This window comes from Dipodomys spectabilis, unplaced genomic scaffold (genome assembly GCF_019054845.1).
Source record: "Dipodomys spectabilis isolate Male_0828 unplaced genomic scaffold, ASM1905484v1 ptg000526l, whole genome shotgun sequence".
NCBI lineage: Eukaryota > Metazoa > Chordata > Mammalia > Rodentia > Heteromyidae > Dipodomys > Dipodomys spectabilis.
In genome coordinates, this window is record NW_024871203.1 from 223,865 (window position 1) to 368,043 (window position 144,179).

General features: G+C 35.9%; 4 protein-coding genes across 4 annotated transcripts; 1 reads left to right on the top strand and 3 right to left on the bottom strand.

Annotated features, from left to right (window-relative positions):
- Nucleotides 1-27,248: 27,248 nt before the first annotated feature.
- LOC122099629 (melanoma-associated antigen B4-like) lies at nucleotides 27,249-28,289 on the bottom strand. Its single transcript, XM_042670186.1, has one exon. It carries the CDS (start codon nucleotides 28,287-28,289, stop codon nucleotides 27,249-27,251), a length of 1,041 nt encoding a protein of 346 aa, XP_042526120.1.
- Nucleotides 28,290-33,138: 4,849 nt separating this feature from the next.
- On the bottom strand, nucleotides 33,139-34,425 carry LOC122099630 (melanoma-associated antigen B5-like). The gene has a single exon (XM_042670187.1). The coding sequence runs from the start codon at nucleotides 34,423-34,425 to the stop codon at nucleotides 33,139-33,141; it is 1,287 nt and encodes a 428-aa protein (XP_042526121.1).
- A 10,408-nt stretch (nucleotides 34,426-44,833) lies between these two features.
- On the bottom strand, nucleotides 44,834-45,820 carry LOC122099631 (melanoma-associated antigen B5-like). Its single transcript, XM_042670188.1, has one exon. It carries the CDS (start codon nucleotides 45,818-45,820, stop codon nucleotides 44,834-44,836), a length of 987 nt encoding a protein of 328 aa, XP_042526122.1.
- On the top strand, nucleotides 45,819-95,820 carry LOC122099633 (ubiquitin-conjugating enzyme E2 variant 1-like). Its single transcript, XM_042670189.1, has 3 exons — nucleotides 45,819-46,016; nucleotides 95,380-95,558; nucleotides 95,685-95,820. The coding sequence occupies exons 1-3, from the start codon at nucleotides 45,819-45,821 to the stop codon at nucleotides 95,818-95,820; spliced, it is 513 nt and encodes a 170-aa protein (XP_042526123.1).
- Nucleotides 95,821-144,179: the final 48,359 nt, after the last annotated feature.

A 144,179-nucleotide genomic window follows, 5' to 3' on the forward strand; every position in this document is an offset into this window, starting at 1 on the left:
TTAAAATTTAACTTAATCATACTGATTTAAATAGGCAACATTTACATCAGCTACTTAACAAAGGTTCTTTGTACTTGGTAATTGCCAAGTGAATTATATAAAATATTGTTTATGAAGAAATTCAGCCTAAAATTTGATTTATTTATAATTAATAAATTTTTTAAGATTATTTAAAACACCACTATTTCAAAACTTCTTCAACCTAAATAGCAATTTGGAAATAATTGTGAATAAACTACTCTGGTTTTGCACACTAAAATATAAACCCAGAAAAAGAATTGTTTCCTTTTCCAACCTCATGATAACAATAATAAAAAGGTCTTAGTTTTGGATAAATGTCAATCTGCAATAATAAGTTGCAATTATTACAAAGAAGTATTGAGAATTATGTGAATTGTATCTCTAATTGTAATTTTCAGCCACAGAGTTAATGATATGGATGTGGAAATCTTGGAGTAATAGGACACAATGTTTTAGATTTGGGAAGAGCAAAGAAGCATGAATCTGAGCATATTTAGATACAATTATACTTCAAGAACACTTCAAATTTTCAGAAAATATATTGCCACTACTGGATCTTGCAGCATAAAAATGTCTAAAGATGAATTGAAATGTGGCTTCAGGTACTGAGCATGACTCACCTTTTAGCTTTCAGTTTGCAATCGTTTGAGTGTAATGTCAATTAAAACTACAAATTAACAACAACAACAACAACATTCCAGTCTCTGATGGTTCATGCCTGTAACCCTGGCTACTCAAGAGGTTGAGTTTGAAGCCAAACTAGGTAGGAATGTCCATGAAATTCTTATTTCCAATTAACCACCAAAAAGGCAGAAATAGAGCTGTGGTTTAAGTTCTAGAGTGAGCAAAAAATGCTAAGGGAAAATATCCCTAAATGTAAGCAGCAGGATTGGCACACACACACATACACACACACATACATACACACACACACACACACACACACACACACATGAAAAAAACTCCAAAAAACCCCCATCTAACACAGGATAAGGCTACCTTAGAACATGAAAATCTTCATCACAAAAATAAAGGTTTTAAAATTTAGAGTATGGAAATTAAAATTTTTTATCTTTTTTTTTTTGTTGGTCATGGGGCCTGAACTCTGGACCTGGGTGCTGTCCCTTAGCTCTTCAGCTCAAGGCTAGCGCTCTACCACTTGAGCCACAGCACCACTTTTGGCTTTTTCTGCTTATGTGGTGCTGAGGAATCGAACCCAGGGCCTCATGCATGCAAGGCAAGCACTGTACCACTGAGCCACCCTCCCAGCTCCTCTTTTGTCATTTGTTGTAATAAACGGTAAAAATATTTATTGCTCAGTATTAGATTAAGGTTTACTCAACTACATTTCCTTAGTGCCTATTATCTCAATACACATGAAGCTCAACTATCTGTGTAGAAAGAACCAATGATTTAACTTAATATGTTCAGCCAAGCAACTATCTGTGTAGAAAGAACTAATGATTTAACTTAATATGTTCAGCCTGGAGTCAATGTGATAAAAAGCCAGTTAGTTGCCAGCACAGCTGCACAGTTTGAGGAACCTCGGGTAAGGGTGTTGTTTACAGAGGAGAAAAGTTGCTTTAGGGCAGGCATCTAAGCCAGTAGCAAAGCAAAGATGGCAAAACTGGCATGTCTCCCCTCTCAGCATCCCTTGGCTCTGCTACTGTCTTATTATGGCACTCCATTTCTTGCTTTCTCATGAAGGATGATCTTGCCTCCTTTATTTTTTAAGTGCAGGTACATTGTGTGAGAAAATGGTTCTGCAATGCCAGTGAGAATACTTGCCAATTGCTGTGACTGGAAGCAGAATCCATTTTCCAATTTTCAATGTTAGTGTTAAGAGTTAGGACACCTATTGCAAGCTTAGAAATAAGCCATTTTGTAAAGGAATGAAAGAAATAAGCAGCAAGATCTTGGGTCTTTAATCATCCAGTACCTTTAGTTGGCTTGTGGTTTTGAATGTATAATTTCCCATTGTTCAGAATGATGTATTGTAGTTGCATGAACCAAAACAGAGGAGGGAAATATACAGGAAATGGGGAAGTACAAAAAGGTAGTGAGTGACTCTGTGATGTTGTGGTTCCCCTAAAAGTAATTTCCTTGTTTTATGAGCTATAAAAGCATTAAATACTTCATTTTTTCACAAATTGCTCTTTAGATTTAAGTGTGAGCTCGTAACAATGAAATATTTAACAACAAGATGTCTTTTAATGGATCAACTCACTGAGGGGGTCTGAATGCTGTGCATACCTAATCAGAGGCTGGTACAAGAGAAAGGATGCACAGAGCAGAGGGCAGTGTGTTTGGGAACCTCTGCTGGTTCTCATCCAAAGGCAGTGAATTTCTTTTCAAGCTTCTCAAAGTTTAGCATGCTGAATGCTGAGTAGATAAGAAAAAAGAATTACTCTGTTTCGTAAACTGCTGTGTCAGTGTGGGGACAATTTTTATGGTATGTATTGGTTTAAATTGCTTTCTAATGTATTTCATGAGGAAAAAAACCTCCAATGTTACAAAATAACTTAAAATATTAAAGCATTGACCTTGATGCACTTTTATGCCACAGATTTACACCCTAGTTAGCATAAGAAATATGGTGTAGGAAGTGGTGCTGTGGCTCAAGCAGTAGAGTGCTCACCTTGAGCTGAAGAGGGCAGGGAAAGCACCCAGGCCCAGAGTTCAAGCCCCACGACCGACAAAAAAAAAAAAAAAAAAAAAGATAAAAAAAGAAATATGGTGTAGTGTACAAAACTTAAGGTTAAAAGACTAGATCTTAAGTATAGTTCTTAATGCTCAATTACATGTTTAAGAGGAGTAAAGTTACTCAATCTATTCATGACCTTTAAACAAGTGAAATTGTGATTTGATTGACCTCTTCTGTAGAAAAATAAATTCACAAAGTAAATAAAAAGTAATCAGTTAACTCTTACAACTTATATGCGTAAAATCCCTTGAAATTTATTAGCCAATTGACTTAATATTTTGCCCTTTTTTACAACCTGTATTTTTCCCTCAATTTCTCCCTGCATGTTTAAAAAACTGTTACCAATATCAAAATTTATAACTAATTTTGATTATTTAGAATAAATGTTAAAGAAAGTGATAATTAAATACTTGGAAAAGTCAACCTCAGAAGCAATGGAGGTCTAGTGTTTAATTTGTGGAAACAAGTTTTTATCTCACTTCAAATTCATTATCAAGTTCTCCACTAATAATGAATTTGCTTCCTTAAATTCAACAAATTTCTAAAATTTATCATTAACAAGCAATGTTTCAAATATTTAATATAGAACTCACAAATGTATTTTCTCATAATCTTTAAGATACATGTAATTTATATTTCTATTATTTTTTATTTTTCTATTTTATTCATTCTTTTTGTTCTTTTCTGTTCTTTTCTCTCCTCCCCTCCCCTCCCCTCTAAAAACCCCTCCCCTCCCCAACCCTCCCCTTCCCTTCTCTATCCTCTTCACCAACCCTCCCCTCCCCTCTGATCTCCCAGAATTCGAACTCATGCCTTGGTGCTTGCTAAACAAACACTCTCCCACTTGAATTACATTTTCAGCTCTTTTTTACATTAGCTATTTTTCAGGTAGGGATTCATGCTTTTGTCCAGGACCATAGTCAGACCTGTGTCCTCCATGTAGCTAGGATTATGGGTCCATACCACTATACCTGCCTTGTTGATTGAGATAGGGTAGTCTCACTAATTTTATCCAGAATGGCCTCAAACCATAATTCTCTGGATTGCCACCCCCTGAGTAGCCAGTACTCTTTATTAATCACTTAGTTCTAGTATTTGAAAGATAAGTATGCTATTGTTTCTTAATTTCTGTTGGATGGGCAGGACATTAATATTTAGTTTGTCTTTTTGCTAACATGGTCATTTAAGGTTGTATCTAAAAACTATGTTATACTCATAAAATTCTGATCTGTATTATTAAATTTCATTTCTGGGTGGGCACTGGTGATTCATGCCTGTAAACTTAACTACACAGGAAGCTAAAATCTGAGGATCCCAGTTTGAAGCTAGCCAGCCTAGGCAGGAAAGCCCATCAGACTCTTAAAAAAAAAATTATCGTAAAGGTGATATACAGAGGGGGTTGCACAAGTCAGGTAATGGTTATATTTCTTTATAAACAGTGTCATCCCCTCCCTCATTTTCTCTCCCCGCAAGTTGTACAGTTAATTTCCAACATATTGTCTAGTGAGTACCACTGCTCAATTGTTCACCCTTGAGACTCTTATTCCAATTAACCACCCAAAATCCAGAAATAGAGCTCAAGTGGTAGAACATGGTCCTTCAGGAAAAAAACAAACATAAAAATCTCAAAGACAGTGCCCAGTCCTTGAGTTCAAGTTCCAAGGGTAGCTATTTCCTCATACTTTTATTATTTTTATTTGATCCATAGATTGTTTCCAAGTATAATTTAATTTTTCAATATTTATATATTTTATTTTATTAACATTATTTCATTTATACTGGTAAATTTATTAATAGAATTTTTATCAATATTTGATATATGTATTCATAATAATGGATTGAGGGTAAGTAATACAATTTGCATTATGCAATTTCTTAAAATCTATTGAAACATGGTTTCATCACCTAGCGCATAATTAGTTTCCTTAAATATTCAATGTATTCTTGAAAACAACTTAGAATACATTTTTATTATATTGCCCTATGTATGTCCAATTCGTAGACTGAGATTGTAATACACCTATATTCTTATTTTTATGATCAAAACCTGTCATTTACTGAGAAGAGTGTAATTGTCAGTGTCCTCTGTAATGTCTGTAAATTTCTGATAGAGTTGTCTTGAAACCATGTGTTATATACACAAATGTCCAGAATTTGTAGTGTTCTTGGTAAACTGAAACCTCTATCATTATAACTTTTTTGTCACTGATTCTATTTTGTTATTAGTTACTGAGGTTACTTTTGGTTCGCAGTTGACTATAATGTGTGATTCTACCCTTTAATTTTCAAGCTTCTCTATCTTATTGTTTCAAGGACCCATTCATACACACATACACAACATATAACTAGATATGGTCAATTCAGTACTGAAGATCTTTTACTTCTAATTGAAAAAAGTTGACCATATATTTGTTATACTTATTGACTCATTTTAAATTCATTTCTACTCTTTTTTGTATCTATATTTTTAAAAAATTTTATTGTCAAGGTGATTTACAGAGAGGTTACAGTTACATACATAAGGTAGTGAATATATTTCTTGTCGAACTTGTTATCCCTTCCCTTATTTTTCTCCCCCTTTACTTCCCCCCTGTTGTACAGATCGTTTCCAACATATTATCTTGTTTATTTTACTAGTTCCCCCTTTGTCCTTTGTCTTACCATTTTGTTGTTCCCCTTCCCTTCCCTAATTCAGATAAAGGTATAGACAGTACCCAGGGTATCCAAATCGGATACAATGACAACAGGGGATAAAACATAGGGGGGAAAACACAAAAGAAACAAGAAATCACATAGTATATTAAAAACAACAACAACAAACATGTGTCCATGTCTTGGAGTTCATTTCACTTAGCATCATCTTATATGGTCATATGTATATAGCTACTGAGCTACTCTGCTCATCTGGTAGGATTATCCTAGACAGATACTAATTATTACAAATGAGGAAAACCATGGGACCTATGTTTCTTTGGTCTGCCTTACTTCACTTAATATGATTTTTTCCAAGTCTTCCCATTTCCTTACAAATGGGGTGGTATCATCTTTTCTGATGGAAGCATAGAATTCATATATATATTATATTAATATATTAAATATATTATTATGCTATATTATATTAGGTATATTTATATAATATATAATCACACAAATTATATAGTATATATTGTATATAATAAATATATAGCCCACATTTTCTTGATTCAATCATCTACTGAGGGGCATCTGGGTTGGTTCCAAATCTTAGCTATGGCAAATAATGCTGCGATGTGGTTTTACTCCCCAGCTTAAAAAAAAAACCTTTTCCTGGTCTGAGAAGTTGGCTCAGTGGTAGAGTGATTGCTTTGCATGCATGAGGCCCTGGGTTCAATTCCTCAGCACCACAGAAGCAGAAAAAAGCCGGAAGTGGCACTGTGGCTCACCTGGTAGAGCGCTAGCCTTAAGCTGAAGAGCTGAAGGACAGAGCCCAGGTCCAGGCGCCCAGGCCCATGCCCCAAGACAGACAAAAAAAAGAAAAAAATCTTTTTCTTTCTACCCAGTTTGTATTTTTTTTATTGTGAAAATACCGTACCGAGGGGTTACAATTAGATGGGCAAGATAATGAGTACATTTCTTATCAAGCATTGTAGCCTCCTCCTTTGTTTCCCCTTACCATCCCTTCCCATCTCCCCCCACCCCGCGCCAAAGTTGTAAAGTTCATTTTTCGACATAACGACTTGTACATCTCATTGTATTTGATGTTGGTATAATTTGTGGAGGGAAAGGGCAAAAACAAATCGTTTAAATAGGGATACAGGTGGACCCATTGTGACCCTGTTTGTATTGATTGAGGAATTCTCCAATTGATTGCTTATTTCCTTTTACTAAATTCCAGGTTCTGTTCTTTGTATATATGTTATTGTTTATCATATGTTTTAAGCAACAAAGTCAAGCTCTTTATCCTCTTGTGTGCTACAAACTTATTGCTTATTTAACATTGTACTGAAGATGTATGTAGCCTTCTCATTAGATATTCTTTCTTGGAAATGGCTTTTTCTCCTGTCTCCTAAACCTGATAATTCAACAGAAATAAAGCTCATCTTCCAATTTTACCACTTTCACTTTGTTTAGAAGTTAAACTCTTTTTTTAATCTTGCTAGTTCAAGAATGTATTCAATGATCATGTATTTTCTTTAGATACTCTTGTTGTTCTCAATTGTTCATGGTATCTAGTCTTTATACCACTAGAAATGGAAATTCCTATAAATATTTTTTTTCTTAATGCTGTGTTTGTAAGAATGGGATTGACAGATTTAAAATTTCAGTCATAATCTCTTCAATAGATCTCTAATTCTCTTTTTTTCTACTTTGAAGTACTAACATTTACAAACTAAAATTATTTAAAATAATTACAACTATGAGATTAGAATTATTTAAATAATTACAAGATTAAAATTATTGAAGATAATTTTAGTTTATAAATGTTGGTTCAGGCATAAGTAAGGTAATGCAGTTTTTAATTCTTCAGGAAATAGAATCTTCTGTTCAAGAGTTTATCTGCAAATCATCTTTCTCATTCCAGGGTGAGTCAGAAAAGTTAAATGCATATTAATGAAAGTTACAACACAGAAAGTAGAAGTTGATAATGTAAGAAATAGCAGCATTGGGGGCGCTGCGAAGTTGGCTTAGTGGTAGAGTGCCTGCCTCGCATGCATGAGGCCCTGGGTTCGATTCCTCAGCACCACATAAACAGAACAAAAAAGACAGAAGTGGTGCTGTGGCTCAAGTGGTAGAGCACTAGCCTTGAGCTGAAGTGCTGAGGGACAGCTCCCAGACTCAGAGTTCAGGCCCCATGACCAAAAAAAAAAAAAAAAAGAAAAAGAAAAAAAAATAGCAGCACTGCAAGAACCAGAATTACCACAAAATAGCCTTCCTCAACAAAATTGAAAATCAACCATGTGGACTGGGAAGACTGTAATAGTGCCTTTAAGACTGTTATTTGTTCTGAATTTGAGTAGCTTTTGTAGATCTGCTCAATCTTGTGATTTAAGGTCACATCATTCCTGATGTCCATCTACTGAATACATAATAAGGAATGAGAAACTTTGTACTAGAATGATAGGAGGGTGACACTTTGTTCTAATTAGTATTAGATGATACAAAATATATTCCATCAGCAACCTGTATTAATTAAAATGACCATTTCACCCTGGAGATTTCAAGTTCAATATATTACATTCTAAGAGAAATATATTCTGTATTGCAGAAAATTTTGCAAGTAAGATCTGGTGAAATTCCAGAAGTCAATTCTAATGGACAGGTAGTTGGTCCTGAAACCTAGCTGCTCCATGATTAATAAAACTCATTGGTAACAAAAAAAGGAAGTGCCAGAAATTTCTATGTTCCATAAAAACTGTTCATTAAATAAAGCGTTGTTCAAAATTGATTTTGACAAAACAGTTTTCTTTGCAGTTATTTTGACACTTTCTGATGAGAGAGTATCACAAGTATGAAAGCACACACATATCGAGCTTCCTGTCCTGTGTAATGAAGACAGGCATTTAAATGGAAGGTTAATTTTCCTGAGGTTTAGTCAGTTCCATTACACTATACAGTGAAAACTCAGAATGGGAACTTCTCATTTAATTTAGGATATAAAAGAATATGCAGAATCCTTTCCATATACCTCAAAAACATTTTAAATAATTTCATTATAGAACATTTAAAATTTTCTATTAGCAGTAAACCTAAACAATTTTTAAATAACTAAAAGACAAGCAACACCAAAGTAAACATTCATAGAAATGAGGTGTTAAAAATCTTTGTTACATAAAGATATACTTTTTAAAAATATTAGTCAATTAGCTAAGAAATTTTTCATTAAAATTACCCAGGTACATATTACTAATCCAATATAACAAGTCCAAAGTGAGGTAGGACTATAATCTCATTTTTCTATATATCTCATTTCTCCTTTTATATGATTGTGTTCGAACATATCTATAATTTTTTAATCTCAGAAGTATCTTGAAGTTGTGAACAGATACTTTTTCATGTTCTATCAGGGTAAAAAGCCTCCCTAGTATGTAATTTAGTTGATTGCATAAGCTTGGTCAAATACAATGCAGGAACAATAAAGCAAACATTGGCATTCCCCAAGTAGATCATGATTCAAATTTTTGATTAATTAAATATTTAGGCAAGAGAGGTAAATGACTAAAAAGCAGTTCATGTCAGGACATTTTCTTCATTATTAAATTTTGTTTTTCCTAGAGTTGAATCATATTCCATCTAAATCTTTTGTATATTCCCTAAGCCTTTAGTACTTGTTTATGAGGTGACTATATAAGTGTAAGTCAATCCTGTTTTGTATAACTAATTTTAAGATTTGGTATGAAGAGCTGTCAATTAGGATTTTATTAAAAAGAACAAAGTAGCAGAGACAGAGTTTTTAAACTACAAGAATGTTGTAAGAAAGAAAAAATAAAAATGAATGAAACACCAGTATTTATTCACCTTTACAAGCAAGTTTTATTGTCTGGCATTTTTCTGGTCTTGTACTTGCTGTATGCTTGTGTATCTAGACAAATAAACAATATAGAGGAAGTACCTCTGTTAACCTGTCAGAGTGATTCACACATACTTGTGTGTTTTCTTTGATTCTACAGGCTCTACTACTAATGTTTTTACTATTTTGATTTTGCTGATTTTTAAAATTTTATTTTAAAGGTGATATACTGAGGAGTTATAGTTACATGATTCAGGTAATGAGTACATTTCCTTTTGAACAGTGTCACCCCCTTCCGCATTCTCTCCCAGTTTTTTACTGATAGAAAATATTCCAGATGGAAAGGAGAAAGATATTCAGAAAACCCCAACTTAAGCATTACCTCTTTTATAAAACTGATACCCATTCTCACTCAGGTTGATCATGCTGTCCTTTAATTACACATAATAAATAGGATGTAGTACATACTTTTGTTTAGGATTTTCTTGTTGATAGTACTATTTATAAAATGAGGAGACTTTGCCAGAGAAGGAAGGACAGAGACACAATAAATTGAGAAATAAGTTTCTCTTTTTTTAAAAAAAATTGTCTACTTCATAAATAGTTTTAACTTGCTAATCTTACTTATTTCTTAGGAGTGGCCTCCATTCACTAAAATATTTAATTACATGATACTCATAATTTACATTGCTGAGAAAGAAGACACTATCTCTACATACAAATACATACCAGATAATAAGAAGTACATTAATAAAACTAATTCTGTGTGGGCATGCATTGTGCTTTAGATCTACCAGGCTAACCAAATTAATATCTTAGACACTTCAATCGATTTATATAAAAATGCATATGTTTTTCCTCAAAGAAAACATGTTAGAACTAGAAAAATAGTCCAATAGATTTTTCTATTTAGTCTGAATAATTAGTGACTTTGATATTAGGACAAATTTTTAGGTGAATGGGAGAAAAATTGCCAAAAGAAAACCTGTTTTGATTTTGGCTGGTTTCTTAAAGGGTGAAGTCCAGAAACGGTGAATGTATTCTACCAACATGATCTATATGGGGGAAAAGGTTTTATGATGGTCATAAATCTCACAGCATCTGAAAAAACAGTCAGGAGCAGGCACATGATGCCATCCAACTGACATATATAAATGATGCATTTTCTGCTGGAGCTACAGCTCATCTCCATAATCCACACAACTGCTGAGAAGACAAAGTGAGTAACACAGTCTATCTGATGCCATAGCTAAAAAAAATAAGCTGCAGTTAATCATTTACTGACTAGGCCAAGTAATAAGTCTAGTAAGTAAATACCGAAAGTAGACTTTGATGATCCAGGGAATTTTGTAGAAATCTTACATTTATTAATAAAAACATGAACAACAACCAGTATCCCCATCTATGTGAAATTATCAGCATTGTATATACAGTTTTTATTACATTGCAATTCCATATTCAAGAATGAAAGCTTGCCTTCCTTGGGAAACTCTCAGAGTAGTAAAAGTTTTATTTAATTCTTTAGAAGCTAACCTTGCTCAAAAGAACCCACAAAACTCCAATTCCACTGACTTTTATAACCAAACAAAAGAGAATTGCTGTAGCATTTTAATTAAGTTGCTTGTTCTGTAGAGTAGACCGTTTATAGAGCATGTGCCAAAGATATTACAAGAGCAGTTTGGGGCCTGTGGATATGTCAAGTGTCATGTTATCATGTGCAAAAACATTGTATGTCCCCCTCTATCTTCTCTCTCTTCTTTCTTTCAATGTTTAAACCCACTATACTTAAGTCCCTAAGATAATTATTCAAGAAACCAGTAGTTGACTATACATGGAAGTTCATATTTTCTTCCGAGGGAGATCAGGGTTTTTTTTTTTCAGTAGTCCTACTCCCCCTTCTACTTCTGACATACTATTAGTTCAACCTAATTTTCCTCTTATTACATACTGTTCAGGAAATCAATGAAAGCTGAGAATATAGGAAAAAATCCTTAAATATAAATTCAGATGGAGTAACTATATAAAATGGCTATTTTACCAGTCCCCATAACTTTTAATTATGGTTTCCATATTCAAAAAACATTTTATTATTTCATAGAACATGAATACTTATGGTTCTCATTCTCTCATACTTATCACAGGAATGCATATGTGATATAATGGAAAATGTATTAATACAGATGCATGCATATATAATATATGCACATATTCATAATATAGATATACATAAATGAGTAATTATTTTTACTCACATTTATAAAGATGATATTCTGGTATCTGAGAATCTTATGTGATGGGAATTAAAACTCACATTTCACCAGTTCAAGTCAATTATTTTGGCTTTGGACATAGGATTCTTCTCTTTATTCATGTTGTATATGGTCTGCTGAGGGCTTTCATATTTTATTATTCTGCTCGAAGACGAAACCAATTAAATATATAATTGAAAATAATGTATAGGAAGTACCAAGTTCGTTTTTGCTATTATCTAATATTATGTGTAGAACAGCATTTTATAGAGAAGGGGAAGAATAGACACATATCTTATACATTTATAAGATTTGATTATAAGCAAAATCAGTGATAAGTCTAGATCCCAGAAGTTAATGAGTTGCTTATCCTAATTTTTATTATTTTTCCTTTAGTTATCAAATTAGTACTTATGACTAGATCTTAAATTTTGTGTAGGTTTTTAAATCTATCCAATGCAAGAAATAGGTCTGCTATTGTCTTCTAATGTGTGCAGATTGAAAGGTTGTTTGAAAAGCAAAGGTTTAGACCTAAATCCATTATTTCCTTGTCACATCCTGACAGCAGTGGGATCAAGCTTCCTCTTATTAGCATAATCATGTTTCCTTACTCCTGCTGGCTCTGCAGGGGCACAAAGATGTCCCCCCATACTGCCATGCCAAACACTCCCACACATTCTCACCCCTACTGCAAGCCACCTGCCAGAGTCACACCCGACATTCCACATGCCCCCAAGAACTTTTCTTGCTCAGCCAAACAGCACCTCCCAAACACCTGAACTTGGACTTTTGGTGCATCTAACAGGATTCTGGGATATAATGATAGAACAAGTGGTTTTTTTCTTTCTTGCTATTGTTCCTAACTTACCGTGTGATTTTTTTTTTTTGTTTCTTTGTATGTTCCTCCCCCATGGTATAACTCCTGTTTTCACTGTGTTTGATGTCAGTGCCCTGCATCTTGTATATACACTTCTCTAGCTTGGGGAGGGGAAAGGAAAAAACAAAATGCTTAAATAGGGATACAGGCTGACCCATTGTTAACAATGAGATATACAAGACACTATGTTGAAAAAGGAACTTTACAATTTAAGAGGGGAGTGAGAGGGGGAAGTGTAGTTGTGGAGGTGGGAGGGAAGGGATGTTAGGGGAAAAACAAAGGAGGAGGTAACAATGCTTGATAGGAAATGTACTCATTACCTTGTTCATGTAACTGTAACCCCTCTGTACAGTATTTTTACAATAAAAAAGTATTTAAAAATAAATAAAAAATAAATAAATCAGAAAAAAATAAAATGAAGAGTTTATGTGGAAAAAAAAACAATAACAATAACACTGTTATAAGATGAGGCCTGGACCAAAGAGTAAATTTCTTGTGAAGCAAATCCTAAACCTTAGTTAACAAATACACCATGAAATCAAACCTTTAAGGTATAATACATGAAAACCTGTTGAAAGGCTAATATAGATGGCCAATATGAATGATATTTTTAAAGTAAGAAATGATTTTTTTCTTTAATTCTACATTGTTTTAAATCATAAGAGAGAAAATCAATCAATAACCAGAAGAGAATATAAGGGACACATATGTCCCATCACTGCAGATTGAACATTTGATGCCATAATGCTATATGCTTCAAATATTTAAAGAGTAGGAAGAATGAGTATTTTTGTTTATATAAATAATTGATGTTGATTTTTACAAAATTTGGAAAAATTCTTATTTGGAAAAAAGTTCATATACATATATATACATACTAATATATACATATATCAGCTTTCAATATATATACCAACTTTAAAATAAATGTAACATATATGTGTATAATTTTTATATTTGTTTTTAAAGTTAAGATCATATGAATATCTCTTCTAAGGTACAAATATTATTTTAAATTCAGATTTTTAGATTTTTTTTTCAGATTCTGTCAACTATTACAAGCCTATCATTGAATAATTAGGTAGTTTGTATTTTTCATTTTTTTTTAATCTTTTCAATATGATGAAATTTATTGAATCACCAGCTCATAGATATATCACAATATCTATGTGATATCCCTTAACCATCTGTTTTTGGAGTAAATATGGAAAAAGCAATTGACTGAAGCATTTGGTAATGTTGTCTTCAATATGAGAACAATTCAGTTTTCTTCTCACCTCCTCCCTCAGTTTCCCTCTCCCCGCCCCTCCTCTTTCCTCTTCTTTTTTTTCCTCTTCTATACTTTTTTCTTTTTTAAAAATATTTTTATTGTAAAAATAGTGTACAGAGGGGTTACATTTACATGAGTAAGGTAATGAATGCATTTCCTATAGAGCATTGTTACCTCCTCCTTTGGTTTTCCCCTACCATCCCTTCCTTCCCTATCTCCCCAACTCCTCCGTCCCTGGAGGGGAAGGAAAAAAAAAACAAAATGTTTAAATAGGGATACCAGTTGACCCATTGTAACAGTGAGATGCACAAGATACTATGTTGAAAACGGACTTTACAACTTGTATATTTTTTATTTTGTGCTGGTCCTTAGGCTTGAACCCAGGGCCTGGGTGTTGTCTCTGAGATAATTTTGCTCAAGGCTAGCACTCTACAGCTTGAACTACAGATTCACTTTGGCATCCAGGTGATTAATTGGAGATAAGAGTCCATGGAGATAAGAGTTCATGTCTGGCCTGACTTTGGACCTCAGTACTCAGATCTCAGACTCCTGTGTAGCTAGAATTATAGGTGTGAGCCACCAACACCCAGCTGTTTATATATATATATATATATATATATATATATATATATATATATGTAATTAAATATATATTACCTTTAAGTACTTGAAATGAGTTGCCATTTAACAAAACAATTTATGAATACAATATATATTTATCAGTGACAACTTTTAACCCTCTCACTCATTCCTCCCCTATCTACTACTTCCCTTGCTCTTCTTAATTTTATGGGATATACATTGGATTCTTGAGTGCATTATAAACAACTCCACTTGTCCTAACTGATTCATTTCTTTCTCTTACACCCTATGTTTAATTGCTCAATGTTATCTACTGACCATACCTCCAAATGTGAATACAAATGTTATTCTTCCTGATGTTAAAGGTATCATCTAGACTTGAACCTTGGTCCTCAAAGGGTGGCATTTATGGACAGTATTATCCTTATCACCTGAGTGCTTATTAAAAATGGAAAATCGCAAGCCCTGACTCGACTCTATGAAATTAGAATCTGTAGTACAATAAACTTCAAGATTAAATCAATAGAAAAATAACTACAGTGAAAATCAACATATCTCATCTAATTGGCCTCCTAGCTAGTTTCTTTACTACTTCCTCTATGCTTATACTCTACATTACTCACATGTGATTTTTCTAATAGATATTATGATTTCCCTGCTTAAGATTCTTCAGTGATTCTCATTGGGCTTAGTATAAAATACAAATTACTTTGAAAAGTTTAGAAATCTCCCTGCATATCTATTTTCTCCATCTCCTCTTCTTCTCACTATGCTCAGACTAGTTTTTATACCTTTTCTTCTGTTATCCAAACATTCCAGTTTCATTTCCCATTTGCCCTTGCTAACTGCTCTCCTAGAAAATGATTCTCTCTTCATTCTCTCCATAATGTGCCCATTATATTGGGGCTCTGGATTGTCATTTTAGTGAACTCTGCTTCCTCTTTCTGCTTACTACCGTATCCTCTTATTTTCATGGACTTTTCATAATTATCATTTTTGTTATTTGTCTTCTGTTTTGAAAGATAATTTCAAGCCAGGTGCTGGTGGCTCATGCTTGTAATCCTAGCTACTCAGGAGACTGAGAGATCAAGATCATGATTTGAAGACAATCCAGGTAGGAAAGTCCATGAGACTCTTATCTCCAATTAACCACCAAAACATCTGAAAGTGAGTCTGTGTGACTCAAATGGTAGAATGCTACCCTTGTGCACAAAAGCTCAGGGACAGCACACTCCCTGAGTTCAAACTCTAAAACTGGCATTCAAATAATAATAATAATTTCCATTCCAAATGCGGTGGTATGCAACTGTAGTCCTAATTCTAAGATGAGAAAACTGGTTGAGCCCAGTAATTCAAGGCCAAGTTGGAAATTATAGACATCTGTCTCACAAAAAATGTTCCATGAGATATTTTGAAGTAGGGCCCAGGAAAATCATTTTTATATTGATCATCTCTAAGAGATACTTGTTAAATGAGTGGATAATAGGATAAACATCTTTCACATTAGATGTTAAACGCTTCAGTGAAGATTTTCTAAACATAATACTCCTGAATGTTTTTCAATGACCTTCCTGTTTCAATATTTGGAATCATATTGCCAAATTGAATCCAGCCATTTCTTCTCAAATACAAGATACACACACACACACACACACACACACACACACACACACACAAACACACACAAATGCATGCACACATGCACACACACCCCCACATACACCAAATATACATATTCTATGCGATAATTCAAATCAAAGGTGTGATATAAGAATGTGCTTCTTTGGCTAGTAAACAAGAATAACTTTTTATAATTTTTGGTATTTATATTAACCTTTTCTCTTTTAATGGAGTAAACATCTCCTTTCTCCACATATCTATTGACATGCTAATAATTATCTAATTGATTTTAAAGGTTTGTTGAAGACTTTAGAGATTTCTGTTAAAAATATTTTGGCATCTGGAGACAAGCAGATTTTCTTCTTCTTCTTTCATAACTTGGATGACTCACTGTTTTTTCTTGTCTGATTGCTCATTTTATGATGTCCTATAATATTTTTGAATAGAAGTGGTAAAAAAAATTGCCCTCCTTGTATTATTTGTGGTTTTAGAGAAAACACTCTCAACTTTTCACCATCCATAGTGATGTTAACCTTAGACTTGTTATGTATAGACTTTGTTATGTTGAAATCAGTACCATCCATATCTACCTGATAAAGATTATAAGCCTTTACTTACATTATCACAAGCCATTTGATTTCATCTTAATTTGACAAATCGTATAACTGAATCATAGAATAAATGTACCTTATTAAGTCAAACAGACTTGTACCGAATTCTTGATCCTTAAATGCTTAAGTCATTATGCTATTGTTTCTTCTGACAGAGTGAAATAAAGCAAGTCTCTGATAAACAAGGCCTAGTAAACTATTAGAGAAACTGGGTATGGTCACTCACATATGTAAATCCTTGCAACTCAGGAGTCTGAGATCAGCAGGATTGTGATTCTAGGGCATCCTGAATAAAATGTTCATGAGACCCCATCCCAACAGAAAAAGCTGAGCTTGGTGGCATGTGCCAACAGCAATAAATGCAAAAAGAAGACCATGGCCCAGTCTATCCCAAGAAAAATGTGAATCCCTGCCTCAAAAAAACTATAGCAAAAAGGGTTAGAGTTGCAGTTCAAGCCAATAGAGCACCTATCCAGCAAGTGTGAAGGCCTCAGTTCAAACCCTAGTACTGGTTGGAAACTTCTAATTGCAGGAATTAGAAGCTTCTAATAATTGCAAGAATGTTTAACTTTACTAGGGAAATGGTAGTAAGAAAAATTCTATTTAATGATGCATAGAAAATGATGATGAAGGGGAAAAGAGGCAGTATATTAGGTCTACTTAGAAAGTATAGCTTGCCAGTTGCCACTGGCTCACTACAGTAGCTATTCAGGAGGCTGAGATCAGAGGATCATGGTTTGAAGCCAGCTGGGACAGTAAAGTCTACAAGACTATTCTCTCCAATGAACCACCAATAAAAGCCAGGCGCCAATGGCTCACGCCTGTAATCCTAGCTACTTAGGAAGCTAAGATCTGAGGATCATGGTTCAAAGCCAGCCGGGGAAGGAAATCCTGAGACTCTTATCTCCAATTAACCACCAGAAAACTAGTGGTACTGTGGCTCAACTGATAGAGTGCTAGCCTTGAGCTGAAGAGCTGAGGGACAGCGCCCAGGCCTAGAGTTCAAGAACCACGACCGACAAAAAAAAAAGTCAGAAATGGAGCTTTTGCTCAAGTGGTAGATCACTAGGCTTGAGTAAAAAAAGCTTAGGCCCTGAGTTCAAGCACCAGGACCAACACACAAAAATGTATAGCTAAACAGTCTGTTATGCTGTTAAATGGGGTAAACTACATTAAGATTGTATAAATATAGGGTCACTGGAAATACATTCTGCCTCTAACTCAGTCTTGCGACATGATCAGTGAAGGAAGAGATGTCAAAGTTTAGAAGTGAAGAGTTCAGATGTTGCTGTCTGTATTCCCCCAGATCCTGTACATATTTGAACTACATTGTGCAACTAAGTGGTTCATCTTTTAAATAGCACTTAACATATAGAACTTAATAATATCTAGCATAGCTATCCATTCCTCTCTCCTTCTGTTTTAACTTTCTCCACTGACATTATATACACTAGACCACATTATAGATGGAAGCAAAATGCTTGTCACATACTGATAGTGATATATATATATATGTATATATATATATATATATATATGTATATATGGCAAAAACTCAGAAACCTTTAAGCACATGTCAAGGTGTCATGGAAGAGACATCTACTAGTCTATTCCTGCAATAAAATATGAGAACATTTATCATTTATTCACGGAGATATTACTCCACATTGGTAGAAGTAGGTTCTTGTCAATGAAGTTTGTACCCAGATAATATACTCAAGTCTGAGTTTTCCTGCTCTATAAGAAGTCCTAGTGCCAGCACAGAAACCCAAAGAACAGTCTTACACATATAAAGAGAGAAATAGGATATTTATCCCTATGCAATAAATTTAAGCCATGAGCAACACTGGAACAAAACATCTTTCAAAATGCATTATCGGTCAGTTCCAAGTAACATTTATTATACCATATGGTAGACTGAATAATGGTCCCCAAAGGTTTCCTAAAACATGGTCCCTAATACCAAGAACCCATGAGTATGTTACATTGCATAATTTTTATAAAGGTCTGAAGAAGGATCTGGAGATAAAGAAATGATCCTGAATCATTCTGGTCTCAGTTGAGCCAAAAGCATCCTTAAAAGAGTGAAGCAGGGCACTGGAATCAAATACAGTGACAACCAGGGTTACACTATGGGGGAAGAACATACAAAAGAACCAAAAAAAAAAAACACATAGTATATTAAAACAACGGTGACAAAGGAAAAAACCTTCTTCTGTCCCTATCTTGGAGTTCATTTCACTTTGCATCATCTTATATGGTCATATGTACATAGCTTTTGACCTTTTCTGCTTGTCTGGTAAGATTATCCTAGACATATACTAGTTATTGCAAATAAGGGAAACCATGGAACCTATGTTTCTTTGGTTTTCTGACTTACTTTACTTAATATAATGAGATGTACAAGACAATATGTTGAAAGCAAACTTTGGGGAGTTGGGGAGGAAAGTGATAGTAGGGGAAAAACAAAGGAGGGGGTAACAATGCTCAATAGGAGATGTACTCATTACCTTACTCATGTAACTGTAACCCCTCTGTACTGTATCTTTGCAATAAAAAAAGAGCAAAGCAGGGGAAAATCAAAATTAGAAGGATGAAATATGAGGGTAGAAACAGAAGACCTGAGAAGAGACAATGATTGCTCATTTTGAAGATGAGGAAAGGGTGATGATTTCACAGTTGTTGTGGCCCTTTGTAGCTAGAAAAGACAAACAAATGGATTTCCCCCTAGGGCCTCCAAAAGAAGTGAATCTGATTTCAGATTTCTGACCTCCAAAACTATAGGAGAATTAATCTGTTTAGGACACTAAAATTTTAGTAATTTGTTACAGCAACAATAGAAAACTTTTATAACTAGTAATCAGCTCTATTATGTATGGCATACAGTGATAACATTCAGTTGTTTTAAAGAAACTCTACCTAACATCATCCTAATAATGGAATATAATCAAATATTAGCAACTATCTTTAATGCATGTAGTTTTTCATATTTTCAATTTTTGTCTTAGATGAAGGAACAAAGTAACAGAATAAAGAACCTGGTAAACTATTTTCAATCCTAACATCTGTGTTGTTCAGTCTGATAACCACATATGACTATATATATATATATATATATATATATATATGTTAATTAAATGAATTAAATTTAAACACAAGCTCCTCAATTGCAGTAGTTCTGTATCAGGAGTTTAGTGAACCTATGCAGCTTGTGACTACCACACTAGAAAGCAGAATTACAGAATATTTTTGTTATGCTTCACTCTCTGTCTCACTAATACACACATATGCACACACACACATACTTCTCTCTTTCCTTGAGAAAGAGCGGGCAGGGTAATACTGGAAAGCAATTGAACAGTTGTTAATTCTTCAAAGAAAAATTAGTACAACTTTCTCTAGTTTATAGAAAAATTGGTCTCTAAAAGAATTAATGATGAGTATTTAAATTATACTCTCAGATCTTAAATATTAGACCTATACTTTTGTTTATATACTCAGAACTAGTGCTCAAATTACATTCAGAGGAATCTCTTTATAATGATGGAGAAGTAGGCAGAGCTAATATTCTGCTTATAGCCAAGACTTTTTTCATCATAGTAATATCGATATTAAGAAAATATTTGCAATTGCAATAGTATAGAAAACTTATAGTATAGAAAACTTACAAGTTTAGATTAAATAAAGGAGACATATAACACTGCTTCTGAGTCTCAGAAAAGCTAGATTATGCTGGGCGCTGCTGGCTCATGCCTGTAATCCTAGCTAGTCAGGAGGTTGAGATCTGAGGATCGCAGTTCAAAGCCAGCCCGGTCAGAAATGTCCATGAGATTCTGATCTCCAATTAACCACCAGAAAACCGGAAGTAGTGCTGTATCTCAAGTGGTAGTGCACTCACCTTGAGCTGAGGAGCTTAGGGACAGCCCTCAGGCCCAGAGTTCTAGCCCCACGACCCACCAAAAACAAAAAAGACTAAATTAAAGCTAGATTGCTATAGATATTGAACATGGCTGCTCAAACTGATGACTACAGTGTCTTGAGCAGGAAATGGGATTTCAGGCATGGGGAGAAAAACCATAAAGTTTTGCTGAGGTGGAGGAGGTAAAGAAATCTTATAAAGGAAAAAATGCAGACAAAAGAGATGACAATGCTCGATAGAAATGTACTCATTACCTTACGCATGTAACTGTAACCCCTCTGTACAGTATTTTTACAATAAATAATGTATTTAAAAATATGATGAATATTTAAAAAATAAGACGAATTTGTTAACAACACTGTCATAATACAAAAGCAGCCTGTACCCAGACTCCTAAGGTCTTCTGAAAAAGTTATAAAGAAGTGAACTGTTTCCATTGATGATCCACCTACATGCTCAAAGGAAAAGTATCCCAATTGGTGCAGGCTACCAGGCAACCAGAGTTTGACTCAAGAAGTACAAAACAAAACAAAACAAAAAGCCAGACACTATTGACTCATGCCTGTAATCTTAGCTACTCAGGAGGCTGAAATCTGAGGATCATAGTTCAAAGCCATCCAGAGCAGGAAAATCTATGTGACACCTATATCCAATTTACCACCAAAACATCTAGAAGTGAGTCTGTGACTCAAGTGGTAGAGTGCTACCCTTGAGTGCAAAAGCTCAGGATAACTCCCAGACCCTGAGCTCAAGGCCCAGGACTGGCACAAATAAAAGGTGTAAAAATATCTGTGATCCTAAAGGTCCAGTAATTATTTTTCTCTTTCACATATTTTTTTTATTATTTTTATTTAAAATATCTGTTGGGATATAGAAAACCTTGTTTCTGAAATCAGAGTTGTATTTTCTGTGTAACATATTGCCAAGTATTTTTATTTATTTATTTATTTTTATGGTGTTTGTGCTAGTACTAAGGCTCTTCTGTATTAGAAATAGTGTCTTTATTCATTCATTCATTCATTTACTTAGTGTAAGTCCCAGGGCTTGAATTTAGGTCCTGGGTTGGGGTGTTTCTGTATTAGAAATTTGTGTATTTACTTACTTATTTATTTATTTATTTATTACTAATACAGGACTTGAATTCAGGGCTTGGGTTCTGTCCTTAACTTTTTCATGCAAGGCTCGCTAGTACTCTACCACCTGAGCCACAGCTCTACTTCTGGCTTTTTTTGGTGGTTAACTAGAGGTAAGAGTCTCGTGGACTTTCCTGCTTACTCTGGCTTCAAACCATTATCTGGATTTTTGTTTTTATACTTCTTAAGTCAGTTTCTGGTGCCAATTGGGATAATTTCCCTTTGTACTTATAGGTAGGTCATCAACAGAAGCAGTTCACTTTTTTATGGCTTCTATAGAAGACCTTGGGAGTTTGAGTGTATGCTGATTTAGTAGTATATTTTAGTTTTCTCAGCCTACTGAGTAGCTAGGATTATAGGCATAAGTCACCAGTGCCTGGCACAAAGCCTTTGTTTGAATGATTCTGTTAGCCTGGAAAATAAATCACTTAATTTATGACCTTCTGTCATCCATTTCAATTACAAACTATTTGAAAATATTTGTAGGAAATAAGACTAATCACAGTGCCTTAGCCAACAGCATGTGTCCTTTCCTCTTTGTCTAAGGGTACAGTTTTGAGAGTAACACATGGGAATAGTGAAGAAAAAGACTGGGATACCCCTATAACATTAGGATTAACAAAATTAATCCTGTTACTAAACAGAACAACAGATTTGAATCCGTGTTTTATTTTTCATGTTGTTATGTAGATAATTAACATGTCTGAGGGTTTACTGCAATAATAATTGTAAGTATAATGTGGGAACTAGATAAGCAGGCAAGATTTAATTTGGCATGTAAATGTATATCATATTTAGGTAATATTAATTTTAAATAGATGATTTATACATTTACTCCATGAATTATTATTGTACAAAATATTAAATTATTTATCAGCTTATGCTCTGGCGAATACCACAGACTACATATTAATTTTTGTAGTTCGTTGTTTAATTTTGTTCACAAAGATCATCAAGTTGTGTGTGTGTGTGTGTGCGTGTGTGTGTGCATACCCTCGTGTGTGTGCATGTGCATGTGTGCATGCACACATATAAGCCATTCCTGGGGCTAGAATTCAGGGCCTAGTCACTGTCCCTTAGCTCTTCACTGAAGGCTAGCACTCTACCACTTGAGCCACAGGTCCACTATAGGTTTTAGTTGGTTTATTGGAGATAAATTGGGATCCTCAAATCTCAACCTCCTGAGCAGCTAGAATTCCAGGTGTGAGCTATGGCACCTGGCCATCAGTTACTCCTTTATCAACCTTCACTTAACATTGTCTTCCTAAGGATAAAGAATGTATTTCATTTTCAAAGCACTTTTATAAATAAAAATAATCCTGCACACTAAATTCTTGGGTTCAGAAAAAGTCCTGAATAATTACTTCCTAGAATCTCATTTTAAACATTAGTGACATAAATTTATCCTAACTAAATATATAAACTAATTTTTCCAAATTTTTATATTCATTTTTATAAATGTCTTATTTCACATATATTTAAAATTATCTAAATAATTTTATATAAACCAAATCAAAGGCCATGCCTCATTCACCAAATTTTTTCCCCTTTTTTTGAGTAGCTAATGTGAAGAATGACCTAGAGTTCAAAAATCATCATTAATGAAGCCCATTATATCATTTTTCAGAATACATTCTTAAAGACAAATGAACTCTCAGGTCAAGGACATATATTTTCTCCCATAATTTATTATGTAAATAATTATTATGGTGATACTTACAATTATGTTTAATAAACATGTTTAATTGCCTAGATCATATGTTAATAAAAATAAATCATTTTAGATCTGTGAGAAATTTAGTGTAATTCTAAGACAATGATTTCATGCAATTAGAACACTGAATTATAGAGCATATGTTCCAACACACACAACTTTTAGGCTGACTGAAAATTTTCAAACAACAGGAAGAAATCAAAATAGTATTGTTAATTTTTGGTACCCTATACAAGTATCCAGGTATCTGGTTTTCATCATGTACAGGAATTGTGTCCCTATTCAGTAAAAATTTTTGTCTTAGAGAACAGACTTAAGTGCAGCAACAATCCCATTTCTTCTAGAGTTGATGTAATAAAACATTTCTCCTAATAACTCAGTTCAAAATGCTTTTTGGCTTTTTTTTAAATTAAAGATGAGCTTGACTACCATCGGAGAAGAGATATGAGCATAGTTTTGATGATATTTATTACAGATAAGTAAAATAGAGTCATAATGCCAGTCCTTAGTGTTGTTATAAATTTTTTGGTTCTTTTTTATTCTCTTTTGTCTGATCCAGAGACTCAAACTTGGTATCTGATGCTTATTGTTCATTGTTAGGTGCCCTACCACTGAGCTACACCTACAACCCCTAGGTTTTTTGGGTTTTTTTTGGCCAGTCTTGTGGCTTGAACTCAGAGCCTGGTCCCTGTCCCTGAACTTTATTGCTTAAGACTAATGTTCTGTCATTTGAGCTACAGTTCCCCTTCTGGCTTGTTTTTAGTGCTTAATTGGAGATTAACTCTTATGGACTTTCTTGCCTGGGCTAGCTTTGAGCCATGATCCTTAGATCTCAGTCTCCTGAGTAGCTAGGGTTATAGGCATGAGCCACTAGCACCCAGCTAGTATTGTTATTTTAAAAAATGTATGCCATGGGTACATAATCTAAAATTGACTTTAGCAATAAATTTAAATCAATTTCAATAGAATGCAGTTTGAAACAAATGGGATAGTTATTTTATTGCAGTGATAAAAAACTAAGTGTTCACTAAGGGTGAGGTCAGCAGATCTTATATTGTCGTTGCTGTTCATATTATAGATTTTTAAAATAATATATCAGTTTTGTTCAAAAATAAAATTTGATTCACATAATTTTTATACAGTTAACTATCTAATAAGCCAAGGTATCAGGTACATATTAAAACCTGGCACCAGAAAAAAGAACTAGTGTTTAGCACACACTTTGAAAAAGAAATTCTTCAAAGGAATTTTTAAACAAATGCTGACATGTTACCTAGGTTGGAAAAATCTAAATCGGGAACAGGGACAAGAGGGCAAGTCAAATGGAGAAGATAATCCTCCAAACAACCTAGTTAAAGAGAACTTTACCTAAACATTGTTTCAGGTTGTCCATGATTGGTTTCTGTAACATTTTTAGAGCTCTGATGAAACCCAGTTTGCATTTCTATCTCACAAATAAGATATCTCTTTTTTAGATTGTACCAAAGTCTTGCATACTTTTCTCTCCCTCCCTTCACTTTCTTTTTTTTGTATGTCAGCATCTTGCAATGTAGTCCAGACTGGTATCAAACTTACATAGCTTAGCCTGGCCTCAAACTCATTATGTAGCCCAAATTAGACTCAAACTCATGCTTTCTTAGCCTCTCTCTTTAATCAAAACTCACATTTATTTTTGTATTTACACTGATTACTTTTTTGCCTTGTATTCCAAAACAGTATTTTGGAGTGTGAAGTATTGAACTTACTACCAGAAATACATACTTGAAATAGTGGGCAGAAAACGGGTGGCATGAGGGCTGTCAGGTAGGAGTGTGACAGTGTAAACTCTAAAGGAATTCAGTAAGCATCTAATCCAGCTCTGCTGTTTACCTTGAGAAAATTGAAAGTTGTCTTCAGAGTGACTCTTATAAACTCTTTACGTAGAATTTAGGTTTATAATCAATTTAAATCACTTGGCAGAGTGGTAGGCAAAGATTGAGTCTGTAATGAAGTTATTACTAATTTATTTGACCTAAGATTGTAACACCCTTCCTATACAAAATTTAACTTTAAAAATATCTTCAAGATTTCATGAAGTCTAAAAGATGTAGCACAAGTACAAGGCTGCTGAGCAAGTACAACTGAGTAGGGTTTCCCAATTACAGCATATTAAATCATGTCGGTATGGGGTTGCTCTCCAGCTCTTAACTCACAAGCTCCTGATTTGTGTCAAGGGCCAATGTCCTCCGTTCTAAGTACCTTTCCATTTCAATTATCCTTCTTCATTTATTTCATCATTATTGAAAACTGAGCCTTCTTTTAGGTTTTAGAAATTATCTTCCAAGCCAACTGATTAGTGTCTTTTTTGTTTGCCAGTCCTGGGGCTTGAACTCAGGTTCTCAGTGCTGTCCCTGAGCATTTTTGCTCACAGCTAGCACTCTAGCACTTGAGCCATGGCTCCACCTCTGGCATTCTGTGGATTAATTGGAGATAAGTCTTCTAGACTGTCCTGCCCAGGCTATTTTTTTGTCAGTTGTGGGGCTTGAACTCTGGACCTGGGTGCTGGCCCCCAGCTCTTCAGCTCAGCTCTTCAGCTCAAGGGTAGCACTCTACCACTTGAGCCAGAGTGCCACTTCCAGTTTTCTGGTGGTTCATTGGAATAAGAGTCTCACAGACTTTTCTACCTGGGCTGTCTTTGAACCACAATCCTCAGAGCTCAGCCTCCTGAATAGCTAGGATTATAGGCGTGAGCCACTGGCGCTAGGCCCAGGCTGGTTTTGAACCTCAGATCTCAACCTTCTTAATTGCTAGGATTACAGGTGAGAACCACTAGTACCCGGCTTAAAATGTCCTTTAAATTGATCAGACTATGACTAAACTACTCCATAATAAGTGTGACAGGTCAGAAGTTTCTTGGTAGCTGAAGGGACTATCACCTCTATCTCTCGGGAACTTCCTGAACAATATGTGCATGGTTTGTGCAAGTGTATTTACCTGCACTGGCACAAGTGCAGAGACTCCTTACATTTCTACCTCAGATGAGTATTACAGTTCCAAAGGAACTGTTAAGATTTGCTTCTTATTAGGCACTAAGACCCTTAATCAGTGGCACAAGAGGATCTAGCCCTTGCTTACCATGCCTAGAGTGCCATCTAGCCCACCTCAAAACCTCACTTAAATTATTTCACATAGACAGAATTGTAATCTCTGAATGTTCCACATTACCTTGATCAATTTACACTTGGCTTCCATCTGAAACCTCTTTTCCTCATCCCTCCTTCTTGTCCTTTCTCCTTTAGACACTACCTAATCATCTTGCTTATAAAATAGAAGCCATTTGACTCTAAAAGCCTATGGGCAGATGTACTGTTGGGGGCTTCAAGTAAGGCTTGGAAAAAACTACTAAAATAATAAAAAAATAGTAAGAGATTTAATTTTTATAACTTAATTTTCTTTTTTAAAACAACTTAGTCTCTTATAGCTTGACTAACCAAATTCAAATCCATTCCATTTAATATTACTAGAAATGAGCAAAAAGAATAGTCAATTATCGATTTATTTTTGTCTCAACATTTTGTAATATCAGCTGTTTTCCAATGTTTTTTTTTCACTTGTTTGCAAAAAATTCCTCTTCAGATGTTACTTTATGTTATAATAAAAGGACAATTTGCCCATTTCAGACTAACAAAACTATTAAACTTGATAAATAACAATAAACATGTCATATATTATGTTAACAGACTGTAACAAATTAACCTTCAAATGAACACTTACAAGTTACACAACTTATTCATATATAATAGGGAAAAAGACAAGTTTTAGTTTCCCCCGCCCACATAGGTTTTTATATAAACAATAAAACTGTAACTTTTGAAACATTTTGAAAAAGAAGTGGTTAAGAATAACATAAAGATTATAATCTGAAGTAAAATAAATCTTCAAATGAGTGCACAAACCTTGAAAAAAAAAAGAACTGAGACATAGTATTAAAACAATGTTATCCAAAGGAAAAAATGAAAGGGGACATACATTTTGTTCCCTCTAATTCTGTTCTTCGAACAGGTGAAAACTCACAGACCTAACTAAATGTGGGAGGATGCGTGGGACCTAGCATGGGAAGGAACCCTGGCCTGCCCATCAGTGCTATTTTCAGCTTCAGCTCTCTCTTTTCTTTCTTCCTCTTCTCTCAAAGCTTGCTCATACAGGCTAGGGAAAGAACTAGGTTCACTATCAGTGATCTTGGCCAAGACCTCCAAAACTTTCATCTTGGTAGTTTCAACATAGGCTCTGAAACCCCAAATATACTCATAGCGGGGAGGATTACTGCCAGGTACCCGGTAGTATTCCAGGTACCCATCCCGCACCAAATCTTTGGTGATGAGCTTTCGAGGCTCCCCAAAAATTAAATGCTTCCTCCCAGCATATATCCCCAGGGAATTAAGGAATTCCCAGATTTCTTCCTCACTGGCACTATTGCCCCTCATAAAGATCACACCAAGGAGTATCATCACCAGGCCTGTTTTGGGAAATTTGCATCTGCCACTCAGACTGCTGTCACTGGAGAGGCGTAACTTATTGATCAGGGTATAGGTTTCACTATTGGGATTTATTTCTCTCACCTCAATGCCAAAAATCAACTCCAAGTGCTCAGATGCTTTCTTAAAGATCTCAGGTAAGTTCTGTTTCAACTTGCCTTTCATGACCTTTTGCATCTCTGCCTGTGTAAACCGCTCATTCTTTTTAAACTTCTCTAGCATGTACTGCATCAATCTATTTGTTTTCCAATCAAAAGAGTCTCTACATAGGATCTGAGTGGGGCAGACTTCCTGAGACGTCATGGGACTTTCCTCATCTGCACCTTTATCAATACCCTCTGCACCCACATTAAAACCACTGCAGCAAGCCCCTGCATCAAAAGATTCATAGGATATTTCTCCCTGAGACTCCTGGGGATTACAGACAGAAGGGGAGCTTAAGGGAGCACCCTCACCAACAGTAGGAAGGGAGGGTGGGGACTCTGCCTCCTCTGCAATGTACTGTGCATTCTCAAGAATCTGTCTCTCAATACGAGCCAGTTGACGCTTGGCACGAGAGCGATGCTTACTCTTCTGTCCTCGTGGCATGATGACTCCAGTGAGCTCCTGAGGAGACCTGGAAAAAAAAACCTAGAGTGGAGAAATGACAGCTTGTGACTACCATCATCAGTGGGAGGGTAATTTGGCTTTACCTTGGCCCCTTCTTCAGTTTTCTGCAATCACACTGCTTTAGGAACCCACCAGACTCTTCTGTTCTGTCCCTGTGTCCTGAGAATCCTGTGGAGGAAGTTAAGAGAATCTTAGGTCACTGCACGACACTGGGCTTACTTGATGGCCTATAGTGACTAGCAGTGGGGCTTTGCTGTTCTGGATTCAGAACACTGTTGATTTATATTTATCTATTTTTTGGCAAGAAGTATATCTAGCCCCCTTCTCTCTGTTTCTCTGAAAATAACATTACGTCCAACTCCCAGTAAAGAAGCACATTGATACAACAACATCTTTCAGGGATACTCTGGATTCCTAGACAAGAGGAAAAATATTTAAGGACCCTCATTGCTACCTGCCTACAGTATAGTTCCCATAATGAGTAGAGTCATCATCTTGAATTTTTGCATGATTTGAGAATTTTGCAAGGTTTACCAGTTTCCATTTTCTTAGAGGAAATCCCCTAATGCTCTAATTCTGCAGAAAGCCGAGTAAAGAAGCACACATATTCTTCGATCTGCCTGGATCAGTTGGAGAACAGTCATAGTTCGAATTCCTTATGTCCCCCTCAAACTACTTTTGAGTCAGTTATCACGGTTGGTCTCTCTCTCTCTCTCTCTCTTCTGTTTTTGTTGGTCATGGGGCTTGAACTCTGGACCTGGGCGCTGTCTCTGAGCTCTTTAGCTCAAGGCGAGCACTCTACCACTTCAGCCGAGCGCCACTTCTGGTTTTCTGGTGGTTAATTTCAGATAAGAGTCTCACGGACTTTCCTGCCTAGGCTGGCTTTGAACCTCAATCCCCAAATAACAGCTTCCTGAGTAGCTAGATTACAGGTGTGCACCACCACTGGCGACCAGCCAATTGGTCTCTTTTTAACTCCATGGTGTATGATATTTACTCATCTGATGACCCTATTCTATAAGCCACAAACCAAGACCTTTATTTCTTGAGCCTTCTAGGGGAAGCAAATGGCCTTTAGTCCTAAATAAACTATCCCCGGACTTTTCAGACTTAATATAAGGAGGAGGAGCCCAAGATGGCCGTACTTTCAAGGAATCGGCACCGTGCAATTTTCATAGATTACACAGGATTCATTCAGCTTTAACTCAGATTACTCACAAAGGCCCCTGAAAACACTTGAGAAGTCTCTCACTTGACTTGAAGTCACAATGCAACAGCAAGGCACCACACCTTAATATCTGGTGAAGCAGCAGTCACGATCTTTCACATCCGACCTTCCATCGCCTGTCTCTTCCCACACCAGTCCTCTACTTCCGGCCCCCCACTTCCGGTCCTCCTACTTCCTCTGCTCTTTTTGTTCCCCCGCTTTCTGTCTCCCCTCTTTTGGTCTACCCCTCCCGGTATTCCCCTTCCGGTGTTGTCCTCCAGGTTTTCCCCACCCAGTCTTCCCCTTCCTTGGAGAATTTCATGATAGGAATAGAACCTCACACATGGGACTGTTCCAGGAGAGTTCCGAGAAAAGTAGCAAAAATTATTTTTCTGGCTTTGCTTCTAGTGAGGACAGCTCTCTCTCCTGGATGTGAACAAAGAATTTGTTTTTCTGGAGAACAGTGAATCTAAAGTAAAGATGGATCCCTAGCATAGCTGTCATGCAGTCCTTCCAAAGGTTTGCGCCTAAGATCCTAGGTGTTTGGAGAAATGTGTGAAGAAGGTGCTTCAAAACGAACCCAGGCAGGAAAGTCTGTGAGACTCCAAAAAGCCAGAGGTGGAGATGTGGCTCAAATGGTAGAGAGGAATAAAGCTCAGGGAAAGCACCCAAGCCCTGAGTTCAAGCCGCAGAATGGATACATACATATACGGATGAGCGCACACGCAAAAATGTTCCACTAGAGATGTATTTGGTTTCTCCTCTTTTGTGAATGGCACCCTCAAGTCTGTTGTCTTGACTTTTTTTTTGGTGCCAATACTGGGGCTTAAAATAAGGCTTGAACATTGTCCCTGAGCCCACTAGTCTGACAACTTTGGTTTTCAGTTCTGAGGGTTGGGGTTTGTTTGTTTTGGGGGTTTTTTCTTTGCATTTTTTATTATTATTGTGAAGGTGATATGCAGAAGGGTTACAGTTACACAAATCAGATAAAGAATACATTTCTTTTTGAACCATGTCACCCTTTCCCTGGCTCTCTCCCAGTTTTTTTCCCTTCAGGCCCCACCCATAAGTTTTATAATTAATTGTCAACATAGTGTTTAGTGAGTACCACTGCTACATTTGTACACCCTTTGTCCCTCCATTTCTGTGCTGGCCTTACCCTCCCCAAGACAGATAATGGAACAAACAAGACAAAGGGAAAAGAATTTAAAAAGTAGCAAATAAAAAAAAACTCCTGATAGTTCATTTCAATTAATATTATTGTATGTGATCAGATGCACATAGGTATTGAATCTCTCTGTTACACTTAGTTCCTAAGATTATCCTCCTTTAGTCTTACTCTGTGTGAATACCTAGAGACCTGTATAATATATCTTAGTGTATTTTTCTTTATTTTACCCTCCAGTGACATTACTGAGTTTTGAAGTTGGGATCACTCACTTTTTATGCAAATATTCTACTAACATCACTTCACGGTGCCTTTTGCAATTACTTTTCAAATAAGGCCTCTTGTGTTTATTTTTCCATTTTGTTATTTTACCAACTCATTTAGTGATCCTGCTACCCCTGTTTGCAGAGTAGTTAGGGTCACAATTATGAATCACTATGCCTTGCTCTTCCTTGATATAATTAGTGTTTATCTTTAATTTTTCCACAGTTGATTTCTGTCATGATATAGTGTGTAAATCTCAAAAGAATGAAAATGTGATGTTTTCACAGTATTTTTTCTCTGTGGTAAATACTATGCAATTCTATTTGAGGCTTTTTTCTTTCAATTGTGTTCTTAAGGTGTAATAGTTGTCTCTGTGAGGAACTTGTGCATTTATTAGGTATATTTTGAATACTGTTGCTTTTCTGAAAACTATATTTTTCATTACATGTTCCAATTACTGATTTTGACTAGGCCTGATTCTTCTGTAGAGTTTTTCACACCAAGTTTCTTACACATTTAAATCTTTTCTGTACAAGTTTACTTTTTTCTAAACAAGAACATTTTCGTTATTATTAGTATATACTATTTGTACAAAGCAATGGGTTTCATTGTAACTCCCTGCTCACAATACTGGGAATTGAACTGAGTTTCCCATATGCATATAAAGTATTTTTACCATATTCACCCACCTTCTATATTTGTCAATCCTGTACTTTTTTATTTTTTGTTCCATTCCTAAGACTTGAAATCAGGGCCTGGGTGCTGTCCCTGAGTTTCTTTTGCTCAAGGGTAATGGTCTACCACTTGAGCCACAGCTCCACTTCCAGCTTGTGTTCATAGTTTATGGAAGATAAGCCTCGTGACTTACCACACTGGCTTCCAACTGTGATCCTTAGATCTCAGCCTTCTAAGTAGCTAGGATTACATATATGGGCCACTACTGCCCAGCTCAATCTTTTACTTTTAATATGCTTATAGATTCATATTTAAAGTGGTTTTGTTGTAAGCTAATACACTTGCATTGAAATATGTTTTGAGTAAGTAAGTAAATTTAGATAACCTTATTAGTGTGGGCCTCGGTATTGGAGTAGTGTTTCTACAACATGCAGAAGAGAGACTAGAATTCTTATTCTTCCCCCTTTTTCCAAGCCCATTTGTTCACTGTTTTTTATCCCTCTCCTATCATTATCCCCAATGTAAGTGAGTTCAGAGTTAAATAAACAAACCAGGAAGGTAACCTGCTTAGGAACTGAATCTGCTGGCATCTTGATTTGGGACTTCCCAGCTTCCAGAACTATGAGAATTAAGAATGTTAGATCTACATTTGTCTTTATCCTCTATCACTGGCAATTCCACCTTCAGTCTCCAGCAATTTTTAAGACAAAAACAGACCTTTAGGATTTTATTGCTCAGCTATGAGACACCTTCATGGGACAAGGTAATTATTCAACATCTCCACAACCTGACTAGCTCACCACCCAGGTTACATAAAAATTCCATTGCAATCCTGACTCACAATTACGCAAATCCCAAAAGCCTCTTACTGTTCATTTCCACTTAATGGTTTTCATACAAAACACCCTCTTATAGATGATAGTTGAACATTTTCCCCCTTTTGGGGGGGGCAGGTATTGATCCTGGGGCTTGAACTTGGGGCCTGGGTGCTATCCCCTCTGAATTTTTGTGTACAATGCTAGGAGGCACAGCTCCACTTTTGTTTTTTTTTTTTTTTGGTAGTTTATTAGAGATAAGAGTCTCACTGACTTTATTGCCTGGGCTGGCTTTGAACCATGATCCTCAAATCTCAGCCTACTTAGCAACTAGGATTTCAAACATGAGCCACCACTGCCAGGCGAACACTTTCCTTTCAAAATTACATCTCTTTGGCTCAAAATGTCTATAAACAGGGCCCAGGTTGTTACCTTAACATCCAGGTACTCTACATGCTCTTACAAAGAGAATATTCTCAATAAATATTTGACAAATAAGCATTTAGAAACAATTAACTATGCACAATTCTCTTTTTATTTTTAATTCATTCCAAGAAAAACTTTGAAACATTAAATTTTACCAAACAACAGTGCGAGCAACACAAAAATACAAAAATTAAACATGTTTAACTTTTTCCCTCAACTGCATTCCACATTCTTATATTTTCAACAAAATCCCTATGATGATTGTTATATTTCTTATTTGGACAATCTTTCAGGTTCAGATTCAACCAGGGAAGAAAGAACTTCGGAAGGAGAGAGACCAGTAACTGCAGATGCTTGAGCAGTGGTGCTAGGCTGGCGTACTTCTATGCTCACGGTTTCATCTTTCTCACTTTTCACAACCTCTTCATAGAGGGTGGCAAAAAACGTAGGGGCAGTTTCATTGATCTTAGACAAGAAGTGCAAGACTTCCTCCTTGCTGGTTTCAGCATGAGCTTGGGGACCCCACTGGAACTCACAGCATGGAGGATCACTGTTGGGCACCTGCCGGGACTCCAGGTACTTCAACCTCACCAAATCTTGGGTGATGAGCTTCTTGGGCTCTCCGAATACATAGTGCTTCTTCCCATGATACACACGCATCAACTTCAGGAATTTCCAGATATCTTCCTCAGTGGCAGAGTTTCCCTTCAATAATATCATAGCCAGCACATTCATCACAAGACCAGTCTTGGGGAAGCCTTTGCCAGCACGAACTCTCCCATTGTTTGGGAGTCTCAGCTTGCTGATAAGGTTGTATGTGTCAGAGTTCACTTCTCTTACTTCAACTGCAAAGACAGCAGAGAGGTGATCAGAGGCTCTCTTGAAGATCTCATCAAAGTCCTTTGTATAGTTTTGGCTAATGATATTTAACATATCTTCCTTAGTAGTAAACTGCTTCATATTGTACTTGTGGAGTAGTAGCTGTTCTACCATTAGAACCTCTTTGGATACATGATCTAGATGTGTAAACTTATTAGAGTAATCTTCATCAGAAAGGCTTGTACCTTCTTCACCTACAGATGTAGAGTCTGTAAGAGACCTAGTGTCAAACACATCCAAACAAGTGGTACCAACAGATTCAGTATCAGAAACATCTTCATCAGTAGAGGCAATAGATGGAACACCAGAACAACCTTCATCAGAAGGAGCCATAACTGGTGGTGTAGAAGCATACAACTCGGTAGAGGCAGCAGATGTTGAAGCAGAAACAGCCATATCAGTAGGGGCAATAGATTTTGCTGCAGAAATACCCACATCAGTAGGTGCAGTAGATGATGGTGTAGAACCAACAGCACGTCTACGTCTACCTCTACGAACTGTGGTAGATGGTGCTTCAAGCCCCTGGGGAATGTTACATGACTCAGCAGCACTTGTGGAGGGTGAAGTGGGCTCTGCTGCTGCCACTGCTGTTTGCTGAGCACCCTTAGAACCCTGAGCATTGCCTCGGTTCTGGCGGCGTTTCTCACGAGCATGGAGCTTACTCTTCTGACCGCGAGGCATGATGACCTTTGTTAGGGACAACAGGAAGTGCTACAAGCAGAATAATTGGATTTGCAGGCACCTGTAGAATAAAAAAAATACTGGAAGCATGTTCCACAGGTAGATAGTGAATTAGCTTTAACCAAAAACTCCTCTAGAACTTCCCATAAGCTCATTGCTCTGGTAATTCACATAGCCACTGTTCTAATCAGACAGGCTGCCTTAAGCCATATCATATCATTCCTGCATGGAGTGGGATGGGGTGTTAATAAATAGGTATTGGTAGGAAAAGACCTCTATTTTGAGACTTCAGGATCCTCCAACATCATATTCAGAATCATCACATCAAGTATGAGCAAGTTCTGGCTTTTTCTCTTATGCTGCTCTGAAGTTGACCTCTTCAACAAAACTGTAACATGTCTGCCAGGCACCAGTGGCTCATGCTTGTAATCCTAGAAGCTCAGAAGGCTGAGATCTAAGAAACATAATTTGAAGTCAGCCTGAGCATGAAAGTCCATGACCTTTATCTCTAATAAAATAACAAAATAAAACAAAACAAAACAACACAAAACTGCTGGAAGTGGAACTGTGGTTCAAGTGATAGAGTACTAGCATTCAACAAAAAAGCTAAATGACAGCACCAATGCCCTAAATTCTAGCCCTAGGATGGGCACAAAAAATATCTAACACGTCCAAGATCATACCAGAGGAAGTGAAGAAACTTGCCAGCCTAACGGCTTGTCATCCCTGTTAAAGAAACCTCTTGGAGTTATGTGGAGCCCTCTTCATTTTCAGTTACTTGGGTATGTCAGATGCTTTCTGGGAACTTACCTCAACTCTAGTTGGTACCCGCTTCACCTTGTCAATGTATGTCTGTCCCGTCTGTCAGTTTTTGTATCTGTTGGATTAAATGTAAATAAGTGATTAGATATAAATGTTAGCCTCAGGATGACAGTCCTGTCCTGGAAGTTCCAGGATTGAGTAGATGGATGGGCTCTTGATTATCTATTCAATGGTGAAAGGTCCCCTTAAATGTTCTCTTAACTTCTAAATACTTCACTTAGCATTCTTTCTTTCTCCTAACCATCTCTTGATACTCCTTCACAGAATATAATGGCCACCTTAGCATCTAATAACTGTACAAGGCTTTGAGTAAGGAACTAATTATTTACTACCTTCTTAAAGCTGGTGTAAAATAATGGTCCTCACTTTAGTACTGATCAAAGGCTATAATGCTTTAGACTATCTTCTTTACTTTTCCCACCCTTCCCCTAATGGTGCAGGAGAAAAGGCTTACAAGCTGCTTTATGTGAAGCTTCCCTATGCTGATCTGAAGATCCTTCACTGTGACTGAGGCCCTGAGTTTACTGAGACCATTCTTGTATACGTTAGCCCAACAGACTGCTTGGGATCTCCCAGAACTGATAGCAGGGGCTGGCTGTGGGCTGCCTCACTCTTCTGAAAACCCATTCCCTCAGAACCTAAACAAGGTGGTTCTGCCCTTGAATCCCTGTGAACATGGTACTCCTCTTTTCTCTCCCCCTCTCTCTTTTTCCCTTTGGAGATACAGGGTATTCACTCAAGACCAACTGAGCCAGCCTCCAGTCTTAGTTACTATTTCTATTTCTGACTTTAACCTCCACCCCGTTTCCTCCGAACTGTCCTTTAGGCCAAAGTCCTCCGTTCTCCATACCATCAAGTTGGGGAAAAAAAAAAAAAACAAAAAGCTAACATAGACCTACCTCTATGGCGTGGAATAATGAGCGCCACCAAGAGTCTCCATGCAAAAAAAAAAAAACAACAACAAAACCAACATTTTTTTTTGCCTTTATTATATTAATTTTCTTGAATATTGCTGACTGCGTCTAAACGGAGCCATGTTCCTTTTTTACCTCATGTTCCCGAAACATTAGAAGCGGAATTGGGCAAGGACCCTAATGGGATCGTCTCCTTATGGCCTTTACGCCCTATGAACAAGGACACAGTTTTGGGGGAGAGGAAGTGATCCTCTATTTAGGTAAGAAGTTTCTCTCTGTATCTTTTAAGTTCCATACCTTCACTTCTCATAAAAATTGAGCTTTCTCTCAGTCTAACCGGCAACCGCAGTCGGAGCTCCTCACCTTCCTGAAATGGCTTCTCCGCAGGCAGGAAGTGAGGCACCACCAAAGAAAGGGTCCTAGGGAGAGACTGACGCACATGAGCAGCAACTCTATCGCCCCCTCTGTTCTGGTGGATGTGACTGGCCATCTCAGAACATTAAGACTTGATTGGTCCTGGAGTTTAGATTCTTCCCTCTACCCCTCCCTCTGCCACTCCCCCTTAAAGTGAGATCCTAGCATTTCTAGGTTCCTCCTTCTGAAGTTACCCTAGCCCCCCAGGTATGGCCCAAGATAGAGCCGCTTGACAAGAAAGTATAAGGTCCACAAAACCACAAAAAGGAGAGCGTACAGAGAAAGGATAGGGGAGAGAGTGATGTATTTAAAAAAAAAAAAAAAAAGGCCAGGCACTAGGAGAGCACACAGAGAAGGGAGAGGGAAGAGAGCGATATATTAAAAAAGAAAATAAAATCCAAACGACAGTAGCTAATACCTGTAGTACTAGCTATGGAGGAGCCTGAGATCTAAGGATCATGGCTCGAAGGCAATCCGGGCAGGAAAGTCTAATTAATTACAATAAAATCTGAAGCAAAACTGTGAATCAAATGGAAGAGGACCATCCTTGAGGGGGGAAAAAATAAAACAACCACCCCACTGGAAATCGTCTGTCAGTCATCCGTGTATAATAGCAACTTATGGGAAATCTATGACTGGACCCTTGTAGGACTGCATATTCTGAGCATTAAACCAGGTTCTCATCTGGTTTATGGATCATTACTGAAAAATTTGCTGTTAAATGCTACATGCATGCAAACTCGAGTTGTGTTTTTTACATGCCACAAAGAAACCATGTACGTATGTCTCTTGAGTAGTGTGATATGGGCAAGCTAAAGAACAGAGTACACAGGGAGAGGGGCTTGTAACAGGTGGTGGCCGTAAGATATCTTTACACACAAACTCAGTTCTTTACTGAAAGAATCCTTCAGGACCCTCCCAGGCAACCATGCAGAAGTCAATCAGGCACAGGGAAACATTGTAAGGTTTATTAGAGGGGCTATATCTCCCCGGGAGAGGAAGCACATGGTGTCTACCCCAATCTAAGTCGTGGGTGGGTCTGGAGGAAGTGAGGGCGGAAGTGAGGTAAAACGAGTGCGCCGTGAGTCTGGCTGGAGAGAGGAAGTGGCCAGCTGTAAGGCAGGAACTCCTGGACAGGGAGGAGTTCAGGTCTGGATGGAGCTGAGGACCAGAGGTGGGCATAATACCATTTACTTCCTTTTGTTCTAGGGAATATACTAATTATGGAAAATGGGTCGAGATAAATGATTGCATGACACCTCATTCTCTTAAAGTTAACTAACGACCTGTAGCTATTACTATTCTTACCAAATATTATTTTCTTCATTATGATTTTTCAACTCCCTCATTAATTCTGACAATCGTATTGCTCTGGCTCTGGATTCATATCCAATACTTTGAGCATATGATCTTTTCAATAAAATTGACTCAGATATAATTTTGCAATAGTGACATATAAAGTGAGTTGAGGTAAACAAGGTCAGGTTCTCCATGAGAGTAGGAATAGCCTGGGCTCTTATATTAATTCGGACAAAAAGTCTTTTTAGACCTCTGATCTTCTGGTCATTTATTGCCTTACACATAAGTGAGTATTGCTGATTCTTTTTTTTAAAATCTTTTTAAAATTTTATTTTTACTTCAAAATTATACTTCAGTAGTCGTACAAATGTGTTGCCATTTACCAAAGCTGTATATGAATACAGTGCTTACTGATTATTAGTCATTTGAGTTTGTTAAACCTTTTTATGCTTATAATACTTGCGTTCTTGAAAAATTCAGAGGCTGAAATTTCAAACTCCTTTGCAGTGATTTTGAAAATGGAGTCTTGAGCAGATAATTCATTTAAATGAAATCATTAGGATGTGATCTTAGGATTGAATTGATGCTTTTCTAAGAAAGGACCAGAATGTTTGAGCACTCTTTCCTCTCCCTCCACAACGTGATCAAGCACAAAGACTATGTCTACAAGAAAATCATCACCAGAAATGAAATTTGCCTCTAACTCGCTAATAAACTTTTCAGCCACCAGAACACTGGGAAATTAACATTTGTTTTCGAAGCCACCTCATCTATGGTATTGATATGGACACCTGATCTTAGTCAAACCAATTTTGTGAACCACTGGAATATAAATAGTGGGTAGACAACCCCTGTCATGGTGACTGGCCACAAGATTTAATGAGCAATGGTTTATATCAACATAATGACACCTTCCCCTATGGACATTTAGTTCTCAAATCCAGAATAGGTTAGAAATTAGGGAGATATGGCACTGAATTTATCAAATAAATTAGATTTTCCCTATTCATCTATTGCAAAGGTTCTTTTTCCACCTGGATGCAGTTTAGAACTCCTAGAATTTTCTCAAGGGTTGACTCTTTGGTGCATTCCATCTACCTTTACCTCTAAACTACCTCTATTTACATTTATTATTTCCCTTCAAAATCTAGCATTCCTTAGAATTTCAAGATTAAACTCAATTATAATTTCCTTTGCAAGCAATAGGATTTTCAGGTAAACACTGGAAAACACAATGGCTTCTGTGCATCTCATCTGTGCATAACACATTGTTGCTAGTGCATTGAGACAATGGGAAAGATGTCAGCCATTCTTTCCTATCATGGGCTGGTTGTATACTCTCACATGTTAAAAGTTTTACAATTTGTAACTCAGAATATGACTATTTTTGGAAACAAGAGCTTTCAAAAGGTGATGAGTTTAAAATGAAGCTACCTGGGTAGGACCTAATACAGTCTGACAGGGTTGTCACCTAAAGATGTATACATACACTTATAATGTACTATGTGATTTTTTTGTTTCTTTGTATGTTCTTTCCCCATGGTACAACCCCATTTGTCACTGTATTTGATTCCAGTGTCCTGCATCTTGTATATACATTTTTTCTAATTTGGGGAGGGGAAGGGAAATAACAAAATGCTGAAATAAAGATACAGGCTGACCCCTTGTAACACTGAGATGTACAAGACAGTATGTTGAAAATGAACTTTACAACTTTGCAGGGGGGAGGGGGGAGGGAGGAGGGAGGAGTTGGGGAAGTGGGGAGGAAAAGGATGGTAGGGGAAAAATAAAGGAGGGGGTAAGAATGCTCAATAGGAAATGAACTCATTATCTTGCTCATATAACTGTAACCCCTCTGTACAGTATCTTTACAATAATATATATATATATATATATATATATATTAAGAACGAAAAAAGATGTATACATACACAGAGGCTTCCTTGTGAAGTGGCAGCAAGAATCCAGCATCTTGCAAAAAAACAAGCCTCTGGAAAAGCTAAGGAAGCAGAACCTTAATCTTAGTATTCCACCTGCCAGAACTATGAATAAACAAATAACCAAGCTAGGTGCTAGTGGCTCACATCTATAATCCTATTTACTCAGGAGATTGAGTTATGGGGGACCTTGGTACAAAGGTAACCTGGGCAGAAAAGTCCATGAAATTCCATCTCCAAAATTCTCAGTAAAAAGCCAGGGTGGAAGTGTGTGTCAAGTGGTGAAAGCTAAGCCAAAGACACAGGGGAGCATATGGCCCTGAGTTCAAACCCTAGTACTGCCAAAAATATTAAAATGGAAAGGTATGTCTCCCATTGAAGCCTCTTAGACTATGGTATTTTTATGATAGCCCAAACAAGCTGATACATTGTCCTAAACAGAAATTTATTCTTGGTTATATATGTTCCCAGAACAATTCTGGTTTTTTTTTTTTTTAACTTTCTTCTTGTTCTTCCCTATTCTTCTCTTCTCTTTCCTTTTTCTAAGTGAGGGGAGAGGCTGGTCCAGGCCCTAGAGCTCAGGGCCCTATGTGCTTTTTCTGAGCTTTTACTCAACGCTAGCATTTTACCACTTAAGCCACAACTCTACTTCCTGCATTTAGGTGGCTAATTGGAGATAAAAGTCTCATAGGCTTTCCTCCCTGTACTGGCTTTGAACAGCAATCCTTAAGTCTCACTCTTGTAAGTAGCTAGAATTACAGACATGAGCCACAAGGACCCAGCCCCAGCCAGATTTTGAAGATCATTATCAAGATGCACTCTATTCATAAACTGACATATTGAATTAGAACCCCTTCATACAAATTAAAGATAATAAAATTATAATACTAACAATAGTATATATAAAAAAGCATGCTTTGCCAGGTGCCACTGCTAAAACTTATACTCTAAGGCTGAGATCTGAGGATGAGGGTTCAGAGCCAGACTGTCAGGAAAGGTATGATGCTCTTATCTCCAATTCATCACTTCAACCTGGAAGTGGAACTGTGGCTTAAGTTATAAAGCACTAGCCTTAAGAAAGATAGCTTAGAGATAGCCCCCAGGCCCTAAATTCAAGACCCAGGACCAGCACATGCAAACAAAAAACATGCTACATGGCCTAAAAGTCCATTTGTAGATGAGGAATCTCTGCAGTATACTTGTTTTGGTTTTTTTATAGTTTTATTTTATTGTAAAGATGATAGACAGAGTCATTACAGTTACATAAGTACGGTTATGAGTATAGTTTTTGAAGTGTTAATCCCTCCCTGGTTTTCTCCCATTTTCCCTCCCCCTTGACTCCCCTTCCCCCAAGTTGTATAGTTCATTTCCCCAAAATAGTGTCTAGTGAGTATCATTGTCACATTGTCTCACCATTTCTGTGATTTCCCTTCCCTTCCCCAAATCAGATAAACATATACAAGACAAAAAGTACCAAAATCAGAAACAGTGACTACAGGTAGTAACCCAGAGGAGAAAAAATAAGTGAGACAAAAGCAATAACTGTAAACAGTACACTAAAAAAGAAGAAAAGAAAAACAAACAACCACCAAAAAAACCTCTTGTTTCTATGTCAGAGTTCGTTTCAATTTAGTATTTTATATGGTCTTGTATACATAGCTATTGGGACATTGTGATCCTCTGCTAGGACTATCCTAAGCGTATACAAATTATTACAATTGAGGGAAACCATGGATCCTCACAAATGGGGCAATGCCACTCTTTTTGATGGAAGCATAGAATTTCATTGTGTATATATATCACATTTTTTCAATTCATTCACTTACTGAGGGGCATCTTGGTTGATTCTATAGCTTAGCTATGGTAAATAATGCTGCAATGATCATAGTTGTGCTAGGAGCTTTCATGGGGCCTTGTTTGTGTTTGTTTGGGTAAATGCCCAGGAGTAGAAAAGTTCTATATTTAGTCTTTTGAGGTATCTCAGACTGGTTTCCAGAGTGGTTGAACCAATTTACAATCTCACCAACAGTGTAGTAGACTTCCATTTTGTCCATATCCCCACCAGCATCTACTATTATTTGTTTTCTTGATAATGGCCATTCTAACTGGGGTGAGGTGGAATCTCGATATGGTTTTGACTTACCTTTCTTTTATGACCAGAGATGCTGACCATTTTCTTCATGTGTCTGTTAGCTATTTTTATTTCCTCTCCAGAGAAGCCTCTTTTTAATTCTTTAGCCCACTTATTAATGGGGTGGTTGTTTGAGGATTTTTATTGGGGGGGTTAATTTTTTGAGTTCTAAGTATACTTTAGATATGAAGCCCTTGTCTGTTGTGTATCTAGTGAAGATCTCCCAATCTGTGGGCTTTCTATTGATCTTCTGCAGTATATTTGTGTGGATAACTAAGCAGGCGATACTAGATATTTTAAAGATAAAATCAATATTACCAATAATTATTTATATGTACTCCTATTTCCACAGTTGGAATGGAAAAATTATTACAAGCTATTGAGGGCGACAAGCCTTCAAGGGCCATAGGAAATAAGGAGAATCTTCTGGGTGGAAGGCTTGTTCATCAAGGGAAAGCAAGTTCTATTGCCCTGGAGAGGATGTAATTTGCTTGCTTGAATAATTCAGAATGTTGGAAGAGATTGAAACCTGATACTTGGGAATATGGCAGATCTTAGCCTGGTCCATTTGATACAGATGGTTCTGAGAGAAGTAGATCTGGAAATACAGTCTAGCAGGGAACTTACAGGAAGAACATTTGAGTTTCTCCAAATGTCATGACACTTCATAATTTTGTATCTTAAGTTTTGTCATACCAATACACTGCAGTTTTCCATTTAAGTTTCTTCTCTTCAATAATGACCTCTATCATCAGAGGATCTGGCCCCTTCCTTGTTCCACAGCCTTTATAGCCAACCATGATGTTTATTTATATAATTATATCACATTGCTGGAATTGCAGTTTTCAGAATTTCAAACTAACTTGATTTTGGTGCTTTAGGCATTTTCCCCTCTGCAACCTGTTATGTCATAGCACATGTATTAACCTATTCTTCATATGGTTGTACCAGGCAGCCAGTTTCTAATCATTTGTGTGTGTGTGTGTGTGTGTGTGTGTGTGCGTGTGTGTGTGTATGTGTGTTTCTGTGCGTGTATTGGTCCTGAGTGTTGTCCCTGAACGTTTTGTTTGTTGGTTTGGCTAAAGGCTGTAGCACTTGAGCCACATTCTACTTTTTGGTGTTTATTTGGAAAGTCCATAAGAGTCTTATGAGCTTTTTGCTCAGGTTAGCTTTTTAACTGGAATCCTCAGATATCAGTCTCCCAAGTAGCTAAGATTATAAGCCTGAACCCCTAGTACCCATCTTGAGTTTCAACATATTTAAAGGTATTTCTTCGTTGCTTTGTATGTCCCACCCCCACGGTATAACCCCTGTTTTCACTGTATTTGATGTTGGTATAATTTGTGGAGGAGACGGGAAAAAACAAATTGTTTAAATAGGGATAGAGTTGGACCCATTCCAACCATGAAATGTACAAGATATCATGTCGAAAAACGAACATTACAACTTTGGCACCGGGGCGGGGCGGGGGTGGGGGGTGGGGGGGGGGGGAAGATGGGAAGGGATGGGAAGGGGAAACAAAGGATGAGGCAACAATGCTTGATAAGAAATGCACTCATTACCTTGCCCATGTAGTTGTAACCCCTCTGTACGGTATTTTCACAATAAAAAAATTTAAAAAATCTATGGAACTTTTCATCAGAAGTTTTAAATCATAGATAAGTATTCCCCTATCTAAATACTCTTTCACATTTGTTTGTGGAGGGGACATGGTTAATTAAACAAGACTTTAAACATTCACAAAATGAGACCAAAGGAGGATATTCTTAGAAGAAGATCACAAAGGCTTAGTAGTTATGGTCATATGATCATATAAAATGATAATTATCAAAATGAACTGGAGTTCATTTTGGAAAAAAGAGGTTTGGGGGGGCGGTTTTGGTCAGTCGTGGGGCTTGAACTCTGGGCCTGGGCACTGTCCCTGAGCACTTCAGCTCAAGGAGAGCCCTCTACCACTTAAGCGACAGTACTACTTGTGGGTTTCTTGTGGCTGATTGGAGATAAAAGTCTCTTGGACTTTCCTGCCTGGGCAGGCTTTGAATCTTGATCTTCAGGTCTCAGCCTTCTGAGTAGCTAGAATTACAAGCATAAGCCACCTGCTCCCTGTTCACAGTTCTTGTTTCCCTTCTATTTTTTGTCCTTTTGTCACTGCTTTTGATTTTTGTACCCCTTGTCTTGTACGTAAATTCATTTGATTTGGGGAGGGGAAGGAGAAGCACAGAAATGGTGGGACAAAATGAATTAATTTGGTAGTGATACTCACTAGACACCATGTTGGAAATGGGACTATGTTGGAAATGGAACTGTACAACTTGGTGGGAGAGTATGAAGGAGGGAAAAAACTGGGGGAAAAAACAAGGGAGGAGGTGGTGACACTGTTCAAAAAGAAATGTACCTAACTTACGTGACTGTAACCCCTCTGTACAGCAACTTCACAATAATTTTTTTAAAAAAATCTATGGGAAGAATTTGGAAATGTATCTATCATCCCCAGAATTTGATCCTTACAAAGATGAGGTTCTTATATGATGTCTGGGAGAATGCGGCTCAATTAGCAAGTCTTCAAATTGTAAAGATATAATAATTAGTGATATAATCTTTAAATTACAAAGATTTACTTTTCTCCTTTTTCATAATCAAAGCTATACAAAGTACACATATTTTCACAATACTTTAGAATTAACAGAAAGAAATGATCAAAACTAAGACCTAAGAGTTTTTAAGTTTATTTGTATTATTGCATGATCCTAACTATTATTGTGAGATGTTAGGCATTTTCAAGAATACCTTTTTAATGATGCTACATGTTATCATCTAGAGAAAACACTTAAGACAATAGGAGTTGCAGAGAGGCTGCTGGACATGGTCAAGTAACAAAGTTGTCCATAGCATTACTCTTCGTCCTGGGTTTTCTTATTTGCTTCGGCTCTCTCTTCTATGTCTTTTAAAGCTTCTTCATAATGAGTTGAAAATTTTCTAGGATCATTTTTACTAACCTTGGCTAAAAATTCTAGCACTTCCATTTTGTTAGTTTCCCTATAAGCCTTTGGTCCCCACAAAAATTCATAGCACGGAGGATCACTGTCAGGTATTTGTCGGTACTCCAGGTACTGTAAGGTCACCAAATCTTCGCTAACAAGCTTGTGGGGCTCCCCAAACACATAGTGTCTCTTTCCTGGGCGTACATGCATTTGTTTTAAAAATTTCCAAAGATCTTCCTCAGTCACATGGTTACCCATCATGAAAATTACACCTAGTATTGTCATCACAAAGCCAGTCTTGGGTAAACCGTTACCTGCATGGATCCTTCCATTATTGGGGAGTTTTAGCTTGCTCACTAGTTCATACTGGATATTGTCTGTATCTACTTCTTGCACAGTTACCCCAAAGAAAATCTCGATATTTTCAGAAGTTCTCTGTAGGATCTCAGCAAATTCTTCTTCATCCATAGCATCAACAAATCTTATCAGGTCTTCCTTGAAAATAGGCAGTTGCCTTTCAAACCTGTAGAGAATATAATGTTCCATTAAATCTACCTTGTCATCAAAAAAATCATTAGAGTTTTCAGTGCAGGCTGTGGCTGTTGAGGTACTTGGACCCTCATTGTCTTGTTGGGTCTTTTTACGCTTATTAGATCGGCTGCTAAGGAACTCTACAACACTAATGCTGGGGCTTGGAATAGTATAAGGCTCTTGGGGGATGTTACTTGGCTCAGGAACAGATGAATTCTGGAGATCTTCCTCTGGAGCCACAAAGCAAGGGCAGGGAGGTTCTTCTTCTGTTGCTTCTCTTGCCTGTGCTACACTGTGGTCAGAGGAGGTTTGCAGGTTCTCTTGATGTTCTTCCTCAATGCGAAGGTTATTCTCCTCTAGAGACATGACAGCTGTATTGAGGGACAGATGGTTAACGGAGCCACTCAGAAAGATAGATGTTGATACAGCGAGTGAACCTTCAGCGTGGAGTGTTTGTCATGGCTATCTTCGCAGTATTACAGGAGGGATCTCCAGAAGGTTCTGTGGAGTTTCTGATGTCTTGACTACCACATCCTTTCTGAGAGCTAGGGAAGAAGTTACAGTAAGCCTGAGCCTGCTATCTCTGAGCAGCCTGCAAACCCCGCCTTGTGCATGCCCTGGTGACAGTCATGTCCTCTGTTGCACTGAAGTTGACATCACAGACCTCCCTGGGGCCCATGAGAAGGGGAAAAAGGAGGATCTTTCTTGTCACCCCTAGATGTACTTGGTGTTGAATGTTAGCAGCAGATGTTTCATCTAGGCATTTTGAGAGGATCATCAGACCTTACACAGACAATACAGTGGCACATAGGTCTTTGATCTTCATCCCTATCATTTGAACATGGTTATACATTCAGACTATCTCATTCCAAGCCTCAGCTTGAGAAACCTTCCCATATTCTTCAAAGACTGAAACCAGAGAAGGGCCTGAGTATTTGCCATCCCTTCAGTTTGTGGTAAACATTCCCCTTTATGCTTGCTTCTATGTCTAGTATGAATTAAATCCTCTGTCTGTTTTTTTGTCCTGATATTTTTGCTCTCATAGTCATTACCAAATGATCCTTTAACACTACCAGGGGTCAAAGACGGTCCTCTGCTCTGACTCTGCCTATCCTCCGTCTTACATGGCTGAGAGGATCAAATAGCCTGATATGCCCACATTATTTGATGTGTATTTCCATTAGTTTTCTGAGTACTTACAGGTCTGAATTATCCCAGAAATCACCCTGCTTACCTGACCCAGACACTACTTTGCAAGTCTCTCACTCCTTGATAACATCATAAAAGGAATTATGTCACATGTTGTTACTAGTAACCAGGTATCCAAGGGCTGTCATCAAGGGCAACTTCTTAGCTCTAAGGTTTTAATGCTACAAACCCTTCGCTCAGGATTCCCCTTGAGTCCAACCTAGACTAGGACTTTCTTGTTAATACTTCCTCCAGAGCTAGGGGCACAATTGTGTGGCACCCTATCCAGGTTTTTTTTTTGTTTGTTTGTTTGGTTGTGAGGCTTGAACTCTGGGCCTGGGCGCTGTCCCTCAGCTCTTCAGCTGAAGGCGAGTGCTCTACCATTTGAGCCACAGTGCCACTTCCAGCTTTTCCTGTTTATGTGGTGCTGAGGAATCAAACCCAGAGCCTCATGCATGCAAGGCAAGCACTCTACCACTGAGCCACCTTCCCAGCCCCCTCAGGTAATTTTTTTGACATGTGGTATTACTAATGTTTGTATGGGACTGGCCTCTAAACAGAATGTTCTTCATTTCTTCCTCCTGAGAAGCTGAGGAGTTGGGATTATAGATAAGCCAGCATACAAGGCCCTTTCTTTATGTTATCATTAATATTGCTTTTTTTTTTACTTATTTATTTTTCCCTGTGGTTGATTTTAGTTGTGACATACAGAGTTCTTAGTTTAAGTGTCACCTTTATGGCCATGTAAAAAATAGGAAGTTTCTAAAATGTGTCAATTACGGATACTTAAATCTATATGCAACTCTGTTTGAGATGAGGTATTATGGTCATTTCCAGAAGGAACTTTTGCAATTGGATTTTTTCCCCATAGGTATATTTTGGATCTTTTTGCTTCATTAAAGTTATATTTTCATTAGTTACTGATTTTGTTTGTACAGGCTCCTTTCCTTATTTTCATTTACTGGTCTTACAGAATAAGTATATAATTTTATGCAAGAATTACACCCTTGTAAGCATTTTTCATATGTTTGGGTTTCATTATGATATTTTCATACTTGCATGTAACATGATTATATTCACCCCTTTTATTTTCTTGTCTTGCTCTCTCCTATACTACCTTCCACATCCATAGTAGTGTTTCTTTTAGACTCAGATTCCTTTTTCCTTTCTAAATTCCACATGAGAGTAAGCTTGTGGTATTTGTCCAAGTCTCTATTGTTTCACTTAATTTATGATCTCTCCTCACATCTACTTTTTTGTAAATGATACAATTTCATATTTCTTTATGGCTGAGTAAACTCTATTAAATATACTTGTCTTCACTAATTCATCTACTGGTAATAACCTGGACTGATTCCCTAAATTGGCTAATGTGAATGATCCATGGTAAATAAGGGAATGTCAATGTCTCTATTAAAAGATCCTTTTTCTTTCTTATGTAAATTTTCATTGTTTATATTAGTTATACAAATGTGGTCATGTTTATATTTCTAAATGTGAATGCATATTATAGTTCTAATTCAGCCTTTTTGTTTGTCTTTCACTTTTCCTTCTCTTCTTTTTAAAAATTATAAATTTAAAATGAGATATTCTGTAAATCATCTTCATTTCTACAGCAAAAATTTAGGGGAGCTAATTCTAATAGTTTATAAAAATCAGACAAAATGAGTAATTCTCATTTTAGACCTGTGGGTCATTGAGAAAAATACATTTGAAACACATAGCATTAAAATGTTATATAACCTAACAATCTAATTGAACTCCTCAAAACGGGATGTGAGTTATATCACAATGATATCAGAAAATAGGATAAAGTTTTCCAAAAATTAAAAAAAATGTTTTATACTGTTTGCTGGTGGCTTATATCGGCATTCTTATCTATTCAAATAGCTGATATCAAGAGATCATGATTCAAACCCAGCCCAGACAACAAGTATCCATTTAAGGATCCAAAAGCTGAAGTGAAAATGTGGCTCAAGTGGTAATATGCTAGTTTTCGAGCACAAAAACTAAGGGAAAGGGCCCAGGCCTTGAGTTCTAACCCCTGGACCAGCACAGAAAAAATTAACAGGTTTCATTATTCTATTTTAATAGATGTATACTAAGTATTTTGCCATATTCAGCCCCCTACACATGCCCTTTCCATTCTCAAACATTATTCTCCCTGCTTCCCATCTGATCTTTTCCCCTATCAGTCCCATCAAGTTTTATAGTTTCATTTTCATTGTATACATTGAGTCTTTTGACTGTATTTGCCATCTATTCCCCTTTCCATTCATCTAACTTAATCCCCAAGAGCATTATTAGCTTCCATCCTCCACACCCTGCTCCCAGTCAAGACCTATTGTAGCTTCCTGATACTTACTTTGTTAAACTATCAATTTTTCATCACGAGATGTCATGCCTGTATATACTACAACTTTCATCAGGTTTTTGTGTGTGTTCGAGGGTCCTGGGGCTTGAGCTCAGGGCCTGAATGTTGTCCCTTGAGCTTTTGTGTTCACGACTATTGCTTTATTACTTTGAGCCATAGTTCCATTTCCAGCTTTTGGGTGGTTAATTGGTGATGTGGCTCAAGGACTTTCCTGCCCAGGCTGGCTTTTGAACAGCAATCCTCAGATCTCAAACTCCTTAGTAGCTGGGATTACAGGCCACTGGTACCCAGCTGTGTTAATTTGTTTTGTTTTTTCAAAAAATATTTCTAAGTGCATAGAAATGAGTTGAGACATTCTATATGTACATAATCAGAATGAAAACTATCTAATAAGTGTTAGAGGATGAACAGACCCAGATGAACAGTTCTGGCTTTTCCTCTAACACACTAATGATCCTGGTCAGTAAGTCTTACCTTTCTAAGCTCCTATGCTTTAACATAAAGCAAGATGCTATTATACATTTATAAAGGCTATACAAGGATCAAAGAATCCATTTTTCTTTCTTTAAAAAAAAGAAAAGTTGTAAAGTTCGTTTTTCAACATAACGACTTGTACATCTCATTGTTGCAATGGGTCCACCTGTATCCCTAGTTAAACGGTTTGTTTTTTCCCCTCCCCGCCACAAATTATACCAACATCAAATACAGTGAAAGCAGGAGTTATACGTGGGGGAGGAACATACAAAGCAACAAAGAAATCATCTTATAAATATGTTAGAACAATTGCATGAAAGGAAAAAAAACAAAAAAAATATTTGAATACTTATCTTGAACTTTGGTGCGGTGTGGGGGGAGGATGGGGGGGAGGATGGGAAGGGATGGGAAGGGGAAACAAAGAGGAGGCAACAATGCTTGATAAGAAATGTACTCGTTGTCTTGCTCATGTAATTGTAACTCCTCTGTATGGTATTCTCACAATAAAAAAGAAAGAAAGAAAAAAGAAGGATCAAAATTAGAATAAATGATTTTAGTCAGTTTTATTGATTACATATGCACATGACCCTGTATGTGTTTACATAAATGTTTTTGTTTTCAGATCCATATATGAGATAAAAATGCACTTTGTCTTTCTTAACCTGGTTTACTCCACTTTATATGATTTGTCCCCAAATCTATTAATTTCTCTGCAGATGACATGATTTCATTCTTCCCAATGGACGAATAAAATTCTATTGTGTATATATACCATATTCTCTTGATCCATTCATCCATATGGAACATTTGGACATTTTTTATAACTTGTAGTGAATATTGAGTATTTAGGTTCCATTATTAAGTTGTTATCTTTCAGATAAATGCCTATGAGTGGAATCACTGCATCATAGAGCAGCTCTATTTTTAATGTTTTGAGAACCCTCCATGACTCCCATGGCAGTTTCACTAAGCTACATTTATAATGTGATACTGACCCTGTTTCCCAGGATGCACCTACTTTTCATTCATTTATAGGTATATTGGATATGTTAGGAATTTATTTAAGATAGTTTGTCTTTATATGTATAAGATATCCTGACTAATATTTTATTAGTGCATACTCATCTGTTCTTATACTAGGAATGATCACCTATTAAAATGGTTACCATTTTCTTTTTATATTTTTCAAGAGTTATATGAGGTAGCACATTTTTTTGTCTGCAAATATGATGTAATGGGCCTCCATTCTTGGGTGGATGTCCATAGTATATTTACATGGTGTTTTGTATTTGGACTAGACCTTCATTTTCTACTATACATTTGAACATTGTTGTTTCTTTGCTAAAAGTTCTCCATATTGTTTTGGATTTTATATTTAAAGATGTGATATAAAATTTTCTTACTGTAAAACTTCTCAGATATTTGCAGTAGTACAGAAAAATTAAATAATAAAACCAATTCCTTTAGATAAAATCTTTTCCTGTCCACCATTTATTATCTTGACATGTTGGTAATACTCTTAGTGGTATTAAATCCTTTTTTCCTTTAAGATATACATAGTTTCATTTGCTTTATATCATCTATTTCAGCTTCTTCTCATTTGTAATTAATAATACTTATAAAACCCTTCAAAGAACTGGCTTTCACTACTTGACTTCACAATTCTATAATTCATCATTTATCTTCTTATCTACACCTCTGCTTCTTTGTGTCTTATGATATTCATTCTCTAGTTTCTCAAATTGTTTGATATTTTAAGCAGTTTTGTTATGAATATCTATATTTATTGGTAGTTATAGTGGTTGAACTGAGAGCCTATCAATTGTTAGTCTGTCTTTGTGCCACAATCCAGCCCTTCATGCTATTTGGGATAGTGCTATTTGGGATAGTGCTATTTGGGATACCTTTATGCCCAGGTAAGCCTATTTCTAGATCCTCATATTTATCCTATCTGCTTTGCTGGGATGACAGACATGTGTAACTATGCCCAGTTATTGTTTGAGATAGGGGATCTTGCTGCTATATGTTTACGGAGCTGGGCTAGAAAAGTAATCCTTCCAGTTTCTACCTGGCAAGTAGCTGGGTACTGGGGCTTACACTCTTGCTGGGCCTTTTGCTCAAGGCTGGCACTGTTACCACTTGAGCCACTCCTCCACTTATGGCTTTTTGATGGTTAATGGGATAAAAGACTCTCATGATCATTTCTGCCTGGGCTAGCTTTGAACGACGATTCTCAAATCTGAGAATTCTCAGAATTCTAAGTATCTGGGATTACAAGTATGAGCCAGTAGTGCCTGGCACATAAATATTTTCTTTATTATCTGTAAGTAGATATACAAAGGAGTTACCATTTAACAAATCAGTATATAAATAACAGTACATCTCTATTTATGTTATTCCTTTTATTATTCCTTATTCCTTCTAACCTTACCCCTCCCATCAATTAAATTTTGTTGGATATGCATTGAATTTTATGACTGTATTCTACCCCAACGCCTTCCTACATAAATATTTTTTGTATATGCCAATCCTAGGGCTTGAACTCAGGATGTAGACACTGTCCCTGTGTTTTTTTGTTCAAGACTACTGCTTTACCACTGGAGCCACAGCTCCACTTCTGCTTTTTTGGTGATTAATTGGAAATAAGCTTCTCACAGACTTTCCTGCTAGGATAGCTTTGAATCATGATCCTCAGATCTTAGCCTCCTGAATAACTAGCATTACAAGTGTGAGCCACCAACACCTGGCTTTCCATATGTTTTTAATGAAATAAATATTTCTGTCATGAGTACTCTAAGTCAATTAACATTCCCAAAGTCTGTCATATAAGAAAGAACAGATTTGTTAACTAATTTTTTAAGGTGATGTACAGAGGGGTTACGGTTACATAAGTAAGGTAATGAGTATATTGCAGTGTTACCTCCTACATTGTTTTCTCCCATCCCCCCCAGCTCCCCTGTCCCCCCAAGTTGTAAAGTTCATTTCCAACATAGTTTTTAGTGAGTATTGCTGTTGCATTGGTTCACCCTTTGTCCTACCAGTTCTGTGATTCTCCTTCCTTCCCCAAGTCCCTTCCCCAAGTCAGATAAACTTATATACAAGATAACAGGTACCTAAATCAAAAACAGTGACCACAGGGAATAAGCCAGAAAACAAAAAATGAAATACAAAAGAAATAACTGCAAATAGTACACTAAAAAATGAAATAAAGAAAAACAAAACAACCACCCAAGAAAACCTCTTGTTTTCATATCAGGGAGATCATTTTTATTAGCATCATATTATGTGGTCATATGTACTTGCCTATAGGGCTATTGTGAACTATTTATTAAGAAGTCAATTAGGGACTTGGCACAGGTGACTCATACCTGTATTCCTAGGTACTCAGGAATCTGAGATTTGAAGATCATGGTTCAAAACCAGCCCAGGCACGAAAATCCATGAGACTCTTATCTTCATTAACCACCAAAAACAGCATAAGTGAAGCTGTAGTTCAGTGTTACTGTGCTAGCCTTGAGGACAAAAACTCAGGGTCAGTGTCCAGGACTTTCACACACACAAACAGAAAGAAGTCTATTTTGTTAAATATCATAAATGTTTGAATTTCCGATCTGATCTCTTCCATTACCCATTGGTGTCAAAAATGTGTTGTTGAGTTTCCATGTGTTGCAGAGTTTTCTATTGTGGCTTTTGGTGTTGAGCTCTAATTTTATTCCATAGTGGTGTAAGAAAATGCATGGAATAATTTCAATATTTCTGACTTTGCATAGACTTGCTTTGTGCCCTAAAATGTGATCTATTTTAGAGAATGATCCATGTGCTGCCAAGAAGAATGTAAATTCTGGTGTTGCTGGGTAGAATATTCTGTAGATGTCTGTTAAGTCTAGTTGGTCTATGCAATTGTTTAGTTTTCAGTTTTCTCTGTTGAGTTTTTGCCATGTAGATCTGTCCAGAGGCGATAGTGGTATATGTAAGCCAGGCCTAAAGAAACATAGATCCCATGTTTTCCCTTATTTTCAATAACTAGTATGTGTCTGAGACATATGATGTTAGGTGAAATGAACCCCAAGATAAGGATGCAATTTTTTTTCTTTCTTGTGATTGTTTCTAACATATTTATAAGATGATTTTTTTTTTGCTTTGTATGTCCCTCCCCCACGGTATAACCCCTGTTTTCACTGTATTTGATGTTGGTATACTTTGTGGAGGGGAAGGGAAAAAACAAATTGTTTAAATGGGGATACAGATGGACCCATTGCAGCAATGAGATGTACAAGACATTATGTCGAAAAACGAACTTTAAAACTTTGGCCGGGGTGGGGGAATGGGGGGGGGCATGAGGGGGATGGGGAGATGGGAAGGGCTGGGAAGGGGAAACAATGCTTGATAAGAAATGTACTGATTACCTTGCTCATGTAATTGTAACCCCTCTGTATGGTATTTTCACACACACAAAAAAAAGTCACCAGCAGTCACTGTGTTGGGGTCTATGTGTGTTTTTAGATTAAGTAGTGTTTTTTTGATGAAAGTGGGTGCTCCAGTGTTTGGTGTATAGATATTTAGTATTGTTATATCCTTCTGTAAGAACATTCCCTTTATTCATATGTAATGCCCTTGTCTCTTTTGACCAGTGTTAATTTGAAGGATATTTTATCTGATATAGGTTTGCAACTCGCGCCTGCTGTACCACTAAATGTTATACCTGTTCAAAGTATGCTTTTTTTACTTGATAATATATAGACATATATGGATTTTACAGAATAAAACCATTTATTGTTTTTCTATTTATATGGCATCTTGAAATCAGAACTCTTAAAAGTATTAACCTACAATATTAAAAGTATATAATAATCAATGCTTGCTTGATACTGAGTAAATAGATGGAAATTAGTCTTACTCTTTTAATGACAGCATACATGTTGTTAATTAAAGGAAAAGTAAAAACCTCTATCAGTTATTTTGTACTTCAAATAAATATTATAGCATGGATAATATACTGGCCCAAATAATATTTGTTTTACTTGAATGACTTGATATAATGTAGTTACAAGTCAATAGTGATCAGGGACTGCAGCATATATCCATTGATTTCTGTTTCAAGATTACTATCAATGACAGTAACATTGAAACTGAAAGTGTATACCAAGAAGTTTTACTGTTTGTGGGAGGCAAGTAGTAGATTTAAACTTAGAGTTTCATGCTTCCTAGACTGGGGCTCCACCACTGAACCCATGCCTGCAGCTCTGTTTTTACTGGTTGTTTTTGAGATAAGATCTAACTTTTCACTTAGGTGCATGCTTAAGCAGTGATCATCTTACATTATGATTTCTTTCGTTGCTCATATCACAGGCATATGCCACCATTTCCATCTTCACTTCATGGAGATGAAATATCCCAGCCTTTTCTGCCTGGGTTAGCATCCCAATATCAGCCTTGTGCATATCTTAGAATGACAGATTTGTGCCACTGTGCCCAGATACAGGTAGAGAAGAGTTCCTGCAGACTTTTATATTCTATTGACCTTGAACTTCGATCCTTCCATTCTCAGCTTCCCAAGTAGTTAGGATTTCAAATGTGAGCCAACAGCATCTGGTTCTCATACTAAAAAATTTTGAAGCAGTGGGTAAAGGAAGAAAAGAAACATCTAAAATCATCAAGCGGAAAATAAATTTAAAAGCTTAGAGTTTATCCCATTTTGAGAACCATTTCTTATCCAAATATGTGTCATGTTAGGAAGAATTCATATCAATAGAAAATGTGGAATGTTTTATAATAACTAAAAGCAAATGTTCATAATTTTGTGAGCTATCTTCCGTTTTACTCATTTCACTCAAATTCCTCATATGAAAGAGCTGGAAAGTAAATTATATCAGTTTGTCATTATTTTTGGTATTATTTTCTGACAAATAATGCCTCCAAATTGAAAGAATACCATCTATCATTCAGAAGAACCCCAGAAGGATATACATTTGAATCCTGCTTCTGCTGTTTAACTAGCTATGGGAACACAAGAACATTTATTTATTTCACTAAATCTTGTTACTGGTTTTCTGGAAATGAAAAGTAAATAAGGTCAGTTTTATATCAATAAGATGAGAATTAAATGTATTATTTTATATTGAATTTAGTAAATATTAGTTAGCAGTATTATTCTTTTGCTATTGATGTTTCTCACCTTTATGCTTGTATCTTCATTGCAACCATGGGCAAATTACTTTACTCTCTTAATGCCTGTGTTTTCCCAATATGTAAAAGGGGGATAGTAACAATATATATTCACTAGGTCATTTGAAGATGAAATTAGTCAACATATGTAAAGCACAAGTGGAATAGTCCTCTGTACACTGTAAGATATAAATGCTAAACATTGTCATTTAGTGTTAAATTACATTTTAAAGCATCAGTGAGCAGATACAGGAAATCTTGGAAGAAAAAACTCTTACCATATACTACAAAATCTATTCTGCTTCAACCTAAGATTGATATCAGACAACAATTCTGAATGGTTTTATTTCAATTTTCTGTTTTAAATTTCTGAATGAATTTAAATAAATATGCTCTGTTAGGTGGACTGTATGGAGATAGTAAAACAATGGCTAACAGGGACTCTGGTGGGGTGAGGTATGGGAGAAATAGGCTGGTGTCAGTCAACATGGATTAATTCTCATCCCCAGAAAATTTTCATATTCAAATTACTTAACAGTGACTTATACATGACTCTTTTGAGAATAATAGCATTGTGTAATAGTGAATAAAGCCTAGAGATCTAATACATAACAGAAGCTAAAGTTAATACCTAATATTATTGTTCTGTTGTTTGCTCTGTGTGTGTGTGTGTGTGTGTGTGTGTGTGTGTGTGTGTGTGTGTGTATGTGTGTGTGTGTGTGTGTGTGTGTGTGTGTCTCCGTTGGTCGGTCGTGGGGCCTGAGCTCTGGGCCTGGGCACTCAGCTCTTCAGCTCAAGGCTAGTGCTCTACCACTTGAGCCATAACACCACTTCCGACATTTTCTGCTTATGTGGTGCTGAAGAATCAAACCCAGGGCCTCATGCATGCAAGGCAAGCGCTCTACCACTGAGCCACCTTCCCAGCCCCTGTGGTTTGCTTTTAAATAAGTATCACTTTTAGGTTCTCTTAAGACAAAAAAAGAGAAAATAACTACATGGAGATGATAGGTATGTTAATTTGCTTTACTCTAGTAATCTCTCTCTATGCAATATATTATTTTGTAATTACTATATATGTTGCTATATATAGTATATGTGCTACAGTAAATACTATATATACTAGATTCCTTACATACTAAATTAGTTATATTGAAAGATCATGTTGCACACCACAAGTATATAATGGAAAATTTAAAAATGAAATAACAATACAAGCCAAATGCCAGTGACTCATGCCTTTAATTCTAGCTACTCAGGAGGCTGATATATGAAGATTCTGGTTTGAAGCCAGCCCAGGCAGAAAAGTCCATGAGATGCTAGGATTACAGACATGAGCCACTAGTGCCTAGTGAATAGTCAAGAATATTGGTAGATAATCCATTTACATTTCCCATATTAACAGAAATTACTTTCTTGGTAACTTTCTATGAAATCTAAATAGGGTATGTGGATTCATAGAATATGTATTAGGCTTTTTGATGTATATTTTCTTGGAGGAAATTAATATTACTGATGGTCTTAAAGGGAAGTGACTTGCACAGATTTCCTATAGAAAGGTTGTCATAGATCAATTCCTTCTTTGGAAATAATTTCAGGGCTTTTAAGCTCTTATGTATTTTAAATATATAAGAAATGAATTCAAAAGCATAATATATATATACTATCTGTGGTCACTAAAATCAACAGGAAACATAGCCTTATAATTGTAGCATCTAAAATAACCCATATATTACTACGACTATTCTACAGTTATGGTATCTTTAATACTACACTAATATTTACATTTTGAAGATAAAGAACTGAGACTTTGCAAATTTAAAATTATGGTCACTTGGTCACTCAAGATGCCAAACATGCTGGGCATTGGTGGCTCATGCCTATAATTCTAGCTGCTCTGGAGCTAGCTGTAGCTTCACTACCTTGAGTAAAAAAGCTTAGGCCTAGCTACTCAGGAGACTAAGATCTGAGGATCTTGGTTCAAAACCAACCCAGGCAGGAAAGTCTGTGAGACTTTTATGTCCAATAAATTAATATTCTAATTGCCAATATCAGTGATGGCTCTCTCTAGTCCCTGAAGACCATTTTGCCTGCCACACAGGCCATGATCAAGTGTCAAGTGCATTGATGCAAACCTCCAAGCAACCCTTTAAGTAGCATTTAGCATGCCTGCATGGAACTGCACATAAATACATTTACTTACCTGCAGGCATGAATAACTCTAAAGTCCTAGAATTTTCCAATCAGATCCTATTTCATTTATCTACTTTTAACTAGATTGAAATTTTACCAATTGTTTTTTTATTATCCTACCATCTCTATTGCACTTGTTATTGACTTTTTTCAGCTCATCTCTCAAATTAGCTACTCTGTCTCTCAAATCCTTATCTCAGGGTCTGCTTCTGGGAGAATCACAAATTATAATATAAAGATTATTTAAGTAACATATTTTATAAGGTGATATGAAAACAAAGAATTAGAAGACAATAGTGATTCTGAAAATGAAGTAAAATGGAAGTTTTTTTGTTTTTGTTTTGTTTGTTTTTGTCAGTCATGGGCCTTAACTCTGAGCCTGGACACTGTTCCTCAGCTCTTCAGCTCAAGGCTAGCGCTCTACCACTTGAGCCACAGCACCACTTCTGACTTTTTTCTGCTTATGTGGTGCTGAGGAATTGAATCCAGAGCCTCATGCATGCAAGGCAAGCACTCTACCACTGAGCCATCTTCCCAGCCACAATAAAATGGAGTTTTAATAAGTTCAAATAAGTCCTGCAAAAAATTCCCTAGATTTAGCACTTTGTGATTTCTGAGAAATCTTTGTAAAAAAGATTCATCAGCTCAGATCTTCTTTCAAATGTGAAGCCACAAAAAATCATGTAGTTGGCTGACAGCCTCTGGTTTCCATTCCTTAACATTCATGCCATTGCTATGTGTCTCTGGAATGCTCCTTAGAAATGACCGGGCACATCAGGCATATAGTCAGGTTTCTACCAGAGAGTGAGATTCAGTAGGAATTATCTATTCAGATCATTAATAAGGACAATAACTTTAAGGAAAACAACACTCAAATGAAAACCGTATCTTTGTATTGGCAATTGAACCCAGAACCCTATGCATGCCAAACAAATGATCTACCACTTGGAGTAATATCCCTAGCTCTTTCAGTTTGAGTTTTCTTTTTCATACAAGCTTCTACAAACTTTGCCTGGGTTATACTCAAACTCATGGTCCTCCTCTCTCAGCCTCTTGAGTTGATTGGAATATAGACCATGTGCTACCATACCCACTTGTGTCATTGTTCTTAATTTTGTTATTTCTGCTCAAACTATCCTCAAAAATTATTATTAGGTGCATTTTTCCTTTCAATAATAATTTGTATTGTAATTTCAAATGTTTCATCAACAGATATAGAATCAGTAATGAAAACATATTATCAAAAATTAGTATATAAGCAAACCATAATTACAAATACAAATTCCCCAAATCCAAATCAATAATTTTTATGTATTATATAAAATATGGTGGTTAATTTTTCTTATTCCTCTATTAATAACAGATATAAATTAATCACTTTGTAATTACTATACAACTGAAATCTAAAACAATAACTTCCAACATTCATAAATGCAATAATATTAACAATATTACTAAATTTGAATTGTAGAATTAACTTAGACATGTACACATTAAATACTGCAATCACATATTAAAATTTTAAGCCACTGTCTATTCATTTTATTGGCAATTAAGTTCCTATTATATTCCCTATCAGTTGTATGTTAAGAGAATGCCTAGCTGAGGTTAGATCCTAACCTCAGGCAAGGTCCTAGTTCAAATGGCTTATGATTGCTACTATGTATTTTTTTAATTGTTGATACTTTTTATTTAGTATGCCAAAGTTAGTTCATTATATTTAATTTTGGGGAAGGTAATTTACAAAAATATTTTGTTTGCCCTCACAATAAATTATTCATTTTTTACAGAAAATTACCATGGCTGGGGAAATATTATAGTTCTAACAAGAGCAAGGTGGCCCAGTACTAAGTTCAGTGTCAGCCTTACATGGATAGAAAAAGTATATATCTGTCTATAAAGAGCCATGATTGAACATTTTTACGTAAGCCTCTAAATGTCAAAGTCAATTTGTTTATTTTTCATGGTCTAATGCTATATTTACATGCCCAGATAGTTCCATTAGTATCAAGGTATTTATTGTTTAGATAACAAAATCAAGGGTATATTCTCTCTAGAATTGTGCTTGTTGATCGCAGTTGCTAGTGGCCACATACAGATAGTTATATGTAAATTAAATATAATTGGGTAAACAAATTCAGCAATAGTACTCACTAGATACTATGTTGAAAATGAATTATACAGCTTGTGAGTGGTGACAGGAGGGAAAAACTGAGAGTGAGAAGGAAAAACTGTGGGAAAGGTGACAGACATTGTCCAAAAAGAAATGTACTCTTTACCTGTACATCACCTTTATAATAACAATAAAACCATTTTTAAAATTCCAATATTCAAAAGTAATTAATTAAATATAATTCAAAATGTCTTAAGTTGCAGTGGCCACACTTTAAATACTCACATGGATGATGAATACCATATTAGATAGTGCAGATCATGTCTATCAAACAGAAAGTTCTGCTGGATAGCACTATTCTGAAAGGTCTACAAAATATTTACTTACTAATTTGAATATATTATTCTTTCTTTTATATAGTGCCTCAAATATTTTTATGAATTGTACAACTTAAAATATTTAGAACATTGTTCAAGAGAACAACATGGAAATAATCACAAATTATACAGAGAGGAAGAAATTTGAGTACACACACACACACACACACACACACACACACACACACACACACACACTTCCTAATTTATGCCTTATTATCATTTAAAGTTGTCACTAAAAGAAAATTCCTGAAAAATAATAAGCAAATTTTAGAAAGGTAAAAGGATACAAATCTAACATACAAAAGCTAATCACTTTCCTATACATGACACTGAATAGATGGAACAAAAACTTAAAAATGTAAAGCCACTTAAAATTATCACCCATCCAAAAATCTTAGGTATAAATCTAATGAAAATATGTATAATAATAACACAAGAAAAACTATGGAATTCTGAATTAAATAAAAAAGAATAAAATAAATGAAGAGTATTCTGTATTCTTAGATAGGAATTCTCAACATTGTTAAGATGACAGATCTTCACAACTTGCTCCCAATATATATTAGAAGGTGATTTCCTAGAAGTAAGTAGTGTTACTAGAAGAGTAATAGAGAGAAAGGATTATAGAGGGAGTTTAGAAAAGAGGTAGCAAAATAAAGTTGCACAAGAGGGATCAATTCTATTCTATATTACTATATTATAAAATAGTTTATGATAATTCATTACATATTTATGATAATTCATTACATATTTTATAAACAGATTGAATTGAGGAATACAAAGCTTCTCAATGTAAAGAAATGATAAATGTCTGCCAAAAGGGAAAAGATAATTGCTTTGATCATTGCACATTTTATTCCTGTATTATCATTTTACCATGCTATGTACCCCACAGGCATATACAATTAATATGTGTCTAGTAAAAATAAGCTATTATAATTTTTATATGTTTTTATTGTAGAAATACTATACAGAGGGGTTACAGTTACATGAGTAATGAGCACATTTCCTATTGAACATTGGTACCTCCTCCTTTGCTTTTCCCTACCATTCCTTCCCTTCCCACCTCCCCAACTCCTCCCCACCCCCAAGTTGTAGTTTGTTTTCAACACAGTGTCTTGTACATCTCATTGTTACAATGGATCAACCTGAATCCTTATATCAGCATTTTGTTATTTCTCTTCCCCTCCCCAAATTAGAAAAATGTGTATACAAGATGCAGGGCACTGACATCAAATACAGTAAAAACAGCCCAGAAATTTATGTAGACACCAAAAACTTATTCAAAAGTTTATATGAGATATACAAGACACTATGTCGAAAAACGAACTTTACAATTTAGGTGACAGGGTGCGGGGTGGAGGTGGGAGGGTTGGGGGGGAGTGTAGTTGTGGAAATGGGAGGGAAGGGATGGTAGGGGAAAAACACAGGAGGAGGCAACAATGCTCAATAGGGAATGTACTCATTACCTTGCTCATGTGATTGTAACCCCTCTATACAGCATTTTCACAATAAAAAACTTATTTTAAAAGAAGTTTATATGGATAAACAAAATATCCCAGACATTCAATGCAATAGTTTAAAAGAACAAATTTGAGAGACTGGCATCAACAGACTTCAGGACTTACCATAAAGCCATACACATCAAGAAAGTGTGGTGTTTGTGAAAAAGTAGATACGTCAGTGGAACAGAATAGAGAGGCCAGAAATTGTTCCATATAAATATTCTCTAATAAATTTCACAAAAGGACAGAGCCAATGCTATGGCAATAAGGCAAGCTATTCAACAAATGGTGGTAGGACAACTAGACAAATATGTGCAAAAATTATAAAAATAACACAAGTATCATACTTTCACAAAAATTAACTCAGGCTGAATTATAAACTTAAATGTGAAAAACTATGAAAATCTCAGAAGACCTTGTGTTTGATGTTGAAATTTGGATATAACAACAAAGTCAGAACACGTGAAATTAATTATTGTTAATTTCAACTTCGATAAACTTAAAATGTCTGCTATAGTAAAGCTAAAGTCAGGAGAAAGAGAAGATAAGCCACAGTCTGGGAGAAAATATTTGCAAAAGTTATATCCGAGAAAGGCCTGTTATCTAAAGCTGTAAAAAGTTTTAATAAGAAAACAAAAAATCAATTAAGCCTAGACCATAGTTGGCTGGAGGTATGGATCAAGAACTTCTACCATTGAAGTGCAATTTGAATGACGTCTCCAGTTTTTACTAAAGAATCTATCTATCTATCTATCTATCTATCTATATACTTGATACTTACTCAAAGGTGCTGAAAACTTATGAACACTTAAAAGCATTCTTTGGGTTGGGCTTACTTTGCTTAGTATATTTTTTTCCAAGTCTTTCTATCTTCTTACAAATGAGGCAACGCCATTCTTTCTGATGGAAGCATAGAATCCATCCATGATGGATTAGAATGTGCTTATAAATCTACAACTAATCCAATGGTTAGTAAAAGACAAATAATTACACTTGGACATGATTAATCAAAAAGCACTCCAATCATTCACACAGTGAGAACAAAGGAGGATATTCTTAGGAGAAGATCACAGGGGTTTAGTAGCTATGTGTGCATATGATTATATAAAATGATGCTTATCAAAATGAACTCCAAGAAATAGAAACAAACGGTTTTTATTTTACTGTTTGAGGTCATTTTTTCCCCTTTCCTTTATTTTGTCCCTTTTGTCACTGTTTTTGATTTCCATACCCTTTGCCTTGTATATAAGTTGGTCTGATTTGGGGAGAGGAAGGGGAAGCACACAAATGGTGGGACAGAAGGTAAACCAATTCAGCAGTGATACTCACTAGACACTATGTTGGAAATGAGCTATAGAACTTGAGAGGACATGGGACTTGGAGGGGAAAAACTAGAAGAAAATCAGGGAGGGGGCGACACTGTTCAAAAAGAAATGTACTCATTACGTGACTTACATAATTATAACCCCTCTGTACATCATCTTTACTACAAAATTTTAAAAAAATCACACAAATGTTTATATAGAAGCTTTCTTAAAAATAATGACAAAACCACCAAGGTATCTTTTGGTAGGTGAATAAGTAGATTAATTGTGGTGCCACCAAATAGTGGAATGTGTTTCACTGCCAGAAATAATGAGGTATTTGCACCATGAGAAGACACTGAGGACCTTTAAATATATATTCTCATGAGAAAAAAAAAACAGTACGAAAGGGTATACCACTGAGAAAAAGGCAAAACTATGGAGAGTAAAGGATTTAGGGGAAGAAGAAATACTACTTTGAATCATATTAAAGATGATATATGTCGTTATACATTTGTTCAAACTGATACAATGTACAGAACAAACAGTGAACTTTAATATTAGCTATGGACTTTGGGTGATTATGATATGTAATTATGGGTACACTGGTTGTAAAACATGTATTGTAAAAATGCAGTACATTAAAAAAGTAGGGAGCTTATGCATGCATGGGGGTACAGAGCATAAAGAAAATCTTGTACTTTCCTCTTAATTTTACTGTGAACTTAAAACTACTCGAGGCCTTGAAATGTATCTGTCATATAGAACTTAGAGTAGTATTATCATTTCAATATCCCATCACAGGAAATGTTATTTTCTAAGTTATGGGCATAAGATCTCTAGATACTTCCAGAGATATTTCTATAGAAAACTGTTATTTGAATTATAGTCAGGGCCAGGAAATGTTACATTAAGGATATTTTCAAGAAAATAATGTAATGGCTCTGGCAAATTATCATGCATATGCTTTACAGAAGAAAATAATTACATAAATTATATCTTACCTCCATTTATCCCACTTACCTGAACATTTCACCATAACATGGACACATGCAGGGACATTAATGCATTTCAATTCAGATTTGATTTCTCAAGGCAAAAATAAATAACCCAACAGTAATTTTACTGGGATATTGTCTTTAAAGCAATTTCTCTCCCTATCAATCTAGATAAATTCTGAAAAAAGCAGCTGAAGATTATTAACTTCAGTAATACATTTCACTAGAAGAAAGAAAATGAGAATTCATCTTTGATGGAAAACAGGTTTTACTTTAAGTTCTTTGCTTCAAAAGGAGAAGCCATTGTGGGGTGTCTTCATGAGGGGGTGCCTCCTTTATGCAACATGGTACTGTATTTGATCTTACTCTATCAAGGGTAGATAAAATAATTATTTAGGAAGACATACTTAAGTGACAGTATTTTACGAGGGAAAAATGAAACAAAGAGTTGGGGCTGGACAATTGGTTCAGTTTGTAATGCACTTTAATGAACATATGTGCTCTCTAAAACCATCCAGTTTCTAGGATGCATAACACTTCCCACAGAGGAAAGTGGGGAAGTTGTATTGGTCATGATATTATCCATTTGATCGTTATGTGTGTGTATGCCGTTCCTGGGGCTTGAACTCAGAGCCTGGGCACTGTTCCAGAGCTTTATTCCTCAAGATTAGCTCTCTACCACTTGAGCCACAGCTCCACTTTCAGCTTCTTTGGTGTTTAATTGGAGATAGTCTTATATACATTTGTTTAACTGTTAAATATTAAAGTTAAGTAACAGATACATGAGACTTACTATATTATTCTTTGTAGGTTAGTGTATAGTTAAGAATTTCAGGATTTAATTTGTTTTAAATAATAGAATTAGTGGGCAGTCAGGGAACAGGTCTGTCTGATACTAGAGGACTCAAGAGAAAAGAAGCTGATTCCAGAGATTGCTACTCAGGCAGATAATAACTGTGAATAATCAACAGTTACCAAGAGGTCAACAAGGTCCGGAATCTTGGGATTCCTATTGTCAAGAAAGTCAGCAAGAGAAATCTAACTCTGAGAGGTAGGGCAAAACCTGTTTTCTCTGTGCTCTGTTTTCACGCTGGCTGTTTTAGGGCACAGCCTATGGTCTTTAGTGTGCTGGGAGGGTAACATGCAAGAATTTCTACTGAGAAGCAGAGCATAAATCTAATTTGTTTATTTAGAGAAAAGAAAATGGAAGCTTTTAAGCAGAAACATCTGTAAAATAGAAGTAAAGATGTAACACAGGTCATAATGCATACATCTGATAAATGTTTGCTTTCATGAGTTAATTCAGAGAGAAGACAGGAGGGAAGAGAAAGAAGCTTCTTCCTAAATTATTTTATTGACAAAAAGAAATAAGTCCTGGATTATAAAACTCAGTTCTTCCCTCTAGAGATAAACTTCACTGTCTTGTGAGCCCTCAATTCAGCATCATATAGAACTAATTTCTTCTATAAATTAATTTGTGTTTTTTTTCTTTTTGTCATACTGTTTTTAATACCATATCATCCTTTCGATTTTAAAATTCCAGAGAGACTTGTGGGATTTTTTTCCTTTACAAACAAGTCTTCTAAGACAATATTTCTTTAGTTGCTCCTATTTTTTCCTTGTAGTTGTTACTGTCCCAATTTAAGCTATAATTACATGTCATATGGACAATTGTACTTGACTGGTTATCTGGAAATCTCACTACCATTTTTACCTCATCAAACGTGACCTTTATGTTTAACAGTTATTTCATTTTTTTTTTGAGTGCCAAAGAGTAGCATAGAAGCGATGTGCTCAGTTTAAAGATTATCTTAGCAGTGATTAAGCCCTTTGCCCTAGATTTCTTTCTTTCCCACTGAATGATATTGACAACTACTCCAAGTACCATGGAAATTCAGGATTAACTATAGGCTACCTGACAATCCTAAATCTCTGGATGTCCTCAGGGAGCAGTGTTCAGTCACCTGTCTTGGAATATTCTGTTTTTTAGACTAAATATTTCTATTTTATATGACTTGTTTGTTTGGGGTAAAAAAATTTTGTTGTTGCAGTAATTAAATAGGAGGCTTAACTGACTCATAAAAAATAGTTCTTTACAGCAGAGCAATACCATGAAAAACAGAACTTTTTTTGACAAAAAAAAAAAAAAAAACGAAATTTGCAAGAAACTGTTAAATCCTGAACATTGCTGAGACTGGAGAAATTCATACAGCAGTGTTTAGTATGGTCTTCTGGTAGTAGTATCTTACACTAAATCTCTAGAGATATAAATACAAATCACACAAACTTTGCATTGTGATTGTTATGAGAATTATATATTATGCATATTCATAGTTAACTTTAGAATGCTGTCTGCTGGTTCTGGACCTTGAACTCAGGACCTGGGCACTGTCACTGAGCTTTTGTGCTCAAGGTTAGTGCTATACCACTTTAGGCACAGCTCCCTTTCCAGATTTTTGGTGGTTAATTAGAGATTAAGTCTCAAAGACTTCTTTACATGGGCTGGCTTTGAACCACAAGCTGTAACTCTCAGCCTCCTTCAGTATGTATGATTACAGGTGTGAGCCAACTGGACTGGGCTTATAATGAACTTTTAATACATTCACTGCATTGTTTTTTCACATCCCATTGACCTGAACTAAACAATATGATCCTATCCTGTCTTTAACTCAGGAGAAAGAAGATCATTTTCTGCTGGGCAAATTCGGTAAATCACTAGTCTTTCTCCAGGGCATTTGTCTCCTCCATTTTCTATTCTCTGGGTCTAACTCAGCTAGAGCTTGCCTGCATGAGATGCCAAGAGAGCAAGCCAAGGAAAAAATAGCCCAAACCAATCTCACCCTAAAGCAAAATGTTTTCTTTCTAAGATACAGTTTCTATTTCTTTTTTAAAGATATTTTCCTCATCTCTTAAGTAGTTGTACAAAAGAGTTGCCATTCACCAAAGTAGTTAATGAATGCAGTGCATCTTGAGCAGTGTTACCTCTTTCATCATTCTCATCCACCCACCTGAAACTGAGATCTGGAGGATTGAGGTTCAAGGCCTGCCCAGCTAGGAAAGTTCTTGAAACTCCATCTCTAAAAATAATCAGCATAAAGGCCAGGCAAGGCCAGGCTGAAAACATGGCTACAGCAAAGCAAATGAGCCTAGTAAGCCCAAGCCCTGAGTTTAAGACCCATTACTGAAATATATACATACATACATACATACATACATACACTAACTCAGAATATTCTATTACTAAAACAAAAGTTTGTTATAGCTGTCTCAGTCAAACTTCTGCCAAATGGAGTTCACTTTTCCAATGGTAAATTCAATTGGTTCCATGTTCTAATGACAGGTAGCTTTTCAAGCATTAGTAAGTACTGGGTGGCTGTTGGCTCATGCCTGTAATCCTCCTAATCAAGAGGAGAACCAAGATTCAAAGGCAGGCTGGACATACAAATCTGAGAGAATCCTATCTCCAATTAACTAGCAAAAAGGCAGAGCCTGAGGTGTAGCTCAAGTGGTAGAGCACCAGTGCAACCTCTAAGTTCAAGCCCAGTACCTGACAAAAAAATTGCAAATCATTCAACATTGGTTGTTGAGGCTTTATTCCCTCTGCTGTTACCAAGGCTTGAACTCAGGGCCCGAGGTTTCCACTAGGCCTCTTTTGCTGATGGATGGTGCTCTAGCACTTGGGCCAGTCTGGCATTTTGCTGATTAATTGGAGTGGGAGTGCATTTTTATCAGCCTCCCAAACAAATTGCAATATACATAGAGATGGAAATGATCTATGTTTGAATCTTAATGTTTTGCAACATATTTGTACATACTTTGTACTCAATAAAGGCTATTTGTATTAACAGAATATTTATGCTTATATAATTTAGGACAACATTGTTTATTAAACATTTATTTAGTACTTATGCTATAGCAGGTATTAAGGGTCACTGCCTATTAGAAATTCACAATTTAGTGGCAGAAAATGTCAAATAAGTGAGTCAATGCATCAATGGCATAGGAAATATTCAGAATTCAAAGAGAAAGAAGGAAGATGACTGACTATCTTTAAGTATCAATAGTTAAATTGAATGTAAAGGTACCAACTATGATGTGATGTGATCATAACACAGTGTCCCTTAAGACAGACCATTGATTCAATACAGGAACAAATAATAGAGGTGTCTATATATCTGTCATTTTTCTGCATACTCTCTGTAATACTTATGTTCTATCTTTTCATAGTAGCCATTATCATAGGTATTAGGTGCTATTTCATGTCCATTTTATTTGCATCCTTTTGAAGATGAATTACTTTGAGAAATTTTCATTTCCTTTTTTAGTGCAGGTCCTGGGGCTTAAACTCAGGGCACTGTAGCCAAAGTTTTTCACTGAAGACTAGTGCTCTACTACTTGAGCCACAGCTCCATCTCTGGCTTTTTAGTGATTAACGGGAGATAAAAGTCATGAAATTTCTTTCCAGGGCTGGCTTTAAACCATCATTCTCAGATCTCAGCCTCCTGAACAGTTAGGATTTCAAGCCTGAGCTACTGATACCCCACTAGATTATTTTCCTTATATTTATTGGTTATTTGCATGTTTTTTTTTTCTTTCAGAGCTTTTGCCTGTTTTTAACCAGATTATTTTCTTACTAATGAGTTGTTTAGATTCTTTGTATGTTTTGGATATTAACCCCTCCCAAGATACATCAATTGCAAATCTTTTCTTTCATCCTGTAATTTATCGCTTCACTATGATGATTGCCTTAATTTAATTTAATTTTAGTTGTTAATTTTGCATTTGCTGCCTGTGCTTTGGGGTTCATATTTTTAAAAAATCAGTACCAAGACCAATGTCATAGAATACTTCCTAAATATTTTATTTTAGTAGCATTACAGCTTCACATTTCCATTTCAGTTTTTTTTTGTTTGTTTCTTTGTTTTGTTGGTCATGGGGCCTGAACTCTGGGGCCTGGGCGCTGTCCCTCAGCCCTTCAGCTCAAGGCTAGTACTCTACCACTTGAGCTACAATGCTACTTCTGGCTTTTTCTGCTTATGTGGTGCTGAGGAATCGAACCCAGGGCCTCATGCATGCAAGGCAAACACTCTACCCCTGAGTCACCTTCCCAGCCCCTTTCATTTCAGTTTTAATACTTTCTGAATTCAGTATTTTTACATTTCGTGCTAATTTGAAAGTAATTTTCTTTTTTATTGTTATTGTGGAGTTGATGTACAGAGGAGTTAACAGTTATATGAAACGGGTAATGAATAATGAGTACAATTCTTTTATATGCACACACACTGGGATATGACACTCTAGACAGTCACACACTGAGGCCAAAGAGGATGTGCACAGGAGTAGTTGACATAGGCTCAATAGCTATGTGCATATGATCATATAAAATAATATTCTATGGATTAAATTGGATTTTATATATAATATGAAATAATTTCTTATTACATGTAGATATTCTTTTTTTTAATTGTGAAAATACCATACAGAGGGGTTACAATTACATGGGCAAGGTAATGAGTATATTTCTTATCAAGCATTGTTGCCTCCTCCTTTGTTTCCCCTTCCATCCCTTCCCATCTCCTCCCCCTCCCATCTCTCCCGGCCTCTCCCCCCAGCCAAAGTTGTAAAGTTCATTTTTTGACATGATGTCTTGTACATCTCATTGTTGCAATGGGTCCACGTATATCCCTATTTAAACAATTTGTTTTTTCCCTTCCCCTCCACAAAGTATACCAACATCAAATACAGTGAAAACAGGGGTTATACCATCGGGAGGGACATAAAAAGCAACAAAGAAATCATCTTATAAATATGTTAGAAACAATACCAAGAAAGAAAAAAATATTTGAATCCTTATCTTGGAGTTCATTTCGCCTAACATCAACTTATCTGACCATTTCTGCTTGTCTCGGACATATACTAGTTATTGAAAATAAGGGAAGCCATGGGACCTATGTTTCTTTGGGCTTGGCTTACTTCACTTAATGTAAATTTTTCCAAGCCTTTCCATTTCCTAACAAATGGGGCAATGGCATTCTTTCTGATGGAGGCATAGAATTCCATTGTGTATATATACCACATTTTCTTGATCCATTCATCTACTGAGGGGCATCTGGGTTGGTTCCATATCTTAGCTATGGTAAATAATGCTGCAATAGATACAGTTGTGCTGGTAGCTTTAGTATGGTCTTGTTTGTGATCATTTGGGTAAATGCCCCAAAGTGGGATTGCTGAGTCATAGGGGAGCTCTATATGGAGTCTTTTGAGGAACCTCCATACTACTTTCCAAAAAAAAAAGTTTACACTCCCACCCACAATGCAGTAAGGTTCCCTTCTGTCCACATCCCCTCCAGCATCTGTTGTTATTAGAGTTCTTACTTATAGCCATTCTAAGTGGGGTGAGGTGGTATCTCAATGTTATTTTGATTTGCATTTCTTTTATGGCTAGGGAGGTTGAGCATTTATTTCTTCATGTGTCTATTGGCCATCCTTCTTTCCTTTACAGAGAAGTTTCTCTTTAAGTCTTTAGCCCACTTATTTATTGGGCAGTTATTTCTTTGAGGATTTGTTGTTGGGGGATTTAATTTTTTGAGTTCCAGATATATTTTCGATATGAGACCCTTGTCTGTTATATGGCTAGTGAAGATCTTCTCCCAATCTGTGGGCTTTCTATTGATCTTTCCAGCTATGACCTTTGCCATGCAATGTGTGTATGTGTATTTGTATGCATGCATAGGTACCCCAGTCCTAGAGATAAGAGTCTCATGGACTTTACTGCCCAGTCTGGCCTCAAACCACAATCCTCAGAATTCAACTCCCTAGGTAGCTAGAATGACAGGCTTATCCAGTTTTTTTTTAACATTAAAATCCCTCTCAAAACAACTTTGCCATACCTCATAAATTTGGGTATGTTGTGTTCAATTTTCATTTGCCACAAGATATTTTTTTCATTTCCTTTTTAATTCCTTTGTTGGTCCATTGTTTGTTCAGCCATTCATTTTCATGTACTGAGTTTTCAAAATTCCTTTTATTATTCATTTCCATTTCATACCATTGTGTTCATTGAAAAGTACTTAATAATATATTACCTTTCTCAAATTTTTAATGCTTATTTTTTGGACGAGCATAATCTATCCTGGAGAATGTTTCCTTTGTTCTTGAGAAAATGTATCTTCTGTTGCTGTAGGATAGAAGTATTACTAATAAGTTTTTTTTATTACTATGACAGATAACTTGGGATAAATAATATAAGGGAGAATGTGTTTATTTTTGCTCACAGTTCAGAAGTTTCAGTCTCTGGTCACCTAGATCCATGGCTTAGGGCCTGAGCAGAGACAGAATATCATGACAGCAGGAGCATCAGGTAGAGCAAAGTTTGGACAGCATGGCAGACAGGAAGCAGAGAGAACAGAAAGGGTTCAGGGAAAAGACACTCTTCAAGGACATGTACCCAGTGACACACCTATTCCAATGACTCCCCAGTGCCAAAGGTTTTAATGCTTCCCCAAATAACACCACTTTCTAGGAATCCATTCATATGAGTCTAAAGGAGATATATTCAAACCATAACTAAATCTAGATTTTAGCTTAAGCTTAATGTTTCCTTATTAATCTTCTATCTGAATGATATGTGCAGTGTTAAAATAGAGTATTAAAGTAACCTACTATTATTGTATTGCAGCCTATCTTTCCTTTCATATCCATTAACATTTGTCATATATATTTAGATGGTCTGATCTTTGGAACACATGGATTAACAATTATATCCTCTTGGTGTGCTGATTCATGTTTTTAGATAATAGCCTCATGGTCTAATTTTACACATGTTGACTAAATTGTGTTCACTAATATGTCTTTCTTTTGGGTCTTTTTGTCTTCTATTTTAATGGAATATTTTTTCTATCCCTTTGTGTTCAGTATTATGCATGTTCTTATAGATAAAGTGAGTCTCTTAAAGGCAGCACATAATTGAGTCTTTTCAGACTAGTCTAAAATTTCTTATGTAGCCTTGGTTGGCCTTAAACTTGGAATACTCCGGCCTCAGCCTCCCAAGTGATAGATTCAAGTTTGTGTCTTCATACTTGCCCTGATTGATATGTTACTAGTAGAATCTTATGTCATATTCTATTTCCACTTATATGAAGATCATCTATAACACTTAAATTTATAATCTGTTCTATGCCTACTAAATGTGAGCCTACTTCACACAACTAATTACCATGTACAAACATTGTTTTAATTCACTCAGTTTCTGGAAAGCAAAAATGTTTGTGAAAAAGATCAATAATGCTTAATGTATTATCAACTCATTAGGAGCACAAAACCAGCACTGAGCCATATGAAGTAACTGCTGTGTTCCCGGCACTATTCTTTGTACAGACATAGGACTCATGACTATTTTATAACTCATGACTATTATATAAAATTTTGTTACATGGGACTGGGAAGAGAGCTCAGTGGTAGAGCGCTTGCCTCGTATGCCTGAGGCCCTGGGTTCAATTCCTCAGCACCACATAAGCAAAATGAAAAAAGCCAGAAGTGGCGCTGTGGCTCAAGTGGTAGAGCGCTAGCCTTGAGCTGAAGAGCTGAGGGACAGCACCCAGGACCAGAGTTCAGGCCCCACATCGGGACCCCCCCCCCAAAAAATATTTTGTTATATAAGATTTTGGGGGGCTGGGGATGTATCTCAGTGTTAGAGTACTTGACAAGCACGTACCAAGATACTGAGTTCTGTCACGAACCCCCCCATCACACACAGCGCACACACATTTTCTTGCAAGAGGACTTTTAAATTTTGTTTCGTTTTCCTTGCAGAGATGATATCCACAATTTGTTACAGGGACTATATTAATGAAAATAATGTTTTGTAGCTTGTGAAAATATTACTGCATTTAAAACCATCCTACATAGATTCAGTCATACAATGAAGTGGTTAATTTTATATATATATATATATATATATATGTATGTATGTATGTATGGGTATTGGGGATCGAACCCAGGATATTGCACTTGCTAGATAAGTATTTTGTGACTAAGCCACATCCGAACCCAAGAAATTTTGAGATTGGCTTCCATGTAGTAATTTTTTCAAATCCTTAATATTAGGGAAAAAGTCAGTTAAACTTGAAACCATATTTAAATGTAAGGGAAGCAGCTCATAATTAACATAAACTCTTGGAAAAAAATGCCTGCAGATACTTTTTCTATCCTCTTAGCTTGACCCCTTAAGGCTAAACCATCAAGTCTGACTAGATCATTTCAGTGTTTGACAACAGATGTAGAGATGAGTTTGGTTGGGTATCTAAAAATCTTCCTTTCATAAAAGCTAGAACTATAATTTTAAGGTAGACATAGAAAACATATTTCTTTGTTTCTCCATTCCTCATTTTCACTGCCTCACTAGTGATTTGCTTAATTAACACTTCATCCAAGGATCACATCTCTCAGAGGTTCATGCAAGTGTGAAATTACCCTACTGGCAATGAAAAAGATGAAGGAATATCTTAGTCTCATAGCTATTATATTACATCTGGTTTTAAATTTTAATATTTTGAAGCACATTTTATGTGGTAGCAGAGAAATATAATGTTGTAACAGAGATTCTCAAAGGGTGATCCCCAGACCAGCATCATTAGTATTATTCTGGGTATTGTTAGAAATGCAAATTATCAACCCAATTCCAGATCTACCAACATCAAAGTCTCAGGAGGTAGACTACAGTGACGTTTGTTTTATAGTTCCTCATTCTTTTCCCTCTTTTTTTTTTTTCCTTTGCCACACAGTTTCACTATATAGCCCAGGCTAACCTTTAATTATGTATCCCAGGCTGATCTTGAATTCAAGATACTACTGCCTCAGGCTCCCCAATGCTGGGACTACAGGCAGAATGTTCCCCACACTCAAGTATAATAGGTGTTTTAACCTGCTCCCTAGATGATTCCGATATATAATAAAGTTTGACAGCCATTGGTTTTTGAGTTCCCTCCCTATGTTGTATGGAAATATCTTATTTAGTGATATAAAAAGATTTAGGTTAAATTATTGCTTAGTAATTTAAATTGTAAATCATTGCTTTCAAATGTAAAATAGACTAATTCCAATCCACAGGGCTCCATCATTGTTTTGTTTCCTTACACAGCATGTGTAGGTCTGTTGGCAGAGAAATGATTATCTTAGTAAATCTGCAGAGAAGGAAAAACCAGCTGCAGAGTGACAGCCCTTGTTTGAACAAAGGCTCCCAACTGGAAACACATTCAGTAGTTAGTGTTGAAGACATATCTCCATCCACATTTAGCTGTCTATTTACTATTTAGGTAGTATAGTAAGGGAAGTCCTCTGATGTGTGACATGTCAACAGAGACTTACATGGGTTGATTGAGGAAAACATATGGCTGAGGAAAAAGATTTCCATTACTATAATTGTTGTAGCCTAAGAGAAATAAAGAATAGAGGGAGTGAATGAAAGAGTTGATAGGTCAAAGGTGGTCAAAGACAGGTCATTAAAGAGCATATACGTTACATTCTGAGATGAGAGCTATCTTGTGGCCAATATTTAAAATTGTCAGATAAAGTTGTATATATTTATCATATACAAGATGATGTTTTGAAAAATATGTACCTTGTAATATGGTTATATCTAATTAACCAATGTATTACTTCACACTTTTGTGTGTGTGTGTGAACAAACTTTTAACATCTATACTTCCTGCATTTTCAAGAACATATTGTAATGAACAATATTGTTTTCTCTCCTTTAAATTAATTTCTCTTATCTCATTTGAACTATATATCCTTTCTTCAACGTCTCTCCCATCCTCCCTCAACTACCCTAGCCTATACTGTTCTGTATTTTTAGATTTATGAGTGCAACATTTCACTTTATTTCTTCGGCTTATTTCATGTAACATTGTTCTCAAGGTTTATTCAGATTGTTATAAGCAACAGGATTTTGTATGTATTTCATTGTGTATATGTACCACATTTAAAAATTCATTCATTGGTTGATGGGCATATAGGTGAATTTCACATCTTAGCAATTGTGAGTGAATACTGATCCAATACTCATATGTCTCTGTGACATACTATTTTCATTTTCCTTTGATATATGCCCAGTAGTGAAATTGGGGGATTGTTTGGTAATTCCATTTTTAGTATTTTGAGAAAAATATATTGTGTTATCCAAAATGGCTTCCTAATTTACCTTCCCACCAACAGTGTAAAAGACTTCCTTTTAACCCATATCCTCACCAGCATGTTTTTACCTTTTGAGTTTTTAAATTTTTTTAAATTTTATTGTCAAGGTGATGTACAGAGGGTTACAGTTATGTAAGTAAGGTAATGAGTCCATTTCTTGTTGAACATTGTTACCCCCTCCATTGTTTTCCACTTTCCCTCTCCTCTACTCCCCTCTCCCCAATTTGTAAAGTTCATTTCCAATATAGTATCTTGTGATTATTGCTGTTGCATTGTGGTTTTTTTCTATTTTTTATTGTGGAAAATACCTACAGAGGGGTTACAATTACATGGGCAAGGTAATGAGTACATTTCTTATCAAGCACTGTTGCCTCCTCCTTTGTTTCCCCCTCCCATCACTTCCAACCCCCCCACACCAAAGTTGTAAAGTTTGTTGTATATCTCATTGTTGCAGTGGGTCCACCTGTATCCCTATTTAAACAATTTGTTTTTTCCCTTCCCCTCCACAAAGTATACCAACATCAAATACAGTGAAAACAGGGGTTATACCGTTGGGAGGGACATAAAAAGCAACAAAGAAATCATCTTATAAATATGTTAGAAACAATAGCAAGAAAGAAAAAAATATTTGAATCCTTATCTTGGAGTTCATTTCGCCTAACATCAACTTATCTGACCATTTCTGCTTGTCTTGGACATATACTAGTAGTTGAAAATAAGGGAAACTATGGTACCTATGTTTCTTTGGGCCTGGCTTACTTCACTTAATATAATTTTTTCCAAGCCTTTCCATTTCCTAACAAATGGGGCAATGTCATTCTTTCTGGTGGAGGCATAGAATTCCATTGTGTATATATACCACATTTTCTTGATCCATTCATCTACTGAGGGGCATCTGGGTTGGTTCCATATCTTAGCTATGGTAAATAATGCTGCAATAGATACAGTTGTGCTGGTAGCTTTAGTATGCTCTTGTTTTTTTTTTAAATAGTCATTTCTTACTAGGGTAAAGTGATATCTTAGTGTGGTTTTGATTTGCATTTCCCTGGTGATTAGTGAGGTTGAGCATTTTTAATAACATTTGCAATTTTTATTTGTTCTTTAAAAATATCTGTTATTAGTTGCCCTTATATAGCTTGTGTAAAATACCTGACAGAACAACTTAGAGGAGGAAAGATTTCTTTGACTCGCTGTTTCAGAAGTTTCATCCTATAGTTGCTTGGCCCTGTGTACTTTGGACAGAACATTATAGTAGAGGAAACCTTTGGAAAAGGAGGTTCTTAATGTAACAGTAGACAGAAAGCAAAGAGAAACAGAAGAGGCCAGGACAAGAGACAGACTCCAAGACTTATCCCTTAGTAACCTCCTGCCTCCAGCTAGGCCTCACTTCCTAAAATTTCCAGCACCTCCTTGAACACTATCACTAGCTGGAGATCAAAATTTCCAGTACACAGTTTTTTATGGGGTTGTTCATACCCAAATTATAACAAGTCTAAGGGCTTTTGTCCTTTGTTTCCATATAATACTAGAGATCACACCCAGGATCACGAACATGCTAGGGAAGTGCTCTACCACTGAGCTACATATCTAGCACTTTTATTTGCTCACTTTTAATCAGATTAGTTGTGGGTTAGTTTTTTGCTATTAAATTTAGTTTCTTAGATATTGTTCCTTTCTTACTTATAGTTTGCAAATATATTCTCCCATTGTATCAGTTATCTCTTTCCTTTGTTGTTGAAGACAACAGAAAGTTACAAACCAAGTAATAAGTCATTTGAATTATTTTTTAAAACTTATTAAGGGTTTTAAGAACCCAAACAAAATATTAAATAGCCATATTGTTAAATTGTATATTCTTTCAGCTCAATGATATATTATTTAGTAAAGAACACTAAACAAATTGGATGATATTGGTTGATAAGCATGAAGTTTTCAAGTATGGGATTAAGAATAAATTAGTCTATTTGGGTACAAAACTAATACTCTTAGCAGTATATATCAATGGCTAGAGAAAAAAATGTATATGCCACCCTATTTCTGTGTCCGAGAAAATTATACACAATAGGTAACATAGAGTTATTTCAAGATCAAGAAAAGATTGCAGCATATGGAAATACTTTATAAACCACTAAATGAATTTGAGGAAGAATCACGAGAGCTGGTAATCATATCACAGAAAATGAGTTCTTCTTTCAAATTCAGTCATTTTTGTCATTTGTAGTACTTGTACAAAGGAGTCACCATTCAACCATTCAACGAATCAGTTTATATGTACAATGCTCTTGATTAATGTCATCATTCTCCCCACCCCTCCCAAACCAACTCCTCCCTTCAGTTTACTTAAATTCATAGAATACCCATTGAATATTATGACTGCATCCCCTGCCTTTCTGTCTTCATTGATTTCCTCTCCCCCTTATCTCTCTCCCTCTCCTCCTTTCAAGTGTCAGTTATACATTTTGTTGAATTGTGAATTGTGAATATACTCTGTATATACCATACTTTGGCTAATGCCTTTGTATGTCCTTGTATTAATACATGTTTAAATTTATCAATTAGGTCTAGATTCCACATAAGATAGAAAACATGCATCCTTTGTCTCTCTGTGTGTCATTTCATTTAGCACAATTTTTACAAGTCCATCTATTTCTGTGCAAAGGATGGGATATCATTCTTTCTAATGGATGAGTAAAATTCCATTGTGTATATATACCACATTTTCTTGATCTATTTTGTGCATGGAGGGGCACATCTGGGCTGTTCCCATATCTTGGCTATAGTGAATAGCACAAGTGAATTTATTGTATCCTGATTTTAATCTTTTGAATAAACACCCAAGAGTGGTATTGCTGCATCATAACTTCTGATAGTTTGTGTGTGTGTGTGTGTGTGTGTGTGTGTGTGCACGTGCATGTGTGAGTGTGTGTGTGTGTGTGTGTGTGTGTGTGTGTGTGTGTGATTTTAAAACTACTTTCCATGTTTGTATTCCTACCAACAATGTATTAGGGTAACTTTCCCTTCATATCTACACCACATTTCTTGTTGTTTGTATTCTTGATAATGATCATTCTGACTGAGATAGAAACTCAGTGTTATTTTGAGTTGCATTTCCTTTATGGCTGGAGATTCAACTTCAGTCTTTTCCCATTTGCTATTGTAAATATTAATGACATCAACTATTGTTTTGCACGTGAAAACAAAGACAAACATAGATTATAAGGCACAGAAAAGTAAATAATTTTAAGAGTTTAAAAAATATTAATCGAGGGCTGGGAAGTTGGCTCAGTGGTAGAGCGCTTGCCTTGCATGCTTGAGGCCCTGGGTTCGATTCCCCAGCACCACATAAGCAAAACGAAAAAAGCCAGAAGTGGCGCTGTGGCTCAAGTGGTAGAGCACTAGCCTTGAGCTGAAGAGCTGAGGGACAGTGCTCAGGCCCAGAGTTCAGGCCCCACATCCGGACCAAAAATAAAAAAATAAAAAATATTAATTGGAATACTTTAATTATGATCTTAGCTCTTTTCCTAAATGCTTATTTCACATTTCTTTTATATCACAATAAGCAAATCTACATGATGGAAAATGTTCTTTCTTTTTTCTTTTTTTCTCTTTTTTGTACATTTTGAATTGTAAAAATGCTGTACAGAGGGGTTACAGTTACATGAGCAAGTTAATGGGTATATTTCCTATTGAGCATTGTTCCTCTTCCTTTGTTCTCCCCCTACCATCCCTTCCTTCCCACCTCCACTACTAACACGCCTCCTTGCTGAAGTTGTAAAGTTCGGTTTCAACATAGTCTTTTGTACATCTCATTGTTACATTGGGTCAACCTATATCCTTGTTTAAGCATTTTGTTTTTTTTCCTTCCCCTCCCCGAATTAGAGAAGTATATATTCAAGATGCAGGGCACCAACATCAAATACAGTGAAAATAGGGGTTATACCATGGGGGAGAACCATACAAAGAAACAAATCACATGGTACATTATAAATATGTTAGAAACAATAGCAAGAAAGAAAAAAGATATTTGTGTCCCTATCTTGGAGTTCATTTCACTTACCATCATCTTATATGGTCATATGTACATAGCTTTTGGCCTTTTCTGCTTGTTCTGCACATGTACTAGTTATTGCAACTAAGGGAAACCAAGGGACCTATGTTTCTTTGGGCCTGGCTTACTTCACTTAATATAATTTTTCCAAGTCTTTCCATTTCCTAATAAATTGGGCAATGCCATTCTTTCTGATGTAGGCATAGAATTCCATCATACCACATTTTCTTTATATATATATATATATATATATATATATATATATATATATATATATATATATACCACATTTTCTTGATCCATTCATCTACTGAGGAGCATCTGGGTTGGAAAATGTAAAATGTTAAGACTACTTAACTGCTTGTAATAACAAGACATATACCCTATCAACAAATAGTTTGTCTTATAATACGTGTTTTTCTTTTCCAATAAGATGGTAAATACTTTAGTAAGTAGCCATATCATATTTATGTTTATTGATTTATTTCCAGATCACTTAGCATCATGCTTTATTTGTAGAACTTGTTTGAAAATACAAAGGCAAAACAAACTACTCAAATTTTCAAATGTGGAATACAATGAATATCTCTGAGTTGGCAGGAGTAGAAAGTTTGTACAGATAGTTCATGATAGGTTTGATCTAGGTATAGAATATGAGAGAATAATGCTTGCATGTATATTGTACCAAAGCCAAGAATGTATATTCTCATGTACATTTTTTTTCAATAGATGTTCCAAAAGCTTCAGAAGAAAGTTGGTAAATATTACAGGCTGTAATCTTACTTGTAAAATTTTCTTAAACTCATTTAGCAAAAAGCTAATAAGCACAAGGACTGAGAAAGAATAAATCAATTTCTTTGGGATACATTGCTTACAAGGACAATAGAAACATTTCATTTTGAAGTGTAGGTGAGCAATAATTGAGTAAAGTGGTCAACCTTAAAATTCATTCCATAAGCTGTGCAGGGTTATTTTGGAGCCTTCTATTCTATTGGTTTGTGTGTTTGTTTTTGTGCTAGTACCATGTTGTTTCTGTTATTATGGCTCTATAGTATAATTTAAAGCCAGGTATCATCATAACAGCATTGGCTATTTGTAGTTATTTGTGTTTCCATATAAATTGAAGGATCTTTTTAATCTAGTTTTTGAAGACTTTATGGGTTCTGACAGATTATAATATCATATATCCACCACTCCAGTATCACTCATGATAGATTAACTGTCCTCAGTGCTCTGTGTGTTCTATGTATTCAACCCTCCCTTCCTGTTCCCACCTGAGTTGCTATGATCTTTTCATTGTCTCTATAGTTTTTTCTTTTTCAGAATAATAGCCTATAATTTAAATTGTAGCCTTTTAAAACTTAGCTAATACTTACTTAGAACTATTCATACAAGGTTCTGCCATGTCTAATCACATGTTGATAGCCCATTTATTTTTGTTTGTAAATAACATCCCCTTGTATAGATGAACCAATTTATCCATTTACTTCTTGAATGTCTCTGGGTTGCTTTCATGTTTGGGTGTTTCTGAATAAAGCCAATATTATAATGATTACTATATGTCTAGAATAGTTCTAGCAGAGGATCACAATAGCTCAATAGCCATGTACATATGACCATATAAAATGATGCTAATCAAAATGAACTTCAAGATATGGAAATGAGGTTTTTATTTTGTTTGTTTTTGATTTTGCTTTTTAATGCACTGTATAAAGTTATTTCTTTTTTCGGGGCTGGGAAGGTGGCTTAGTGGTAGAGCGCTTGCCTTGCATGCATGAGGCCCTGAGTTCGATTCCTCAGCACCACATAAGCAAAAAGAAAAAAGCTGGAAGTGGTGCTGTGGCTCAAGTGGTAGAGCGCTAGCCTTGAGCTGAAGAGCTGAGGGAAAGTGCCCAGGCCCAGAGTTCAGGCCCCACAATGGGACCCCCCCAAAAAAAAAGTTATTTCTTTTTTCTTTCATTTTCCCCCCTTTAGTTCATCACCTTGTTGTCACTATTTTTGATTTTGGTACCCTGTGGCTTGTATATGTGTTTATCTGATTTGAGGAAGGGAAAGGGAATAACAAAATGGTTAGACAAAGGACAAAGGGTGAACCAATGCAACAGTGATACTCACAATATACTATGTTGGGGGGAGGGATGGTGGGGAGGTGGGAAAAAATGAGGAAGTGGTAAAAACAGGAAATGTACTCATTACCTTACTTATGAAACTGCAGCCCCTCTGACATCACCCTTACAATAAAATCAAATAAAATTTATATATATATATTTAAAGCCGGGTGGTGCTGGTGGCTCACGCCTGTAATCCTAGCTACTCAGGAGGCTGAGATCTGAGGATCATGGTTCAAAGCCGGGTCGGGCAGAAAAGTCCGTGAGACTCTTATCTCCAATTAACCACTAGAAAACTGGAAGTGGCTCTGTGGCTCAAGCGGTAGAGTGCTTGCCTTGAGCTGAAGAGTACAGGGATAGCACCCAAGCTCAGAGTTCAAGCCCTATGACTGACAAAAAGAAAGCTGATATTAATATGTGGACATAATTTTCAACTCACTTGGGTAAATACTAAGGTGTATAACGGCTGGCTTATATGATAAAACAATGTTTAGCTTCATAATAATTGCCAAATTAATTTCCAAAGAGGCTATATTATTATGTACTATGTGTATGATATCAAGATTACTTTCAGTGTTTTTTTTAATTCATAGTTTTATAACCATGCCTAATGAAGTTTGTTTTGGTCACTAGCATTAACTTCAAAAAAACTATTCTCATATTATAAAATTTCTTCATCTATTTTATCTTCAAGCAGTTGTACAAGGAGGACTCAATTTAACATGTTCATTTATATGTACATTATATCTTAATCAGAATTACCCATTCCATCCTTCTCCTCCCTCCCACCTACCTTTTTCCCACCAGTCACCTCATTTTTATTTCTTCCTTTCAAATATACATAGAAGTATCATTATTGTATTAGCCCACCCACAACTCCTTTTTCCATTTGTCTATTCCTTTCCCTTTAGTCCCAGCTTCATTCAAGACATGTTTCCTCTTTGACATTTATTTTGTTAAACTCTCTATTAGTTGTTCAAAGGGGCTATACCATAGAATTTTACCCCTTCATTTACCATACTGAAGTCAGTTTACTTACTAAAGCTTCACTTTAGTAAGTTTTACTTTACATGGGAAGTTGTATTTGGGCTCTAAAATACACATATGAAAAAAGTGTCCTTTTTCTTGATGGGCCTGGCTTATATCACTTGGTATTGATTTTTTTCTGGATCCATCCATTTCTCTACATGTGACATAATTGCATTCCTCTTGATGGAGAAATAAAATTCCATTTTGTGTGTATGGGTGTGTACGTACACATGTGTGTGTGACATCGCATTTCCTTGATTCATTCATCAGTTGTAGGGCATCTGGGCTGTATCCAGGAATTGACTATTATGAATAGTGATGCAATAAACATGGGTGTACTAGTACCTTTGCTGTATCTTGTCTTACAGTCTTTTTGGGTAAATGCCTAAGAATGATATCACAGAATCAGTTTATTTCAATTTATATTTTTGTGGCATCTCCGTACTGACTTCCATAGTAGTTGTACTATTTACATTCTACCAACACTGTATTAGCATGTATTTTCCCCCACATACTTACCAGCATTTGTCATTGTCTATATTATTTCAGTAAGTTGGAAACATAACAACATTTATTTGGTAAGCAACAGATAGCCCATCTTGATTAACTATGATGATTAGCTTCTCTGAAAATGGCAAGTTTATCTTAGGTGAGTTCAGTATCTAAGAAGAAAATGTGACTCAGCTCCATCAAAATAGTCAATGGTATAAGCACCTTCCACATTGACATCATGGGATCCTTTAATATGAAGCTCTATTCTACTGTGGTGGTGGTTGTTCACAAATGGTAAATTGTAATTCAAGCAGAAACTGCTTATGCTCTTATTTTATTAGTAAGATTTTTCTTGAGCAGCAACACAAAGTAGACTGGGAATAAAGGCTTCCAGTTGAATTGTCCTTTATGACCTGGAAAAAGGGTACAAGCTATTTAGATGAGACAACTGTCAGTCAAATCTCTTACTCTAAACAGGATTTCTGGCCACTTAGCATCATTGAGTGCAGTTAATAGTATTTGATTTAATTTCCATGTATTCTTAATTAAGTTTACTTTATACTGAAGTCATACTGTTTTTCTTTTAGAAGATGGGCTTTATCCTGGTAACAAAAATTTAGTATAAGACAAAAAGAATAATTTTCACAATTTCCTATATTTTACAGAGGTTTCTTCTCTTCTGGTCACAAAAAAATTCTGTCAAACTATCAGATTTCCAGATTCTCAGTGTCCCTCTATCTGAAACTTCGTGAGAACTATAGAAGAAACAAAGGTTTCAAGGTAGGTATGCTTGATGGCATCTGTAAAGGGAAAAGAGAACAATAAATGCATATTTTAGCTGTTTCAAAGAAAAACACATTTTATACAAAACACTGATAATGAAGCTTAAAGATTTGGCAACATTCCCATATGCTAGTCTAATGTGCCTTAGTAATAATAGGTTGCATTAATACTGCTGATGAGGAAGACGTTCTTTTTTAAAGAGCTTTCCAATTGAATGAATATGCCTTGTGCTTACCTTAGGAGATCTCCTTTACTAGGCACTCTTCATCATTGCTTAATTCACGCCTAAAAAGAGAACTAACCTTCACTGCTCAAGGGAACAAAAAGTCGCCTCTGATTTGAAAAAATGAACTTAATAATTCAACCATTAAGTCTTTTGTTATTTTTAGCTATTATTGGGAGAACTAGGAAAAACCTCATACTATTCACAGCTCCTTCTGTTAGAAAAAGAATGTGTTTTGGGACAGAAGGTCTCCAATCTAATTTCAAAATTTCCATAGTTGCTGTAAATTACTTTGAGCAGAAAAGTAGTTGCAGACAAAGTTCCCATGAAAGATAACATTTTAAATGTCACAGAGTGAATCAATAAGTGAGGTTTGTAACATGAGTTTCTTTTGGCAGATACAAGAATGAAAGTCTCTATAAATTCTCTAAAGTCTGCTGTGTGATCCCTGAATAAGGAGTTAATAGGAAATGAATAGGTTGAAGAACTTGAAAAGATTAAAATAATCCCCTCATGATTTTGAGAATGAAAAAATAATGAGAATTTGTAAGAATATATTAGAGTCATTAAGCAGGTGTTTCAAAAATCATGGAAAAACAGGATAATGGGAAGTTATCACATTGAGAAACCAGACACTGATTTTTTAAAAACATTTTACAAAATCATTTTATATATATATATATATATATATGTATATATATATATATATATATATATACAGAAAGTATACAAATCTTAACTGAATAGCTCTATTAGTTTTCACTGAGAAAAGACATTCCTATAGCCACCACAAAGTTCACATATACATAGTATCATCAGCTGCTTGAAGACTGTCCTCATGCCCACTTCCAGAATCTAAATGCCACAGTAAAAGTAGCCACCATCTTGATTTCTAGCACCTTTGACATGTATAGTCTTGTGCTTTATATAGATGTAATTACACAATGTGCAGTCATAGCTTGGCTTCTTTAACTAAGTTCTAGGTTGTTTCTCACTTGAATGATGGTATGGAAAGAATTTCTTTGTTCACGTTGCTACATAGTGCGTAACTATGTAAATACTCTGTAATTTGTTTATTCTTTATTTTTAAATTTTTTATTATTTTAATTTTTTATTATTTTTTATTCCCCTTCCCATTTTATTTTATTTTTTTGTTGTGAGACCAGGACTTGAACTTGGTATGTGATACTGCTAATTGGTTGGTGCTCTACCAACTGAACCACATCTTCATACCCAATTTATTTATTCTTTTAGGGGCTGTTTTGCTTTTAAATTGCTTCCAGTTTAGATGTAATGTGAATAATAACATGGATACTTTTATATAACCTTTTGCTTTTAACTGATTCATAAAAATGCACATATTAATAAAGTACTATCTAATATTTCAATACATGTATATGCTGCATAATGTTTAATCAAGTTAAACATATTTAGATACTCAAATATTTAATTTTTATAATGACAACTATTAAACAGCCTTTTATATAGTTTTTCTGAAATGTGCTATGCCTAATTGTCATTTATAGTCAATTTTATTTTTTGGTTCTTGTCCTGGGCTTGAACTCAGGGTGTAGGCACTGTTCCTGAGATTCTTTTGTTCAAAGCTAGTGCACTACCACTTAAGCCACAACTCTACTTCCAGCTTTTTTTGAGTAGTTTACTGAAGAGTTTGATAGACTTTTTTTGCCTGTACTGGCTTCGAATTGTGATCCTCAAGTCTCAGTCTCCTGAACAGCTAGGATTAAAGTGTGAGCCACGATGCCCAGCTTTATTATCACCCTTTTATGAAAGAGAAAACCAGGTCTTGCTCCTATTTTTTTCCTTTACCTTCCTCAGCAGCTGCTAACCACCGTCTATATTCAACTTCAATAACAGTAATTTTTTTGTTTCCACATGGGAGTGAGAACATGTACTAATCTCCTTTCTGTGCCTGGATTATTTCGCCTAAAATGGTGATTTCTAGTCCTTTCTATGTTGGCGCAAACAACTGAAAAGTATTCAATTGTATATATGTAACATATGTTCGTTAGCCATCAATTGATGGGCACTTGTTTCCACTTCTGGGCTATCATGAATGCGGCTTAAATAGCAGTGAATGCAGATGTGTCTTCAGTATATGATTTTATTTCCTTTGGACATATAGCTTGTCTTGGGATAGCAGAGGATCATACAATTGTCTATTTTTAACTCTTTAAATGATGTGCATATTATTTTTCATAATGGATGAACATCTGCATGTATAAGAGGCATCTTTTTGTCCTCCTTCTTGCCAGCAGTTGGTATCTTTAGTCTTTTGGCTAAAATGTCTTTATTAAGAGAGGTTTACTTTGTGAAATATTCATATACCTTATTTTGCTAACAATTTATTCATTTTAATAAATATTTTATGATCTTCATTATCCTTCATTTAGAAATTAGTAACACATAGTCTACATTTCCATTCCACAAAATAGATTATATCATAAAATATAACCAAATCATTGAAAGGAAATATTTATATTAATAGTACAAATTTTTTAAACTTTATTTTCCTTTCCATGTAAGGAGTTGAGCTATTATGTTTTAACTAGTGGGAAATTAATTGATTTTTAAATTTCTTCAAGGAATGGAGGTTTTACACTTTAATTAGAATTAGATCACCATAAAATGGTGATCTGTATGACAAAGCTATCAATTTAAATGGATAAAACCTTTCATTAAAAATTAAAATTACCTAATATTTTATTTCCTCCCTGAGAGTTACTCACCATCATTATAAAGAGACCTGTTTTCAAGAGGCAAAGCTTTGTGGACTGTTTTCTTCTTAGTATTTTTATTATGAACTGTTATCGACCAAAAAATGGAAAGACTTTTTAAGAGAACATATACCCACTACTCACGTTTGCAAACTTAACACAAACTTCCAATGGTTTTTTTGTAATACCTATATACCAAATCTATTATAATATTCTTATGCTTTTTGCCATAAATTATGTATATCATATTATTATTTAATTGTCATAGTTCCTGATTAACTCAGAAAAGAAATATATCAAAGCCTGTGTGCTATAGGGTGAGTGCTTTTGAAAGATTAATTTAAATTACTAAAGTAAATGTGCAACTAAATCTCATATACATGAGATAATTAAGTATATTTGTGCTTAAGCATTTTTTCATTTATTATCTGTTCCTTGTATAGTTCTAAAATTGTCCAGATGAATTTCAAGATAATAATTTTCATGTCCTAGAGGTGCAGCTTTCACAGAGTGGAAACAAGCTAGCCCTCCTAGCTCTGGACTTCCCAGTAGATTTAGAGTTCTTCCAGACCAGCACTGCAATATATTTGTGCTATGAAAGATTTACCACCAACACATCAAACACACATTATCTGATAATAAACAATATTTATTATCTGAACAATAATGACTCATTTCGATAAAACACGAAGTTCTATGAAGTTAGGACTGACTTACTCAGATACTCTGCATTTCTTCCATGCTATGTATGTTTGTCCATGCATTGTAGTAATTTTTTTCCATGTGTACAGATCCTGAGGCCTGAACTCAGGGCCTGGGTGCTATCCCTGAGAATTTTTACTCAAGGATAGCACTCTACCACTTGAGTCATAGCTCCTCTTCTGGCTTTTTGGATAGTCTCACAGACTTTCTTGCCCGGGCTGGCTTCAAACTGAGAGTTGCTGATCTCAGCTTCCTAAGTAGCTAGGACTGCAGGTGTAAGTCACTGGCACCTAGTGCATTGTAGTTATCTTAGCTCAAACTTATCAAACTATATGTACTCAAGACAACTGGGGAGAATGGAAGAATGAGAGAAAAAAAGCATGATAGTGCTAGTGAGTCTGTTAGTTACTTTATTCATCCAAATGTGCCACAAAATACAGGATATATAAATCTGCTCCTCCTTTAGTTCACCTCATCTCTGAATTCCTGTATTTGTGTAAGCTTCTTGCTGTTATGAGAGAGATTCTAGTGTTTAAAATTACACATGTTTTTATACAGTATGACATTTAAATGTAAGCCAACTACTTCATCTGTTGCTGAACTGAGGAGAGCTCTTCTAAAACTGGAAGAAAAGCTGTCTGGGAGAGGGATGTCCAGAGAAATCAACCCTCACAATCCTAAGAATGATCAAAGGTAATTTTGACTTCAAATAGTATACTGTGCACTAATTTTGAAATCCAACCCTCTTACAAGGAGACTGAAATTTCTAAATATGCCTTAGATGAATTGTGAAGTCTCTAGTCTATCAGGACTAAATTTTTCAAAAATTTAAAATGAATTATTGTTTACCAAATGTTCCTGCTAATATATGAATCACAGCTTTACTGTTTATTATCTGAAAAGTGATTTTTCAATGGTTATTTGCTTAATTCTCTTATCTCTTTTACTAGATAGTAAGAGCCTGGATATTTGCTCTGTATATTTCTATATATCAGAGTGTTAGTTTATTTTCCTGCACAGTCTCATTAATGAGTGAATGAATGAATACAACATATTAACTGAAAAAGTATATATCTGAACGTTTTGGAATATGAATCCAATGCATTTACATTATTGTAATTCAAAATGAAGTTTGACATATTGTATTCTTTTGAAAATAAAGAGGAAAAGTGGTATAGCATAGCCACCATGACACATAGGGACATGTAATCAGATGAAACACAAAACTTTTCCTGGCTCATTGTGCTTTGAGGATTGGCTTGGAAAAATATAAAGCCCAAAGAAAATATTATGCATTAGTCTATAATGCTTAAAATTATTGACTATCTAACACAAGCTAATGACATTGTTACTTTTCTCTCCATTTTACATATAAGAAAAATGTCATTAACGTGTGTGATGTTATAAAAGTAGGATAAATGCTGGAGCTTGAACCCAACAAGCAGGATGATTCCAGAGTAAGTATGTACAATTTTCTATTACAGTATCTAGTGCAGGTACATGACACTAACAATGTATATCTTTACAAGTGTTTCCCCTTTTAACTCTATTGGGAGAAAAATTCTTATATGCACAAATTAGATTCTGAATATCAACTATCCTTTTAAGGAATGTATTCCCAAACCAATGTATTTGAATGTGAAATAATAATAGAAGAAAAGAAAACCTAGGGAAGCATTTTTGAATCTAGCTGTACATAAGATAATAGTGTAGTAATCAGCAAAATATGTCCCTTGAACCAATTCTAGGCTGCAGAAGCAGCTTATAGTTAAAGGAATAATTCCCTGGTACTAACAGTTCATCAATAAAGGCATTATGAGTTAAAAACAAAAGTACATTTTATAGTACTAAAATGTTTTCATTGAAATCCAAGAATATTCTTTCAAGAATTGTTATTAATATTTTTAAGTTTGTAATTGCTTCTTAATTCCATTTTCAAACTACTGTTTGTCTGGAAACAACATTATTTTGCCTTAGTATCCTTTGAACTGGCAAAAGCAAGCACCCTTGAAAAAAATGAATATAGGCTATATCTTTCCAGTTAGGAAAAGGTATAGCCATTCATTTAGTAAGTGTATTTCTAGTGGTCAATGTAATACAAAAGCAGTACTGGCAATTTTCTATGTGCTTCCTTTCTATGATCTGTCTTATCTTCTCTCTATCACTTGTTTCCTGTGACTGAGGACTGGTAGCCAATCAGTAAGTATTTGTGAATATAAATAGTATCATAGAATCAAAAATCCCCAAGCCTTGAACCACTTTACATGTGGATCTTCTAGCTTTCAAAAATGATTCATGATGACTTTGCATCCAAAAGGATAAATTCAACCTAGTGAATTTTTGGTTTTATCTTGGGCCATTTCTATACAATCGAGAATGCTTAGTGAACTGTGACCTTTACTGCTTCTTTTAAATTTAAAGCTAACAGACTTCCATGGAATCTGATTCAGATTCATACAGCCAATATAGTTCCAAGGTAATAAAAGAAGGTGTGGTTCATGCTCCATAAACTTAATTTAATAAAGCACACATATTTTATAAATTTTGCTCCTAGCCCTTCTATTCAGATCTCTGACATTTGGTACATTCTTTTTTTCATCTGTACCAGAACTTGAACTGAGAGCATCAAGGTCTCACTTGACATTTTCTACCCAGAGCTGGCTCTCTATCCCTTGAACCACACTTTCCATCTAGCTCTTCACTAGTTAACTTGAGAAAAGTGTCTCACTACCTATCCTCTCTGAATTGTCTTTGAACCACAATGCTCAGAACTCAGCCTTACAAGCATGAGTCACTGGTACCTTAAGTATTCAGTTAGAGTTCACTAAATAACATCTAAGTTTTAGATTCAGGTGTCATTGTAATAGGTCAAATGTTATTCCCACTGCTTAGTTTTCAAATCCTCTGGGCCTTAAATAACTAATCACCTTTACCAGCAAAGACATGCCTATACTCTAAAAAGGAGCTTTTACCATTAATATATTCAAACTTCAAAACTTCCAGATGGTTGGTTTCCAATTAGGAAGAGGGAGAATACAATGTTTTCATGGATAGTAAGAAAAGCCCCTAACAAAGGATTTTATTTAATCCTATGTGGGTGGAAATCTCAGTGAAGAGGAAAAAAATCACAGAATCATGTTAAAGACAAATGAACAAACTTTCTTAATGCTTTAAAAAAGGAGAAATATACTAATTTTTAAAGTTTTGCCCAAACATGCATCACCATATTACAAACCAAACAGGTTATATGCTGCTTTCATAAAGTTAATTGAAAAACACATTTTAAAAAAGCATACTGTACATTAGTTGTATAACAGTGGTTTCATTGTAACACTTCCACGCGTAAATAAAGGTATCTTGACCAACCTCAGCCCTTCCATCACTCTCCTTCATTACACTTCCATTTCTTTTTCTTTTTTTTTTTTTTTGGTCGATCATGGGGCCTGAACTCTGGGCCTGGGCACTGTCCCTCAGCTCTTCAGCTCAAGGCAACAGTGCTCTACCACTGGAGCCACAGTGACACTTCTGGTTTTTCTGGTGGTTAATTGGAGATAAGAGTCCCACAGATTTTCCTGCCTAGGCTGAGTTTGAACCGTGATCCTCAGGTCTCAGCCTCCTGAGTATCTAGGATTACAGGCATGAACCACCAGCGCCTGGCTTCCACTCCCATTTCTTAAAACAATTTTAACAGGTTTTATTATTCTGTTTTCATATATGCAAATAAATTGTATGGACCATATTCATTGTCTTTACCATCTTCATTAGCTCTCTCCCTTCTCACTAGTACCCCATTACACCAGAGCATATCCAGTCTTTTTTTTAGTGTGTATTAAGGAATTTCACTGTGATATCTCAGATGTGCATAGATTGCTTTTCTCAGAATAATGCTCTCTATTGCTTTCTTTTACTCTCCTACCCCCTATTTCCTTTTTGATCAACAGCTTTCATTGAGGTTCCTTATGCTGTCTTCATACATAGTTGCAATCTATTTTGAAAATATTCACCTTTGGTCTTTCTTTTTCCCTCTCCACTTCACTCATACTCCTAATTTGTCCCATAGTAAGAATCATTGATGTTCTACATATGTATGAATTAAAAGTATGTATGAGTATATATGCATGTATGTGAATATTCATGTGTATTCATATATGTGTACATGTATGTAGACATTCATATATATTTATATATGTGTATATGCATATATATAGGTATCTATAGGTATAGGGCCTATATATACACATACACAGCTATATAGTATGTAGCCTATAAAAACAGCTTCTTAGCACTTCCTATGTACTATGGTTTAAGTTAGTAAAATAAAGACTCAGCAATGCAGATGAGAATAGAAAAACAACTTTGGAACAACATTGAAGTTATTACCATGAAAGTGATTAAAGTTGACCTAGGGAAGGTTTACTAGAATAGCATATTGTCTAAAGATACACTATTGGGTTGGACTGGCTGGATTTGATTTTGATACTCCTACATTTGCTTCTATAACTATGCAACCTTTCTTGTCTCAAGTGCTCAACTTAAAATAATGCCAAATTAATAGACTTCTCTTTAAGAAACAAGAAATTATAGGAGAGGTTCAAGTAGAGTATATGCACTACAGCACAAACTGCGGGTTTGAGATAGCAATAGGAGTCCTAAGACAGAAATAATTTCTAGTCTAATACCACATTTATGAGATCTTAGATCAATTCAAGGTAAAAAAAAATGTTCATCATCAACTTGTTGGCAGGCCCAGAATCTAAGTACAATGATCCTTTGGCCCCATTGCCCTTCAAGTCTATTTGAATTTGATGTCTGTTACATGGAGTAAGATTATTGACTAATACAAAATATAAATCAGGAGAGAAGATACAAATGGGAAGACAGGTAGCTTAAAGAACAAAGCTGGGTGCTGGTGTCTCACACCTGTAATCCGAGCTACTCAAGAGACTGAGATCTGAAGATCACTGTTCAAAGCCAGCACTGGCAAGAAAAGTCCATGAGGTTCTTATGTCTAAATAACCACCAAGAAAACCTGGACAGGGTGTTCAAGTGGTGTTCCACTGGCCTGGAGCAAGTAAAGTTCAGAAATAGTGTCCAGGCAGAGGGAGTGGGGGAGAGACAGACAGATGGAAGAGAGGGAGAGGGGGAGGGAGGAGAAAAGGAAAGAGAGAGGGAGCAAAGGGAGAGAGAGGAAGAAAGAGAGGGGAAGAGAGAAGGGGAGAGAACAGAGAAGGGGAAAGAAGGGGGGAGGGGAGAGAGGGGAAAGAGGGAAGAAAGGGAAGAAGAAAAGAAGGGGATGGGGTAGAGAGAAGGTGTGAGAAACAAGAGTCCTGGGAAAGGTGCCAATGTTTCCAGGGCTAGTCTGGTGGAGTAGGATTGGAGTTCGGTTAATCCTTTCTTGAGAATTAGACATTTATGGTTTCCCTTGACAGATGTGAACAACTGGTTGTAAAGCCACAATAAGCTAAAATAGGCTTGCTTCCAGGAGAAGACTCACCAAACTTTGGACTATAAGACATATTCCAGTGTGCTGGAGAAGACACTGGGACTTGTCTTCCATGAGGAACCACAAACTTAGTGGAGATGGAAAAGCCCCCAGTGTACCCAATATATAGAAATAAACACAGATCAAAGACAAAAGATGAAACTTTAATTTGAGAAAAATGACTTGTATCAAATAATAGTACATATATACACATTTTTAAAAAAGAATTACTGATTGTACTGATAAATTGTCACTCCCTCTGGTGTGAGCAGCACAAAGATAAAGGAAAGTCATAAAGTATCTGGAACAGGATAATGATGGGGAAGGCCTTTCCAGTTTACACTATTAGAAAACCATAAAAGAAAATATTGGGGATTGGAAGGTGGCACAGTGGTAGAGCGCTTGCCTTGCATGCATGAGGCCCTGGGTTCGATTCCACATAAGCAAAAAGAAAAAAGCCAGAAGTGGCACTGTGGCTCAAGTGGTAAAGCGCTAGCCTTGAGCTGAAGAGCTGAGGGATAGCGCCCAGGCCTAGAGTTCAGGCCCCATGACCGGATCCAAAAAAAAAAAAAATTATTGGTGTTTCTGAAAATGGTTATCTGAGAAAAACTCAAGTCCAATACATCTAAAATTGTTTCATTCTAGTTACTCGGGAGGCAGAAAGCAAGAGAATTATCATTCAAGGCCAGCCTGAGCAAAAATTTCACAAAACTCCTTCTGAACTAATAGCTGAGCACAATGATACATGTGGTCATTCTAGCTATTCAGGAGACAGAGATCAAGAGACTTGCAGCCCAGGCTTCCCTGGGCCAAAAAAAACCATCTCGAAGCTAACCTTAGCACACTAAGTATCATTATTCATACCTATAATCTGAGTTACAGAGGAGGCTGAGTTCCAGAGGATCATGATTTGCATCCAGCTCAGGCAGAAAAGTCAATGAGATTTCATCTCCAAAATACCACAAAAAGCTGATCTAGAGGCATGGCTCAAGGTGCTCTACCAGTGAAGCAAGCAAGCAAGCTGAACAAGGAAATGGCCCTGCGTTCAAACCCCAGTACCAACAAAAATTAAATAAGCAAAAAAAGGGCTTGTGGCATGGGTCCACTGGTAGAGTATATGTGCCTAGTGTATGTGAATTGAATCCCTGAGACTAACCCCAATGCTGCCAAAAAATTGGTAAAGGCAAAATGAGGCACCATGATTGATCCATGGAATGTCCAAGAATGTGCACCTTAAACATGTGTGCACATTCACATTTGGGACACAATTTAAGGCAGTTGTTACCTATCTATACAGTATATTAAAATAATCTGGAAAGGATCAAAAAGCCATTGTTATCTTAGTGCCAGCCCTAGAGAATCTGATACAGTTGGCTTGGGAAATGGTCTTGGTGCTCTACAGGTTTTTCCAATTTATAGAAGTCCAAAAACCACTGTGATCTAGGTAATGTTATACTGATTAGTGACAACTTTTGCGAAGGTACCGTCAAGCCCATTTTTGGTTTTATGAAAAATGTGAAGAAAAGGTTTATATGGAAAACAAAAGAAACTGAAAAAAATTTAAAAATTTTAAGAGAAATAAAAGCAAATAGGAAAACACAGCAGCAAGCCTATGACACAAACTCTGAAAAATAATTAGATTTGGAATAACAGAATTGCAGAGCAGAAAATAGAAACTTTTAGGTAAAGGTGAATAAAGGAGTCAAGAGCCTTACTACCAGGATCAAGAAATTGAATTCAGCTTGAGAGCCAATTGAGAGCTACCATAGGAGTGTATAAATGGCAACAACATGATGGAAACCGTGCTTGAAAATGAAACCACCAATAATAGCAATAGTAAGGTGGTCAATCCAATATATCTTTAAAAGAGTCATCTTCAGGGAGCTGTATTTCCTTGTTTCTCCCTAACAGGCATTAGATTTTTACTTTTATTATTTATGCCAGTCCTAGGGCTTGAACTCAAGGCCTGGACATTGTGCCTGGCTTCTAATCCTGATCCTCAGATCTTAGTCTCCTGAGTAGCTAGGATTGCAGCTGTGAACTATCGGCACCCAGCTCTAATAAGCTTTTCAAACTGCAGTGATGAAGTAAATACACCCACAATAAGGAAACGGAAAACTAGGTAATTGAATTCTATTTATGATTCAAGTTTACAAGCTAAACTAAGGTAGACCTCAGTTGTTGGTATATGTTTAAAGATTGGTGAGAAGCCAGGTGCCAGTGTCTCATGACCTGAAATTCTAGCTACTCAGAACACTGAGATCTGAGGCTCATACTTAGAAGCCAGTTTAGGCAGGAAGGTCCAGGAGGCTCTTATCTCCAATTAACCAGCAAACAACAGGAAGTAGAGCTGTGGCTTAAGAAGCAGAGAGCCAAGCTTGAGTGAAAAACCCTCTTTGTAAAGTGCTACTAAGAACATTATCCTGCTTCGAACGACAGCGACGCAAGAAGGCAGCCACCACAGGCTCGGGAGTAAAAGTTCCTCGCAATTTCTGCCTGTTGGAAGAACTTGAAGAAGACCAGAAGGGAGTAAGAGATGGCACAGTTAGCTGGGGTCTGGAAGATGACGAAGACATGACCCTTACCAAGTGGACAGGGATGATAATTGGGCCTCCAAGAACAATTTATGAAAACTGAATATACAGCCTTAAAATAGAATGTGGACCTAAGTACCCAGAAGCGCCCCCCTTTGTAAGATTTGTAACAAAAACTAATATGAACGGAGTTAATAGTTCTAATGGAGTGGTGGACCCAAGAGCCATATCCGTGCTAGCAAAGTGGCAGAACTCCTATAGCATCAAAGTCATCCTGCGAGAGCTCCGGCACCTGGTGATGTCTAAAGAAAACATGAAACTCCCCCAGCCGCCGGAAGGACACTGATCAAGATGGATTATATTTATAAACTGATTTATTGATTGCTAACCGTTTTTACAGCTACTTAAAGATAATAAATAATAATAAAGCAGTAAAAAGCAAAGTTAAAGATGTGACACAAGTAGAATAGGTAGAATGCCAGCCTAGGAAGTGTGAGACCTGAAGTTCAAGCCGTACTGTTGCCATAAAGATTAACAGAGGTAATATCCAAGCACTTGCTCTTTTCTCCCCCACCAGTTTCCTAGAATTATAAATTATGCATCAAAAGAGCTCTGGCTTATATTACAAAAGTATGGAAGGAAGGTTTGGAACTACTGGTATCCCAGGAAAGGCAAGTCTTTTCAACTTTTTTGCCTTTTCCCTGCTTTATTAGATATAGATTATTTTGACACAGCCAAAACTGTATTTATAACCTATGGATTATTAGACATTTAGGTTGGGCATTCAAAAGAACTTCCTACTATAAAAATCATTGAAACATCTAAAGAAAGTAGTTGTGGTGCTTTTCTATCATTCAAAAATTGATAACCAATTCACTTCTCACTTCTTAGGTATATAATTTTAGATGAAGGAATCTTGGTAGCAATGATTCTTTACCATCTGTCCAGAAAACCCATAATAAACAACCATAGAAAGGCAACCACCATCTCTGTAAAGTGAACTAAGCACAAGATTTAATTTGTTCATGTGCAATAAACAGTTTTCAAGGGAGACTCTAAAGTGAAGATTTTATTTCTCTGATCCTTTTGATCTCCTTAGTTTAAAGAGAGTACTGAGATAAGGAAGTGTCTAAAGCTACTACCAGACAATCAGGGTGGAAAAACATGTAACTTTATCCAGGAATTATTGTTTTAAATCTTCTTTGGCTCAAGATAATAAAACGTGTATCCCTTACGAGCTTTTTTCTAACGTCGTTTGATATAAAAATCCAACCTGCAGGATCTGTAGCACCCAAATGGTGAAAAATCCCACATTCAGTGGGTAATTACTCTTGGGACTCAGATCCTGCTGCCTAATGAGGATCCAAAGTCTAAGTCCAGTATATTATTTCGAAGTTTCAAAGGTCAGGTCACTTCATGATTATGTTTATCAGAAAGCCAAGATCATTATCACCATGGAATAAGGCAACCAGATCTGAAACAGCTTTGATCAGTAGCAGTGTCCACCATGACTGGCACTAAGAGGAAATTACAGCTCTGCAACCAAGGTGGTTAGAGTAGGGGCCTAGAATTGCTATATGCATCCCCCTTCCCCTGATGATATGGCAGCCTGCACTGGGACTAGAAGAACTCCTTAATGCCTGGGAAAATAATACAATGAGAGTAGTGATTCTGTGAAGGAGTATTTCAGAACAGGTCTCAATACCTAATGTTGGTTCCAAGGAATCCATAATGTCTGGTGCTTAAGGTCAGTTCTCTTACAACAATAACTTATTAAGCTAATGCTTTAAATTACTGAAATAACTATTAGTTTTCTTCACTCAACCTTCCTACAGAAATGATACTTCTCTGAAAAATATTAATTGTAAATGTCAATGTTCTCTTTGAAAACACTAAACATATACACAAGGAATAAGCAACTTTGTAACAAAAGAACTAACTAGTGTTTCAAAAGTGATGCCTCTTCTACTTATATGAGATCATGCTGCATATATGTACATATAAGAAATCAAAAGTAAGTGTTCCACACAGGTCTTGTTTGTAGTCTACCCTAACTGGGGAAAATGATCACTGCTGAGCCTTAACCAACTAGGATGAGTGTTTTGTTTTCTTTTGCTTTTTTAAAATTTTTATTTTATTGTAAAGATGCTGGAAGGCAAGTTGAATGAATGAATGGCTTCACTGCTAGGCATAGTTAGGAGCTATGAGTAGCTTCCACTCAATATTCAACTATGTACATTTTTCTCTATGAAAATTGGGTCAAAACTATTTCAGAAGGAAAAAAAACAAAGCAACAAAAATAAACAAAACAAAAACAAACTGTAGAGTAGAGAGTGACAAACAAGAGTTGCAGAAAGAATCGGGAATCCCAGGGGCATCTGCTTACAGTTCATTTCTAGGCTGTAACACTATCTTATTTGTATTTTTAAAGTTTTGATTTGGTTGCTATGCAAAGAATAGATTTTGCTGGAAGAAAATGTAGAACAAGTCACTATTACCATATGCAGGTTAAAGAGGACAGAATATTGAAACAAAAATATGGAGAAAGATTAAACAAAAGTGGGGTGTACTTTAGAGGCACAATCAATAGAATTTTCTGATTTGAGGTGAAAAAGAAAGCCTGGACTCTAATTTCAAGACATTGTCACTTGAGCACCTGGCTCTGGCTTGATGGTAAGAAAAAGAGTATGGAGACCAGCAACTGTGTTCCAATAAACAATACCATGCTAAAGCTTAGTTACTGAAAACTAAAAACTTTTAAACTAAGTATTAAATAGGCAGTTTTATATACACATGTTTTTCTTAGGGATGAGTCAGGGCTACAGATGGAAATTTTCAATGAATGGTGTTTGAAGTCTTAGGAAAGAGTTACATAATATAAGAAGAGAGCGTAAATAAGTATGAGAATAAGGTCAACACCAAGCAAAGGAACAACCAACTCAGTATTCAAAGGATGGGCAGCAATATCAAAGAAGTTTCCCATTAGATGACAACAAAGTGTTTTATAATCCAAAAATCAAGTTCTTCAGAAATGAGAGACTTAAAATACTTGGATAAAATATTGCTAGGTGAAACCCAACTACACACAAAGTATTAGGACAAGCAAATTATTGATCTGTGAACAGCACTGCCTCAGCAAAGAATTAATAGAAAGAGAAAAGCTGGAAAGTGAGAATATTTTTCTATAAACCTGGAAATATGAATAGAGGGAATAAGTGATTGGCGGGGTGAGGATATTTTTAATATCCAAGATATCAGAATACATCTCTAGTTCAATAATTGAGGAGGAGAAAGGCCTTACTTCAAGAAGAATGTCTTAATGGGCTCTTAAAATGCAGGCATCAAAAAAGGGAGGAAAATGAATGGAGAAGGTGAATGAAGATAACTATGGGTGAAGTAGCTTATTTACATATATGAAAATAGAATAATGAAACCTGGTTGAAATTGTTTTAGAAGGGGGAAGGGAGAGGGATGGATGAAGTAAGTATGATGAGGATACATCGTATGTATGTATGGAAATATCACAGTGAATTCCCCTCTCATGTACAATTAATCTATGCTAATAAAAATTGTAAGAAAAGAAAATGTGAATGAGATAAAAAGATCACACGGATGGTGTAGCATTCTGCCAGACAATTGCAACGTAACTTAGTGAGGGTCTGAGATTTGTTATAATGAAGAATGTGGAATATACCCTAAAAATGAAGGGATATAAGCATATGAGCAGTTGGATGATGGGTACAGAAGTATTAATGTCATATGAATATATTGGAGCTTTATTTATAGAACAAAATGAAATGATAGAGTGAGAGCAGAGAGTGAGTTTGAAAAATTGGTTGGAGATGGTCATGGTTATAATTGCAAGATAACCACTATTTTGAATGTTGAGTGGGAGAAACAGAAGATGACCCAGGGGCATACAACTAGGCAGACTTAGCAAAGATAGCAATCCTAAGCCCAGTCCTATAAAATTGGAAATAGATAATTAGGTAGGGAAAAAATTAGGAACAAGTCCTTGACCTATTAAACTGTATAGGGCATTTGGGCAGTTTATTAATTTAGTTGTTCATATAACAAACATTTCAGTGTTTTTCCAGGCTCTATTTTAGGGAATTAAAATACAGCAGTTGCAGATGTAGCATTTGCTTATATGGAGTTTAGTCAGAAATCAATAAAGCTAAGGATGGAAGGTGATAGAAGAGACCCCATGGTAGTTCTTGTATAAGTATGATGGCTTTCATCTTACTAGCAGAAAGAACCAATCAATTGAGAGCATTTGGGTGATAAAATGTATTTACCCTGTTCATTAAAAGCTGTCCGTTAGATTGGGTATATAGCACCATATTAGAACGTTTACCTATTGTGTACAAGTTTCTGGGGCCAGGCGCTGGTGGCTCACCCCTGTAATCCTAGCTACTCAGGAGGCTGAGATCTGAGGATCATGGTTCAAAGCCAGCCCATGCAGGAAAGTCCAAAAGACTCTTATCTCCAATAAACCATTCAGAAAACCAGAAGTGGTGCTGTGTCTCAAGTAGTAATACTGCTCGCCTTGAGCTGAAGAGCTGAGGGACAGTGCCCCAGCCCAGAGTTCAAGCCCCACGGCCGACCAAAAAAAAAAAAGTTTCTGGGTTCCATACCCACTATCACAACAAATACACACTGTTGTAAAGGAAATTAAAGCAAAAATGGTTAAGCTAAAAATAGTGTTTTTACCATTTTCCATTTATTCACAGAAATACTACTGTTGACATATCTATTGTTTCCTTAATGCACATAAATACTTATTAGATTCCTTTATACAATTGTGACCTTACAATGTGGATTGTTCTGTAATATGCTTTTTATCTCATGTACTTTGACTCAATTTTCACATAAGCACATATAGACCTAAAAACTATACACAAGGGTTTCATTGTGATACGTCCATACCTGCACATAATGTTCTTTAATTATTTCTACCCTTCTAATGTATATTCTTGTCTCCTCTCCTCACTTGTTTTCCCTTCCTCTTCTACTTTCCTAATAGTTCTCTCTTGACTTGTTTCACTTAGCAGCAGCATTATATCTTTGTTTATTTAACTTCTCATCTATTATTAGATACCTAGGATACCTAGTGTGTAACTTAAATATTTAAACAAATTCATTCCCTCAACACTGTATTGCTATTGTTTCCTTCTATCATCCTTGCAGTTTCAAACAGCACTGGGTTGGTTTCATAGGTAATTATTGTATATTATATATAATATTAACGATCCTCTTCTAAGTGTGGAATTTCTGAGACAAAAAAAATCATGCAATTCTCAAATTTTTTGCCAGTCCAGAGCTTGAACTCAAGGCTAGGGCTCTACTACCACTTGAGCCATAACTCTGCTTCTGACTTTATTGGTAATTTGTTGGAGATAAGAGTCTCATGGACTTTCTAGATAAGACTGGCTCTGAACTGTGATAATCAGATCTCAGTTTCCTGAGTAGCTAGGATTACAGGTATAAGCCACCAGGGCCTCAGCTGCAATTCTCAATTCTTAAGAATGTTTAGTTAGTAGGCAGCTCCTCTTATGTTCTGTTAATAGCTTAATGCTTATACCTACTTTTTAATATTAGGTACTTGCTTTCACCCTAAATTCATGGATATTTTTGTAACTTGTTTAGAGATTCTACACTCAAATCTTAAGCCTAAAGTCAGCACAGTTATTTTTATTGTTTTATTTGTATTATATTATTTTTTCATAATAACCACCAGAATCCATATATTATAATTTTTGATGAGGTATATAATGAAGCAGAACAATATCATATAACTCACACTAAAATAGTTTATCATGTCAAATATACAGACTACAACTCAAGCTGTATACACATGGAAAATAGTTGAGTGCAGTGCTTTCCAATGCACCCCCTGTTGAGATAGAAGACTGCCACTGAGCTCACTAAAGATAAAAGTAAACAATAATTTTCAGGGAAAAAATAGCATCTTTATTGGATAAGTCAAAACAGTTGGACTTATTACTGAGTTACCTTTCAGACAAACATTAAAAGGAAGTCACAGTTCCCACATGCCACCCGAAAAGAGCTACTTCTAGAAGGCTTACAGGAAGGCAAGAATGTGAACGACTTAATGAACAAAGGCTAAAGCTCTTCCCACACAGTTATCAACTCAGTATCTGGAACACAAAAAGATTACAAGTTTTTCTTTTGAGTCACTCAAGGACAGCACCTCCTCACATTAGATAAAGGACAGAACCTCCTCACATTAGATATCGCTCCTTGCAGAACGGGGAATGGGAGAAAAATGTTATCTGACAACAATAACCAGTTTGATAAAAATGAAAACAAGCATCCTAGGTTTCAATAGTGACAGTTATTACAAACTGTACAACTTCTCAGAAATCTTAACTATCTTAAAAAGCAACTTTTTTTTCAGACCAATTATACAAAGGCGCATTTAGCACACACAGAAACACTGATTTCAGATGGAAAGAAACCCAGGCACAAGCCATTTACAGAATGTCATAAAAGTGAAGTGTAGCTAATGAGCCCTTCACAATGGTTTGCATCACATTCATTTCTGACTCTGCCTTCGTGGCAGCTTCTATTCAGAAAAGTCCATCCATTCCACGTAAATCTGGCTGCTCTCTGCTCTAGTACCAACATGTTAGAAAGCTCAATTTAAATCAAACTTAATCACTTCTGCCAGCCACAGTGTACTTTCTAGCTCTCCTCCCCCACCCACACATTCTAGCATGACTGTTTCTTGCATCTCACAGCCTTCCTCCAATTCAGCCATACTCTAATTGGCTGGCTTGGGATTCCACTGTCACTCAAGCTAAACCCTAGGCTCATTGAGGGAATTGAAAGCTGAGTTTGCAGTTTGCATTTGGTTCCCAAGGTACATATTTCTTGGCCTTTACAAAAAAATAACCTTCTATAAGTGGCCATAGAGAAAGTAAAATACTGCATGAAACAATACCTTAAAATACTGCAGATTTTTTTCAGTTTTCATTGTTTTTTTTTTCCATGTTGGTGGTCAAGAAGGGGAATAAAGACCTGCCTTCATATTTTCCCATTAAAAACATGAGGCATGTCGGGCACTGGTGGCTCCTCATACCTGTAATCCTAGCTACTCAGAAGGCTGAGACATGGAAGGGCTTGGTTCAAAACCAGCCTGGGTAAAAAGTCGGTAAGAATTCATCTCTTTATACTATGGTAGGTGCTAATCCTTTTTCTAGGCAGGGAAAAGGCACTCATAAGAACAGAGTAGTTGGTGATCACCAGTGGCTCACATAATCCTAACTACACATGAGGCTCCTGGCTACTCAGGAGGCTAAGATCTGGAGGATCATATTTTGAGATTAGCTTGAGCAGAAGAGTCTGCCAGACTCAATCAACAAAAAGTAAGGTAGAAGTATGGTTCAGGCCAAAGAATAGAATAGTAGCTAAAGCAGTAGGCTCCTAGCTGAGCAAGAAGTGAAGTGAGCTCAAGGCTTTGAGTTCAACCACAGACATAGCCTACTTACAAAAACAAATTTAAAAAAGGAACATAATTAGATTTCACTCTTATATAAAATACATTTCATTGTTTTACTCTTACATAAAATACTGTCATCTTTTCTCTTTAAAAATATTTAAGTATCTTTGTCTGTATAGGCCATCCTATGAAATATATTAAGTGATTTTCGATGATGATGATAATGATGTTAATTTAGTAGGCCATCTATAAGTCCAAGGATATTATACGTTTGAGATTTATGTAAGATTTAATGTCTTCAGATTTTCCCTATTCTTAGATAGCTATTCATTTCCCTTGCACTTAGCTTTTTAAAAGATAAGTCACTAAAATATTGTTTTACAGATGGAAAAGTATCATTTCTTGAGGAATACAAGTTTGCTAGTAATTGTAAGCAGATCTCAAATTCTTTGAATGCTCATTTATTCATCTCTAAAATGAGAAAGTTGAACAATATATTTTATAAAATCTATGTATGCATGCATAATGTAATGAAAAATGTAAGTCTTCCTATTAAAAATGATCATTTAATAACACTAAGCTTTTTTGTACAAACAGTATCTCTCTTTGCCCGATCTTACTATTCTGTCCTCTACTTTTGTTCTGATTAGGACCTAAGAAAGGTTAAAGCAATATATACTAATGTCCCATATTAATAAATAGGTTAGGAGGTAAATAAGATGTTCTACAATAAAAAAAAAATCCTTGGTAGTCTCCACATTATTTTTCTTTCCAGCCAAATCCATAATCAAACATTCCCTGAACAAAGTTGTATTTCCTATTTTCCTTCTATTCTTAGTGACTAGCAGATGCTATAGGAGAACACAATGCTTTATCACTTAAAAAGTCAACGAGTCAAGCACTTATGGCTTATGCCTGTAATCCTAGCTACTCAGGAGGCTGAGACCTGAGGATAGTGGTTCAAAGCCAGCTGGAGCAGGAAAGTCCAGTAGACTCTTATCTCCAATTAACCACAAAAAAATCGGAAAGCAGAGCTGTGGCTCAAGCACTAGCCTGAGCAGGAAAAAAAATTTCAGAGACAGTGCACATTCCCTGTGTTCAAGTCCCAGAACCAACACACACACACACACACACACACACACACACACACACAATCGGTGGAATATGTATACTATGGATTCAGTATAGGAGACTGAATATTTATCTAGAAATTTTAAAAATATGAATGTGTGTATATATAAATCAATTCAGATGGAAAACTCAGCTATACCTCTTAACTTTAAAGCTTTCAAGTACTTTTCACATTTATGTTTTCTGTCCTTCAATAACAAAATCCATGCCACTGTGACAAGGTAGCACTATTTACACTGAGACACTATTTATACTGAAGGAAATTTGCTATCATATATACTTCCTTCACATTTATCCTAAACAGTGGTCGAAACTAAACACAAGTAGATTTAGATTTCTACCTTGGAATAAATTATTTAAATAAACATCTAAGTGCTTGGAGATATAAGAGATATAAAGAAAAGATCAAGAAGTGTTGGAGGCAAACCACACAGGATTAGAAGTAGCTATAATTAAAAGAGATGCTTGAACATACTGACATTTAATGAATATGTAAAGTTTTATGCAAGTGAACATTCACAGTTTTTCTCATTGAGTCGGTAACTCTGGTACTGTGAATCTGATACAACTACCACTTGGTTTAAATATGTTGAACAATTCAATAACAATTCAACTACTTGACTATATTATGCAAGTAGTAGTATTTTAATACAGCAGTATCATTTGCTACAATATATCTGAATGTCTTAAGCAGATCTGATTATGTTTCCAGAAATACATTATATCTGGTCTGGATTTCTCTCCCGTAACTGTTATTTTTATTCCTCCCCCTATTTCTGATATTATTTAAGTAACACTACATTATTCTTTTTTGTGTGTGCCAGTTGTGGGCTTGAACTCAGGCCTGGGCATTGTCCCTTAGCCTTTGTGCTCAAGGTTATTACTCTAATACTTGAGCCACAGTTTCACTCCAGCTTTTATGATACTTAATTCAAGATAAGAGTCTCACGGAATTTCTTTCCCAGGGTAGGTTTGAACCGTGATCTTCATATCTCAGTCACCTGAGTAGCTAGGATTACAGGTATGAGTCACTGGTGCCCAGCCTACTTCATTATTCTTAAACTAGTCCTGTGAATGACCCTCTTCAACTCTGATGTGTAAAGTCATATCATATTTTTAAAAAACAATCTGGTGGCGCCGTAGCTCAAGTGGTAGAGCTGCTAGCCTTGAGCTGAAGAATACAGGGACAGCCCCCAGGCCCAGAGTTCAAGCCCCACGACCGACAAAAAATTTAAAAAAAAATTAAAAACAATCTGGTTCACACCAAATAATCTTTTTAAATTAACTACTAATTTGCCTAGGGTTAAGAATTTTTCTGTGACACTAGATTTTCAATGCCCACATAAGACATGCCATGATAAATGAGCCACATTAAGCTGACATTCGTGCTGTTTAAATCAAAACCTAGGTGTCACCCTTGACCTCTCGTTTTCCTCCATTCTTTAGATCTATGTTAGTCTATCACAAAGCTTCTACAAAGCAAACATCCCCTGAACTCATACCTCATCTAACATCCCACCTGTAGTCACAGCTAGTATAACCCATATCACTCATCCATCACCTGGGCTAACTATGATGGCTGGTGATGTGTTTCACTTCCAACGTTATCTATTTACAAAACTCCCTAGCCATGACTGTGAATCAAACATGATAATATTTCTACTAATATTTCCCATTTCATCTCCTAGTTGTCACAATCCTACCTATCTGATTAAACTATGCTGTTATTCCTATTTCTCAAAGATGCTCAGGTTGATCTTATCAGGTCTATATACTGCTGTCTGACAAAACAATAGGTAGTTGCATTTTTATTAATGTTTCCTGTATATCCTATATTCTAATTATACTAATTATTAAAATAAAATTCTTTTTTTCATTAAAGAGTCCCAGCCTTGAGCTCTGATCTCTGCTACATCACACAGAATAAATTAGGAGGTCATACACTGTCATCTTTCTTTTCATGATATGCTTCCATCACAGTACTTCTGGAATCATTTATGATTTTTCTTTATCTGTGTATTGCACTTTTTGGGTTCTGAGCCCCAGTAAAAAACAGAGCAAGAAATCTCACTAGTGTGTGTGTGTGTGTGTGTGTGTGTGTGTGTGTGTGTGTATATATATATATATATATATATATATATATATATATGGCATAGTAAGTTGATAAATTAGCTTTATCTTGAAACATCTCCATTCACCTCTATACTATCTCTTCTGCTTTCTGACAAACATGAGAAAATGTTCTTATTTACTTGTGTTTGATCACATAGTTTTATTCCAAAATAAAAGCTAATACATTGTGTAAGAAATACACTTCTAACTGCCCAACCAAAATAGTTTACTCCCTTTTAAAATTATGACATTCATACATATTAGTCTGTTTGGGATAGTATGTTCTTTTTTTTTTTTTTTATTATGAAAATACCATACAGAGGGGTTACATTACATGAACAAGGTAATGAGTACATCTTACCAAGCATTGTTGCCTCCTCCTTTGTTTCCCCTTCCCATCCCTTCCCATTTCCCCCACCCCATGATGCCCCCTCTGCCTCCCCAGACCCAGGCCAAGGTTATAAAGTTAGTTTTTCTTTTTTTTTATTGTGAAAATACCATACAGAGGGGTTACAATTACATGGGCAAGATAATGAGTACATTTCTTATCAAGCATTGTTGCCTCCTCCTTTGTTTCCCCTACATAGATAGACTCTAGGTTGATTTCAATAGGTACCAATTTCACATTTTGGAAATATATTAATATGACCCCTTAAGTTAATGATTTTTAATTATATTGACAAATTTTCTCTGATAAATGACTTGATATAGTAAAGAGTATTATGTAAGTTTTAGACATTTTTTTAGCAGTCGTGGAGCTTGAACTGTGGGCCTGGACACGGTCCCTGAACTCTGAACTCTTCAGCTCAAGGCTTGCAATCTACCACTTGAGCCACAGTGGCACTTCCAATTTTCTTGTGGTTAGTTGGAGATAAGAGTCTCATGGACTTTCCTGACTGGGCTGGCTTTGAACCATGATCCTCAGATCTCAGCCTCCTGAGTAGCAAGGATTACAGGCATGAGCCACTGGCACCCAGCAGCAAGTTTTAAACTTTTAAACACCTTATGTTGATGTACTACAGTGTACTTTTATTTAAGTATTTGAGTAAAATCATGATAATTTTAAAGAACTCAAAGTTACACAGAGCTCTGCTAAGACTTAAATAGGAGGATATTAAGGAATAATTCAAAATCATAAAGCAGCCAAGATATAAAACAGTTCATGACTAAATAAATTAGCCAGCACTGTTTTTACAACTGGTCCCAGAGTAAGTAGTGAAAAAAATAACAATGGAATAAAAGACAGTACGTGTTTTCAAAAGAAATTTTGCTATACATAGAAAAGTAAAACCATAATCGGACAATTTCAAGGAGTCTCGATTAATATTGAAAACAACAATAAAACAAACTTACTGATACTCAAAACTCTTCTAAGATGGTGAAAGATTTTAAGTCTATTGTGATAGTAAAGTCTCTCTCTCAAAGACTGATGTAAGTTGTTAGAAATTCTATCAAGAGTGAAATCACTGATATTGCAGTTTTGGCTAAGAGCAGTTTACTTATAGAAATACACTGCTCTTCTTCTTAACCTAGTTTTCAAAATAAAGCAGGAGGCAGAATAAGATCCCCTGAGACTATACTATCCTTGCACCTGTGAGACTTAGGTATGACTTACTTTAATATCAGCCTAACAAGGAAGTACCTTCACCAGCATTACCCAAATATTGGGCATCACAATATAGTACAAAGACTCCACTTGCTAGGTTTAGGATAGGGTAGACTTTGCCCAGGAAAATAGTGCAATGTTGCCAAAATCCAAGACTGAGCAGCTCCTAATGTATTTCATCCAAAGACCTGCATGTAGAAAAAACTTTAGACTAGTTCATGGTCAGAGTATGACATATATTCCCAGTCTATCCGACTTCCATTAGAGCAATTATTTCATGTGCCTACTTGTAGCATTTTGGGGTCCTAAGTGCACTTCAGCAATAGGCTTCCCATGGCAGGGTAAATCTTGGTTCTATCGCAGTGCTGTACAGGTCATTGAAGATTATGAATTTAGAATGTGACAGTTTGATGGCATTCTTGCTCACATGTGTGACACAGGAGCCAAAGGCTGATCTATCCACAGTGATACTACCTGAAGCAGGGCAGACTTCCACTGTACCTGATTCAGGGGGCAAAATCTTGGATGAGGCAGCTTGGACTACCTTAGCTCAGAGACCTATGGAGACAGACTATTCTTTCTAGATCGTTCCGATTTCTCTCATTTTAATTTCTTTCATTTTTATTTATTTTGAAAGATATTTTTATTATCTTTAAGTAGTTATACAAAGGAATTGCCATGCCACAAAGCAGTATATGAATACAATGCATCTAGATTATACCAACAGTGTGTCTGAGAGAAATCTGAGTTGATTTGGCCTCTAATACTGAAAACTCACACACTCACACACAGACCCCTAGCAAATCTAGACCCAAGTGTCTTCTATTTCTGAAATGGCTACAGTGACTATAGGCTCAGCAACCTGCTTAGAATTTCTGGAAAAACAAAACCAGATTAGGGAGACACTGAAAAAAATTCTCTTGTGCCCATGTGATATAACAAGCTAATAAAAACCAAAAGCTTTCTGGAAAACCATAATCTTACCTAGAATTTAAAATAAGGTGGTAGAGTCTGGCCAGGCCACAGTCAGCCTGGGAAGAACTCTCAGATAAATTAAAGTACTGTTTTAAGGAAACTCAATGAGCTTAAAGAAAAATATAGAGAAATAGTTCAGTACTTTAGCAGAGTTACCAAAAAAATGTAGAAGTTAAAAAAATTAAAAGAAAGTTCTTGAGGTAAAAAGTATATTCAGTGAAATTTAAAACTCAATAGAATTCAATAGCAGGATGGATCAGACAGAAGAAAGAATGAGTGACCTCTGAGAAAAGCTGTTAAAAATAAACAAAAGAAGCAAAAAGAATAAAAGGGAATGAAAAAAGATTATGAGAACTTTAGGGCAATCTTAAAGCAGCAAATGTTCAGGTTATTTCAGTTCAAGTAAGACTTGAGATTTTCAAAGAGTTGTAAGTTTATTCCAAGAAACAATAATACAATTTCCTAAATCTAGAAAGGAATTCAGACACAAGAAAGTCAAAAAGACACTGTTCAAATTTAACTCAAGCAAATATACCTCAAGACGTCTAAAAATCAAGGTATCACATGTGAAAGGTAAAGAAGATCCAAGAGCAAAGAAACAAATAATAAATATAGTATCCCAAATTCACCTGACTACAGACTTAATCAGTAAAAACCTTCCAGGCCATAAGAAATGCCATGAGATTGTAACAGTATTGAAGGAAAGCTCTGGAGGGATGAGCTAGGGATAAAGTCAACCAAGAATATTGTAACCAGAAAAGCTATCCTTTAGAAATGAGAGTGAGATAAAGACATTCCTTAGGCAAGCAAAACCAGAGATACTATATCTATAGCCACCAGACCTGTTCTATAAGAAATGTTAAAGGCAGTTGTTCAAATGATAATGAGTAAAAAGAAAACACAGAAAGGCATAAAACTCACTGATAAGAAAATTACACTTTTAGGATATTCCAGTATTTTAGTATATTTCATAAATGATTAAATATATTGTGTAATAAGACTAAAATTAAGGCAATTAGAAATAATAGATTGATGGGTTATGCATTCATTATTAAGGAAAGACATAAAATAGGCTATCAAAAATTCAGAATGTGGGAAGGAATGGAAAACATTGGAAGAGTTATCATATTTTTCTCATGTTTAGTATCATGTCAAATTTCTATCACTTCAAAATAGCTTATTATAATCAAAAGATGTTTTTGTAAGCCTCATGGTAATCACAAAAAAATCTGTAAAAGACAAACCAAAAATGATAAGCTGGGAACCAAAATACACTATTAGAATAATTCACTAAGCTAAAATAAAAGGCAAAACAGACATGAGCTAAACATAACAAGGACACAAGTTATATAATTCCAGTAATAAGGCTCTCCCTATCAATGTAAGTGGATAAAATTCTCCAACTAGAAGACATAGTGAGATCAAATACATTAAAGACTAGAATCAAATTATGTATTGTTGACAAGAAACTCACATTGTCTTCAAGCACACATAAATTGCAAGTAAGTAGTAGAATAAGGTATTCCACACAAATGAAATTCAAAAGAAAGCTGGAATGCCTGTACTAATATTAAACGAGAAAGATTAACTCAAAATCAGTAGAAAAAGACAAGGACCCCAAGATAAGGACTCAAATGTTTTTTTTTTCTTTCTTGTGATCGTTTCTAACATATTTATAAGATGATTTCTTTGTTGCTTTGTATGTCCCTCCCCCATGGTATAACCCCTATTTTCACTGTATTTGATGTTGGTATAATTTGGAGAGGGGAAGGGAAAAATCAAATTCTTTAAACGGGGATACAGGTCGACCCATTGCAACAATGAGATGTACAAGATGTTAGGTCGAAAAATGAACTTTACAACTTTGGCCAGGGAAAGTGGGGAGGGGCGGGGAGGGAAGAGCTGGGGGGGAATAGATGGGAAGGGGAAACAAAGGAGGAGGCAATAATGCTTGATAAGAAATGTACTCACTACCTTGCCCATGTAATTGTAACCCCTCTGTACGGTATTTTCACAATTAAAAAAAGAGAGAGAGAGACAAGGAAGATCATTATGTAATGATAGTCAATTCAGCAAGAGTAAAGAAATATTCTAAACATATACCCACTACATAGGAGCCCCCAAATATACAAAATAAGTATTAGTAGATCTAAGAGAGAAATAGATTCTAATAAACTAATAGTTGGGTTGTTTTAACACCCAATTTTTAGCAGTGGACAGGACATTCAGACAGGAAAAAATAACAACATAGAACTAGTAGAATTATCTCCTGGACCAAATGGATCATCTTCAGAACATTGAATCCTATACTACAAAAATACATGTTTTTACATCATCACACAGATTTTTCCCTGAGATAAACCATATTATAGGCCACAAGTCTCAATTATTTTTAAATGGCTAATTTTAAAAATTAAATAAAACTAAAATGGAAAAATTTAGATCAAGTATATTTTCTGATCACAATGCAATAAAACCTATATGTAGATAACATGAAAATCCTTGGGAACCACACTAACACCATAAAAAGAAACAACCTACTTTCAAAGTACCAGTGGATCAAGAAAGAAATCAAGAAATAAATTTGAAAAGTCCTTAAAATAAACAATAAAAGAGGCATATCATACCAAAATGTATGGGATACTTCAAATTAAGAGGGAAGTATTTAGCGATCAATGTCTGCCTTAATAGAAATAAAAGCTAGTAGAAGGGAAAATATAATAAGGATCAGGGCATAGATAAATTAAGTCGATTATTTAAAGGATACAAAGGATGCATGAAGCAAAGAGCTCATTCTTCAAAAGAATAAGCAAACTCGACAAACTTTTAGCTAGACTAAGGAAAGAAGGAAGATTCTAGTAAATAAAATTACTAAGGAAAAGGGAAGTATTGTAACAGAAATACAAAAGTTAATGTTGTGAATAACACTATGCCAAGAAATTTGATACCCTAGACTTAATGGAAAAATTCCTAGACATATATACCTTCTGATACCTTATCAGAATTGAATTATTAAGAAATTGAAAATATGGCCAGACCAATAACATGTAATGAGATTGAATAAATGATAAAAGAAAAAAAATTCCCATGAATCAAAGACAAGTCAAAGCTTCACTGATGAATTCTGTTAAACATTAAAAGAAATAACAGTTCTCTTTAAGTTATTAGAGAAGAGAAATGAATTCTTCCAAACATATTATATGACACCAGGATTACCTTGATACTAAGGCTACCTAGGGGTGCAACAGAAAGAAAAGAAAACTACATGGTAATATCTTCGAGGAATATAGACACAAAATTCTCAACAAAATATAAGTAAACCAAATCCATTAAAAATTATTCACCAATGCTTGATATGGAATGTACTCATTACCTTGTTCATGTAACTGTAACCCCTCTGTACAGTATTTTTACAAAAAAAACATTAAAAAGTTATTCACTATCATCAAGTGTCATTCATTCCAAGATGTAAAGATGGCTCAATATATACAAATCTGTAAATATGATTTATCAGACAGAGAATGAAGGAAAAATTCATATGAACATGCAGAAAAGACTTAGATAAGAGTCAACATTTTGTTATTATAAATAAAATACCTCAACATTATAAGTTCCTTTATAATAAGCTAGTGGCCGACATAACATGTAGAACCCCCCCATAAAAGTAAAAACCCATATGAATTTACAAAACCATTTAGAGCAAAAAGAATAGAGCATGATGTGTAAGACCACCTTCAAGTAATATCTGACTTCAAAATATGCTACAAAAGTATGGCTATCAAAACATCTAGGTGTTGGCATTAAACAAAGAGACATATAGGATACTGGTGGCTCATACCTGTAATCCTAGCTACTCAAGAGGCTGAGATCTGAGGATTGCAATTTGAAGCTAGTCTGGGCAGTAAAGTTCATGAGACTCTGATCTCCAGTTACCCACCAAAAAACTGAAAGTGGAGCTGTGGCTTAAGTGGCAGAGCTCTAGCCTTGAGCAAAAGCAGTTCAGGGACAATTCCCAGACCCTGAGTTCAAGCCCCTAGACTGACACCCAAAAAAGAAAACACAGACAAATGGACTAATAGAACAGAAAGAAAGCCTAAAAGTAAACTCACTTAACAACAGCCAACTTATTTTTGACAAAGGTTCCAAGAACTTGCAATAGAGAAAGGAGAGTCATTACAGTTAGATAATGCTGGGAAGTTTGAATATCTATATGCAAAACAAACTTAAATGCCTATGACACACCACTTCCAAAATCAAGTCAAACTAGTTAAAGACTTAAATGTTAGACCTGAAACTATGAAACTATGAGAAGAAAAGAGAAAGGAAATAATTCAGGGCACTGGAATAAACAAATACTTTACAAAACCACCCCACCTTGTTTTTGGATTACTAGAGGAGGTATCATGAAAATTGTAGAGAATGACAATGACAAAATGAGAGAAGAATGCCAGAGAAAGAGGAAGGTAAAAAGTTAAAGAACTTTTCTCAGTCTCTATGGAGATCTTGTTCTTTCTATAAGACACATAAATTCTAAATAAAATTGAAAGATTTTATTAGTGCAATTATTAGTTATCGAATATTATATTCCATTTCAAGCATATTAACTAGCTTGTATCTACAGATGCAGTGGTACATTTTTATTCCTAATAATGCTACTTACATAAAAATCAGAAAGCAAAGAGAGCAGATGTGTATTCCACGGGATTTAAAGATTAATCTATCCTCCATTGCACCCACTTAGTTTCAGGCAGGAAGAAACACTTGCTAATGAGTCAGATGATTACCAGCATTGAGTTTATTTAGAGGAATTCCATGTGTGAGGGTGGACTTGAGTGAATACACTCTGAAATGGAAATGTGAGAGTCATTCTTTCAACATTATTAAACTTAGGACATGCTGACAGCACTTTACACAACTGAGGTTTATCAGTTGTTACTGTTTTGAAGTGCAGCTTCAATTTAGATGCTTTCCTAACAGGGACTAATCTTATAGGTGTTGTTCAGCTGCCCACACAGCAGAGGTATATACTATAAAAAGCTGAACTTGAAATAATGCCATGTACTTGGAAAGCCTATGCCAAGAAGTCTACTGCCATCAAGAGCATCTTTCTTTCATAGCAGGTGAAATGCATCTCTAATTCAATTTATGAAGCACTAAATCTTTGCTGGAGAAATAGTCATATCAGCTCCCCAAAGCGCTATGAAATACTCTCCCTGCACCAAATTGCAATTTTATTTCTCAATAACTATTTGATTTTAGACATAAATGGAGCAATGTACTATAACAGTGGATGCTGTTAATCATTAATTTTCTCTGAGTGTTAGGAGGATACACATACACTAATCATCTCCCACAAAAAGGAAGAAACCTTTTCCTCTTTTGATTTCAGCTTGTTACATTCACATGGCTATTTTGTTTTAAAAAAAACAGCATTATATCACATTTACTACAAATAAATGAGTCTGGTCACAAATATATTAACAAAATATATTTGACTCTGAAATTTTCAGTTCCATCTTGCTTTTTCTCCAAACGGTCATCTTCTCTTTTTGAAAAGAAAATCTGCTGATTTCAAAATATAAAATATACTTTACAATCTGAAAGGGATTCAAAACTCCATTTTACTCAGCATTTAATTACAGTCAATCTTAGAAAATGATTCTAACATACCCACAAATAAAAGTTTTACATATTCACCATCTCTTTAAAGATCAGAACATCACAGATATCATAGTGCAATTGCTCTGTGATTTTTACTTTTAGGTGGTTCTAAGCAATATTTACAGATATTCATATTTGTCTGTGGGTATAGATCAAGACTTTTTAAGTGAATGATCATGTATTTCACATGATGGTGCAAGTAGTCAAATCCACTAACAAACACTAAAGTTACTTATAGCATTTTTATTGTCAAAACCTATAACCAAAGCTATGTATTCTATTAGAAGAAGGGAAATGGCAATCCACACAAATTAGTTCTAATCCAATTTGTCTGTAGGAAAGCTAACTAATTTCATTAAGTCTATTTTATTTCTTCTTTAAAACAGTGGTTTTAACTTGTTTTGTGGCTGTTGAAAGAATTAACTATTGTCCTGTCATATATAGTATATCATAACTAAAGCTAATTAACTGCCAGTAATAGCTCTGATCCCACCAAAATTATTCAAACCAATCAAATAATTATTACAAATGATTAAAGGGCAATACTGAGTGTGAGATCATATCTAATATATGGGAAAAGTTATTGTCTACTGCTGTTGAATAAATGTTATATGATCTCCTTTCTTCCATCCTCCATACTTAGGCATGTACTACATAGCCTCCACACTATTATAAGATATGACATCCAATTACAGGTAATACTAATATCTTCAAATATTAATAATTAAAATTTGGATTCAGATGAGAAGAAAAAATAGGCCAAGGTCTAAAACTGGATACTATCAAAGTAAAGAGACAAAACAGAGAGAGAAAAATGGTATGTAATGATTCAAAAATCTTGGCATTAGCAGTCTAAAGAGCATTTGGGGAAAACAACAGTGCATACAAATATCTGTAGGCTCGATTTCTTCATTAGAAATTAAAAGGGAGAAGGTATGATGGCACATGCCTGTATTCCCTGATATATGATAAGTGGAGATTGACAAGATCATGGATTGAGGCAACCACTGGCCAAAAGATCCTATCTGAAAAGCAACTAAAGCAAAATGGGTTAGGTGCACGGCTTTAGTGGTAAACTATCAGCCTAGCTGGCATGAGGTCCTGAATTCAAACTTCAGTACAACAAACGGAAGAGAAAGTCAACAGCATTTGAGAGTTAGGTGAAGCTGTGTGTTTAGAAACAATTACCCTTGAGCTATACTAGGATGAAAAGAGGCAATGTCTAAAGATGGAATCTTAAACTGAGTGCTGCTCCAGCCTGTAATCCTAGTTACTCAGGAGGCTGAGATGCAGAAAATCATGGTTTGAGGGCAGAAAAGTCCACAAGATTCCATCTCCAAATTAACTAGTAAAAACCCAGGATAGAGGCATGGCTCAAGTGATAGAGTGTCATCTAACCTGAGCAAGTATAAGGCTTGGAGTTCAGATCTCAGTACCAAAAACAGAACAAAAGATGGAATCTTAGAGGCAAAGAGAAGCAAAACCCCACACTGGGAAAGAAAATAATTGGCAAATAGATATAAAGATAACCCATGTGTAGCCTTATATATATTTTAGAAAGAGAATTTTAAGAGAAAAGTAAAATAGAAAGGTTATTTGATTTAATTATTTATTGACCATTGTATAAGAAAAATGAGAATAATAGCTATAGTTCTTTTTTTTGTTTTTTTTTGGTTGGTCATGGGGCTTGAACTCTGGGCTTGGCCACTGTCCCTGGGCTCTTCAGCTCAAGGTGTGCGCTCTACCGCTTAAGCCACAGCACCACTTCCTAGCTATAGTTCTTTTGGTGAGAAACTAGTAACACTCAGCAATATTGCAAAAATAGTACTATATAATATATTTTATCACAAAGCTCCATTGGAAAGGAAAGAGAGAAATTGGGAACTCGTAATTCAGGGATATTGGCTCTAAATATTATATTATTTATTTTGCAAGTAGAAGAATCACTGAGGATAGAAAAAGAAAACCCAAATACATGGAAAAGGAGAATAGATGTAGAAGATTGGAAATGATTCTAAAGATAAGGAATGTACTAAAATCTAAAATCTAATTTCTCAGCCTGAAAAGGGACTGAGAAATTGTTTCATTGATGCAGCTTTGAACATGGGAAGAGACCACAACCTAATAGAAATTGATTATCTGTTAGAAGTAACATTCTTGTAAGCAGAGGTCATACAATAAAGTCCTGTGTTTCAATGCTGGTGATTCTATTATATCAACAGTTGAAGAGATAGGAAGGAAAAGTGCTAAATTTCATCTGTTAGAAATTTGGAAGTTAGAAGGAATAAAATCTCTGGAACAAAGTGAATGAATTTCATGGGAATTTCCAACTAAAATTAAGGAAATACTTGTTGTCTTAAATGGGCCATAGATTAAAAGGTGATAGCTTCAAGAAAGTTCACATTAAGAGTTACTGTGATGATGGAGATTACCAACACAAGGTAAAAGTTAAAAAGATAAAAGTTATCTGGGAAAGTTAGAAGTCAAAATTTATTTGACTTAAAAAGCTAAGGGCTAGAAAAGAACTCTGTGAATCTAGAACAGAACATGCTGTATGGAAGCAGGCAATTTTATCTAAGAATGCAGAACCTTTCAACATTTACTTTGATTGAATCTTTGCTATCAAGGACAATCTAAAAAGGATATCTAAGCATGGTCAAGAAGTATTTGAACTACATGAAAGGAAACAAGAAAAGACAGAACAAACTCAATTCTCAAAGGATACATAAACAATTCCCATATCACAGAAAGAACTAGCAAGCCCAGTACATACAATCTTTTAAGACTATGTTTTTTCTTTGTCTGGTGTTGGGCTTGAACTCGGGGCCTGGGCACTATGCCTGAGCTCCTTTTCCTCAGGGTTAGTGCTCTACCATGTTGAGCTAAAGTGCCACCTCGAGTTTTTGAGTGGTTAATTGGAGATAAGAGTGTCATGGGAACTTTTGTGACCGGACTGGCTTTGAACCACAGTTCTCAGATCTCAACCTCCTAAGTAGCTAGGATTATATGCATGAGCCACCAGTGCCTGGCTTATGATTTTTTTATAAGATAAATAATTCAGGAAGAATAGAAACAGTCATGGTTTGTTATAAGTCTTCAATAAGGCTCATTTTATTATAACACCATTATTTATTTCTCATAAATATGAATATTTCTTGACCTGTATTTGGTGCAGATATTTTCTAAATGATAGCTTAAAATATTTGAGGTTTTTAAATAATATATTATATATAAACTTTAAGTCTACTAATACTATCTTGTTTAGAAATACTGACTTTTCTCAGACAACATTAATTATCTCAAGAAGGCTCTGTTCTATCTTCAACACAAGACAACTTTTCACAGGTAACTCAGGTTCAGCTTGCGGGGAATTTTTCACCTAATCAAGTATTGACATAGAAAACGTATTCCTGTCCGAACCCTAGCAATAAACAACCGACACAAAGAGGTTCAATATTTGTGCACCAAGTGTTATACAGATGATTTGTGATGACACAAAACTATAGTTTTCATCTTTCTGAAAGCATTTCCTTGGCTTTCTGCTAAAAGAGGGGGAAAATCTGCCATCACTCCTTTCCATTTAGACACCTGAATTTCATTGAGAAGATTTGGTGACAGAATGACATGACTACATTCTGTCTGGTGTCTTTGCTGTGCACAGGGCTACCAAGACAGATTTCAGGATGGGGAAAAAGGTGAAAAATTAAGAGTGAGTTCATGCATTTACTGAGTATTCTCTTACTCAAAATAATTGTGTTTAATTATAAAGACACACAATGCATTTACATAGCTGTATTTTAACCCCCAATTAACTGAAGTCATCCTAGTGTTTTCTAATGCCCAGCCAGCTGGCTTCTGAGCACAAAGAAGGCATGATGCCAAATCCTGGAGTATCTGGCACCTACAGGTATAATGACCTGCCTGTGGCCGCAGGTCACCTACATCTACGAAGCAGGACTGACAATTTGATTTTTATATCTCTTGTCATTACAGTGAAGCAGACTCACAGTACTCGTGGCATTAATTTCCTGTCACAGAGAGGGAATTGTGACCCTTTTTAGTTTCAAATCATGTTCATTCTTGCCAATGAAAATAGGTTTTCCTGAAGCAGCTAATAACTGCAAAGTACCTAGGCTGGGACAAATCCCTTCAAAATATGGACATAATTTCTTCTCATGCTATTGGATTAGTACTGCCTTAGGTCGGAGGAAACATGACATTCAAGCCAGTTGAACATGGAAAACTTGAGACACAAACCCCAAGTACAAAGAGCTTATGGTATAAAACAGAGTAGCTCTACTAGGTACACAGAATAGCTATAGTTTTAACTGACACACATATGTTTCTATACACACACACACACAGAGCTTCATCAATTTTTCCCAAAAATAGATGAAAGGAGAATATTTGTCCCAGTGAAATGCTCTTAGCAGTTCAGAATATGGGAAAAATGGACAGTAAAATGTAGTCATCCATCACTGACAGCCACTACTATGTTACTTTAGCATCATTGAAAGACAGCAGCTAGAAAAGCAGTCCTACTCAGAGCTTGCAGATATGCCTAGATCTCACCAACACAGTAACATCAGGAAGCTTATTTCTCCCCTTAACTCATTGTTTTTGCATTTCTAAAGTAATTTTGGAGAATATCAAAGAACTGAATGAGTAATATTTCATAAATGCCCCTGATCTTCTGGCCAACTCCAAATACAATGAATAAATGAAACACCAAAGTAATATTTTTATTGGAAATATTTTATACTATGAAGACAAAAACCTTCTTTTCAGTGAAAAGTTGATGTAAATCAGTAAAGGATAAAATTAATTATTTATATTTGTATATTTGCTATTTTCTCAGGAGCGAATGTTTTAATTTAAGAAACAAATATTAACATAGAAATATTAAAGTGTATATATTTTGCCTTTGAGTAGCTATTTAATTCATTACTATGCTTGGGAATGGGAAGTTTAATTTATAATGAAATCTATATAATTACTCTGCTTCCTCCAGAAACAACAGATCCTAAAGCAAATTCATAGTTAAAATGGCATCCGTAGTACCCTAAAGAATTACTCTGTGTAACACATAAATGTCTGATAGGAAAGGAGGCAAATTTCTCATCTCTCCAGTGTCACTGATGAGATGTATACAGTTTGTATACACCTCAGTTTCTATACTTGTTTGTTCTCATGTATTGTGTAAGTTAGCTCCTTAGAGATAATTTGAACAGACACAAATCAAGCTCTGCAGAGTGACCTAATACCCTGGAAAATAGGCATCAGGCCAGGCTGACAGATGGATATCAGTTTGACATGAAATATGCTAGGCTATACATCGTGTTAGAACAATGCAAGACATTAGTTACTCTTTTGAAACCACTCTAAGGGACGCCTGTAAATGCATGCATGCTTTTATACAGAAAGAGATTTTTCAATTAAGCGTTGGTAGTGTTATCTTAAATAGATAATTTAGAAGTACTCTTTGTTATCTGATTCACTTGTTAGAGTTTGAATTTATGCTGCTACCTATATAACCACAAGAAATGACTTATATTAATGAAAAGCACTCAGAGTCTACATTTAAAACATATAGTATCTCTTAGCCAGGCACCAATGGCTCAAGCCTATAGTTCTAGCTACTCAGGTGGCTAAGATCTGAGGACTGTGATTCAAAACCATTCTAGACAAGAAAGATTGTTATTTCCAATTAATCACCAAAAAGTTGGAAATAGACCTGTGGCACAAGTGGTAGAGCTCTAGCTGTTTTCCAAAAAAAGCTCAGTAACAGCAACTAGGCCTTGAATTCAAGACTCAGTACTGGTGTGCGCGAGTGTACGCACGCACACACACGTACGCACGAGCGCACATACACACACACAATCTCTTGGGGCTAGGAAGGTGGCTCAGTAGTAGAGTGCTTGCCTTGCGTGCATGAGGTCCTGGGTTCAATTTCTCAGCACCACATAAGCAGAAAAAGCTGGAAGTGGCCCTGTGGCTCAAATGGTAGAGCGCTAGCCTTGAGCTAAAGAGCTGAGGGACAGCGCCCAGGCCCAGAGTTCAAGCCCCATGACCAACAACAAAAAAAAAATTCTTCTGTGCAAGACTCTATTCAAACCAGGAAAACAATTATTTAGGACTATTTCCTGTAGACATTGAAGCTTGCTAAAGAAATGCGAAGTGTATTTTATCCCATCTTGTACATGACTGAATCTATGAACTAAATGAATATGAAATATCACCTTCTTTGATTATCACTAAATAGTTCACAAATTAACACTGAAGTGCAAATGAGGGGGTAATGTGGGTTGGTTTTTTTTTTGAGACAGATGCTTTCTATGCTAATGTATATGTGTTAATAGGGTGGAATAGTCAATGTACATTGAATGCCATCTGCTGACTAATACACAGCATTTATCTGGGTCAATGTTTCCACCGACTGTATTTGCTAAATGACTTAAACTACATTTGAGCCACAAATTGGATCTTGCCTTTAAAAGACTTTATCAATCACACTTTGACAGTCAATCAAATCAGAAAAAAAATAAAAAGTTAACTATTCTGAGGCCAAATTCTATGCGGAATTTTCACATAACTCTAAGAGACAACAAATAAGTACTGAATGAGTCTGGATGTTTCTCCTTTCACTAATGTTGATTGAAGGAACAAATATGTTTCATAAAACTCCCTAGCACAAAAAGACAAAGGGTAAACCCCTGTGCAACAGTGATTCTCACAAAGACACTATGTTGGAAATGAATTTTACAACTTTGGGGTGTAAGCAGGGGAAAAGGGAAATTGGAAGAAAAACTAGAGATGGGGTAACAATGTTTGACAAGAAATGTACTCATTGCCTTACTTATATAATTGTAACCCCTCTGTACAACACCTTTATAATAAAATGTTTAAAAACCAACTCCCTAGCAATCATGAATTTCTGAATTGTCCTAGTTCCTGTTCCTTTGTGCTGCTATACGTATCAACTGGAATGAAATTAAAGCGACATATTAGAAGAACTGTGATTTCTTCTGTATTTGTTTAATTATACCATGAAATACAGATGAGTTTTAGAGACTAAATACAGTATAAATTTTTAAAGGAGGGATAAAGATTGCCTGTCTCTGTTTTGTTAATTTAATAATTAAACAAATACACATGAGACATTAATATATAAATCTATTTAGCAACATAAAGGATGTTTGTAGGCAGTCATTTTGTGGACATGAGTTTCTATCATTAACTGTAAATGGAATAGCCAGGTGCCAGTGGCTAATGCCTGTAATCCTAGCCACTCAGGACGCTGAGGTCTGAGCATCACAGTTTGAAGTCAGTCCAAGCAGGCAAAACTGAGAGACCCTTATCTCCAATTAACCTGTAAAAAGCCAGAAGTGCATTGTGGTGAAAGTACTAGAGTACTAGCCTTGAGTGAAAAAGCTCAGCAAGAGCTTGAGGCCCTGTGTTCAAACACCAGCACCAGCATGCATACAAAAGGATAAACAGAACAACAAAATATTAATATTTGTTCTAATCTAAAATTTCACCTATAATGCCAGACTCTGAGTTGCTGACATCTAATTCACACTTTGAATTTTCAAGTTCAATGCCATTTTCAATGCCTTGGAAATTTAATTACCAGCTTCATTTGATTAGTACATTAGATACATTTTTATTGATGCTGTGAATTTCTTTCTCAAGGCTCACAAGGAAAGAAAGTCTAAAGCAGGTAGAAACACAGTCATTTAAGTATTGAAATAAGGGAATATCAGTTTTGAGCAATTAAACACTTTTTCACTGGAGGGTATTTCACAGTTCTCATGTGCAGAATAGTTGAAGCTCAAGAGAGGTCTTAGGTCTTACCAGCTAGAGGAGGAAAAATAAAGTTTTAGGTTTCCAGAGTGGCTGGAAATTGAGGACAGAATTCCCAGAAAATCTGCATACAAAATTCATTTAAATATATGGCTAATCTCCAAAACTGTGAATGTAACAAGGACTCCAGGAACAATAACAAAAAGGGCAGAAATAATTGAAGAGATTTCAACCTCTACCACATTTCACTCTTGTGAGCCATTGGATAAAATAAGAATCAATAGATCCATATTTCCCTATTAATCTAAATAAATGAGTAAATCAATAATTGAAAGAAAAAAGAAAGCTCTTTCTCTTACATGACTACAAACTGACAGATATAAAAGGGTGATGCAGTTTGAATATTACCAATGGAAGATAAAAGTAGTGGGAGAAAATTTCATAAAAAGGTTATTCCTTTAGCCTCAATGCCTTCCTCCAAAACTCACAAATTGCAATGTAAAAATACAGTTATTTTACATGGGTGAATTGTAGCAGAGCATCCTTTAATCGAGTTTGCATCTATAAACACATAAGCCAGAGAAAGAAAAATTTAAGCTGACAAAAGAGCATGTAAATAATTGGTGATCTTGCTAGATGTTTTATGGGAGTTCTGGGTTCTATTCCTGGGTTTTTTATCCTTGAATTCATCTTAATAAATTAAAAGTTACAATAAAATGACAGCCAAGTTCTGGTTCCACATAGCAATATAAATCTACTATAGCCCATCTCTCCACTGCTGTAACAGAATCTCCAAACAAAACATAAAAACCAATTGCATGAAGATTCTGGAAAGTAAATGAAAGCAAGAAGACCATGGAGGAGTCACAATGTGGCAAAGCAGCCTGCTTGGGAGATTGTGTGCTCAGCTTCTTTCCCAAGTGTCTCTAGAAGCATTATTTACTTTCACATACAGAAAAACAGGAAATAATATACAATCTGTCATGGTTGTTGCTTATAAATAAAAGCCAGGGTAACTTTCATGCAATAGGAGCAAACTCAAAGGCTGGTGAATAAATGTTTAAGTAAATTATTTCTAGTTAAATAATTCCTTAAACTTGTAATGGATCCATCTAATCATATATATTTATGAGGCACAGTATAATGTTTTAATATGTGTATACAATGTGTAATGAGGAAATCAGAGCAAGTGGCGTACTTGTTACCACAAATTTTTGTCATTTCTTTTTATGGGGAACATTCAAAATCATTTGTTTCAACTGTTTTGAAATATACAATAAATTACTGTTAACTGCATTCATCATGCTGTACTATTTAACACAATTCCATCGACCTCTTTGCTTCCTTCTTTCCTTTTTTGTCTCTTCTTCTCTTTTTACTGTTCTTTCATTTTTTTTCTTGTTTAGACAAGGTCTTGCTATGTAGCTCAGACTAGCTTAGAACTTGGGATTCTCCTACCATACGCTTTCAAGTGCAGGGATTACAGGCATGTGTCCTACCTAACTGTATTTCTGTACCCAGTGACCAACCTTCCTCTATCTCCCTGTCCCCTTATTCTTATCAACCTCTGGTGACCACCATTTTACCCCTGCTTCTACAAGATCAACTTACTTGGCTTTCATGTATGAGTGAGAGAACATATAACGTTTATCTTTGACTTACATGTGATATACATAGCAGAATGTTATTTGGACTTTTGTTATTTTAATTTTATTGTCAAGGTGATATACAGAGGGATTACAGTTACATAAGTAGTGAGTACTTTTCTTGTCGAACGTGTTACCCATCCCTCGTTTTTCTCCCTCTTTTCACCCTCCCATCATCCCCCTCCTCAGTTTGTGCAGATCATGTCCAACATAGTGTCTTGTGTATGTCGCTGTTGCGTTGGTTCCTCCCTTGTGCTTTGTCTCACCATTCTGTTGTTTCCCTTCCTTTCCCTAATTCGGATAAACTGATACACAATACCAGGACACCAAAATCAAATACACTGACAACAGGGGTTATACCATAGGGGGAAGAACATACAAAAGAAACAAAAAATCCCACATATTACATTAAAAATAACAACAAAGAAAAACCTCTTGTGTCCATGTCTTGGAGTTAATTTTGCCTAGCATCATCATCTATGGTCATATGTGCATAGCTACTGAGCTACTCTGCTTATCTGCTAGGATTGTCCTAGACATATACTAATTATTACAGATGAGAGAAACCATGGGACCTATGTTTCTTTGAGTCTGGATTCCTTCACTTAATATTTTTTCCAAGTCTTTCATTTCCTTATAAATGGGGTGGTGTCATTCATTCTTATGGAGGCATAGAATTCTACTATGTGTGTGTGTGTGTGTGTGTGTGTGTGTGTGTGTGTGTGTGTGTGTGTGTGTATGTATGTATATATACATACATATACATATATACGTATATGTATATACATATATATACATATATATCACATTTTCTTGATCCATTCATCTACTGAGGGGGATCTGGGTTGGTTCCATATCTTAACTATGATGAATAATGCTGTGATAAACATAGTTGTGTTAGTAGCTTTAGTATGGCCTTGTTTGTGATCATTTGGGTAAATGCCCGGAAGTGGGATTGCTGGGTCATAGGGGAGCTCTAAGTTTAGGCTTTTGTGTGTGTGTGTGTCGGTCGTGGGGCTTGAGTTCTGGACCTGATTGATGTCTCTCAGCTCTTCAGCTCAAGGCTAGTGCTCTACCACTTGAGCCACAACACCACTTCCGGTTTCTGGTGGTTAATTGGAGATATGTCTCACAGACGTTGCTGCCCAGTCTGGCTTTGAACTGTGATCCTTAGATCTCAGCCTCCTGACTAGTTAGGATTACAGGTGTGAGTATGTTTAGTCTTTTTTTTATAGTTTATGTTTTTATTTTTTATTTAAATAAGTTTTTATTATGAAAATACTGTACAGAGGAGTTACAGTTGCATGAGCAAGTTAATGAGTACATTTCTTACCAAGCATTGTTGCCTCCTCCTTTGTTTTTCCCCTACCATTCCTTCCCTCCCACTTCCACAACTACACTCCCCTCCTGCCTAAATTGTAAAGTTCGATGTTCAGCAGTGTCTTGTATATCTCATTGTTATAATGGGTCAGCCTGTATCCATATTTAAACATTTTCTTTTTTCCCTTCCCCTCCCAAATTATACCGACATCAAATGCAGTGAAAACAGGGGTTATACTGTGGGGGAGGAACATACAAAGCAACAAAATGATCACATGGTACCTTATAAATACGTTAGAAACAATAGCAAGAAAGCAAAACCACTCGTGTCCCTAACTTGGGGTTCATTTCGCTTAACATCAACTAATATGGTCATATGCACATAGCTTTTGACCTTTGCTGCTTGTTCCAGACATATACTAGTTATTGCAAGTAAAGGAAATCATAGGACCTATGTTTGTTTGGGCCTGGCTTACTTCACTTAATATTATTTTTTCCAGGTCTTTCCATTTCCTAGCAAATGGGGCAATGTCATTCTTTCTGATGGAGGCATAACCACATTTTCTTGATCCATTCATCTACTGAGGGGCATCTGGGTTGGTTCCATATCTTAGTTATGGTAAATAATGCTGCAGTAAACATAGTTGTGCTGGTAGCTTTAGTATGGTCTTGTTTGTGATCATTTGGGTAAATGCCCAAAAGTGGGATTGCTGGGTCATAGGGGAGCTCTACGTGGAGTCTTTTGAGGAACCTCCATACTGCTTTCCAAAGTGGTTGAACAAGTTTATACTCCCACCAACGATGAAGTAAGGTTCCCTTCTGTCCACATCCCCTCCAGCATCTGTTGTTATTAGAGTTCTTGATTATAGCCATTCTAACTGTGGTGAGGTGGAATCTCAATGTTGTTTTGATTTGCATTTCTTTTATGGCTAGAGAGGTTGAGCATTTCTTCATGTGTCTATTGGCCAGGACCTCAGGACCAATGGAATAGAATTGAAAACCGAGAAATGAACCCACAGACCTATAGCCACCTAATCTTCGATAAGGGAGCTAAAAAAATAGAATGGAAGAAAGACAACCTCTTCAGTGCTGGCAAAAATGGTTAATCACCTGTAGAAAACTAAAGCTAGATCCTTATATATAATCACCCGGAACTAGAATCAACTCCAAATGGATCAAAGACCTCAGAGTCAAGCAGATACCCTGAAAACATTACAGGACAGAATAGGGGAAACCCTAGGTCTCCTTGGCACAGGCCAAATTTTCTAAATAGAGACCCAGAAACACACCAAATCAAAGAAAGTGTGGACAAATGGGATTGTATGAAGCTGCAGAGCTTCTGCATGGCAAAGGACATAGCTAGCAAGATCAATAGAAAGCCCATGGATTGGAAGAAGATCACTAGACATACAATGGATAAAGGTCTCATATATCAAATATACTTGGAACTCAAAAAACTAAAACCCCCAACAATAAATCCTCAAAGAAACAACTGCCCCATAAATAAGTAGGCTAAAGACTTAAAGTATGTTTAGTCTTTTGAGGAATGTCCATACTGCTTTCCAAAGTGATTGAAGGAGTTTACACTCCCACCAACAATGCAGTAGGGTTCCCTTCTGGCCACATCCCCTCCAGCATCTGTTGTTACTAGAGTTTTTTATTATAGCCATTCTAACTGGGGTGAGGTGGGATCTCAGTGTTGTTTTGATTTGCATTTCTTTTATGGCTAGGGAGGTTGAGCATTTCTTCATGTGTCTATTGGCCATTCTTCTTTTCTCTTCAGAGAAGTCTCTTTTTAAGTCTTTAGCCCACTCAATGGGGCAGTTGTTTTTTTTTTTTTTTTGAGGATTTGTTGTTGGGGGATTTAATTTTTTGAGTTCTAAGTATATTTTTGATATGAGGCCCTTATATAGAGACATTTTTTTAAAGAATAAAATCTGATCATTTGTGGAAGCAAGTGATTTTGTTTTTGTTGTCTTCTAGGAACTGGAGCTGACCTCAGTGCCTCATGCTTTCTTGAGGTGCATGCTCATGGCTGGCACTCTTATCACCTGGCCCACGCCTCTGGCTCTGCTTTTTGCTGGCTATCTCAGAGATTAGGCCTTGCAGTCTCTTTTGCTTAGACTGATCCTCTAGAACTCAGCCTTCTGAATTAGGATTTCAGGTATGAGTTTCTAGCAACAAGTTCTAAGTAAGTGATTTTAAAGTTTATATTTGTTTATGTCACCTTTTTATTACCTTGCACATTTAAACAGACGTTTTTCAATTAAGGGGAAACTATTGGTCATATTGTGTTATGAAGGAGTTTTTACTGTATTAGTACTTCTGTCTAGCAGCAAAGGTAATTTTAAAAAATTATCAGTTGATACAAGGATATACACATTTGCAAAATTTCACAAAGATTATTTTAAACAGTATACAAAGTTGATTAAATAGTACATTACATGCGAACAACTGTTAGATTAAAAGAAAAGTAACTTGAAAATATAATATTTCAGAATGTTAAGTATGGCATGAAATTCAAGTAAATACTAGATATTTGGGTTTTGAATATATGCCCTTTGTAATACTCGAGGAAATTTAGATATTTTTACAGAATCCCTGGAAATGCTGAAGTATACATTTTTTGGTATATATTTTTACTGTAAAAATACTTTACAGAAGGGTTACAGTTACACGAGTAAGGCAATGAGTACATTTCCTATTGTTGCCTCCTCCTTTGTTTTCCCCCTACCATCCCTTCACTTTCCACCTCCCCAACTCCTACCTCCCCACTAAGTTGTAAAGTTTGTTTCCAATATAGTGTCTTGTACATCTCATTGTTACAATTTGTTAACCTGTATCCTTATTTCAGCATTTTATTTCCTTTCCCTCCCCAAATTAGAAAAAAGTATATACAAGATGCAGGGCACCAAAATCAGATACAGTGAAAACAGGGGTTATACCCTGGGGGAAGAACATACAAAAGAAACAAAAAAATCACATGGTAAATGCCAAAAGTGGGATTGCTGGGTCATAGGGGAGCTCTATGTGGAGCCTTTTGAGGAATTTCCATACTACTTTCTTAAGTGGTTGAAAAAGTTTACACTCCCACTTCACTGTATTTGATGTTGGTATAATTTGTGGAGGGGAAGAGCAAAACCTAATCGTTTAAATAGGGATACAGGTGGACCCATTGCAACAATGAGATGTACAAGTCGTTATGTCGAAAAACCAACTTTACATCTTTGGAGGGGGGAGGGAAGGGGAGGAGATGGGAAGGGATGGGAAGGGGAAACAAAGGAGGAAGCAACAATGCTTGATAAGAAATGTACTCATTACCTTGCCCATGTAATTGTAACCCCTCTGTATGGTATTTTCACAATAAAAAAATCACATGGTTCATTATAAATACATTAAAAACTATAGCAAGAAAGATAAAACCACTTGTATCCCCTTGGGGTTCATTTTGCTGAGCATCTTCTTATATGGTAATATGTACATAGCTTTTGACCTTTTCTGCTTGTCTTAGACATATATTAGTTATTGCAAATAAGGGAAACCATGGGACCTGTGTTTCTTTGGACCTGGCTTACTTCACTTAATATAATTTTTTCCAAGTCTTTCTATTTCTTAGCAAATGGGGCGGTGTCTTTCTGATGGAGGCATAGAATTCCATTGTGTGTGTATATATATATATATATATATATATATATATATATATATATATATACCACATTTTCTTGATGCATTCATCTACTGAGGGACATCTTGAACCAAAAATTTTAGGGATAGTTGAAGAATATAACAATGAAATTAATAACAAAGGTTTAAAATTTCATTATGGGTATTATTGTTGTTGCTTGGTTTTTTTTTAATCAAGCATTAAGCCTATAAATTCTATGTATTATAGAACTAAAATGTCATGTTTTCCTTGGCAACATACAAAACTCTTTGACCAGCAAAAAGAAATTCTTTGATCTGTTTGATACAAGAGAACAAATATTAAAATCATTGTAAGAGCCAATCATAAATTGTTACTAAAAAATGTTTATGGCTCTGTGAAGAAAAAAATCTAAGAATTGTAAGAATCTAAAAATCTAACAATTGTTACCACAAAAAGTTAGAGGAACAAGGTGGAAGAGAGTATTTATGCATTGTAACTATTCTTCCTTGTAAATTTTAACATGAAGTGATAATATATATTTAATTTGGGTATTCTCCAATTCTTATACAGAAGATGAGGTCAGGATGCTATATTAGATGATAATGATGATCATGATGATCAAGATGAAAATAAGACTGCCTAACATTTTTAACTGTTTCTTATTCTTGGTTTATTGAGAAACTCTATCAAACCCAATTAACTTAATTTATCTTACTAAAGATAGTAAAACTTTAAACATTGATTTCTCTTTCTTGCAATGGTACCTGTGTTTGAACCTAGGCCTTGCACTTTCCCTCAGGTAAACACTGACTTTTATGTAGCCTACAGATAAGCTTTTTTTGGTGCTAGTCTTGGGACTTGAGCTCAGTGCTGTAGCATTGTCCCTGAGATTTTTAGCTCAAGGCTAAAGCTTGACGAGTTCAGGCTGAACTCCACTTTGAGCTTTTTGGTGGTTACATGGAGATTAGAAGACTCACAGACATTTCTGCCTGGGCTGGTTTCAAACTGTGATCCTCAGATCTCAGCCTCCTGAATAGCTAAGATTACTGGCATGAGCCACCAGAATTCAGCTTATTCCTTTATTTTTATAAACCAAGAGTATGCTTTCAAAAAATAATAGTCATGAGTCATTTCCGATTCATTTTTCCTCATTCCTTTCTGCAACATCCCCCAAATCCTCCGAGAATCAATACCTATAGATTTGCATCTGAAAAACCTCAGTAGCCCAAGCCTCAACCTCTATAACTTTTATTTCTTCACATCTCTCATTTATTCTGCTTTCCCTGGTGTATTTTTCAGAGACTGGTACTTCATGTCTTTAAAATGCAACTGCACTTTTAAACCTAGCTCATCCCTCCAGAGCTTTCCTCAACAAAGCCTTATAGAGCCACCTGGGGATGAGTACAGAAGATGCTCTAATAAAACAGAGTAGACTCAAGACTTTTCACTGGGATTTCATCTGAAGAGTGCATTCAGACCCTTATTGGTAAGACTGTTGTAAAGAAAATGGAGTTCAATTCTGTGAAATTAAATCGAGCTCCAAGTTAAAAAATAGAAAATACTTTAAATCTTAACACATCTAAATTAGATTTGGACAAAATATATAAAATTAGATATGAACATAAAAGAAGGTAGAAATTATTTTTTAAAAGTACTATGCAGTGCTAAAATAATCATTGAAGAAACAACAGCCAGTTAAAAATATATTTGGCCTATATGAGAAAGAAAATATATAATGTATGTATATTATATATTTTCTGTAAGAAACCCAGTCAACTTTATTTGTATTGTTAAAACATAAAATATTCTCATAATATTGTTGCATTCTTAATATATAATAGTTAGTGGTTTAGCCACAAACAATAATAAAACTACTTCACAACTGTAAGAGTTTAATATAGTCTCATCCAAAGCTAAGCTTTGTTTTAAAATCTTCTGAAGTACTTAAATCACTCTCCATCCTAAATATAACACTGACCATCCATTTGCTAAATAAATATTTTCCTAAATGACAGAAATTATTAGATAACTATAAGAGATATTCTTTTGTGTTGTAAAAAATACTCTACCATTCTGTTTGGGCAATGAATCATCATAATGATAAACAAATTACCATCCTTGGTAAATTCAATAAACACCATTTAAAAAGAGGGCCAAAGCCAAATAGACATTACTAATAGAGATAAATCAGGCAGCGATGTCCTTCAAAACTGAGTGTGTGTACTTTAGTAGACATTATGTGCCTTCCATGGTTTTAAGAAAGATATATTAGGCACCACTCAATAATCCCACAAAATCATTTGAAGAATTTTATAAAGAATGACTTATCTATGCTTATGCTAGACTTTTTAGTCTAAAATGTTATTTAATATCATACTTTGAAATATAAATAGAATAAAACACATTGGTCCATCAACACACATTTTTGTCACAACTCTAATGTGTAAGATACTGTCAGATTCAAAGTCTTTTCTACATCTCAAACTTCAAAATTGTTCTTCCCTCAAAACAGGAAGTTCCTCATAATGTTTTAGGACATGAAAACCACTTCATTTGGTAATCAGGAGAATTTACCCTTTTAAATTTTGTTATTGAAGCATACTATCACATATATAAAGGACATATTTCATAAATATAAATCTCAACAGCTCTATATCAAGATGGCATAATCAACACTCAGATTAAGAAATAGAGCATTACCTGCATTTCTATTTTCTCCTCCCAGCTATTCCACTTCCATAGGTAACTATTCTTAATCTAATACCATACATAAACTTTTGCCTCATTTTGGCATTGTATGTCATGGAATCTGTTTTACTGGTCACAGTCTCCCATTCCTTTCTCCTAGCATCATTTCTAAAAACAAAGTACATGTATATGGGCTGTTCCTTCTGGGGATAGATCTAAGAAGAACCTAGAATAGTAAGGAAAATGTAAAAAAAAAAGCAAAGGACAGATGACAAATAAATATAATTAAAAGATGACAAATAAAATGGAGCAAGCAGCTTTCAAATGTTAAGAAAATGTGTTCTGCCTAAAGCCTCAAGTCTGACTGGTAGAATAAGCACTACTCTCAGACTTGAGTTCATTCTGGGTACTTTTACCTTTAATTCATTTAGATTTTTTTCTTATCTTCAACAGTTTTCTCCCATGTATCACTCATCAGGTTGTAACTGAATAGATGAACGGAGTACTTTACAGATCTTTGTTGGTTTTATTGTTGTTTTGATAGTATAGTATATGAACCTAGGGCCTCATGCTTGCTAGACAAGGGGTCTACCACTTGAGCCACACCTTCAGCCCTTTCCGCTTGAAGTAAGCCCTTTCTGCTTTCAAGTAAGATCTTGCATCTTTGCCCCTGGTCTCAGAACTACATTATTTCCATCTATAGACTTGTAAGTGGCTAAGATGATAGGCACAGAGTATCACAGCTGGCTCATTCATTGAGATGGAGCCTTGCTTTTAGCCAGGGATGGCCTGGAATTGCAATCCTACCCATTTCAAGTAGCTAGAATTACAGACATGTGCCATCATACCAACCCTCTTTGGGGTTTTCTCTCTGTGAAGTACTCTCCTATCTGGTGCTCTGCCCTGTAATCTCTAGTCATATTTATCTCTCGGGACCTTCCAGTTTCTCCTCAGATTAATGAGGCAAGTGTACCATGACTGTTTTTCCATTTTCACCACCCATTCCCACAACAGCACCACGGCCTAGAAACACTCTGAAAACAGTAACCTGGCTCCTTTGCCCTGATGTCCAGAATTTCATTTGTTTTCTTTTTATTATTCTTAGTTTAGTCAAAAAGGTAAAATTGGTTCTTGTTTCTTGTATAGGACTAAAATTATATTGTGGCTTTTAAAAGCAAGCACACATGCAGAAATAGATAGGAATAGATATGCATACATATACACCCATCCATCTATGTGTGTGTGCATGTGGGGCTTTGTTATTATCTCAGAGATTGTCAGAACGTTTCTAAGATTGTCACTGAAGCTGCATAAACTGGTTGCTAATGATTATGCTGTAGCTGCCACAGTCAGGGCCCAGGTTCTGTGCCTTTTTGCTGTCAAATTGATGGCTTCTTTGTGAAGCTCCCAAGAGAAACTGGAACCGGGAGTTTGAAACAAGCTTCTGGGAGATGTACTAGAGGAAAATCCCATGGTGCTACCAAGCATCATATAACAAATGCTGTGATTCTCACCCTCCAAAAGACCCCAAGCAACTCACCTGCAGAGGTAGAAACTTATACTCCTTGCCAAAGACTTTTCCTAGAGTCACTGAATTCTAGCATAGACATCAAATTGCCTCATCTGTATTTCTCAAGGTGCTTAAAGTACAAAATTAGTATGTGTATGGTCAGTAGTTTTTGTTTATTTTATATAAAAGGATATTTCCCATACTTGAGATATTTTCTTGATGAGTAATGTAAGAAAAATTTTCTGTTATAAAAGGGAGATTATTACTGTTAAAAATTTAAAGAGTGGTTATGATCATCACAAAAGGAATATTTTATTGCTCTCTAAGAATAAAGAAACAAATTTAAAGTTCCCCATGCAAAGCACATCGAATCACTTTGAATGATCAATATATCAATATCAAATCTCCTTTGATATGTGTATGTGTGCTCTTGTTTATCCCTCTTCACAGCTGTCATTTCTTATCTTTGAGCACTTTAACTTTCCTTTGTAGTTGAAAAAGATTTACATCATATGTAGCATCTTGTTTATTTACTCACTTCTGGGAGTGTCTTTGAATCTTTTTGGTACCTTTACAGAAAGGTAGAAGTAACAGTTGAAAAGTTTATTTTATTTGCCTTTTTCCTAATCCACTAATAATTGCCTAATGGACCCATAAAACTGAGAGCTGAGAATCTGAATGGCAATTTCTAATTTGTTTTGTCCATAGAGAAATAAGTGTACTTGTAAGACTTAATCCTAAAATTCTTTAGGAAATTGGTCCAAATGTCACTGACTTCCAACTAAGAAGTCAATTCTTTTGATTTAGGAAGATAATGTGCCATCTTTCATGAGACCAATCTTTTTCACTTTGTTTTTTCCTAACAGTATTATCACTAAATAGCAATTTAAAGTGTACTTAAAGTCAGATTCCATAGATCAAACAAGAAGTCATTCATCCCAGATTCATATTATATAGGCTTTTAGATGGTGAAATTATGTGCATGTAAGGGGATGAAAGATTAATTACATGGAAAATATAAAGAATATAAGATGATGCCTTTCTTTTTTAAAGTAGAGATGGGTTAATGGATGAATGGTATTGGAAAAGAGCATAAATTACATCAGCACAAAAGGCAGTACGAAGAAAAGTTTATATAGATTTATACCAAGCCACAGTGTTGCAAATATAATATTTCCTACAGTCTTTTTTATTGATTTAAGTAGCGAAGTATTTCTTTTGTGAAGCTGGTATAGAAGGAGATAAGAAGTCCAGAAACCAGGTCTGACCAACAGTAAATTTATTACCAGAAGCAGAAATTCTGTAAATAAAGAAAAGATTCTTTGTAATCTGATTAAGTGTCAAAATTAGTTTGAAATTTGAAGAATAAAAATCAAAGAAGAATCTAAAACCATACACTTGAGACCTGTAATGGGCAGACAGAAGAATAATAGAATTGCCTTATATAAAATGTGTGAAGTTCAGTTCTTGAAAACAAGTCTAAACCAAGCCAATAAAAATATTTGTATTAAAAATATTTTAAATATACAACACTAAGCCATAAGTCAGAGGTCAGAGGTGGACATTTTATATTTTCTGTTTTTGGTTTTTAATTAACCAAGAAATTCTGTAAGTTCTTTAAAGGTCTTAAGCAAGCCAAAGTGTTCAGTAGTGACTCTAAAAGGGAGATGATTCATAAAATAAGAAACTTCCTTTCCTCATTAAATATAGTATAATATAAGCAGTTAGATTAAAATGGGTGTAAAATGAATTCCATGTAAAACAAAATTTCCACTTCACTACAGAGATGACACACTAATTTCAAGCATTGCCATCTCTGTTGTTCAAATAGTGAGAAAGGGTAAAATCAGTTCAATTCTCCTAATAATGAGAACATATTGTTTTTAAGATTGAACTCATGCTGGGCACTGTGGCACATCTCTCTAGTTTCCCCGACTCAGGTGGCTGAAACAAAAGGATTGCTTCAGCCAGTAGTTGGGCATCATCCTGAGCAACAAAGGGAGACAATATTGCTACTTAATTAATTAACTATGAAAATAGAACCTGTTGGAATTGTGCTAAGAAAATGGGAGGGAGTATGAGTGAAAGAGAGAGAGAATGCAATAGAAGGGGTGAGTTTGGTATGCATGCATGGTATCCATGTGTGTGAGTACCACAGTAGAATCCCCCTTGTACAACCAATGTATGCTAATAAAACTTCTTAATAATAGTCACTGAAAAACAGCAAAGGAATAGTTGGTGCACATAGATGGTGGAATATAATCCCCACATGTGAATGCATGTGTCTGTTTCTATAGGCAAGGAAAGGAACATAAGACATAAAGCTTGCTTACTTTATAATTGTAATCTCATTCATGTAAATATTGGGCTAAAGGGTGATCTCCATATTTATTGAAAGTATTCTGAGGAGTTCTTATAAAAAAGATTGTATTGTCACAAGCAATTCCTACTGCTTATATTAATATGCACTCTGGTTTTTTCAAGGGTGAGTTTGTTTGTTTTCTTGCTTGCTTGCTTTCTGGTAAGATGTCTATAAGAGTATAATAAACTGTCACCATTATAAAAATACTTGTTTTACAACTCTGAGCTAAGTACAATGAGAGGGGATACTACACAGAATACATAGCATAAAAAATAACATAAGAAACCTGATGAAGTTTCTAGCATAAATAATACATGCAGCCAATTACCATGATGGAAAAAGTAATAAACACAGAAACTTTTAAAAGCCTACAACATAAACACGGAAATATACAACATAGCCAATCTAAAAAGGTCTACCTATTCAAGAGAAAATTGAGGGACATTTTTCTTTATGCATTAGCATTAATTGAAAATTTTTAAGAGAACACATTTCCCTCTTAGAAGGAGCATGGCTAAAGTAGTAGCACTCTTTCATTGGTAATAAAATATTGATAAGGGAAACTGGGCACCAGTGGCTCATATCTGTAAACCTAGATACTCAGGAAGCTGACATCTAAGGATTGCATTTCAAAGACAGCCCAAGCAGGAAAGTCCATAAGGCTCTTATCTCCAATTAAACACCAAAAAGCCATACGGAAAATGAAAACATTCATGGTTCTTTATTGAGTTGTGGCTCAAGTGATAGAGCACTAGCCTTGAGCAAAAACAAAAAACCCAGGAACAGTGTCCAGGCCTTGAGTTCAAGCCTCAGGACTTGCACAAAAAAAATATTGGTAAGAGCCGGGCGCTGGTGGCTCACGCCTGTAATCCTAGCTACTCAGGAGGCTGAGATCTGAGGATCGCGGTTCAAAGCCAGCCCCGGCAGGAGAGACCGTGAGACTCCTATCTCCAATAAACCACCAGAAAACCGGAAGTGGCGCTGTAGCTCAAGTGGTAGCGCGCTCGCCTTGAGCTGAAGAGCTGAGGGACAGCGCCCAGGCCCAGAGTTCAAGCCCCACGACCGACAAAAAAACAAAAAATATTGGTAAGAATGTCAATACAATTTAATAATACTGATAATTGCAAAAGGAATGAAGCAGTATCCTGTCTCTACCCTTGTACTAATATCAATTCAAAGTGGTTCTAAGACCTCAATTTTAAGACCTAAAACCTTAAAACTACTACAGGAAAGAGTAGGAGAAACATTAGAACTCATTGGTATAGGTAGGAACTCGCTGAGTATAACTCCAGAAGCTCCGAGAATAGGAGAGAGAATTGGCCAATGGGATTGCATCAAGCTTAACAGCTTCTGCAAAGCAAAGGATATATGTTCTAGGTTAAAAAGAAAGCCTACAGAATAGGAGAAGATCTTTGTTAGCTATACATTTGACCAGGGTCAGATCTAACCAGAATATACAAAGAGTTCAAGCTAAAGCCCCAAAGAATCAATAACATTACCAATAAATGGATAATGGAGCTAAACAGACACTTCTCTGAAGTTCATATGGCCAAAAATGCAAGACAATAAGTTCAGAATCCCTAGCCATAAAGGCAAATTGAAAAGAGATGATGGCCATCATAAAGTACATGACAACGAAAAAAGGGTGAACCAATGCAACAGTGATACTCACAAGACACTATGTTGGAAATGAATTTTAAAACTTGGGAGGGAGGGAATTGGGGGGTAGGGAAAGGAGGAGAAAATGAGGGTGAGGTAACACTGTTGGAAAAGAAATGTACTTATTAGCTTATGTAATTTTACCCCTCTGTACATCACCTTTAAAAAAATAAAGAATATGAACACCAGCCAGGAGCTGGTGGCTCATGCCTATAATTCTATCTACTCAGAAGGCTGAGATCTGAGGATTGTGATTTCCAGGCAGGAAAATCCTTAAGACTCTTATCTCCAATAAACTAATCAGAAAAGGCCAGAAGTGGTGCTGTGTCTCAAGTGGTAGGGCATTAGCCTTGAATACAAAGACGCTCAGGGACAGCACCAAGGCCCTGAATTCAAGCCCCAGGACTGGGGGTGATAGTAGAGAATATGAACACCAATAATGTTGGTGAAGACTTGGGGAGAAGGAACTCTAATACACTACTGGTAGTAATTTAAGTTAGTGCAACTACTATGGAAGACAATATAGTATTTTGTCAGGAATTGCACTGAATTTGTCAATTGTCTTGGATAATATGGACACTAATAGTTTTGAAGACCTTCAATTGATGAACACAAAAAAAAGTTTGTATTTATCTGTGTAGCCTTTCTTTCATCGATATTTTAGCATATATCTTTCACTTTTTTAAGCTTCTTCCTAACATCTTAGAAGAGAAATTATTTTAATATATTTATTTCAATTGTAAAGATACAGTACAGAGGGGTTACAGTTGCATGAGTAAAGTAATGAGTACATTTCCTATCGAGCATTGTTACCCCTGCTTTGTTTTTCCCCTACCATCCCTTCCCTCCATACCTCCCCAACCCCTCCCTCCCCCCTAACCCCCCTCCTCCCGCAAGTTGTAAAGATTGTTTTCAACATAGTGTCTTGTACATCTCATTGTTACAATGGGTCAACCTATATCCTTATTTCAGCTTTTTGTTATTTCCTTCCCCTCCCCAAATTAGAAATACATATATACACACATACACACACACACACACACATACACACACACACACACACACACACACACACACACACACACACACACTCACAAGATGCAGGACACCTGAATCAAATACAATGAAAACAGGACACCTGAATCAAATACAATGAAAACAGGGGTTATACCATGGGGGAAGAACATATATGAGAAACAAAATATCACATAGTTCATTATAAGTACATTAAAGACAATAGCAACAAAGATAAGATAAAACCTCTTGTGTCCCTATTTTAGGGTTCATTTCACTTAGCATCATCTTTTATGATCATATGTACATAGCTTTTGACCTTTTCTGCTTCTCCTAGAAATATGTTAGTTATTGCAGTTAAGGGAAACCATGGGACCTATATTTCTTTGGGCCTGGCTTACTTCACGTAATATAATTTTTCCCAAGTCTTTCAATTTCCTGACAAATGGGGAGATGTCATTCTTTCTGATGGAAGTATAGAATTCCATAGTATACCACATTTTCTTGATCCATTCATCTACTGAGGGGTATCTGGGTTGTTTCTATATCTTAGCTATGGTGAATAATGCTGTGAATAAGCATAGTTGTGCTGGTAGCTTTAGTATGGCCTTGTTTGTGATCATTTGAGTAAATGCCCAGAAGTGAGATTGCTAGGTCATAGGGGAGCTCCATGTGTAATCTTTTGAGGAAGCACCATACTGCTTTCCAAAGTGGATGAGCAAGTTCACACACCCACCAACAATGCAGTAGGGTTCCCTTCTGTCCACATCCCCTCCAAGTTCTGTTGTTATTAGATTTCTTGATTATAGCCATTCTAACTGGGGTGGGGTGGAATCTCAATGTTGTTTCGATTTGCATTTCTTTTATGGCTAGAGAAGTTTAGCATTTCTTCCCTGAAAACATTACAGGAAGGAATAGGAGAAACTCTAGGGCTCCTTGGCAAAGGCTGAAATTTTCTTAATAAAGACCCAGAAACACAATAAAACAAAGAAAGTTTGAACAATGGAATTGCATGAAACTGCAGAGCTTCTGCATGGCAAAGGACATAGCTAGCAAGATCAATAGAAAGCCCACGGATTGAGAGAAGATCTTCACTAGTCATACAACAGACAAGGTTCTCATATCTAAAATATACTTAGAACTCAAAAAATTAAATCCCTCAACAACACGTCCTCCAAGAAACAACCACCCAATTAATAAATGGGCTCAAGATTTAAAGAGAGACTTCTCTGAAGAGGAAATAAGTATACATCTTTCACTTTAAGACTATTCCTAAGTATTTTGTTCTTTTTCATGCTATTGTAAGGATAATCACTATTTTAATTTTCTTTTTGGATGGCTTACTATTAATATATACATGTGTAACCTATTTTGCATGCTGATTTTAGTTAAACTACGTTTATTAGTTTGAACTCTTTCTCTCACATCCACTTTGTGAAATCTTCCAATCTATCAACAACTATTGGAATACAAGCAAAAAAGAATCGTTTTGATGGGTTATAACAAAATTATGTGATTTCCCTCAGCACACTAGTAAAATAGAAGTCCACATGCTTCAGGAGATTTGTTTTGAAGATTTGGGGTATGGAAAAACTCTCTCAGTCAAATGTTCTGTACTTCTAAACGTGCACTTGAATAAATAGAGCTGTTCTTAGTCATCATGCTGCCATCATCACACATGCAATGTGGCAGTCAGGTGTGGCTAGTCAAAGTGGATTCAATTATGTATGTGAGGAACATTTTTATTCATAGCACAAAAATGTCAGTTAATACAAACATATTTTGAATTCTATACAGTAGAAGCATATTATGTTCGAAAAATTTGCAATTGAAAAACTGGGAACACAGAAAAACTTCCTACTCTAGTTCTTTAACAGAATGTAAATGAAATATAGATGTCAGTGAGAAAACTCACTTTTATTTTTCGGCAAGTTTATAATTGTACGCTAAGTCCACCACCATGGCTAAAGAGTTGCTGCTTCAGGTTATTTTCCAGGTTTTTTAAAGAGGGACTTATTCATGGTTTCCTTACTGCTGAATCTTAATCACTTAATCTTCTGCTAGGCCCAGAGACTACACAAAGTAAATAATGCTATACTGAACAAGGGGAAAGTTAATGAAAAGGGTAGGGAGGGGAATGAAGAGGACTTGAGACCCTACAGAGAAAAACAGAGTTGCATTTCTTACATTCAATCCTGATATATCATGAAAACTAATGATAGAATGCCCATGAACTGCATGCAAATCAGAGCATTAATCTCTAGCAAAATGGTTTATGTTATAGGATCCCACAAACAGATTTCCTTCAACTGCTGTAAATCAAACATGGTGGGTAGTTCCCGTTTGACTGATGAGTACACATGTCAATGGCAGGAGGGCAGTGACATATGGAAGAGTAATAAATATTTTTTCTGACACTTCAGCAGCCCTTGTTCCATGACACTAAAGGAAGATAGAAGACTTTAGAAGAAAATGCAAACCTGTCTCTATTAGCTGTCATGCCATTTGCCTGGACAGCAACTCCAAGGTGATTTGGTGTTCTGTGATGGAGCTTGCACATTTAGTCTTAAACAGATGAGTAGTCTGAAAGAAAAGAATCAATAGTTTTCTCAAAATAGTGTTTTCATTTACCTTCTGATTATGGCATTTTCCCAATAAGTTAAATTGCCTTTCATACAATGGTAATGTACATCCTAGATTTTATGACTTAGTAAATGTCCAATCAAATCTCACTAAAGTCTTTGTTCTTTGTCCTCCTCAGTAAGGCTTTTTCTGTGCTTTTATATGCATAATTTTCCATTTTGAGTGAAAGATGAATGCAACTATGTTAAAAACATATTATGCATTGTATACATTACATATTATTTTATTTTAATCCATGTCCAATGAATTCTAAGGTATTTGATTCCAAAATGCTTTTCACTGATTTTCCGATTATCTAAGTATTTTTCCAAGCCTCCTCAACTATTGTGATTTAGGTATCCATCTGGCCTGGTTACTAATAGCCACTACAGTTCCTTCCAGTCTGTGAAGATAGAAAAATGAAACTCACTGAAATCTGTTGAATAATAGGAGTGGGGATGGAGAAAGTAAGAGTAAAAAAGGTGTAATGATTAAAATACTGTACATATATGTGTGAAATACCACAGTGAAACACCTTTAAATAATTGGGGTATGCACATGTGTGCATGTGCACATGCATGCACACGTGTGCACACACACAGACACACACACACACACACACAAAATAAAGGAAAGGAAAGTAAAAAAGATCCTGTCTAGGATGGATGGAGATAACAGTGGGAATGGAGAGAGTGAAAGAGAGTATTGTTATAAAATACTTAATGTACATGTGTGAAAATGGAACAATGAAGTTAATTGAGATGATTTGGTAGGGGATATGATCAAGTTATATTATGTACATATATGTCATATGAAACATTCTTATACAACTAATTGTTGTTAATAAAAGTATAAAATAAAAATCAGGTGCTGGTGGCTCATGCCTGTACTCTTAATTACTTAGGAGGCTGAGGTCTGTTGACTGTGGTTCAAAGCAGGAGAATCCATGAGACTCATATCGAATTAATCACAAAAACAAGCTGGAAGTGGAGTGTGGTTCAAGTGGTAGAATGCTAGCCTTGAGCACAAAAGCTCAGGACAATACCCAGGTGTCCCCCATGTGTTTTGTGTGTATGTGTGTGTGTGTGTGTGTGTGTGTGTGTGTGTGTGTGTGTGTGTGTGTGTGTGTCTGTGTCAGAGAGAGAGAGAGACAGAGAGATACACAGAGAGTGTTAAAGGAAAATCCAACAGTATTAAAACATAAACATGATTTCTAATTCCTTTTAAACACTTATTGCCATGTACCAAAGGACACCATAAATCTCAAGTGCCAAATTGTACCAACTCATGGTTGGACAAGCACTTGAGTCAAAGTGAACTTCTTTTAATTTTTATGCAAAGGTTGCAGTAGAAAAAGACATAAGTAATTCACATAATGCAACCAGATTTTGTGGCCAGGACTAGAAAGACAGAAGACCCATTCAAATAGAAAGCTAAAACATTTTCAAGGCAAAAATCACTTATGAAGATGTATGTGACAAGTTAGCAATAAAAGACAGGCCGGTTCTCCATTTGGGGAGAACAATAATGGCAAAAATGGTTCAAAGGTATTTGGTCATGTCAGAATACTCACAGCTGGGTTTGCTTGCTAAAAGTTTTCATTCTAGTCTCCAGATTGCACTTTAAGAGAAATCAACAGATTTTTCTTAGCTTCATACTCATTCTAAACTTGATACTAGGTAGCTGCATGTGGGCCCATGCCATGCCAGGGCCTGAGAATAGTCTCTTCGGTATGCTTACCAAAAATAGGCACTATGTATAGGGCCCAACTGGCCTTGCTGTATATGAACACACACCTCTACTAGAACTAATAACATAGGCTGCTGGTTGGGTGACACCGTTTTCCATGACACTCTCCCCCTCACAGAGAGTAATCGCTAGTAGTCACTACTAAGTCAGTGCAGTCCATGCAATGAACTTGTTTGCTGTTGCCTCCCCAACTCTGAGGGAAGCAATCATATATGGGCTTATGCCACTTCTTGAACTAGAATTGGTTACCATAGTTACCTGGGCTTAGTATACCAAAGCTGAGAGCAAGTGCTTCAAGACTCTCACTGATATTTGGGCTGTCAGTACCAGAAGCCCTTACTAAAGATACAGTTTGTCTCAATAGTGCCTAAGGAAATTTCTACCATCCTCTTGGAGCCACTACTACCACTGCTGGAGAGACTACATAGCACCTCCTATCCAAAGCTACATGTACTGCACCAAGTGCCAAGTGTCACTACCTTTGCATGGCCTTTAGAATGAGTGAGCCCTTTTGATATCACCATAGCATATGCTGTATACCTAAAGTCATTCATTTCAGCCACAGAAATTATAGAAAGACAATACACTACAACATGATGCTCAGATGGAACCAAAGTTAAATTTTCATACCAAAGTGACACTATAATACACATCCTTAGGAGAAAGTCATTCACAATGAAATCCATCTCATAAAAATGGTGTATTTACTGATCTATATGATGTGTAATTTCGTGTGTGTGTGTGTGTGTGTGTGTGTGTGTGTGTGTGTGTGTGTACCAGGGCTTGAACTCAGGGCCTAACACTCCTGCTAGGGTTTGCTTGCTCATAGCTAGCATGTTACTACTCCAGCTACTTCTCCAGTCTAATATTTTGCTGGTTAATCAGAGAAAGATTTTCACATACTTTTCTCCTAGGCTGGCTTCAGCTTCCTAGGCTGTGATGCTCAAGGTCTCAATCTCCTATGAACTAAGTAGGATTATAGATGTTAGCCACCAGTGCCCAGCTTAGATATGTAAAATTTAATGCAAGGTCATAAGAAATAGCAAAGAAAGAACATGATATCTTCCAAACAATTACAGTTCTCTAGCATTGATCAAAAAATACATTAATGAAATGTGAACTTCAAGATATGGAAACAGGAGGGGTTTTTTAAATGTAATATGTGATGTTATTTCTTTTTTTCTTTCCTTCTTTTTCCTTGTTTTATCCTCTGTTGTCACTGGTTTTTATTTTGGTACCCTATGTCTTGTATGTACGTTTATCTGATTTGGGGAAGGGAAGGGGAACAACAAATGATGAGACAATGGACAAAGTGTACATCACTTTTACAATAAAATTAAATTAAATTACAAATAAGAGCACATTGAGCCAGGTGCCAAGCTTATAATCCGAGCTACTCAGGATTGTGGTTCAGAGCCAGGCTGGGCACAAAAGTCCGTGAGACTCTTTTTCTTTCAATTAATTTACTTTATTGTTTTTATAAAAGTGATGTACAGAGGAGTTACAATTACATGAGTCAGGTAATGAGTACATCTCCTATTGTACAGTGTCTTCTGTTCCCTCCCTCTTTTCCATCCCTCCCTTCTATCTCCACTCATGAGTTGTATAGTTCACTTTCATCAGCATCCAGTAAGCTCCACTGCTATACTTTTTCAGCCTTTTACCCTGGAGTTCTACACCCTCCCCCTGACACTCCCAAAGATATACACTTGAATTCACCATAAATAAGGAAAGGA

Excerpts from the sequence above, each read along its gene's own strand:
- LOC122099629 (XM_042670186.1), bottom strand. The coding sequence starts at position 28,289 with ATGCCACGAGGACAGAAGAGTAAGCATCGCTCTCGTGCCAAGCGTCAA.
- LOC122099630 (XM_042670187.1), bottom strand. The coding sequence starts at position 34,425 with ATGCCTCGCGGTCAGAAGAGTAAGCTCCATGCTCGTGAGAAACGCCGC.
- LOC122099633 (XM_042670189.1), top strand. The coding sequence starts at position 45,819 with ATGACAGCTGTATTGAGGGACAGATGGTTAACGGAGCCACTCAGAAAG. Across the intron at positions 46,017-95,379 it reads GAGCTAGGGAAGAAGTTACA|CGACGCAAGAAGGCAGCCAC; the intron begins GTAAGCCTGAGC and ends TTCGAACGACAG. Across the intron at positions 95,559-95,684 it reads ATGATAATTGGGCCTCCAAG|GGTGGACCCAAGAGCCATAT; the intron begins AACAATTTATGA and ends TTCTAATGGAGT.
- LOC122099631 (XM_042670188.1), bottom strand. The coding sequence starts at position 45,820 with ATGTCTCTAGAGGAGAATAACCTTCGCATTGAGGAAGAACATCAAGAG.